Source organism: Gracilinanus agilis, chromosome 2, assembly GCF_016433145.1.
Source record: "Gracilinanus agilis isolate LMUSP501 chromosome 2, AgileGrace, whole genome shotgun sequence".
Classification (NCBI taxonomy): Eukaryota; Metazoa; Chordata; class Mammalia; order Didelphimorphia; family Didelphidae; genus Gracilinanus; species Gracilinanus agilis.
This window is the reverse complement of record NC_058131.1, coordinates 158,513,561-158,657,739: the sequence shown is the minus strand read 5'-3', so window position 1 is coordinate 158,657,739 and position 144,179 is coordinate 158,513,561. Positions and strand designations below refer to the sequence as shown.

Sequence of the window (144,179 nt, the reverse complement as noted above, 5' to 3'; positions counted from 1 at the left end):
CTCGATGCCAGGCTTCATCTTTTCCTCTGATGTTGGCCTGGCACCCACCACTCCTTACCAGGACAGCTTTGCCCTCCACCCCCTCCCCATCCTTTTGCACAGCAAAGTTGCTCAGGGACTTGGTGAAGCCCAGCTCCTTCTTTCCCCAGTGGAAGAGGCTGCCTTGAGTTAAATTAGTTCTTTTCTTATGCCCTTGGGAACATGATTTAGAGAGCAGCCCTGACAAGGCCAGGTCTTTTCTCCCAGGTCCCAATTAATGGATTCTGACATGGATTATGAGAGGCCAAACGTAGAGACCATCAAGTGCGTCGTGGTCGGGGACAACGCAGTCGGCAAGACCAGGCTCATCTGTGCCCGTGCCTGCAATGCCACCCTCACCCAATACCAGCTGCTTGCCACCCATGTGCCCACAGTCTGGGCCATCGACCAGTACCGGGTGTGCCAAGAGGTAAGAGGTGCAAGGGGAGGGGCCCGCGTCTACACTCCTGTGGGCTTGGGGCAAAGGTTCCTGGCGGATCTCACAGTGCGGCTCCCCCACCAGGGGCGCCAAGAGTCTGAGACCTTCCTAAGAGAGTCACCCAGGAGTGTGATCAGTTCAGAATTACATGGTCTTGCGGTAGGGGCATAGTACGGAGATTTAGCATCAATTTTCCATTTAACCCTTCCTAATCAAGCGGTTGGTCACCCAACTCTAACTTGGAATAGTTCCAACCTGGGGAACTCATTACCATAGGAAGGCAGTCATTCCAGAAGGGTACAGTTTGAATTGTTCAGAGAACGTGTCTTAGGCGCTGTCAGATTTGGCTTTCTGTAACTTCCACTTACTTTCTGGCCCTCGTTCTGTCCTCTGGAGCCACCCGGAATACATGGAATGCATCTTCCCCAGGACAGCCCTCAAATCATACGAGTCCGCTTCCCATCCCTCCTTAATGGCCTTTCTTCTCCGTGTTTGTTGTTGTTCAGTCAGTCCAGGCCTCTCCGACTCTCCATAACCCCCCCTGGGGGTTTTCTCGGCCGAGATGCTGGAGCAGTTGGCCATTTCCTTCTCCGGCTCATTTTACAGATGAGGCACCAAGGCAGATAAGGCGAAGCGGCTGTGCCCAGAGTCACATAGCTAGGAAGTGTCTGAGGTTGGGTTTGAACTCATGAAGATGAGTCTTCCTGATCCCGAGCCTGGCTCGCTCTCCACTGTGCCACCCAGCTTCCCCCCACGTAGCTTCTCCATGTTAAACATCCCTAGTTCCTTCATCCATTCTTCTTATATGGCATTCTTCTTATAACAACTCATTGTTCTGCAGGCATTCTCCAGTTTGCCAATATCTTTCCTAATCAAGGTTTCCCCAAACGGAGTGAGATGTCCCAAATGGGATCTTTAAAAAAAACACAGCCCTTACCTTCTATCTTAGAACTGATATGATTCTAAGGCAAAAGAGCCATAAGGGCTAGGCATGAATTTAGGGTTAAGTGACTTGCCCAGGGTCACACAGCTAGGTAATGTCTGAGGCCACATTTGAACCTAGATTGTTCTGTCTCTAGGCCTGGCACTCTATTTACTGTGCTACCTAGATCCCCCAAATACGGTCTTAATAGGCTAAGTATAATAGGACTTTGACTTCTGTCACTTGAAACATTATCCTTCTGTTAATTCAGTTTATGATTAAAAAGAGGCATTGAGGCCTGGTGGATAGAGAGCTGTCCATAAAGTTAGAAGGCCCAAGTTTGAACTCTACCTCACATAGACACTGGCTTTTTGACCTGTCTATAACATGGGAAACTCTTATAAGATCATAAATTGTGGAACAACTTATGATCTGTATTGATAGAGGTAATTTTCTCCTTCTTTCATACCTATCAGATCACAGAATGGAGATTAATTTTGTTGATTGCCATGTCTTACTGTGACTCTTTGAATTTAACAATCCACTAAAATGCCCACTTCTTGTTTTTTTTAATGTGGCTTGTTAACCAGCTACAATTCTCTTGTTCCATAATTATTCAGTTGACTTTTTGAACCCATGTGCCAAACTTTTACATTTATCACATTATTTTTCTATATCTTGATTCTGTTATCTAATGTATTAACTATTATTTCCAGTTCTGTATTATTTACATATTTGTTAGTTCTGCCACTGTTGTTTTCATTGAGTCATTCATAAAATACATTAAATAGAAGAGTCAAGGAGAATTCTGTGGTCTTCCCTAAAGACTTCAGCTTGATGTTGATTTAATGACCTTTGATTGATTCACCTAAGTCTACTCTCATGCAAACCACATTTCTTCATCTTACCTGTAAAGCTAAGCAGGGGAGACTATATCAAAATTATTGCCAAATCCAGAAACATTGTCTTTACAATATTTAGCTCATAAGTCCAGGGCAGGTATTCTTAATGTATTTTGTGACATGGACCTTCTTGCAGTCTGGTGAAGCCTATGGACCTCTTCTCAGAATAATGTTTTAAATCAGTGAAGGAAATCTTAAGTTTCAGTTAGAGGTTAGTAAAATATAGATGCAATTGTTTTTCCCATTCAAGTTTATGGACCCACTGAAATCTCTCCAGACTCCTTAGGGAACTCCAAGTTAAGAACAGTAAGAACACCTGCTCCAGGGGGCAGCTGGGTAGTTCAGTGGTTAGAGAACCAGGCCTGGAGAAGGATGGTCCTAGGTTCAAAAGTGACCCTGGGCAACCTACTTAGCCCCCATTGCCTAATTCTTACTATTCTTCTGCCTTAGAACCAATGCATAGTATTGATTCTAAAAGAGAAGTAAGAGAAATTAAGGAAAAGAAAAGAAAAGAAAAAAGAAAGGAAAAAAACACCTGGGCTAGTGTGGCATATTCTTAGTGAACTTATGGTTGCTCCCAGTCATTAGCATTTTCTTTTTGTAAATGTTCACAAAATAGTGCCTAATAATCACTGCTTTCTTTTCTTAAAATAAATTTTATTGGTGCTTTTTATATCACTAAAATTTCTCCCAGCATCCCTTCTCCCCTCTCCCAAAGAGCCATCCCATGTAACAAATATTTTTAAGATGTAAAAAGAAAAAGAAATGTAACCCACCCCTACCCCACCCCCCAGCAAATCACTTCTAAAATTTTAAATCCATAAGTACAACAAGGCTGCAAAACTGCTTACTACCACTACCTCCAACATCCCCAGATACAGGTGAAACCAGTTTAAAATGTTATTGGGAAATACTTAACAAGATAAATAAAAATACAATAGAATGTAAATGATGTTAATAAGTGGTTTTCTAGCCAATATGCAGTCCTCATAATAGAGGTTTAGTGGTTTCCCTTTCTATTTGGGTTTGATATTGATATACAGTTCCATGTTTGAAAAGTGCTGGATTTGCCCATAAATTTGTCTTCTAGTGCCTTTTTTGCTATCCCATAATTCTTTAATGATCCTTGCCAGCAGTTCCTTAATTGTATCCCTAAATTTTTCCTAGTACCCTGGGATGTCACTGACCCAGCAATTTGAACTGATTTAGAGACACTAGATGCTCCCTTAATTGTTTCCACACCAGTCTGACTCTCAGACCCTCTCTACTAGCATTTATTTTTCTCTTCTCAGTCTGGAAATCCTCTCTGACAGAGAAATTGGAAGCAAAATAGCCATTGAGTAGTTACATTTTCACTTTGTCATCTCTTAAATATTACAGCATCCTTCCCAACTGCTGGCCGAACTCCTCCTTGTTCTTTTTGCACCTAAACATACTCTTTCAGAATTTTTTGGGTCATACTCAGCAATTTTTTTGCAAGTCTCAGCTCATTCTGGACCTTCGCCTTTCTGCTACCATTCTTACAGGACCTTGCCAAGGTTCTGTTTTTTTCCTTGATTATGTGCCTATTGCAACTATTATTTTTACCATTATTTAAAAATCTGAGCTAAGCAAAAGCATCTTGGGAAGCCAAATTGGTCTCTTTAGAACTCTTCCTCTTTTCCTCAACCTTTTTAGTTAGCATATCATCCTGTATGTTTTTCTGTCCTTTTGCTTAAAAACCCTTGCCTTCTGTCTTAGTACCAATTCTTTTTTTTTCTTTTTTTCCTAATTTTAAACCCTTACCTTCCTTCTTAGAATCAATACTTTGTATTAGTTCCAAGGCAGAAGAGCAGTAAGGGCTAGGCAAGGGAGTTAAGTGATTTGCCCAGGGTCACACAGCTAGGAAGTGTCTAAGATCAGATTTAAATCCTAGACACCCCCACCCCAACCCTGGTGTCCTAACTTGACTCTCAATCCACTGAGCCACGTAGCTGCCTCCCACAAGCATTTATTAAGCATCCCCTATGTGCACAGCACTGAGTTAAGTGCTAGGAATACAAAGAAAGACAAAAATGGTCCCTATCCTCATGGAGCTCATAATCTTTGGAGGTGAACAACAAGTAAACAACTATCTACATACATATATTGACAGGATAACTACAAGGTAATACCTGGGGAGAGGAGGAGACGCAGCAAGGTGGAACAATGGATAGAGAACTAGTTTTGGAGATGGGAGGTCCTGGGTTCAAATCTGGCCTCAGATACTTCCTAGCTGTATGATCCAGGGCAAGTCACTTAACCCTAATTGCCTAGCCCATGCCATTCTTCTGCTTTGTAACTGCTACTTAGTGTTGATTCTAAGATAGAAGGTAAAGGTTTTTATTTTTAAAAAAAGGGAGGATTGGGAAAGGCTTCTTAGAAAAATGAGATTTTTGCTAAAAACTTGAGGGAAGTTAGGAGGTAGAGACAGGGAGGGAAAGAGCATTCCAGGCATGGAGGACAGCCAGTGAAAAGGTGCCACAAATGATGTGGAAGCCTTTTTGGGCGCCATGATAATCCTGTTATACTTGCTTCTTCATGGGAGACTTTGAACCCTCCTTCCATTTGGCTGTAGCTTCTCCATGCCTTCCCTTTCCTTCCTATCTGTCTTTTCTTTGAATTCTTGGAAACCTTACTTGATATCATTTGTGCAGATGAGATTAAAGACCCTCCTTTGCCAGCGTACAGTCCAAGATGATATGGTCACTTTCTCCCAAGGTTCCTCTAGCTTTCACTTCAGCTGGGTCTTCCTTGTTGGGCTGGATCGAGTTCAGAAGAGCAATCTCCTTTGTTCCTTCTTCCTTCTTAAAGCTGAGGCAACCAAGTGGTGTATAGTTTAGATACTGGGTCCCGTGTCAGGAAAACCTGAGCTCAAATTCAGACTTAGACACTGCTCGTTGTGGGACCAAGGACAAATCACTTAACCTCAGTTTACCTGAGTTTCCTCATCTCTAAAAGGGAGACAATAACAACATTTATTTCCTGGGGTCGTTATGAAAAAAATAAAATGAGATAATGTTTGTAAAAGTTCTTTGTAAAAGTACTGTATAAATGTATATACTATATAAAATAAAATATAGTGTATAAATGCAAGCTATCGTTATGAAATTGGTGATGAGGAATAGAGATGTACCTAGAATATATATAGCAATTGGGAGTCTTGTCAAGAACCCTAAGTTTTGGAGGCCTTTTTATATTTGGAACTGCAAGGAAGCAGCTGAGAGTGAAGAAGAAGGGATGAACATAAAAAATTGTGGGTGTCAGTGGTAATAAAAAAGCCTTTGGCCCATGCATACAATGGGGAAGTAAAAAGAATCAGGACTGGATAGCTGGCAAGAGTACTCTCTTTTCAGTCTTTTCTTAGGACTTTTACAGGTTTCTTTCCTTGTAAAGGTTGCCCTGGGTATTCATTTTCCCCTTATAGAAATGTTGAGGCGTTAGGGACTCAGTCTGCTTTATTCAGGACCAGCCCCCCTCCTAGGGTCCTCAAGCTGATTTATAGATGGATTCTAGACAGAGATTTTTTTCCCATCCCTCTTGAAGGTGCTGGAACGCTCCCGGGATGTAGTAGATGATGTCAGCGTGTCCCTTCGTCTCTGGGACACCTTTGGAGACCACCACAAAGACCGGCGCTTTGCTTACGGGAGGTAGGACCAGCCCCTGGCTGCCTGCAGGGAGCCAGGTGGGTGGGTTTTTCCCCCTTCCCTGGGGAAGGGGGGACTTGAGTCACTGGGCACCCTCAAGCCCAGTGACTGTTCCAAGGAGAGGGGAGGGACTCTATTGTCAGAGCCCTAGGAGGGAAAGTGTGTCTGGGTACTCATATCTGGTGTTCCTGTTATAGAGAGGCCCCCAGATATTCTTTTTTGTACAGGGCTCAAATTTCTCTGCTCGTTGCATTTGTGCTTGTATGCATGCCTGTGTTAAGCTGTCTTTATTCCTGGGAAGGATGATCCCCTCACAGCACCCACTTCTTTGTCATCCTCACCCCCAGATCCGATGTTGTGGTTCTTTGCTTCTCCATTGCTAACCCCAATTCCCTGCACCATGTCAAGACCATGTGGTACCCAGAAATCAAGCACTTTTGTCCACGGGCTCCTGTTATCTTAGTTGGATGCCAGCTGGACCTACGCTACGCCGACTTGGAAGCCGTCAATAGGGCCAGGCGCCCTTTGGCCAGGTAGGGGACCTGGAGCTGTCTGGTATGGGAGAACAGTGGTGCCAGCTTCAGGGACTTTTTCCTCTGAAAAGAGGACTAAAAGAGGCAGCCTCAAAAAGAACAAGAGAAATAAATTATTTTTTAAAAAAAGAAAGAATCAAGAGAGGGGAAGCAGTCGAGGGAGAAGAGAAAGAGGACTAGAAATGGAGGCCAGAGGAGGAAATTTCTCACCCCAGGTGAGAAATCGAGGGGAAGACTGATGGTCCCTCTGCTTCACCCTATAAGGCCTTTACCTCTGTATCCCCTTGCTATCAGCTGGAGTTGTAAGCTAAGGCTTTTCCCAGTCCAGTTTTGCTTTCATTCATTTAATAAATGTTTTTATTGAGCCAGCATCGTGTTAACATGTTAGGGGTCATGGGGAATAAAAAAGATCAAGATGTATTTTTTGCCTCAAAGACCGGAAAGTCTAGTTGGGGAAATCAGGATTAAACACCTCTAAACTAAATAACAATTTGTAGCAGTCAGTGGTGAGATATAGGTGCTGAGTGTCCCAGGGAAAAGGAAAGAGCTTTGGGCTAGCAGGACCAGGGAGCACTTCAAAGTGGGGGATGCCAAGTTAATTTTAACATATTAAGTTTAGGTGGGATTTGGGATGAACCTTAAGGGAATGGATAGAATTTAGATTGATCAAGAGGAGAGGGAAGGGGGCAGCTAGGTGACTCAGTAGATATAGAACCAGGCCTGGAAAAGGGAGTCCCGGGTTCAAATCTTTCCTCAGATACTTCCTAGCTGTGTGACCCTGGACAGTCATTTATTGCTTAGCCCCTTCTGCTTTTCTGCCTTGGAACCAATACATAATATTGATTCCAAGATGGAAGGTAAGAGTTTAAAAAAAAAAAAAAAAAAAGAGGAGAGAGGAAGTGCTTGAATAAAGACTCCAAGTGAAGGGGTCATCATGGCCTAAGTAGGATTCTGTGGGAGGGCCAGCTAACTGGATCTGGACCTTGAGTAGACTTCCTTGGCCTTGGAGATGGGTTTTGGGGAGAAGCTCCCCCCTCCTTTCTTCTATCACAACCCAGTTTTTTCTCACTCAGGCCCATCAAGCCAAATGAAATCCTGCCTCCTGAGAAGGGCAGGGAGGTAGCCAAGGAGCTGGGCATCCCCTACTATGAGACCAGCGTGGTAGCGCAATTTGGCATCAAAGACGTCTTTGACAATGCCATCCGGGCAGCCCTCATTTCCCGCCGTCACCTGCAGTTCTGGAAATCTCACCTACGAAATGTCCAGCGCCCCCTGCTCCAGGCTCCGTTCCTCCCCCCTAAGCCTCCACCCCCCATCATTGTGGTCCCAGACCCCCCTTCCACCAGTGAGGAGTGTCCTGCCCACCTCCTGGAGGACCCTCTCTGTGCGGACGTCATCCTGGTGCTGCAAGAGCGGGTGCGCATCTTTGCCCACAAAATCTACCTCTCCACCTCCTCCTCCAAGTTCTATGACCTGTTCCTCATGGACCTGAGTGAAGGAGAGCTGGGGGGGTCCTCCGGGTCAGGGGGCCCCCGCTTAGAGGAACCTCCAGGTCCCCCTGACCACCACCACCACCATCACCACCACCACCACCACGGGAGGGACTTCTTGCTGCGGGCAGCCAGCTTTGACGTGTGCGAGAGCACAGATGAGGGTGGGGGTCCCGGCCCGGCGGGGCTCCGCGCTTCCACCAGCGACGGGATCCTTCGGGGCAACGGGGCCGGCTACCTGCTCGGTCGTGGCCGGGTGCTCTCGTCCTGGAGCCGAGCATTCGTGAGCATCCAGGAAGAGATGGCGGACGACCCCCTCACCTACAAGTCACGGCTCATGGTGGTGGTGAAGATGGACGCTTCGATCCAGCCTGGACCCTTCCGGGCCGTGCTCAAGTATTTGTACACCGGCGAACTGGACGAGAACGAACGGGACCTCATGCACATCGCCCACATCGCCGAACTGCTCGAAGTGTTTGATCTGCGCATGATGGTTGCCAACATCCTCAACCACGAGGCCTTCATGAACCAAGAGATCACTAAGGCCTTCCACGTCCGCAGGACCAACCGGGTCAAGGAGTGTCTAGCCAAAGGCACATTTTCAGGTAGGTGGTGGCTCGGTGGACAGAGAGCCAGGCCCAGAGATGGGGTGTTCTGGGTTCCAGTGTGACCTCCGATGCTTCCTCACTGGGCAAGCCCCTTAACCTTAGCTGCCTAGCCCTTACTACCCTTCTGCCTTGGCACCAGTACTTCGCATCCATCGTAAGACAAAAACTCTTACCTGAGCAGAGCCCTCCTTCCCCTGTGTCCTGAACACCTCCTAACTCTCCAGAGGCTATGCGACTCCTGTCTGATGGCACCAGTCCTAGAATTTTCTCTCTCATTTCCTGCCCTTCAGCATCTCCCCTCTCTGGAAAGGGAGAAGGCCTACGACAAGGAAGAGTTTTGCAATTCAGGACCCGAGACACGAGTTTCTCATGCCTTGGATCATTGTATTATCCAATCCCTAGCCCTTGTCCTAAAAGAACCATGGGGTCCTTGGGCTGAGAGCTTGGGTACCATGGAGGTAGGGAGCAATGAAGTAGCCTTGATCTTGGAGGAAATGCAGCTTTCAAGAGAGGCTGTGATTTACCGGCAAATTCTATTCTGGCAGCCTTAGAAAGGATTTCTTTTGTTTTAAGATTAAATTTTATTTATTTTCAATTGAACATCTACCTTCTTTCCATCACACCTCCTTCTCTCATTCTCCTGTTAAGAATGCAAGTACATTATAAACATATATAATAAAGCAAAACAAATTCTTGCATTTGGCCATGTTCAAAATACATACATACATATATATATATATACATATATATATATCTCAGTTGGTCCCGAGTCCATCCCCTTTTCATCTGGAAGTGAGTAGCATTTTTCATTCTGAGCTTTTTGCTGGGTCATTGTATTGACCAGAGTTCTCAAGACTTTCCAAGCTGGTTGTTGCCTTTGCAGTATTGTAGTTGTATAAATTATTCTCTGGGCTCTGCTTCCTACTGTCTTGGTTTATACACGTCTCCTGGCTTCTCTGAGATGGCTTTCTCTGTTTCCCTTGCTTTCGTCCCCTGCAGATGTGACCTTCATTCTGGATGATGGGACCATCAGTGCCCACAAGCCGCTGCTGATCTCCAGCTGTGACTGGATGGCTGCCATGTTTGGGGGGCCATTTGTGGAAAGCTCAACAAGAGAGGTGAGGATTTATAGATGAGGTATGAAGGAGAGAAGAGGAGATAGGCTCCTATCTCACCTGTGACTTCAACTAGCAAGTATTTTATTTTTAAAACCTTACTTTCTGTCCTGGTAATGACTGACATAATGGTAAGGGTTAGGCAAAAGGGGTTAAGTGACTTGCCCAGGATCACACAGCTAAGAAGAATCTGAGGTCAGATTTGAACCCAGATTCTCCTAAGTAAGTATTCATTAAATATCTGCTCTATGTCCACATTGGGCTAGGTAGAAAGTCCCTTAAGGAGTTAACAATCTAATACTCTACTAAGACAGAGACATATGAAACAATTTGAGGAATCTTAGTGTATCAAAAATAGAAATAATCCCTTTTGCCCTTATACCTATCCCTCTTTCCAAATTCCCTATTTCTCTTTTTTTTTTTTCCAAACCCTTAACTTCTGTGTATTGGCTCCTAGGTAGAAGAGTGGTAAGGGTGGGCAATGGGGGTCAAGTGACTTGCCCAGGGTCACCCAGCTGGGAAGTGTCTGAGGCTGGATTTGAACCTAGGACCTCCCGTCTCTAGGCCTGACTCTCAATCCACTGAGCTACCCAGCCGCCCCTTCCTATTTCTCTTGATGGTATCCCTAGTTTTCTAGTTAGCCACACCTGAAACTTTAATGGCTTTTGATTCTTTTCTTTCTCTGATCTCTTGCATCCATTTAGACTCTAAGTCCTATCTGTTCTTCTTTGGAAATGTGTTTTGCAGCCATTTTTTTTTCTATCTCCTAAAATACCACCTTAGTTTGGGTTAGTCTCCTGTATTATTACAGCAGCTTCCTAGCTGGTCTCCCTGCCTTCTCTCTCTTCTCTTCACATCATTTTCCACATCTGCTATCAAACTAATCTTCCCAAAGCCATAGTTGGATTTTTTTCTCATTTCAGAAACCTTCCCTAATTGACAGGGCCTGCTCCAGACTCATTCCTGGCATTTTAGACCCTCTTCCAGCCCCATGTGCCCTTCTTCTGCAGCCCTGGCTCAAGCCCTGTGTTCCAGTCAGGCTAGTGTCCTCAGGCTTGAAGTTAACCCTTTGCTTCTAAGAATAATTGTATTTATATAGAAATTTGCAATTTATACCGCAGCCCTATAAATGAAGAAGTGGTGTGGATATTTTTACATCTAAAAAGGAAACTGAGGCTTTGAGCTGGGAGGGAGCAGAAATTGTGAAGTTCTCATATTACTATGAAGTGCCAAGATTTGCAAGGCTTTTTTTTGTTTTGTTTGTGTTTTTTGCTGTTATTATTACAACCCCCCTGTAAGGTAGGTACAGGTATTATCATCCTCATTTTACAGATGAAGAAACCAAGGCAGAGGATGCAAAGCAAGGAGGAATGACTAACAAAATGGATAGCAATCAAGATCCGCCCCAAAATCTTGGCAGCCTACAATGTTGGGCTGAAAATGTATTAAGATGAAATTTAAGAGAGATGAGGGTAGGGGACAGCGAGGTGGCGCAGTGGGTTGAGAGCTAGACCTAAAAATGGGAGGTCTTAGGTTCAGATATGACCTCAGACACTTCCTAGCTGTGTGACCCTGGGCAAGTCACTTCACCCCCATTTCCCAGCCCTTACTGCTCTTCTGCCTTGGAACCAATACGCAGTATTGATTCTAAAACAGAAGGTAAGGGTTTAAAAAAAAAAAAGGAGCTATCAGGGTAAAATCCAACACTTGGGTCTGAAAAATTGGCTTCAGAAGTAGAAGATGGGGGAGGTATGGTTAGACAGAAGTTTGTCTGAGAAAAGATCTGGGTGTTATAGTAGATGGCAGAACTCAATATGAGTCATCAGAGTGAGATGGCTGCCAGAAAATAAAGTTAATTTTATCTCGGGCTGCATTAAGAGGGACATCACTTCCAGGAATAAGGAAGTGACCATGCATGTGGTCTCCCCTCCATCCCCCTCCTCTGTACCCCAATAACAATGTCATATATCCTATTTATTTATTTTTTTTGTTTGTTTATTAAACCCTTAACTTTTGTGTATTGGCTCATAGGTGGAAGAGTGGTAAGGGTGGGCAAGTGACTTGCCCAGAGTCACACAGCTAGGAAGTGTCTGAGGCCGGATTTGAACCTGAGACCTCCTTTCTCTAGGCCTGACTCTCAAATCCACTGAGCTACCCAGCTGCTCCTATCCTATTTATTTTGATACTTGACTCGAGCTGATCTTCTTGTCTCCATCTCTCCTTGAGGTTTTGGAACTAAAAGGAGGTTTTCCAAAAAGTCCTATTGGCCAGTAAGACTTAAAGCTATGACCTTCACATGAAGGAAGGCTTAAGATGTAGTCTGAGGTGCTTAGAGGTAAAGGCAGAGGTATTCCAAGAGGCAACCAGGGAAGCTGCAGGATGCTTGGGTCTTCAGACAACAGCATGAATAGAGAGGGAGTCAGCAGTATCCCCACAAAGGGCCAACCTCAGACTTGGCACATCTAGGTTCTGCCAGGCTCTTATCTCTCTTCCTACTGCACGTGGCAGATACTAAAGGGCCCTTTGTCTCCTTCATACCACTATGACTCCCTGACACAGATTAGGGCTGTGTGTTTTATGGGGTGGGAGCAGGTTGTCACCCAAGCATATCTCATCGGTTTCCCATCTTCAGTGTCACAGAAAGGGATACACCATGAATAGTTCTAGACTTTGGGAAGTCCTTGCTATATAAGCATGGCCCATGGGAAGTCTGCTGAAGTTTCCAGAAAAGGGCAGAAGAATATGAGTAAGGAAGAAGGGGGCCATGTCTAGTACCTACTGCCATCTAGCCCCATGAATCACAGAGAAACCAGGTTGGGTTTTTATTTTTATTATCATGGAAAACATACTTCCACATTGGTCACTGTGGTAAGAGCACACTCATACATAACGAAAACCCCCCCAATAAAACCATAAATACACTGGTGTGAAAGATAGTATACTTTGATCTTCATCCAACTCCAACAGTTTTTCCTCTGGAGGTGGATAGCACTTTTTGCCAGAACTGTCCTAGGTCATTCCATTGCTGATAGTAGCCAAGTCTATCACTGTTGATCATTCCACAATATTGCTGTTACTATGTACAGTATTCTCCCAGTTCTGCTTATTTCACTCTGCATCAGTTCCCACAGATCTTTCCAGCTTTTCTGAAATCATCCTGCTTATCATTTCTTGTAGCACAATAGCATTCCATCACCCACACATACCACAATTTGTTCAGCATTCCCCAGTGGATGGACATCCCCTCAATTTCCAATTCTTTGCCACCACGAAAAGAGCTGCTATAAATATTTTTGTACAAGTAGGTCCTTTCCCTTTTTTTTTTTTTTTTACTGCCTCTTTGGGATACAGACTTAGAAGTGGTATTATTGGATCAAAGAATATATGCCGTTTTGGGACTATTGTAGTGAGCTGTAACTAGCATTTCACATGCATGTATTCTATCACCCCAACTGGTTCCTTGAAGACAGAGACGGTGGCTTATATTTCTTTTGTATTCTCTACCACATCAAACCACAGCTGGGTACACAGATGTTCTATAAAGACATGAGAGGCAAAGAAAATAATTCAAGACACTAAACAATCAAATGTTAGGTTATATGGTAGAGACTAGAGGTGCCACAGATAATGTGGGCAAGAGCTATAATTATATCTAACATTTGGCTTCTCTAAAAAAAATTCACTTATTAATTTATTTACCTATTCACTTATTTATTTATTTGCCTATTCATCTGTTTATTTATTTATTTATTTATTAGCCCTTAACTTCTGTGTATTGGCTCCTTGGTGGAAGAATGGTAAGGGTGGGTAATGGGGGTTAAGTGACTTGCCCAGGGTCACACAGCTGGGAAGTGGCTGAGGCCAGCTTTGAACCTAGGACCTCCTGTCTCTAGGCCTGACTCTCAATCCGCTGAGCTACCCAGCTGCCCCGAATTTTGCTTATTTAATAGCCAATGAAATAATTGTGGAAGGCTTCATAGTAGGGCTTGATCTGGACTTCAGGGGATGAGTTGGACAAGCTTGTATGGGCCAAGGGGCAGGAGAAAGGACTGTGGGAAGGGCCTACAACTTTGCTCCACATTCTGCTCAGGAAGCTGACCCTACTCCAGGATTCTAGCTAGTTCCTCACATAGCCTGGAAGTGTTCTCTGATGAGAAAGCATTTTCAGTTGCTGCACAACTCTAAAGTGATCTCATGGGCCAAGAGCCATAGCATCCAAAGCCAGAGGAAGAATCCAGCTGGCACCAGATTCACCTTTCCTTGTTCTCTGTTCCTTGCAATAGGCAAGAGGCAAGCAGAGCTGGTGATGGAAGGCTTCAGTGTCCAAAGGTCTCCAAAGCTTATGAATTAGAGGAGGAGGAGGAGGAGGAAGAAGCTGGAGGGGGGGTCAAAGTACAGGCTTCTGAGCAGATGGGAATCTCAAAGGGAACTTCTTGTGCCATTTTCAAATAGAGTCTTTTTCAAGACCTCCATTTAGAGATAGATCTTTGGGGTGCCATGGAAGGAGAGGGCATACAAGGGAGCAATCAAGTCAAGTTTTTATTAATTAGCTACCATGTGCCAGGGGGCATACTAAGAAAAGCCAAAGGTGGTCCTTGATGTCTAATTGGGGAGACAACATATAGACAGCTATGTACTTACAAGATAGATACAGGATAAAATGGAGATAATCATCAGAAGGAAGGCACTGGAATTAAGAGGGAGTGGGATGGGCAGCTGGACAGCTCAGTGGATTGAGAGTCAGGCCTAGACGGGAGGTCCTAGGTTCAAATCCGGCCTCAGACACTTCCCAGCTGTGTGACCCTGGGCAAGTCACTTGACTCCCATTGCCTACCCTTACCACTCTTCCACCAAAGAGTCAATACACAGAAGTTAAGGGTTTAAAAAAAAAAAAAAAAGAGGGAATGGGAGCAGGGCAGCTGGGTGACTCAGTGGATTGAAAGAGATACCCTAGCTGTATCTGGGCGAATCACTTAACCCCCATTGCCTAGCCCTTACCACTCTTCTGCCTTGGAACCAATACACAGGATTGATCTTAAGATGGAAGGTAAGGGTCAAAAAAAAAAGTGGGGGGTGATTGATTGGGAGAGGCTTTTTGCAGAAGGTGAGACTTGGGCTGAGCAGCAGGAAGTCAGGTGCTCCTCACAACAGAGCCTCATCATGTTTGGTCTCCTCCACCTCCCCAGGTCATGTTTCCTTACACCAGTAAGAGCTGTATGCGGGCTGTGCTGGAATACCTCTACACGGGCATGTTCAGTGCTAGCCCTGACCTGGACGACATGAAGCTGATCATCCTGGCTAACCGGCTGTGTTTGCCTCACCTGGTGGCCCTCACAGGTATGCTGGGATGTCAAGGACTCTCCCCAGGAGAAGAATCTGAAGAGCTTTCTATCCGCTCTCCCTTCTTCCTCTCGTGTTGTGGCACAAGAATGTCTTGGACTATGTGTGTTTTGTTGAGTTGTTTCAGAGGTATCAACTCTTCATAATCCCATTTTGGGGGGGTTTCTTGGCAAAGATACTGGAGTTTTGGGCCATTTCTTACTCCAGTTCATTTGATAGATAGGAAATGGAGGCAAACAGGGTTAAGTGACTTGCCCAGGCTCACGCAACTAGTAAGTGTCTGAGGCTGGATTAGAACTCACAAGATGAGTCTTCCTGACTTCAAGTCCAGGGCTCTATCCACTGAGCCACCTAGCTACCATAGCACCAGGCGTGTTAGTTTATATGAATTGGGTGATGATGCTTGTCATGGTCGTAGATCGGAATTTTCAAAATCAGAACTATAATTTCTCACTATGATTGTAGTTCTGGTAGCTGCTACAAGGTGAGGAGTAGTATTTGGATGTATTTGGTCTATGGACGCATCCTTTTATAACAGCTATACTTTTGGCCGGCCAACTGAGTAAAAAAAAAATATAGTAGTGCTGCCTAGTATTTATAAAGTGCTTTGTGAATATTATCTCATTTGATTCTCACAAAGTTAGGTACTAGAAATGTCTGTATTTTACAGCTGAAAAAGGTTACATGACTTGCCTTGGGTCATTAGAAAGTATCTTAGGTAGGATTTGAACTTAGGTCTTTCTTAGCCCAATGTTATATCCACTGGGCCACCTAGATGTCTCAATTTTGCATTTTCTATAAAAATAGAATTTATTCAAATGGATGACAAACATTTACTAGGACCTAATTGCTTTTTTAAAGAAGATGCTGTTAATCCAGTGTAATGGACTTTGCTACTAGTAGCAATGCAACAAGCCAGGACACTCATATAGAATGGGAAAGAATGCTAACCACATTGAGAGAAAGAACTGTGGGAGTAGAAATGCAAAAGAAGAACATATGACATCAATTATCACATGTATATATAGGTATGTGATTTGGAGTTTAGGCTTTAAAAAAATCACTCTTTAGCAAAAATGAATAATATGGAAATAGGTATCAAGTGACAACATTTTGTACAACCCCATGAAATCGCTTGTTGGCTCTGGGAGGAGGGAGGGAAGAAGGGAGGAAAAGAAAATGAATCATGGAAACATGGAAAAATATTTAAAATAAATGAATAAAATTAAAAAAATTAAAAATAACAAAAGATATAAATAAAAAATGTAAAAATATAAATGTAAGAAAAAAGATGCTGTTAAAATTTAGAACAAGATTTAAAGAAACATAACTACTGAGGCATAATGAAGTATATTGCTCACTACTTTTTAGCTATTATGACATAATACTGGTTTCTCCCAAGTTTGAGTAGATTTCCCCTGACTTTTTTTTTTGCTTATGAAAGTTTGTTCTTGGCTCTGGGACCCCATCTACTTTTGCCAGGGATCTAAGTAGCCTTTCTCCTGTTCTAGCTATTTAAGAGCATGTGCCTCATGGATAATGTGGGAATTTGTAGGTGTAAGAATATAAATTTTAGGGTTTTGACTTAATGTGAGAATTCTGTAGTAATGTTGTAGTTGCTGATTTAAAGATATTATAACTTAAGTCAAAAATGACTTTAGTAGCTTTATTTACAAAGAGGTAGAAAGAGTGAAAATGGAAAAATGTAGCTAAAGAGACAGATTTTTAACAAGCCTATTAGCCCTTCTCCAGTGAAGTGAGGCTCAGCCCCACAGGGGCTTCCTCATGTCCGGTGATGTCTTCAGCTAGAGTTCCACCAATGCAGCCTCCTCCAAAGCCAAGGCAGGAATCTCCAGAACCAATCTCTCCAGAAGCCAGTAAAGGAAGGCCAACTACTCACCCACCCAAGACAAACTCCAAAGGAGAAGACTGAAGGCCAAGTCCCAAGGCAAAGTCCTTCAACACCAAAGTCCAAAGGAAGAGATCCAGGAGCAGTCCTCCAAGAAGCAGTCCAAGAGTCAAGATTGAAGGTCCCTTGGACAGGAAATTCAGGACTTTTTATAGTCCTTTTTCCATGCCACTTCCTATCCCTTCCTTCACTTTACAGGAACCAATTGCAGTCTTTCAATTTGCCTAGCACTGTCCAGGGGCAGGGCAGCAGCCTCTGGAGTTGTCACCCATTTTAGCAAGTGACTTGCAAATTCTCTTACTTAGTGTTAAGTAGGGGTGCTTAAGATTTTGATTGATTAATTTAAAAGTTGCTGATTGATAGACAAAGAAAGTTTGATTCACTCTGCACATAGGAGTATTTGTCTATGCATTCAGTGCCCTGACTGATCCCTTTGCTGTTTGTGTTACAGAACAATACACGGTGACTGGGCTGATGGAAGCCACGCAGATGATGGTAGACATAGATGGAGATGTCCTTGTGTTCCTGGAACTGGCTCAGGTAGCTGGGACTGGGACAGTACTAATTACTCAGCACTCTGCTGCTGAATTGGGGCCATCTATGCAAAAGGTACTGAGAGCTGGTAGAGTGGCAGAAAGGAAGCAAACCCAAAGGTCCCTATCTGGTCCTTCTCCTGAGCCCATGCACTCAATTATGCTTGGCCCGCAGCAGAAAAGCCCTCCTGGAGGTAGGATAGACAGGGGTGACTAGGGCTGAATCTGGAAGTCTTGATGGCTAGGAGGCAGGGCCCCTCACCTTGGAAGGGGAGGCAGATGGCTTATACAGTGTGTCCTAGAAATAGCTTGCCCCCAAACAGGGCCTGAAATACACCCATCGGCATCCGATGTGCCATGCCAGCCCACACCAGCCAGTAACATCTCGGTGTATATTAAATGGGTCTCTTTACAGTTTGATAACCAATTTAAGTGCGGTGGTGAAGAGAAGGAAGAGAGTGATTGAGAATATAAGACATACCTGGGGAAGGCAGGCCTAGATCATTGAGGCAGGACGCTTGGTAGTACATACCATGCAGTGAAATCAAGGTGATTTTTGCCCAAGATAGGGAGCCCTCAAGGTGATTGTGGAGGAGGGCAGGGAGCAGATATCCCTTGATCCCTTTGTCCAGAAGCCTTATTTTTGAAGACAGTCCCAAGTGTGAGTGAGGAAACCATCTGGTATTCTAGTATCTGGTAAAAATTATTGTTGCATTCTGTTCCATTTCCAGTTTCATTGTGCATACCAGTTGGCCGACTGGTGTCTCCATCACATTTGCACCAACTACAACAACGTATGCCGGAAGTTCCCCCGGGATATGAAGGCCATGTCTCCAGGTGAATGCTTTAGGTCCCAGTTCACTCCAACCTTGTCCCTGCTCTGTAACCTAAGGGCCACTAAATTCTTGCCCAAGCCTCTAGTCTGGTCCTAGGAATACTGGAAAATAACAGCCCACTCTAATCATAATCATAATCATAATAGTTAGCATTTATATAGTGTTTACTGAGAGCCAAGTACTGTGTTTTGTTTTGTTTTTTCATTTTATTTTTAATTTTTTTTCCATAGTTACATGATTCTTATCTCCCTTCCTTCTTCCGTCCCCACTCCCAGAGCAGACAATTTCACAGGGTTATCCATATATTATCACTCAAATCCTATTTCTATATTATTCATTTTTGTAATAGAATAATATTTTAAAACCAAAACCCCAAATCCTATATCCATATACATAAGTGATAAATCATATGGCTTCTTCTGGATTTCTTCTCCCACAGTTCTTTCTCTAGAGGTGGATAGCATTCTTTTTATAAGTCCCTCAGAGTCATCTTGGATCATTGTTTTGTCATTAGTAACAAATTCTATCACAGTTGCTTGTCCCAAAATGTTTCATTTACTGTGTATAATGTTCTCCTATTCTGCTTATTTTACTCCACATCATTTCATGGAGGTCTTTCCAGTTTTTATAGAAATCAAGCAGTTCATCATTCCTTATAGTACAATAGTATCACCATCATATACCACAATTTGTTCAACCATTCCCCAATCAAGGGACATCCCCTCATTTTCTAATTTTTTGCTACCACAAAAAGCATAGCAATACATGTTTTTGTACAACTAGATCCTTTCCTACTTTTTAAAATCTCTTTGGAATATAAACCTAGTTAGTAGTGGTATTGCTGGATCAAAGGACATAGATTCTTTTAAAGCCTTTGGGCATAATTACAAATTCAGGCCCTGTGTTAAGCACTTTGTAATTATTATCTCTTAATCCTCACTAAAGGTAGGAAAACTGAGGCAAACAAATGACTTGCCCAAGGTTATATAGTTAGTGTCTTAGTCTGGGTTTGAACTTGGGTCTTCTTATAGTCCAGGCCCAGTGCTCTATCCATGGAGCCACCTTAGAACACTGGCTATGAGGTACCAAGGGGTCATTGGATCCTGGAATTCCGAGTTGGAAGGAACTTTTGAGATCTTCAAATCTAGGAGCTACCATCTCTGGATTGAGCTGGTCTGCTTGTGCTAGGCAGATGGCAGGGTCTGGGACCCCTTCCATATTGCAAGACTGTAGCCCAATCCAAGCCAGGGGCTCTTGGGGTATTCATGAAAAGACCTCCCCTAGGAAGGGGAAGCCGGAAGGTGAAACAAACTGGAAAAGAAGGGCAAGAGATGAAGGCATAGCCTGGGATAGGGGCAATTAAGGTAGGAAATAAACATTCTAGTCTGAGTTGGTCATAAGTACTTTTATACTGGTATTCTGCCCAGGATGGTATAGTTTAGAAAGAGCATAGAATTTTGATGCCTGAAGAACTGGCTTCAAATCAGATTTTCTATGTCACCTTGGACAAGCTATTTCTCCACTCTGAGCCTTGGTTTTCTCATCTTCAAGATGAAGGAGTTAAACTAGGTGACCTGCCCAAGGTCCCTTCCAGCTCTAAATTCTAGAATCAGTTTAGACCTTTAATTTTACCAATGAAGTCCAAAGTTAGATGATTTACCCAAGTAAGCAGTAAAGAAGTAGGATTTGAATTTAAGTCTTCAAATTCCAGAACCAACACTTAAATTATTTTTAAAAGTTTTCTCCCCAATTGCAAGTAAAAATAATTTTTAGCATTTTAAAAAACATTTTTTTGAATTCCAAATTCTTTCCCTTCCCACTCTCCCCTCCCTAAGATGTTATGCAATCTGATAAGAGATTTTACATGTGCAATCATGTGAAACATTACATTAGTCATTTTGCGAAGAGATCTCAAACAATAAAAAAGAAGAAAGTAAAAGCGTATGTTTTAGTCCGCATTCAGACTCTGCATCAGTCCTTTCTGGGGAGGCAGATGGCATTTTTCATCATGAGTCTTTGAGATTGCCTTGGATCACTGTATTCCTGAGCATAGCTCAGGTCAGTCACCGTTGATCATAGCACAATATTGCTGATACTGTGTAGAGTTCTCCTGGTTCTGCTCACTTCACTTTGGATCAGTTCATTTAAGTCTTTTCAGGTTTTTCTAAAATCATCCTGCTCATCATTTCTTATGGTATTCCATGACAATCATATAGCACAGCTTGTTTGGCCATTCTCCATTTGATGGACATCCCCTCTATTTCCAGTACTTTGCTACCACAAAAAAGAGCTGCTATAAATACTTTTTGCACAAATAGATCCTTTCCCCTTTTTCAGCTCTCTTTGGGATACAGACCTAGTAGGCCCACACTCTTTCTAGTATATCTTGTTGTCTCCAGATGATAGTAGTCTGAAAAGAGTCAGGAACCAAGGTTCCAGCCTGCCACAAATTAGCTATTTGTGTGGTACTGGGGAAGTCACATTCCTTCCCTGGGCTTCAGTTTCCTTATATCCCCTCTGTTTGCTAATGAGAAAACCAAGGCACTTGCCCACAGTCACAAAGCTGTTAAGTATCCAAGGCAGGATTCAAACCTGAATCTTCCTTACTGGAAACCTGGCATCCTTGCCAGTCTGCTTCCCAAAGCATCCTTTGAGGCCAAAGCATAGACCTGCTCAATGAAGCCTTCACTGGTTGCCCAGCTTGGAATCACTCTTATCCTCTTCTGAACAATGGTGTCTGTTACTTATATTCTACTTTACATATAGTGTTTATGTTTTCTCCTAGACTAACAACTTCCTCTAGTCAGGGATTGTGTCTGTTAATCAATCATTTTCTTCACAGTGTCAGTTACATCCCCAGGAGGCAGTGAATAAATAGTTATTGATCTCCTGGGAACCTTGAAGGAGTATGTTTAGATGTTAGCTGTCTCCTGGCTTTCCTTATTCTAACCCAAGTCCATTATGTTCTCCAGAAAACCAAGAATACTTTGAGAAGCACCGGTGGCCACCTGTCTGGTACCTCAAAGAGGAAGATCACTACCAGCGGGCCCGGAAAGAGCGAGAGAAGGAGGACTACCTCCATTTGAAGCGGCAGCCTAAACGGAGATGGCTCTTCTGGAATGGCCCCTCTTCTCCTTCCTCTTCTGCAGCCTCCTCTTCATCTCCCTCCTCTTCCTCAGCCGTAGTTTGAAAGCTGCCTCAACCCTCCCGGGACGACCCCATTGTTATCCCCTCCTATCCACCTGCCCCAAGCCCCTCGGTCCTCCTTTATCTGCATTTCCACCCCTCTCCCCTCACCAGGGACAAGAGGACCTGATCAATTAGGCCCATGAGGGTGGAGCAGATAACACCAGCCAAACCATCTCAATGGAAGAAAGACCAGGCTCTGGTGAGAGGCATGGAGACTAGCTGAGGATGGAAAGGAGCCACAGCTTCCCAGGACTCCCCACATGAGGCATCAGGGAAAGCTAGCACCTCAGTTATCCATCCTCTTTCTTCCTATTTGGAAATTTGGAGCTCTAGTTGTGGCTGGAGATCCATGAGCCAAGGCAATCCAAGACATCTGGGTTTACAGGCAGTTGTGATTTTCGTAGAGGGTTTATTTTTTGATTGGGGAAGAGGGTCCCAAATTCCTTGGTGAGCGAGAGAACAAGGTTTCTCCCAGAACTGACTGTTTTCCCAAAGGACTTGGAGTTCATAAATGCATTGGGGAAAAATTTCACTTGGGGCCAAGTCAAGCACCCACCCATCCCCTCATTTGTAAAGCAGTGTAGGAATTGTCCTCACTCCGTCACTAGAGCTGCTCCTCTTGAAGAGTGTCAATGAAAAGGAAGATGGTGGGAGAGCCAAGAGAGCCTTCTCCCTACCCATCACCTAGGTATCTTAGAGGTGGTTTTGTAAGTTCTTAGCATCTGAACAGAGCTGTTCAGAGCTCCCCAGGCTAGAAATGGTGATGCCAATGAGAGACTGGCACCCTGCTCACCTTCTTCCACAAGACCTAGAGAAAACTGTGTCACTGGATAGAAACCAATAGGTAGGAGTGAGTAGGACAGGAAGAAAAAAAGAGGAGTGAGATTCTGTGTTCCACAACTACCCATTCATAGGACTTTGAGCTAGAAGGGGCCATAGAGATGATCTAGTCCAACATTTTACAAGTGAGGAAAATTGGGGCCTAGGGAATTTAGGTGACTTATCTAAGGTCACCCACGTTTGTGGTAGAGCTAGTATTCAAACCCAAGTAGTCTGCCACTATACCATACCCTTCTCAACCTCTTGTCAGAGCCCTGCTTTTTGGGGGGTGGGGTGGGGGGAGGCAGATAAAAGGGAAATTACAACAAGGGGAGACAAGAATGGCAAAAAAAAGTCTCCCCATAAGTCCCCCACAAACTATAGAATGGAAAGCAGAAAAAAATATTTATTTCATATTTAGCCAAACAAAAGCTGCTTAAGTCAAGGGAAAAGGGCACTGGGGAAGAAAGGGAAGATTGGGTTATGAGAACAGCTCCACATCCCATTCTCCATGTGGAAAGGGATTCATCTCTATTATCTAGAGAGCCCTGAGGTCACTGACTGGAGTGATTCACATGGGCTCTGGGGGGAACGCTTGGCCCTTTGAGGCCAGGTGATTGACACTTATGTCTATAATGGCTTCCATGTCCTCCCTGTCTGACCTTTTGGTTTTCCCTACCCTAAGAGTGAAGGTCACATACCTGGTCTTTACTGGGTGGTATCATGGGGTATTTAGTGGGTTGGGGGTATTTTGGAGTTTCTATTTAGAGGAGACATCACCATCATCACCCCCAATTTGGAAGAATGAAAAATAGTATCATAATTAAGACAGGAAACCACCCTTTTGAGAAATAGGGCAAAATTGTGTTTCTAGGGAAGGAAAGGGTGTGATAATAGCATCTGCAGCCCCCATGGGGCAAAAGGAGGGCTGGCAAAAGCTCCTTTCTAAATATAATTTTCCCTGCCCCTTTCCTTAGTAGCCTTTCTTTTGGCTAATCTTTTTGGTAGCTGTAAGTTCTAAATAGGGGCCTGAGGGTAGGTCAGGACCCTTCAGAAATTGCCCCTTCTGATATCTAGGTCCTGGGTTGCACAGAGCTGATACGATGTCAGAGTCCAGAAAAATGCTGAGAGGCTGGACTGACCAGCCTGTTTGATTTATTGTAGAGCAAGCCTTGTCCCAAATGAACAGTGAAAACTGGGGGGACTACCAGAGCTCAGTTTTCCATGTATACTATCTACCCAGGGCCCCTTTCCCAAGCTGACTGGTCACCTTGGTGATGTTCTGCCCTCCACTGGCCACTCTCTTCCCTAGATGCCCAGGCACAGGGGGATCAGGCTGGTGCTACGTCAATAAATGCTGCTTTACCCTTAGTTTTTAAAAGAGGGCACTTAGAGGGTGTGGTGGGTACAAGCCTCCCTACATAGGCAAAAAGGAGAAGTTGGGGGTGAGATGTGTCAGGGAGGTTTCCAGAGAGTTGGCAGATCTGTGTTTGGAGTAAGAGGAAGTGGGAGTCAGTTGAGGGAGAAAAAGAGACATCCAGTCAAGTGATTGGAGTTTCCTGATTGGAAAAACAACTTCTTCCTTTTTTTCAAAGGCTCTTTTCCTAGGTAAGCCTAGAAGGAAAAGAGGGAAACAGACATAACGCCCAATGAAGGACAGTTACTCCCTCAGGGATCCCTCTCCCCTTCTCCCCTGCTGTGTCCTCAGAGCCAATTTCTATCACCTTCTGGTCCAGTTTGTGGCCTGGGGTGCCAACCCAGCTGAACCAGCCCTTAGAGGGTGGACAAACTCTGACCCCTAGCAGCAAAGCAGATATACCTCTTTGCTGGGGGAAGAGATGGAGACATTGCCCTCACATCTCCACGGGCTTTCAGATGAATTCAAAGAGCTGGCAAGAGTTCACGCAACTCACCCATGCGGGGCATGGATGACTGAATTACAGAAGAAAAGGAGGACTGATGCTACTCATTGGGAGGTGGGAGGGAAGGAGGAGAAAAAAACAACACCCTCTTTTTATACAAGGTTTCATATTTAATTTGATCATAAATTCATAAATACATGACTATTTTGTACAACAATGCCATTGTTGCTGTGCCTTGCTCTTCCAAATGACGTTAAGCTTCCTGGGCTGGTTCTGAGATAGAAAAAGAAATATCTTCCTTCTATTTATTAGTAACAAAGCATTTTGCCATCCTGTCTTAAGAAAAGGATCCCCTTTTGTAGATGAGGGGATTAACTCAGCTAACTCACAGTTATCTGGAAGAATTGAAATTCACAGTATTTCCCAGCTGAGCAGCAGAACATGATTTCAAATTTCTCTGCAAAAAAACCCAGCTTAGTGGTGTGCACCCTTTGGGGGGAGGGGGTTGCACCTAGCACCTCTGGCTATCATCTAGCTGGGGGAGACAGGCTAGGTAAGCATGGTAAACAGAAGATCCACCCAGGGCTTATCATAGGCATATAAAGAGATTATTTAAAAACTTTAAAAAAAAAAACCCTTATTGCTAAAAAAAAAAAAATGAACATTCTTGTATTACACAATAATGACCAGACGATCTATAGCCAGAAAACAGGCTGCTCAAACGGTCTAGCCCAGCTCTATAAATTGAGAAGTTATACCATATACATACATACACACACACACACACACACATATATATATATAAAATACTAGTTCAAAGTGCAGGAAAAGTAGGGTTGATAAGATAATTGAATGCTGGTTAAAGCTAAATATAACATGGTTTGTCTAGATCCTCCTTTTTCTCAGGGGAAAAAGGTATTCATGCTTATCAGACCACAGCAAAATAATACTTATTGAATTTTTTTTTAATTTAAAAAATTTTTAAAAGCCCTTACTTTCTGTCTTAGAATCAATACTGTGGGGGCAGCTGGGTAGCTCAGTGGAGTGAGAGTCAGGCCTAGAGACGGGAGGTCCCAGGTTCAAAGTTGGCCTCAGACACTTCCCAGCTGTGTGACCCTGGGCAAGTCACTTGACCCCCATTGCCCACCCTTACCACTCTTCCACCAAGGAGCCAATACACAGAAGTTAAGGGTTAAAAAAAAAAAGAAAAAAGAATCAATACTGTGTTTTGGTTCCAGGGCAGAGGAGTGGTAAAGGATAGGTGGTAGGGGTTAAGTGACTCGCCCAGGGTCACCCAGCTAGGAACCCAGGAGTTCCCATCTCTAGGCCTAGCTCTTAATCCACTGAGCCACCCAGCTGCCCCTTTATTGAGCTTTTAAAAAAACACTTATATGATTTTTTTGTAGCAGCTTTCAAAGTGCATTCAAAAACGTTATCTCCTAGCAGCTCTACAAATGGGGTAAAAGAAAGTCCCCATTTCACAAATGCAAAAGCTAATAAGTTAATAGAAATCACTTGCCTGGGATCATACAAATGAAAGAGGACCTGAACATTTTTTTTAACCCTTTTTTTTTAAACCCTTACCTTCTATCTATATATTGGTTCTAAGCAATGGGGGACAAATGACTTGCCCAGAGTCACACAGCTAGGAAGTGTCGAGTCCAAATTTGAACCCAGGACCTCCCATCTCTAGGCCTGGCTCTCAATCCACCATGCAACCCAGCTGCCCCCTAAATGTTTGACTACAGTCATCATTCTTTCCACTACAAAGGAGTGGATTTAAAACAAAATAAAACACTTTTTCTAATTTACCTTTTAAAATTTTAAATAGAAATAAATAGAATTTTTAAAATTATTGGTTTCAAGGCAGAAGAATGATAAGGGGTTAAGTTGCTTGTCCAGGATCACACAGCTAGGAAGTGTGTGAAATCTGAACCCAGGACATCCTGTCTCCAGGCCTGGCTCTCTATCCACAGAGCCACCTAGCTGCCCCCAATGACTATATTTTAAGACTTGAACACTAGCAAGGGTTACACATGAGCAACACATTAAATTACTAATAGACTTTGTTATTTAAATTAAATTAAATAGTAAGATCCTCAGGCTCTGCAAAAATATAAAAGTATAAAAATGTAAACAGATATGAAAAATTCCTAACCATCAGAATGTGGCAGGACTTTAGGAAGTGGAAGGCAAATGTTTCCTTCTCAAGAGAAACTATGCTTCAACCCTTTCCTTTTAATGTTTTATACAAAGTAGTTTGGGGCATCTTGGTCTAAGAGTAAAGTGACCAAAAGTTAAGAAAACAGTTCCTTCAGAGCCCCGCACACCTCTATCACCTTGGAGCCACTAGACCCTAGGGCAGTGATGGTAAAGCTTTTAGAGACTGAGGGCCCAAATTGTAACCCTCACTGCATGTGAATCAACCTCCCACCCCCCTACCCCAGACAAGGGAGGGAGGAAGTGATCTCACTGGGCTGCTGGGTAGAGGGGTGGGTGATGGGAGAAATATCCTCAGGTATGTGTGGAGAGGGGGAATGCTCCCTCTAGTGTGCGTTGCCATAGGTTCACCAACATGGCCCTAGAGCTTCAAAGCAACAATTCTCTGTTTTCAAAGTTCCCTGAGAAAGCAACTATTTTTTAGTTTTTACAAATATGGTCTCAAGGTCTTTCAAGGGTTATTCATGCTCATATCTTCAAGTTGTTCAATGCTCCAGGAGGGCCACTGGGTCCCTAGAAGATAGAATCTTAGAGGTCAGAAAGATTCTTTGTGTATCCTTCATACCTGGTTACACTCCCCCAAAGTCAAATGTATTCAGGAGGAGGAGAAAGGTAATATATCTGAGAGCCCTCCTCTCCTGTTAGACTCTTAGCCTGATTTCTCAGCCTCGCTTTTCTCGTAGACATAGAGCCGTTCACGGATGAGCTCTTCCTCAATGGTACCTCTGGCGACTTCCAGGTTTATCTTACTCAGGGTCTTCAGCAGGATGTTCACAGTGGCAGCCTTCCCAATATTCTGCTGCCATGTCATAAGCATTTTACATCGACTGCCTATTGCACTCTTCTCGGTTTCTTTGGCCATCATGATCTCATTCGGCTTCAGCTTCAGCTGACTCATGTACAGGTCCCAGTAATCCCAGGGTACCTCCCGTACAAAGTAAACAAAAGATTCCTGCAAAGCTGGAGAAGAAATAAAAGTATGGAGGCAGCTGAGTTTGGGGGAGAGGAAAATTTTTAGGGATATGAAACATGAGTCATGATATAATTTGACTGTTTGAAGCTTCCCTCCCTACTCAATCACCATGACACTGAAAGGTAGGGGGCAGGGTTTGCTTACTGAGTTAAAAGGGACTTAAAAAAAAGGAGAAGACATAGATATTGCCCTCATAGGGCATATGGTGAGTGCTTTAGGAATTCAGGGAAAAGGCAGGGTTACTGTGGGTTGGCAAGGGTTCAGACAGACAGGGCGTGGAAAGGAGTAAGTGAAGGAAACTATAAAAAACATACTGAGTTGGGCAGGGGTCTCTTCCACTTTAGGGTTCAGTAACTTAGCAGTAATCATTACTGCCTGACTCCTGCATAATCATTCCTTCATGACCCCCTTCCCCCAATCCATTCCAAGAGCACCTTGGTGAAGGAAAGTGGGGGAGCTTAGAGTGACAGAATCAAACACGCTGCCTACCTCCAAGAACAGGAACCAGATTAAAATGTCATTGGGAACTAGTTAACAAAATAAATAAAAATACAGTATAACACAGATACCATGACATTTAAAAACTAAGCCAAAATGCAGCCTGCAGTGATCCTCATGTATATGGGTGGATTCTATTTAAGTTTGATGTCACTCGTTTAGGAGATCCCCTTCGGACTCTTCTGCTCCCTGGCACTCATCTCACCCCCACATACTTTTAAAAGAAAAAAAAAACTTACTCTTGATAGGGTCACCATTAGCTGGAATTAGTGCCTTTGGTTTGGCCTGAAGAGTCATTGCTTCTGTCTGCTCCTGTGAGAGAGAGTGGGAAAAGCAACAGAGGTCAGGAGGACTGAGCCCCTGATTCTGTTTAGTATACTGTATGACACTGGATAAATCTCTTGACTTTTTCTAGGACTCAGTTTCCTCAACTGTAAAATAGGAAGAGTTATACCTATCCTGCTTATCTCAAAAGGCAGTGAGAAGTACTGGAGAAATGCAATATTATACTTTTATTTATCATAACTAATTCCTTTTCCCTTACTTATTCTTTCTCCAACTCTGCAGGAAAGCCAGTTCAGGTCCATTCCCCTCATTCTTGGGGGACAACATCTGCCCCCTGACACAACCTCTATGTTCCCTATACATACAGAGGGGGTAGCGGTCTCTACTTCAAAGGCACTGTGTAGCTAAGTAGCTGCAAGGCATGCTACAATGAGGTGCCACGTCTATTAAGTACGCTCTACAATTTATTAATAATAATAGATAATAGCTAGAATTCATATAAAATTTGAAGATTTGCAAAGCAATGTACAAACATCCCACTTATCACATCTCTGGGTGGTAGAGGGAGGGATGCTCTTATCCCATTTTACAGATAATGAAACTTGAAGCAGACAGAGGTTAAGTGACTTATTCTAGGTCACAGAGTAAGTATGAGAAGCTGGATTTAAATTGAAGACTTCTTGACTTCAGAACTAATACTCTCTGTATGCACTGAGTCACCTAAGCTGCCTTGTGTGACCTTAAGCAAATCGATTCATTTGTCCAGACTCCAGTTTCTTTATCTGTAAACTGGAGGAGAGTGGAAGATAGATGAGTACCTCTTTCAGCTCTAAATCTCTGACTTAATGAATCTACTCACCATCTGAGGATCGATTTTAACTTCCAACAGCCCTTGACCTTCTCCTTCTTGATTCCCAGGTCTATTTTTCCCCATAGTCTGCATCTCGACTCCTTCATCATCTCTGGCCTCAGGCTGCCCTGGGTGATTACCTCTCTGCAAGTGTGATACTAAGCTCTTACCATTTAAAAAAAAAAAAGGGGGAGATGGTCAGATTTCAAAAGTCATATGTCTACAGGTGGTTGCTCTCTATAACTGCCCCCAAGGGTAAGGTTTTTCCTTCTCTCTGTCCCCTATTAGGTACCATGTATGCTCAGCTCAGGGTGAAGCAGGGAAGGGGAGGAACTCAGAAAGTACCCAGTATAAGCTCTCTGGCACTGACCCATCACCCTGGGTGAAATTCTTGGTCTAGGGCTTCCAAAGCAGGGGGGTGCTGGGGAGAGGAGATTGGCGGTGCTGATGACAAGGCAAGGGATATATGGATGTCAGGGAAGGGGTGAGGAAGAGAGGAAGTTGTAGTTCTCAAAAGGCCAGTATGTCACCTCTGGTATAGATGTACACTTCTGTGTGTGTGTGTGTATATATATATATATATATATATATATATATNTTTCAAAAGTCATATGTCTACAGGTGGTTGCTCTCTATAACTGCCCCCAAGGGTAAGGTTTTTTCCTTCTCTCTGTCCCCTATTAGGTACCATGTATGCTCAGCTCAGGGTGAAGCAGGGAAGGGGAGGAACTCAGAAAGTACCCAGTATAAGCTCTCTGGCACTGACCCATCACCCTGGGTGAAATTCTTGGTCTAGGGCTTCCAAAGCAGGGGGGTGCTGGGGAGAGGAGATTGGCGGTGCTGATGACAAGGCAAGGGATATATGGATGTCAGGGAAGGGGTGAGGAAGAGAGGAAGTTGTAGTTCTCAAAAGGCCAGTATGTCACCTCTGGTATAGATGTACACTTCTGTGTGTGTATATATATAAATATATATATATATATATATATATATACACCGAGAGAGAGGCTGTGGCTCCTTATTGAGAACTATTTACCCCAAACCCCAGAATGTTTAGTAATGTGGCCCAGCAATGCGACCCCACATGAGACTTTCTGAGGCAAAATGGACAAAGAAAGATGCTAAAGAAATGTTTATGATTTGGGACCCTGAAAGATGTGTACCCCAGACTTTCTCTAACCCACTTATGAAAACAAGCAAAATACACAAGCCTAATTGCCTCTCACCTTGATGCTGAAAGAGTTCCTGCAACCTGGAAAAGAAGGAGAATAAGTCTAATCAGGGAGGCTCCCCATCTTCCAACCATATCCCACCAGGGGAGCAGGATAGTGCTGGGCTAAGAATAGGCATTTAATAAACAGTTATCACCTGATTAACAGATGGGGGCAGAGGAAAGGTAGCTGTTCTAACGTTCTGATTCTATTTGGGATGTGGGGAAACAGGTCTTGGGAATAAATGAAATAGGCTAAGGAGACTTATGCAATAAAAAGGTAGATTCTAATATTCTCCAGGAAATGGTGTGATAGTAAGACTTTTGAGGTCTATTAGTAATGGGCTATTCACAATAAGCTTTCCAGACCTGAGTTTCCTCATTTATAAAATGAGGGGCTTGGACTCAATGACCTCTCAGGTTCTTCCAGCTCTAAATCTGTGATCCTAACATCCTTTTGTATTCATCCTAACCTGTGAATGAATCAAAGTATTTCATGACATCTCCTACTTGCCCCGCTCTAGATTCAGTGCTATGGCGGGATGGGAGTAGAGAGTGGGGAAATGGCATAAAGTAAGGCACAATCTTTGCCTGCACATAACTTAAGTGGAAAGACAAAAAAGAAAGGAATAATTTGTTGGTGTTCAGTCTTTTTTTTTTTTTCAGTTGTGTCCAACTCTTTGTGACCCCATTTGGGATTTTCTTGGCAGAGATATTGAAGGGGTTTGCCATTTCTTTCTCCAGTTCATTTTCCAGATGAGGAAACTAAGGCAAACCTGAGTAAATGACTTGCCCAGTCACCCAGTTAGTGTCTGAGGCCAGATTTGAACTCAGGAAGATGAGTCTTCCTAAGTCTAAACCTGGTGCTCTATCCACTCATTATGCCACCTTGTAGCCCTAGACAGGCATAAGCAATGAGCAAATAATATGGGACAAACAAAAGTTAACCTACAAAGGAAGTACTAAATTATGTGGCAAAAATGTAGTTTGGTAGAGGAACTGATGAATGAGAGATGAATGACAATTGGCATTTATATGGCAAACACTTTCGATAGATGATCTCACTTGAATTTCACAATGATCCAGTGGCTGAATAAAATTGGAACAGCCACCTCTAAGGATACCCTTCGGTAAACCCTAGATGAAATACACCAGAGGTCATCCAAAACAATCTCAGACATCTCCTGCCTACTAGAGGTAATGACTTGCCCATGACTATGTAAGTCATAAGTGTCAGGGATGGGATTTGAACCCAGATCATCCTAGAGCTGAGTTAAGCTTCCAGTGCATTAGATTATTTGATTAACAAAGGTTGGGGATGGATGGGGAAGGTTTCATGAAGGTGGTAGGGCTTGAGCTTGGTCTTGAAAAATGGACAAGTAGGATGTGTACAGGAAGAGAGGCAGGTATGTGTGTTGAAGGGGAGAGCAGGCAAATTGGGAGGGGAGTGACAGAGAGACAATACAGCTCGAGCAAGGGCACTTCGACCTGTCTTTCCACTCCTTGCCCCAGGTTATCCCTTACCTTGGGAACCATTCCTCCATTTGCAGCAGTAAAAAAGGACACCAGTAACAAAGAGAATGAGTAAAACTACTACTACAACTACGACTGGCAGCCAAATCTCAGCATCTCTTGTGCCTGAGGACAGAGAAACCATTGGTGAGTGTGTGTACTCTGACCACCCATTTCCCAGCAGCTACCCCTCTACCCTGTGTGAGTACCTGTTGGCTCTTGACATTCCAAGTCATTCGAGGGGCTGCAATAGTTCTTTTTTACCATCCCTTTGGGGCACCTGAGCATAGAGAAAGAAGGAAAGTCTGAATCAGATGTAGGTGAAGTTGAGAAGAAGGAATGGAGGGCCAGGAGAGGGGGTTCAGGTGGAAGTAACAAGGCATGTTAAGTTGGTTTCAACCATCAGGTGAGACCTCAAGGGCCTTCAAGGTGGATATATGCACCCAATACAGAATAGTAAAGTTATTTTGGGGAAGAGAACCCAGAGCTTCTAGATAAATGGCCAGACACAGGAATGCTCGAGGAAAGGGAGAGACTGATGAGTACTGGCAGGGAAGAATGAGGGAGAAGAGGGACTGGTGGAAGAGCCTTCTTTGTCTTCCATCAGTAATGCCCAGATTTGGGGAGAGGATCTATTCATTGGCTCCTTACTCTGAGGTGCACTTTCTGCAGATCTCACACGGTTGTTCTTTTGGACAGAAGGTGCCAGGCCTGCACTGACACTCGGTGTTGTGAGTGGCATGACACGGATTGATCTCTTCTTGGTCTAGGGACACAGAGAACAAATTAGGTTTGGAATCTCCTCTTTCCTTCTGCCTTCCAAGGCTAGTCAGCTCCAAACTCTTCTCCCTCTCCTGTGCTCTGGGCAATTTAGTTCAGCCCAAGAAGTCTTTATTAACCATCTTCTGTGTGGCCAGTATCAGGCCTAGGGATTAAGCCTGTGTGGTGTGTGAAGGGGGAAAGAGACATTCAAGGAAGTCAAGAGTACAGCCTCTGTCTGAGAAGCCCAGAGAAAACACTGCTAATTACCTCATTTTTATTTGAAGGGTTGAGGTCGGTGGCACAGATACAGAAGGGCATGAGATGGAGTAAATGTGGGAAGGTTTCATGAAGTAAGGAGCTCTTGATCTGGGCCTTAAAATATGAGTAAGCTTTGGGTGCTTGGAAGAGCCAGAGAGTCCTGGGTAGATGCAAGACTGAATGAAGGATATAGAGGAGGCTGCCCTGGCTTTTATATTGTGATGACATAAGGCAACCAATAGGCGTACATATGTATACAAAATACATACGTATACATAAAAGTATTTGTTGTTTAGTCAGGTCCAATTCCTCATGACCCCAATTGGAGTTTTCCTTCTCCAGCTCATTTGACAGATGAGGAAACTGAGGCCAATGGGTTAAAGTGACTTGCCCAGGGTCACACAACCAGTAAATGTCTGAGGTCAGATTTGAACTCATGAAGATGAGTATTCCTGACTCTAGACTGGGTACTCTACTCTCTGTGCCACCTGGTTGGCCCATATATAATCTATACACATATGGATATATGTGTATGTATACCCACATATAGATTTATGAGTACATATTTACATAGACATATTATTACTATGTGTATTATATTTTATATATATGGATATATTACACATAATGTTTTATATATATATTGTATGTGAATACCATCTATAGCACACTCCCTGGCACATAGTAGGTACTTAATAAATGCTTATTATTATTTTAAAAAATCCTTACCTTCTGTCTTAGTATCAATTCTAAGATAGAAGAGCAGCAAAGACTAGGCAATTGGGGTCCCACAGCTAGGAAGGGCCTGAGGCTAGATTTAAACCTAGGACCTTTCCACTTCAGGCCTGGCACTCTATCACTTTAATAAATGCCTGTTGACCTGACTTCATTTGCCAATTATTCTTGATACAGGGAGTCATATCTCATACAGGGAGTTAGCTGTAAATATTTTACACACCAAAAGGACAAATCCATGTAAAAACAGTATCACTTGCAAAATAGATTCCTTTTCAGCATGGAGAAAAGCCAAATTTCTCAAATTTCTCAAATACAACACATGTGCTGCCTCTAGTTTCCACAGCTATCAATAGTTTCTTTTAATAATGTGATGGTGGCGTTTTTCATCAAAGGAACCAAGTTTTGGTGCCTCAACATCTCAAAAGCTGTTTAGACTTAGATCCCCATCTGCCCTCTGCTGGTTAAGGATAAAAATAATACTGTAATTGTAGTCCCTTAATATATATTCCCCACCACCCTGCCACCTTCCATCCCTTACCCCCAACTATCTCAGAACCATGCATTGTTGGGCCTGGGTGAGACTTCACATATCACCTGCCTCTTCTAATAAGTGGCCCCGGGTCTCTACTTCTCAGAGACTTCCCCATCCCCAATACCTGTCTTGCAGATTTTACACTGGATGCAGGAGGAAAGCCCATTGGAGAACTCAGTAAAAGTTCCTGTTGGACACGGTGTACATATTTCCCTTGTTCTATCAGAGGTCCTGGTTATATTAAGGAATTGTCCTAGGAAACAAAAAGAGTAAGATATGACTTTTTTCTATGGATCACTCAAAAAAGGACTTCAGAGAACCAGGCTCTGGAAGTAGGAGAGAGTTGGAGGCAAAATCAACTCAAGACTCTCACTTTCCTTTAATTTTCTCCTCCACCATGCAAGAGTTCATCATTTCAAGGTAACCTTTCCTTCCCCTACTGCTCCCTACTTTTTTCAGCTTATGTGCTGTGTTCCCACCATACCCATTAGATTGTGAGGGGCAGAAACTGTTTGATGCTTTTCTTTTCCTCTCCAGCTCTCAGCACACTGTCTGGTTTATGAATGTTTATTGATTCTGACTCTGGTGGAGCCATTCCTTGTCCCAGAAACCCTCTGTGTGCCCAAGGTGCTAGGGTATGGGCAACAGAGGCAGAGGATGGAGCTAACCTCTTTCAGAAAATGGAGGAAAAGATTCAGAGGGGTAAGAGACTCTCATTTGGAATACCTGGGGGACATAGAGTCTGCCGTTTCTCCAGGCGTTGCTGGGTTCCTGCTGATGCTTGACTGGCTCCGAGTAAAACTATGAGGATCTGTGCAGACAGACAGACAGACAGAGAAGCAAGGATTAGCATGAACTCAGATCTCCTCCTCTTCTTCTTTGCCCATTCCACTTTCCATCTCCATGTCATGCTTGGTAGCTTAAGTTCAATCAAGTTCAATGGCTATAAATGTATTCATTGAAAAAAATTGAATTTTAAAGGTTTGTTTTGCTTATTTAAAATTTTTTTCAAATATTGCACTTTCCCACAATCTCCTTGATTGGTAGCAATATTAGTAGATATTAATTAATATTAATATTAATCGTTAACAATATATTAGATTAGTAGCAATCAGTTTTTCCAGTTGGAGAAGTAGACCAAAAAATAAAATAAAGATCACTGTAAAATGTATTCATTTTCAGAAAAAGTGGAAAAAAAAAGCCAAATTCCTCTAATGCAATTTACCTCAAAATCTTATCCATTACCAGGTCTTATTTCTTGTATTATTCATAGTTTCTGCTCCTTTTGATAGTTTTTTAAAATTATTTTTATTCTTGGGAACCAAGTTCCAGCACTGCTCCATCACAAAATCTTTTCAGTCTTGCTTGCTCACCTGCTCATTTCTAATGAGCTTTCCCATTTCCTTCTTTTAGAAATTTGTACAGGAATAAATGGGTGCTACTGCCAGTGTCTACTATGGTCACAGTCCTTCAAGGCCAAAGACAAACTTACTCGTCCCTTCTCTCCATCAAAAATCAACAGAGGAGTCAGGAAGCTAGGCACTTAGCGTATAGACAGCCAGGCCTGAAGAAAGGAGGTCCTGGGTTCAAATGTGGTCTCAGACATTTCCTAGCTGTGTGACCTTGGGCAAGTCACTTAAACCCAATTGCTTAGCTTTTACTGTTCTTCTGCCTTGGAACCAATACACAGTATTGATTCTAAGAGGGAAGGTGAGCATTAAAAAAGAAAATTAACAAAAAGAAGTCTATAAGCAAAAAAAGCACTGAATCATTCTTCCTCTGCTTGCAGAAAAATGTTTTTATGTCAAATGCTTTGCAAACCTTAAAAAGCTAAATAAACAGAAGCTTTAGAGATAGCTGGTATTCTACTGCATAGAATGCTGGGTCTGCAACCAGGAAGACTTGAGTTCAAATCTGGCCTCAGATACTTAAAAGCCATGTGACCCAAGGTAAGTCACTTAACCTCTGTTTGTCTCAGTTTCCTCCACTGTAAAATAGGAGTAATAATAGCATCAACCTTCCAGAGTTGTTATGAAGGTAAAATTAGACAATACTGTGAAGCATTTTAAAACCTTTAAAGTGCCAAATAACAGCTATTTTTATTATTAAAAGTTTTATTATTTTTTAATTATTAAAATAACAGCTATTTTTATTATTGTTAATTCAGTCAATCAGCCAACAAGCATTTATTAAATATGGGATACATGCCATAGATGAGGAGGTGGGGAGAGGGCAAAAATATAGTCCCTGCCCTCAAGGATTTCACAGAAACAAGCATAGTGTCTTTCACATAGCAGGCGCCTAATAAATGTTTACTGGCTGATATGTAATAAATTGTACAAACAACATGTATACAAGGTAAAAACAGAAGGTAATCTCAGAGGGAAGGTGTTATAGAATGGGGACTAGGAAAGGCTTCTAGCAAAAGTGGGATTTGAACTGAGTTTTGAAGGAAGGCAGGATTCAGAATCCGAAACTAGACCACAGCAATAAACCACGTGTGTATGTATGTTGTGTATGCTGGTAGAAAAGAAACAGAAGTCATTTCATAAGCGTGGGGAAACATCTTCCATCAATACAGATGGTGAAAGAGAGAAGTCACTTTCTAGGATCACAGAGCTCGTGTCAAAAATGGGATTTAAACTCAGGGTTTTTTGACTCCAAGCCTGGAATCCACAATATCATCTAGCTTGATTTCTATATATCTGTTTGTCTCCCCCATTAGACTGTGTGCTTCCTGAAGGCAGAGACTGTCTTTTTTTTTTTTTCTAAACATTTAGTTTCTTAGAACCAATACTAAGTTCAGATCCAAGGCAGAAGAGTGGTAAGGACAAGGCAGAGGGACTACTTAGGGTGACATAGCTAGGAAGTATCTGAGGCCAAATCAGATTAAAATGTAACTGAGAAAGATTTAACAAAATAAATACAATAAAATATAGGTAACATTTCACTTTAAAAATAAATGCAATTGTTGCATTAAAAAAATGCCTGTGGGGATCAATCTTAAATTATATGTTGACTTAATTTGGGGGGTTTTTGTAGAATTCCTCTACTTCATCTTCTGTAACAAATATTTGTGCTGCATCTTAATGCAATTATCTTCTTAAGTCTTTTTGCAAAAGTGCATAAAAAATACTGAAATACAAGGTAAATGGAGGTACCGAGGTAGCTCAATGGCCAAGAGATATGAGGTTCTGGGTTCAAATCTGGCTTCCGATACTTCCTAGCTATGTGACCCTGGGCAAGTCACTTAATCCCTACTGCCTAGCCCTTACCATTCTTCTTCTTTGGAATTAATACATAGTATTTATTCTAAGACAGAAAGTAAGGATTTTTACATTAAAAAAAAAAAAGAAAAGAAAGAAATAAAAGTTAAACAAATATACCATAAAATTATACAACTTGTCTATGGCTCCATAATAAAACTGATTCTCCCAATTCCATTCCCCACCCCCACTCCTGAGGAAAACCAGAGAACCAGATGGCACAGTGGTCAAGCATTGGGCCTGGATTCAGGAAGACCTAAGTTTAAATCTGGCCTCAGATACTTCCTAAACGTCATGATCTTGGACAAGTTACATAGCTGTTTGCTTTGGTTTCCTCAGATGTAAAATGAGCTGGAGAAAGAAATGGTAAACAATTCCATTGTCTTGGCTAAGAAAATTCCTAATGGGTTCATGAAGAATCTCATAGAACTGAAACCAATGAATAAGAAAGAAAGGAAATCATTTCTTCCACTTCCTTTTCTTCTAGTGTCATTTATATCAAAAACATCAAAGTTGGGGCAGCTGGGTAGCTCAGTGGAGTGAGAGTCAGGCCTGGAGACAGGAGGTCCTAGGTTCAAACCCGGCCTCAGCCACTTCCCAGCTGTGTGACCCTGGGCAAGTCACTTGACCCCCATTGCCCACCCTTTCCAATCTTCCACCTATGAGACAATACACCGAAGTACAAGGGTTTATAAAAAAAAAGATCCTAAAAAAAACCAAAAACATCAAAGTTGATAATGATTCAGAATAAACAGAATTACACCTGCTCTTTGGTCAGTGGATGGCCAATGGATGACTCAGAGCCTGAAGGTTTAAATAAATAATCCTTTTATTGGAATCACAGTCTAATACCTTCAGGCAGAAGCAATTCTCAAGATGATTAAAAAGCAGTTCAGGAAGATAAAAATAAATCAGAGCTGAAGGCAAGAAGATTGAAAATAGTCAGCAAGTCAGCGGGCAACTCGGGGGTACAACAGATAGTCTAGAGCCAAGACCATACACAAGGCTTTTCTCTAGTCCTTTTACAATTGGCAGGGCCTCTGAGAATACAATAAAGTGAGGCTCCAGCAGAGATCTAATGGAAGGATATTGTAATAATAAAGTATAGTATGGTTTCTCTTTGTAAAAGTCTTTATTTTTCGTTTTGAAGGGGACATGAGGAGCCTTGATCCCTGGCAAAATGTGATGTCATCCTTACTAAAACTAATCTTTTATCTACGTACTTATTTTAAAAATCCTCACCTTCTGTCTCAGAATGGATACGAAATATTGGTTCCAAGGCTATAAGGGCGTGGCCCCGAGTCACACAGCTAGTTAGTGTTAGTTAGAGGTCATATTCCCACCCAGGATTTATCAAAATTCACTGAGCTGCCTGGCTGCCCCAAAATTCATCTTTTTTTTTTTAAGCCTTCTTAATTTTAAAATAAGAACTTGTAGACCCAAATTATTTTCTTGAGAAGTGAAAAATTTGGGGCTGGATAATTTTAAGGAAGGAAAGTCTTCCTGGTGACTCTGATCCCCCCTTCTCCAGTTCCCTTTGACCAGCTGGATTTCGAGAGTGGGAAGAAAAGAATACAACAAAGTATTAGATAGCGCTTATTAATTAGCACTTTATAGTTTACAAAGTGCTTTACATATATTACCTCATTTGATCCTTACATTTGCTCATGAGGTAGGTTCTATAATTAAGTTCATTTTACAGATGAGGGAAATTGAGGCTCAAAGGTAAAATGACTTGCCCAGGGCAACGCAGTCACTAAGTGTCTGAGGCAGGATTCAAATTTGGGTCTTCCTGACTTCAAGTCCAGCTGTACCTATCAATTCCATATTACCTAATATCACATATATCGAAACCTCATCCACCTCTCATTCCTCACTTTTGCAAGCAGGCTATTAAAAAGCAAATACGAGTTTGCACACGGCACTGGTAATTGGTAGATCAGGATGCCAAGTACAGGGCATCTCTCCTAGATATCCACACTTAACTTGAATAGCCACATTTAGCCCTTCCTGTTAAGCGACACACCGTGGCCCTCTAATGGATGTTTTTTTGGGTTGTTTGGTTTTTTCCACAGGTGGCAATAAATTTGCCCTGCAGAGGGTGATGAGGTCAGGGGAAGAGAGGTACCCGATGACCAGATAGGCATCTAGAGGCAGAAAAGTACCTCGCTGAGATACCGCTGGATATACTTTTACTCTAAATACTCTAATTCTACTCTAATACCCCCCCATCTTATCTGCACAGACCAAAAGGCAGATTTTTAAAATAAGAAAACAGAAGCCAGGAAACGTGTCTGGGGACTAAAAGGGAGGAGATTCTTCTTAAAGAAAGAACTCTTTTACTTCTTTCTCTGTTCTTGAAATTTCTCCTCAGTAATACAGTCTAAGGCTTTTCAATGGTTTCCCATTTTATTCCCTTCCTAATTCTTTCTGATATCTGGGTAAAAGGTCTTTGAAGTGCAAGTGGTTTCACTTCTGAAAAAAATAGCTGTAAGAAAGACTAAAAGTGAATGTAACTTTCCCCACAGGGATGATAAATAGTCCAAGAGGGAGTTATATTTCTAACCAAAAGCCTGATGCCCAACTTTTTATAGCTGTAACCACAAATGCCATATTTAATCAATCTGAAAGGGCCCAAATGAACCTTTCTGGAGGTTTTATATGGGATTGGCAGTCTTATATAAGTGACTGCCTTCTTGGTCCTAAAAACCCCATTACCAGCACTGACATACAGAGGACCCCTTCAGAGAGAGACTTCATGGCTTCGCCATGGCACTCTACCCATGTATAATCATTTCACAATGACCTTTCCTCTTTTGAGATCCATTCCATCTGCTTCTGCTACTCTTTCTTCTTTCCCACGGAAAAGTGCCAACAGACACTCTATACACATACTCATAGCAGTACTAGGGAACAGATAAGACAAAACAAAACTAGAAAAGTCAGTGCTTTGTGCCCGGAAACTAGCTGAACAAATTGTGGCACAGGAATATCATGGACTATGAGGAATTTGGAGAACATGAGAATACTTGTATGAATTGATGCAGAGAGAAGAAAGCAGAGCCAGGAAAATAATATACACGATTGCAATTATGTAAAAGAAAAAAAAACATTAAAAGGCACCAGAATTTAGATTAAATATAATAACTAGTCTTGCTTCCAAAGGTCTGGTGGTAAACAAAATTACCTCACCATGCAAGGAAAAGGGGCAATTAAGAATAAATAGTCAACTACGTGGTACAGTAGAGAAGAGGAACACCTGGCCTGGAGTTCAGAAGATCTGAGTTCAAATCCAGCCTCAGACATGTAATAGCTGTGTGATCTTGAACAAGTCACTTAACTTTATCAGCCTCAGTTTCTTCATCTATAAAATGAGCTGGAGAAGAAAATGACAAACCACTCCAGTATCTTGGCCAAGAAAACCCCAAACAGGGTCACAAAGAATCAGACATAACTGAAACAAATGAACAACCATGAATATTAAAACAATCCTGAAGTTCAGTTCCAGACAACTAGTAAAGATGACGAAATGTAGGAACAGTCAATGTTGGAGGGCCAGTGGGAGAATAGACATGGTAGAATTTTGTTGGTGGAACTGAGAGACACTATGCCCATTTTGGAAAACAGTTTAGAACTATGCAAATAAAGGGACTAAAATATACAAAGCCTAAGTTCAGAGACTGAGCTACTAGGCATAAAACCCAAGGTCAATGATAGGAAGAAAGTTACAACAACATGCACCAAATATTTTAAGTAGCCCTTCTGGCAATGAAATAGCAACCGAGCTAATGTCTATTAATTGAGTAATGGCTAAATTGTAGTCCATGGATGTAATGGAATATTATAGTACTGTGTAAAAAATGACAAATATTTAGCTATATGACCCTGGGCAAGTCACTTAACTCCAACTGCCCAGCCCTTATCAATCTTTTGCCTCAGAACCAATACTTAGTATTGATTCTAAGCTAGCAGGTATGGGTTAAGAAAAAAAGAAATGATATGATGAATACAGAGACTTTCCATGCAAAATGTTGTGATTTTTATTGGTCCTGCTTACATCACTCTGCATCAGTTTGTGTAAATCTTTCCACATTACTCTGCATTTTCCCCCTCTTCTTCCTCTTTTTCTTTTATTTCTTAAAAAATTATTTGTTATGAAATAACACTCTGAGAAGTGTTAAGAGGAGAGGGAGGGATACAGGGGGAAATTTAGGTGATTTAAAAATAAAAGATCTCCTACCTCTTTAATCCAAACTCTTATCCTTTGCTGATTCCACCATCTCCCCTTAAACCATTCATGTGAGTATCCTCCAAAAACCTGGCTTTGGCCCTTTGCTCTATCCCTTTGGCAACCTTAATCACTATTATGACTTCCAATGGCACTTACATAGGTGTGACTCATAAATCCTTATTTATAGTCTATCTTCTGAGCTTTGGATCCATATCTCCATCTTACTACAAGGCATTTCCATCTGGAAATCCAACCAAGACCTTAAATTCAAAATGTCTAAAAACAATTTTATTATTTTCTCCTAAACATGTGCTCACATTTCTAACTTTGCTTCTATCTGTGGCAAAATCTCTTTGTCACCTAGTGTCTTATGTTTGTCACCTCGTTTAATCTTTGGTTGTCTCTTCTCCCTTACCTCACTTAAAAAGTCCTGTCAATTCTATCCCAAGATATCTCGTATCCATCATTCCTTCCTTCCTTTCTCATTACCTTCCTGTCTTAGAATCAATAATAAGTGTTGGTTTTAGGGCAGAAGAAGCAGTAAAGGCTAGGCAATTGGGGTTAAGAAACTTGCCCAGAGTCACATAGCTAGGGAGTGACTTAGGTCAAATTTGAACCCAGGTCTTCCTGACTCCAGGCCTGGCTCTGTATCCAACTGGGCCACCTAGCTGCCTTCACCTGCCATCACTTTATTTCTATTCCTACCAATCACCACTCTAGTAGAGGCTCTCATTACCTCCTACTTGCACTATTCTAACAACCTCGTAATAGGTCTTCTGGTGTCCACTTTTCCTAAGCCATCCTTAAAACAACAGAAAAATCTCCTTTAAAAAAGCATGGATTCAGACATGTACTAAAACATCTTGAATTGCTCCCTACAGTCTAAATTTTAAAAGTCACAAAGTGACTAAATGAAGCACTTAATGAATAGAATAAAAGGGAAGAAAAGCTGAGCTTCCCATTTATGCCAAGACATGATATTGCAAATGCTTTTAGAAATGTCCCCTTTTCCTTCTTTGGCGTGGGCTTTATTTTACACTTAATTTTTATTATTTTAAAATTTTATTGATATATTTTCACTTCCCAGTATGTCCTTTCCCTTCCCCAAAAGCTATCCTTATTAATAAAAAAAACAAAAGAGAGGGGAAAAAAGACTGCTCAGCAAAACTAACTAACATGTCGACCAAGCTCAATATTCTCCTTAATGTTTCATTACTGCCATCTCGTACCTCTGCAAAGAAGTATATTTTCACACCCCTTTCTCTAAGGCCACACTTGGGTCATTCTAATCTTGGGCTATTGAGTCCCAATTGTTTTATTATTGTTACTTTCTAATGACATGCCTATATTTTTTGTGTACATTGTTTTCCTGGTCCTGTATATTTCACTCAGTTTAATGTTTAATATTGTAAACGAGCTCTAAGACTAAGTGTGATCTGGGAGGGTGACTTGCCTTTAAGCTTGTAACCTGACTAAGGGACTTTTGCCAAAGTGGTTAGCAATTTAAGTGGTAAACCACCACCAGAGTAGGCTCTAAGGCAGTGATAGCGAACCTTTTAGGGATGCAGTGCCAGGCCCTGCCCCCACCCCCTCTTACCCTAGATAGGGGAGGGGGGAAGTGCTTCCACTGGGCTGCTGAGCAGAGGGGCAGGTGATGAGAATTGTGTATGGAGAGGGGAAGGTGAATGACCTGAGCACTCTGCTCCCCTCCAGCTCTGCGGCCTGTGAGCTGCCACCTTACCCCCTGTGAACTCCCATTGGGCTGCTGGGCAGAGGGGCAAGGGATGTGAAAAAATGTCATCAGGCACAGTGGAGAGGGGGAGGGGAGCAGTGCCACCCAAGTCCCTCTGCCTTTCTGGCAAGGAACTGGTAGGGGGGCCCACAGAGAGAGCTTTCCATGCCATCTTTGGCACCCATGCCATAGATCAGTGGTTCCCAAACTTTTTTGGCCTATCACCCCCTTTCCAGAAAAAATATTAATTAGCCCCCTGGAAATTAATTTTTTAATAATTTTTAATGGCAATTAATAGGAAATATAAATGTACCTGTGGCCATCACTGCCCCCCTGGATAGCTGCAGCACCCACCTGGGGTGATAGTGCCCACTTTGGGAATCACTTCCATAGATTCATCATCACCATGACTGCTATAAGGAAATAGATCCACTCTGACTCACTCTTTCCTAGAGGTTTCAAATATGATAGCTAACATCTATATGATACTTTAAGGTTTGCAAAATCTATTATTTGGAGGAAACAATAGCACTTTAAGCAGAGGTGTGCTGGAACTAGCTCAAACCAGTTCAGTACTGACTTGGGAAGAGTCCAGTGTTAAATTTTCAGGATGAGCGCTTAGACCTCAAAATTAGCAAACACTACAAATCTGGACTTGATTTATTGTTTTGTTGCTTTTTTTAGACTTAAGAAAGTGATGGAGAAAACGTCTTTAAGGTAGTTTAATTCAGAAATGTGTCAGCATACACCTTTCTGCTCCAAGAGCATAGAAACATTACCAGAAGTTCCCTGACTTTTAAGATTTGCAAACTTCCTTATCTGTATTACCTTATTTGGCATTCTCGTACGGGACATGTTATTGTTATCTCCTCTTTGTCCAGAATCACACAGCTAGTATGTGAAGCAGGATTTAAGAGGTCTTCTGACTCCTAAATCCAGCCTTCTACTCATTACATCAGTCTTCTTCGCACTTTGACAAAGGAACAAATTTCTCCTCCCCACCCCCTTCACTCATAATCATCTATTTTTCCACTGAAATACAATGGTATGGAGCTAAACATGAATTCTTAAAGATTATATTAACAAAGGATAAGCTCTGGCAGATTCTATTCTGATAGAGAGGGCTTTGAGTACAAGCACCCCCAAAAGATGTATCAGAAAGCACCAGCCTAGCTAAGTTCCATGAGGCTCATTGCCAGAAGGTTGGCCAAGATGATGATGTTTTTTGGCCAAACTACTAAATGTGAATATTTTTGTAAGACTACTAAATGTGAATATGTTGTAATCTGTTAGTGTAAGGAAGATCCATGTCAATAATTGTAAAAGTGAAATTTGGAAAATGCCATCTAAAAGTGTATATATTTCTATGGACATGGGAAATGTATCAAAACTACATTTCCCGTGATCCAACATGGTCCAACTGGTTTCCGTTTCCGGGTCTTTGGGCTTGGGGAGGCCGATGTCTTGACGCAGGGGAGAGCTTAAATCTCCTGGGTTAGGAGGGAGTGGGCTCTTTGCCAGTAGGCTCTTGGAGAGCAGACTGGAGACAGTAATGGAGGCGGCAGTTTTGAATGCTTACAAGCGCGTGGTCTGATAACTTTATCTATAAACATGGCTTTAATTAAATTACTAATTTATATATTTATACCAGCCTTTATCAATTTTAATATTTATAATTATGGCAACCAGAAGTTTGGAAATAGAATTCTCAGTTTTCTAGATAGCCTAAGAAGAAGCCATGCGGCTTTGGGACCCCGAGTCTCAGAAGCTATTTTTTTCCTTGCCCAGTCCTCTCCCGATTTTCCCCAGCCTAGAGGCTGTTTTACGGGGAAGAGAGACAATGGTTTTAATTGCCGCTGGGCTGCGAATTATTTTGCTCAATGCCCCGGGCCTGGTGGCCCTTGCTGGCTCTGATGGACTGCAGATTTTTCAAAGTGCAAAAGTATTCATTCACATCAGAACTTGTCATGACTTATGATGAATGAAGATCCAAGGAAAATGAGATTCTATAATTTTTTTTTAAACCCTTACCTTCCATCTTGGAATCAATATTGTGTATTGGTTCCAAGGCAGAAGATTGGTAAAGGATAGGCAATGGGAGTTAAGTGACTTGCCCAGAGTCACACAGCTAGGAAGTCTGAGGCCAGACTTGGCTCTCAATCCCCAGAGCCACCCAGCTGCTCCCAAGATTCTATGATTTTTCACTTAACATTTTCATCTTTACCCAAAGTCAGGGATGGGGGAAGGAGACAGGCAATGTCTTATCAAGCTTTAAGTTTCTGAATATTCCACGTTTGGTCCCACGGAATCCAATCATATTGTAAGATGATCAATATATGTATATTGTGACCCATCCTGGTCAAATGACCTGTTGGGGCCCTCTTTAAGGAAAAATGACTCCTTGGTAACCACAATATTGTACGATGATCCACTGTGAAAACTTGGCTACTCTTAGCAATGATTTAGAGCACTTAGAAAGCCTTATGATGGGGAATGCTATCCACCTCCAGAGAAAGAACTGTTGGAATTGGATGGATGCAGATCAAAGCATACTATCTTTCACATCAGTGTATTTACGGTTTTTTTTTTGGTGGAGTTTGGGTTTTACATGAGTGTGCTCTTTTGATAATGGAAGTATGTTTTGCATGATAATAAAAAATACATTAAAAAAAAAGAAGAATGCCTTCAGTCTATCAGACACACTCCTAAAAGCCTTTAGAGACCTTCCCATTGCAAACTAGCCAACTGCAACCTTCTGCCCTTGCTTTGTGGTGGACTGGAATTTTGATGTACTCAAGGGCAGCTTTGCAGGGTCAAACTTCTTTCTCTGGTCTTTAAGGACCTGTCCTCAAGCAGGCAAAATCTATGCCTGCACCTGAAATTAAACCAAGCATCTTCCCATCTTCTGATTTATTCATGTTAACATCATGACAGAGCATCATGACGAAATTCATATAATTTCACTGTTTTCTCAATCTCCAAGAAATCAATCGACACTGTATCTGGGGGAGAGGAGAGGAGGCCTGTGTTTGTTTTGAAACTACTTAAAAAAATTGGGTTTCTCTCAAAGTTTGAAGCACTTGCTACTTTTCTAAAGACTCTTGGCCAGCAATTGCAATAAAAGGCAACCATTTCTAAAAAGTAACTTGGAGGTGTTTTGTTGTCAACATAAAAGCATTTCTTCCAGACCCAGGCCCAGAAGAAGAATCCCCCTTAAAGGTGTGAAGACTTTTTAGAAAAAAATGTATCCTCTGGTCAAACTCTTTTATGATGCTGATTCTCAACTACGCCACCAATAGCTTGGTTACAGTTCAAGCAGAGGCGAACTACACACCTAGTGTGCATATTGTGACCTTTAGTCACCCAGTCTCAATTCACTGCCATTCATATGAGCCAATTCATTGCTAGCTCTTCCTATAATAATTAATAACAATAGTAATAATAGCCTACATTTATGTGGCACATGCTATATGCCAAGAAATGTGCTAATTGCTTTATAAATATTATCTCATTATGGAAGTAGGTTTTGAGTGATAATACATGTATAATCCAGTGGAATTGTGTGTCAGCTTTGGGAGGGGGAAGGGAAGAGGTGAGGAAGAAAACATGAACCATGGAAAAAATATCTAAAAAATAAAATTAAATAATTAAAAAAAAAACAAATAATACCTCATTTGATCCTCAGAACAATTCTGGGAAGTAGCTGATGTAATTATTTCCATTTTACAATTGAGGAAAATGAGACAAACAGAGGTTAAAGTGACTTGACCAAGGTCACACAGCTAGTATCTGAGACTGGATTTGAACTCTGGGATTCCTGTCCAGGGCTAGCATTCTATCTACTATGCCATCTGTCTGTCTGTCCTCTCCTTCTCTTATCTCAACTCCCTAGTTCAGGCCCTCATTACTCCTTACCTTCTTTGAGCCACAGGTGAGAACTGAGTGAAAAGTGGACACCAAAGGTGGACAAGCAGGCCTGAAAGGGCCTTGGCAACAGATGGATTTCAGAAAAAACTGGAAAGACTTACATGAAACTGATACAGAGTGAAGTGAGCAGAACCAGAACATTGTATAAAGTAATAGCAATATTGTATGATGATCAATTGTGAATGACTTTGCTATTCTCAGCAATACAATGATAAATGCTGTCAACTGCAAAGAAAGAACTGATGGAATCCAAATGCTGATGAAAACATACTATTTTCTTTGTGGGTCTTTTTTTGGATGTCTTCCACAATGTTACCAATATGGAAATGTTTAGCAAGATATCACATATATAACCTGTGTCACATTGTTTACCACCTCAGGGGCAAGGGAGGAAATAAGGGAAGAAGAGAATTTGGACCTTGAAAATTTAGAAAATTAATGTTAAATTTTTTTATGTGTTATTGAGTAAAAAATAAACTATTGAAAGAAAAAAAGACATAATTTTGAAAGAATTAAGGGAGAAAAAAGGAAATGAAGGCAATATAAAAGTAAAATATATGGAATACATTAAATAATTAAATAAAATACTAAATAAAATATAAAATATATTTATGCTATAAATATTTTTAAAAAAACAAAAAGAAAAGGATATGTCTAGCTCTCACAGCAGAAGTGCTAGTTCTCTCTGAACACTTCCAACTTTTACCTGTGGCTCCAAGAAGCTGCAGCATACTAAGCTGCCACAACTTGGTAAAACTAAGTCAGGCTCTGGGCAGCTAAATGGCTCAGTAGATTGAGAGCCAGGCCAAGAGATGAGAGAGGTGCTGGGTTCAAATGTGGCCTCAGACAGTCTGGGCAAGTCACTTAACCTCAGTTGCCTAGCCCTTACAGCTCTTCTGCTTTGGAACCAATACTTAGTTTTGATTCTAAGATAGAAGGTAAGGGTTTAAAAAAAAACCTAAAGCAAGTTTAGGGTAACTAAAAGGCCTCAAACTCATTGGTGAGTTAGGGGGGTGTGAAGCATGGTGAAATGGGTAATTGAAAATGATTTCTCCCAACGACTATGAAGGCATTTGAAGAAGGCCATATGGAGCAGCTTGTGGCTAGGTCACACATTGAAGATGTCTTGGTTATCTATTGCATCCTGGGCCACTGACAGTCATCCTGACTTTTGTTTTACCCCTGGCCTTGGGATGACTCTGGAGGAGGATGAGGCCAATGACTTTGACAACTCTGCCTCACTTAAATCCAATTATGCACAAGTCAGTGTCGCAAATCACCCTGTGGTGTCACTGGTCCTCAACAACTCAGCTCATAGGAACTATTCTAATAGCCGTCTACCATGTGTCCCCCACCTCAAGGGTCTCCCCACTCCAATAAATCTTCCTAAAAGCCACTAAAGCATTTCCTTAAATGTAGGTTTGACCATGTCAATCACTCCTCTCTCCCTCAAAGAAACTCTTGCTTAATTAACTATTATCAACAATTGCCAGGCTCCAGGACAACTCCAAAAGACCCAGGATGAAAGAAGCTCTCCACTTCTATAAAGGAAGTGGCAAAACTGCTCTGAAAGCAGAGGCAAGCATGCCATTTTCTACTTCATTTCCTCCATGAATTTTTCTCTAGTGTAAGAGATAGGTGTGTTCTTTCACACATGAAATGTGTATTGTATGATGACACATGTACAACCTATATATTACCTGCCCTCTTGGGGAAGGGGAAGGGAGCAGGAGGAAGGGAGAGAACATGAATAGAAAAATGTCAGAAAACAATTACTGAAAATTGTATGTAAAACCAGAATCAACATATATATAAATAGGGATAAATTAAGAGTTCTTTCCAAAAAAGATCAAGGATAAAGCTAGAGTGTCCATTTTCACCATTACTTTTTGGTATTGTGCTAGATATGCTAACTGTAGCTATAAGGTAAAAATAAATTGAGAGAATAGGCAGAGAAAATAAAAAAAATTTACCACTTGTTGGTCATGCTATGATGATGTACTTAAAAAAACCCAAAGTCAACTAAAACTTAAATGAAACGATAACTCCTGCAAAATTCAAGAATATAAAATAAATTCTTATTAGTCATCAACATTTCTATATATAACCTATAAAACCCAGCAGGAAGAAATAAAGAAATTCCACTTAGAGAATATAAAAATACCTAGTTCTCAACCTATCAAGACAAATCCAAGAACAAAATAATGTTTAAAGAAATAAAGATAGACCTAAAGAACTGATGAAATATTAATTGCTCATAAGTAAAACTGAGAAATATAATAAAAATACTATCCAAGTTAGTTTACTTATTCAATGCTATACCAATTAAGTTTCCTAAAGAATATATTTTAGGAACAGCTCAGTAGATAGAGAACCAGGGCTGGGGATGGGAGGTCTTGGGTTCAAATTTGACCTCAGATCCTTCCTTAGCTGTGTGACCCTGGGCAAGTCACTTAACCCCAACTGTCTAGCCTTTACCGCTCTTCTTCCTTGGAACCAATTTTTAGTATTGATTCTAAGAAAGAAAGCAAGGGTTTTTTAATTAAAAAAAAAAAGATAAGTGACTGGTTTAACGTTTTAGCAAAATGCCACAGAGAGTAATAAACTAATGTAGAATGTTGGTATAAGAAGGCACTTCCAGACTGTGGCGTAACACTAGCAATATTTTTTTTTAATTTTTAATTTAATTTATTTAAAAAAATTTTCCATGGTTACATAATTCATGTTTTTACTTTACCCTTCACCCCCTCAACACTCCCCACCCCCAGCAGCTAACTCTCATTTCCACTGGTTTTAACATGTGTGGTCAGTCAAGACTTATTTACATATTATTGATAGTTACATTGGCATGGTCTTTTCGGGTCTATACCCCCAGTCATGTCCTCAATAACCCAAGTGTTTAAGCAGTTGTTTTTCTTCTGTGTTTCCACTCCTGCAGTTCTTCTTCTGAATGTGGGTAGTGTTCTTTTCCATAAATCCCTCAGAATTGTCTTTGGTCATTGCATTGCTGCTAGTACAGATGTCCATTACATTCGATTTTACCACAGTATATCAGTCTCTGTGTACAATGTTCTTCTGGCTCTGCTCCTTTCACTCTGCTTCCTGGAGGTCTTTCCAGTTCACATGGAATTCCTCCAGTTTATTATTCCTTTGAGGTCTAATTATTCAAATATACAAGGAGCTAAATCAATTGTATAAAAAATCAAGCCATTCCCCAATTGATAAATGGGCAAGGGACATGAATAGGCAATTTTCAGATAAAGAAATCAAAAGTATCAATAAACACATGAGAAAGTGTTCTAAATCTCTAATAATTAGAGAAATGCAAATGAAAACAACTCATACCACCTCATACCTAGCAGATTGGCTAAAATAATAGCAGGGGAGAGTAATGAATGTTGGAGGGGATGTGGCAAAATCGGGACGTTAATGTACTGCTGGTATAATTGTGAACTGATCCAACCATTCTGGATGGCAATTTGGAACTATGCTCAAAGAGAAATAAAAGAATGCCTGCCCTTTGATCCAGCCATACCATAGCTGGGATTGTACCCCAAAGAGATCATAGATAAACAGACTTGCACAAAAATATTTATAGCTGCGCTCTTTGTGGTGGCAAAAAAACTAGAAAGCAAGGGTATGCCCATCATTTGGGGAAAGGCTGAACAAACTGTGGCATATGTTGGTGATGGAATACTATTGTGCTCAAAGGAACACTAGCAATATTTCATTTCTCCAAAGAGGGAAAGAAGGAAAAAACACTGGAGGAAAGAGAAGGCATTGAACAGGGATGTCTACAAAGTCTACCCTAAGAGAACTCTGATGTTACTCCAAGCTGCTTTTAAGTGAGTGGAATTCCCCAAGGACTACCCAACAACTTGGCCCATTCCAGTCCCCAGGAGAAGCAGTTATCTAGGCATTTTTAACAACTTGACTCACAAAACAAACACCACTCTGCTATTCTGGCATTATTCATACTTGTTAATTTACTCCCTGGGGGCCAGAGAAGCTGAAGTGACTTTGAATATTTAGTGTACTTTACCCTTCATCTTTCAAAAATCTCCCCATCCCAAAGTAACTGACTGGCTCAGAAGAGAATTACTCCAGAGGATTCAACTGGCCTTGCAAAAAGGAAAGGCAAAGTATAATGACAAAGTACCAGAGTTGGGGTTTCAAATCCTGCTTTTAATGTTTACCAGCTATATTGGCCAAATCATGTAACTTCTCAGCTAGGGCAGCTAGGTAGCACAGTGGATAGTGCAAGGCCTAGAGCAGGGAAGGCTCATCTTTCTTGGTTCAAATTTGGCTGAGACACTTGCTGGCTGTGTGACCCTGGGTGATTCATTTACCCCTGTTTGCCTCAGTTTTCTCAACTATAAAATGAGCTGGAGAAGGAAATGGCAAATCACTTCAGTATCTCTTTCAAGAAAAAATCGCAAATGGAGTCCCAAAGAGTCACACCTGATTAAACAACAAGAAAACCTCAGTTTCCTCATCTGTTTTTTTTTTTAAACCCTTACCTTCCTTCTTGGAGTCAATACCACTGTGTATTGGCTCCAAGGCAGACAAGTGGTAAGGGTAGGCAATGGGAGTCAAGTGACTTGCCCAGGGTCACACACAGCTGGGAAGTGTCTGAGGCCAGATTTGAACCTAGGGCCTCCCTTCTCTAGGCCTGGCTCTTAATCCACTGAGCTACCCAGCTGCCCCCCTGTTTGTTTGTTTTTAAAAAGAATGCTGATTAAAAAACACCTATAGGGAAAGAATATGAAACATGTAACTATGGGAAAATATTCAAAATTAAAATTAATAAAATAAAATAAAAAAACAACACTGTACAGTTCTAAAAACAAAACAACAACAAAAAAAACCCACCTATAACACCTAATAAAGTTTTGAGGCTTAAATGGGAAAAAGATAAATATTCATTCCCTGATTGATAAATGGACAAAGGATATGAACAGGTGGTTCTCAGATGAAGATATCTAAACAATATATAATTATATGAATGAAATGCTCCAATCACTATTGATTAGAGAAAAGCACATTAAAACAATTCTGAGATATTAGCTCACACCTATCAAATTACTAATATGACCAAAAAAGGAAAATGATAAATGTTGGAGAGGATATTGGAAAATTGGGGCACTAATATATTGTTGATGGAACTGTGAATTGATACAATCATTTTGGAGAACAATCTGGAAACATGTCCAGAGGGGCCAAAAACTTATACATACCTTTTGACCTAGCAATACCACTATGTAAGTCAGTATCCCAAAGAGATCAAAGGAAAAGGAAAAGGAGATATATATATATATATATGTATATATATATATATACACCAAAATATTTATAGCAGCTCTTTTCATAGTGGTAAAGAACTGGAAACTGAGAGAATGCCCATCAGTTGGGGAATGACTGAACAGGTGTGGGATATGGTCGTGATGGAGTACTATTGTGCCATAAGAAATGATGAACAGGGTGATTTCAGAAAAGCATGGAAAGACTTAAATGAACTGATGCAAAGTAAGGTGAGCAGAACCAGGAGAACACTGTATAGAGTAAAAGAAATATTGTACAATGATCAACTCTAACAGATTAAACTATTATCACCAATGCAAGCTTCCAAAGGGCTCGTGATGAAAAATTCTATTCACAGCTATAGTAGGAACAGTCAAGAGTCTGAATGCAGATCAAAACATACCATTTTTCTTTATTTCCTTCATGACCTTTTTAAATACATGCAATATATGTATTCTTTCATGACATGAGGAATATGGAAATATGTATTACATAAGTATTTACCTTCTCTGGGAGGGAGGTAAGGAAGGAGAGAGAGAATCTGAATCACAAAATGTCAGAAAACAATTGTTAAAAATTGAAAAAATATATAATAAAAAATAATTTAAAGTATAAAAATACATATATATGTGCAAAAGCACATATCTTCTTTTCAAACTTTAACACATCATATACATACTAGTTATTTTTAGGACCTTGGATGATATCAATTTCTGCAATCTTAGAATACAGGGTAGTCATTTCTTGAGTCCACTTACTTCAAACTAGTGACACATTAATCCCTCACCCTCCTCATAACAAACCAGAGAAGTTGCCATGATTTAGTAAAGGATGGTTTTGTTTCCAAGCTCTTTTTATCTTGTAGGTGTGACTCTTGAGCACCTCCAAGAAGAAAGTATTTTTTTACATTCCTCCTCCCCTGATCTGATGTTAAAAAGAGATGTTAGATAAATAAATGCTTGATTGTTCTTCAATATTCTAAGTAGCAAAATTATTCCAGCTCCTATACAGAAACTTCAGAGAACTGCCAAAGATGCCTAGGGCACAGCTAAGTAGCACAGTGGACAGAGTGCTGGGATTCAGATCTGGCCTCAGACACTTTCTAGCTTGTGTGACCATGGAGCAAGTCACTTAACCCCAATTCCCTACGCCTGACCATTCCTTTGTCTTAGAATTAATGCCAAGACAGATGATTAAAAAAGAGAGAGAGAGACTCAGAGGAAACACATCCACAAAGTAAAAAATGAGCATTAGAAACAAGTTTTTTCCAGCCCTTCCCTAATGCCCAAAGCTTATTCAGGTGAAAGGAGGGAAAAGGTACAAACAAGCTGATAGGAATCTATTTCAGAATCCTATTATGAGAAAGGGGAGGTATTCCTGTAAACAATTCATAATCTGGGACCAGAGGAGTCAATAATCATCTTTCCTTACTAAATCTAGCTGACATCCTCCCAGATTTTTTCTTTTTCTCTAGCCATTTACCAGAACTAGGGTCTAGCCCAGTGCTGGCACCTTGCCATTTGTCTAGCCACCATGCATGAGGCACTCGCATTCCCAATTCCACATCTTGCTCAGAGAGCAATGAATAAAATAAAAAATATAAAAAATAACAGGGTGTGACAAACTACTGTCTTGTGGTTCCATTCAAATTTTTCATGATTCCTTGACTGACTTCCCATTGGCTGTGGTCCCCTATATATGTATTACATCTCTCCAGTAGAATATAAGCTGCTGATGCTTGCTCCTTCCTCTCCCCCTCCTTCTCCTCATTCTTTTCTTCTCCCCCCTCCCACCTTCTGTCCTATGACTAATATACGAATATTAGTTCTAACACAGAAGAGTGGTAAGGGCTAAGCAATGGCAGTTGCCCCAAATCACATAGCTAGGAACTTTCTGAAGCCAAATTTGAACCCAAGACCTCCTTCTCCAGATCTGACTTTCTGACTCATCCAGCTGCCCCAAGAAGGGAAGCTTCTTAAAGACAAAAACTGTCTGGCTTTTGTTTTTCCATTCTTAGTGTCTAGCACCTAACCTGTCCTTTACCTATGCTTGTTAAATGACCCTGAGGCTAGTCCGAAGAACCCTCAGCCCCCACTATTCATCCTTACAACATGATACAGTATTGAATGAGGCAGTAGTTGAGAACATATTATTCTTAATTTATAAGGGAGAGAGCAGGAAAATGAAGGGGAGTGGAGGGGGCAGGAAATCACTGGGTCCCAGCTTCAGTAGCTTCTTTATTGTCACATCACCCACCTTTTCTCCCTCCCCTGCTTAGAAGACTAGAACAACAGATTCATTTGCCAGAAGACTAGTGCTCATAACCCAGGCAAAAGTTGCTTATGGAGCCTGGAGTGGATAGAGAACTTGTCACAGAGTAATGGAGATCTGGGTACAAATTCCACTTCTGACACACACTGGCCCTGGAAAAATCATTTCATCTTGAACTTTGCCTCCCAGATCCACCATGGGCTCTGAGAGGTAAACTTTTAATCTTTTGCCCAGAACCAAGCCTCCACCTCCCTCCCTTGATCTCCAAAGCCTCTCACACACTCTCAAGCCACCAGAATCCCAATTCCTCCCTACAAAATACTTAAGACACTGATCCTTGAAGACCTAAAGTCATCCTGGGCTCCGATTGGTGAGCTTTGCCTCTTACTTTACCCAGAACAATGCTAGGGAATTTAAAAAAAAACAAAAAACTACTGGATGGGGCATCTGGGTACTCAGTGGATTGAGAGCCAAGCCTAGAGACAGGAGGTCCTGGGTTCAAATCTGGCCTCAGACACTTCCTAGCTATATGATCCTGGGCAAGTCATTTAACCCCCATTGCCTAGCCCTTACCACTCTTCTGCCTTGGAGCCAATACACAGTATTAACTCCAAGATGGAAGATAAGGGTTTAAAAAAAAACCAACTGTATTGTTTATCAAATATCAAACTATATTAGAAAGTAGAAACAACCATCAAAACAATCTGGTACTGGCTAAGAAATAGATTGGAGGACCAAAGGAACAGATTAGGCACTTAATAAGCAATGGTAAATGACCATAGAAACCTAGTGTCTGACAAATCCAAAGATCCATGTTTTTGAAAGAACTCACTATTTGGCAAAAACTGGAAAACAGTATGGCAAAAATTAGTCTTAGGCCAATACCCCATGTCATATATCAAGGTGAAGTCAAAATGGATACATAATTTAGAAATAAAGGGAGATGCCATAAGCAAATCAGGTGAACACAAACCTGTCAGGCCTATGGATAAGGGCAGAATTTAGTTCAAAACAAGACATAGAGAGCATTAAGATGTAAAATATATAACGGTGTTTACATTAAGTTAATAGGTTTCTGCACAAACAAAATCAATGTAACAAAAGCTAAAAGGCAAACAATAAATTGGGAAAAAATCTTTGTAGCAAATCTCTTCGATAAAGGCTTCATTTCTCAAATATGTAGAGAACTAAGTTGAAATAAAAGAAAACAAAACATCCTCCAGTTGACAAGTGGTCAAAGGACAAAATGCTCCAAATCACTATTAGAAAAATGCGTAATTAAAACAACTCTGAGAACCTTACACCCACCAGACTAAATGGCAAAAAAGGAAAATGATAAATATTGAACAGGATGGGGAAAAATTGGGACACTAACACATTGTTGGTACAGCTGTGAACTGATATAAAGCATTCTGTAAAGCAATTAAACTATGCCTAAGGGGCCATAAAACTGTGCATACCCTTTGACCCAATAATATTACACTAAGTTTGTATCCCAAAGAGATCAAAGATAGGGGAAAAGGACCTACTTGTACAAAAAATATTTATAGGAGCTCTTTTTGTCCTGGCAAAGAAGTGGAAACTGAAGGCAAGTCCATTAATTGAGGAATGGCTGAACAAGTTGTGGTATATACTTGTAATAGAATAGTGCCTTAAGAAATAACAACAATATGATCACAAAAAAAAACAAAACTTGGAAACTTATATGAAGTGATGCAAAGTGAAGTGAATAGAACAAGGAGAAGGTTGTATACAGTAATAGCCATAAAGTATAATGATTAGCTATGAATGACAACCATTATCAACAAGGCAAGGATCCAGGACAATTCCAAGGGACTCATGATGAAAATAAATCTACCACCATAGAAGGTACAGATGGAATCTGAATACAGATTGAAACATACTACTCTTCACTTTTATTTCCTCCACGAATTTTTCTCTAGTGTAAGCAATATGTATCTTAACAACATGAAGAACATGGAAATATGTCTTATATGATTATATATGCACAACTTATATCATATAATCTGCCTTCTTGGGGACAGGAGAAGGAGGGAGAGAATATAGACTACAAAATGTTAGAAAATGAATATTAGGGGGCAGCTACGTGGTGCAGTGGATTGAGAGCCAGACCTAAAGGTGGGAGGTCCTAGGTTCAAATTTGACCTCAGACACTTCCTAGCTGTGTGACCCTGGGCAAGTCACTTAACCCCCATTGCCTAGCCCTTATTGCTCTTCTGCCTTAGAATAATACACAGTATTGATTCTAAGATAGAAGGCAAGGGCTATTTTTTAAAAAAGAAAATGAATATTAAAAATTGTATTGACATGTAATTTGGAATAGATTTTTAATTAAAAAAAAAAAGAACAATGCTACCCATTACACTGTGTACAGCATCCCTCCTTTTCAGCTCCTCTTTTCGTGCTGTCTTCTCACCAAGTAGACAAACATTTATTAAACATCTATTTTGTGCCAGACACTATGCTAAATGTTGGATATATCAGGAAAGGCAAAAACAATTCTTGCTCCTAAAGAGCTCATATTCTCATGGATGGGACAACATGCAAACAATTAGATACAAATGAGAGGTGCAAGGTAAATGGAAGGTAATCTCAAACAGAAGTTCCTAGAATTAAGGGACTAGGAAAGGCTTCTTGCTGTGGAAATGAATTCCCATACCCCCAATTCTGTAATACTTCTTTAATACCTATTCTGATTCAAGCTTTTGACCTTATTCACATTAGGATGACTAACTGTATATTCTTCTCCTGTTTTGGGTGTGCACCTCTTAACTCACATTGAGTTAAAATACACACTGTATCTGCAGGACTAAGCACCGTTGTACACTCTGTGTAATACATTGAGCCAACCCTGAGTAGAGTTGCACACTGGGTCCAATATATCTGTTAAAGTTTTTTGTAATTTCTTTTACCAACTATTGATCCAAAAAACCCTTGCAGGTATCTAAGACTCTTTGCAAAGTATACACTGCACGAGGAATATGCATACTGAATACTGAATGTGGGTCAAGTAACCCTGGCCATGGCATGGGCCAAATGAGTGATAATGGTCAAGTTAGTTCTGTCAACTCCCATTGTACTTATGACCTCACTTCTGTAAAATTGTGCTATAAAAAGAGGCTATTCTCAAGGCTCAAGGTCTTTGGTTGCTAACTGGAGTCTGGCTTTATTGTGAGATGAACTCTCTCAATAAACCTATTTCTTTTTGGCTTTGGAGATTTGGTTTTATTTTGGGGAGTGTCAGCTAATAAATTTTTGCCACACCGTAGAAGGTGCTATGTAAACTCCTCGAGGGTAGGAGTTGTCTTATTTGCTTGTATTCAGGAAAGGAATAAGGACTTGTTAAGTGCCTACTGTGTGCCCAGCACAGTGCACTAATAAGTCCTTTAATAGATTATCTCTCTCTCCATATGTGTGTGTGTATTTCTATAGCCATATACTTATTTATACCCATATCTATCTCTACTGAGTCGAAAATTAATTTAATTATGAAACAAGGCAGACAAGCTGGGTTCTTTGGGTTCTCACTGGGAAAGACCACGATGGCAAGAAGAAGTGAGGTGACAGGCACACTTTAATAAGACACAGATGACACACGGGCATACAGGCACAGAAAGTACAGACAAACTGAAAATCTGGGAGGGATATAGAGGCAAAAGGCATAGAAACACAGGATGTGAGGTGGAGGAAGGCAGGTAGTAGTAGGGTAATGAAGAGGAGAACAAAAAACAGAGAGTATCATTCATGTAATCATGGATTAAAGATGAGCGTACTGGGCAGCATAGACCCAGTGGAGATGGAGAAGTGCTAGGGGTGTGATCAAGAGTTTACGGTCTCATTTTCAGCAGAAGACAGACTATGCTACTTTGGAGTTAGTCTAATTCATATCTAAATCATCTCAAAGTTGTCAGCAAAACTTTTAAGTTAACACGTTGAAATCATCTCAAAATTATCATCACTACTTGGGTTCTTGCTAATCTTACTGCAGATGCTCTGAACTTGTCTGAGATTTACATATCATAGGATCAAAAACCCTGATGGTGGTACCTAAATGGCTTCTGTTGATTCAGCACATATTACTAGGATGTGAACTTTGGTTACTATATAAAACAGTTTGTAAATTATGCTCCTTTGATCTTTAGAATGGTTTGTATAAGACCTTGAGTTCCCCTTTACAATCTTACTTCTTGCTACTGCCACTTTATATTGACTACTACAAACTTATTATACTGACTGGAAGGTGGGGATGCACGGAAGGTCAGGGGGACCAGAACAAGATACAATTTTAACATATCTATCTCCGTGTATCTATCTCTAGATCCATCTCTATTCCTATTTATATATCTGTCTATAGTTATTCCTCTGACTCTGTCTTTATAGATATCACCTACCTCTCTCTCTCTCTCTCTCTCTCTCTCTCTCTCTCTCTCTCTCTCAAGATAAATCAGATAATCTGCTAGAATGTAAGTTGCTGATGTACCTCTGTATAGACCTAGAGCTTGAAGAGACCATATCTCTACAGCCATATATTTATCTATACTTATATCTTTCTCTACTGAATTGAAAATTAATTTATTAAATTATGAACCCTCTTATTCTACATAAGATGAAAACCAAGACACTTTCTCCACCAAGGCAATAATATCTGCAATACCCATTTCACAGGTTTCAGTAAAAATATATATATATAAACAATTTTACATATAAAATCATTATATATATAAAATATGTAAGAGGGGAAACCAGATATTTAAGGATGACTTTTATGGAAGTTTATTTACAATTAGGAAGGTTGAAGGTAGGGAAATTGAGAGAGAGAAAATCTGGCCTGGACCAAAATTTAGAGGCCCAGCAGAGGGGCACAGAGGTTCATTAAACAAGGCTTCTAGCCACAAGGCCTTTTACAATTAGAGGCAAGAGAGGCCTCCTGAGGGTGGAGCCTCCAGAAACGCCAAGGGAGGAGAAGGAGAGTCAGCCTAACTTACCCACGTGACAATTCAGAGGGAAGAAGTCTGAGGTCTCACCAAAGATCCTTCTACACCAAGTTCAAAGCACCAACTACCTCCACAGGAAGTTGCCATCATATTTAAGAGATAGCAGCTTTCGTCACTTCCTGCATCCACCTTCAATTTCAAGTGGACAAATGGCAGCCTCAACACTGTTTTGGACTGCCCAAAGGGCAGTCCCTTGTTTTGATTTGTTACTTATTGTCATGTGTGGGTAACTGATCTTCCCCTCCTCACTAAGTTGGGTGGGGTGACATTATTTCTGATGGCTAAAGTCTAACAATGAATGAGGATGAGTTAATTCCATTTACACAAATATAAGGATTATTATATATATGGGCTTATATAAGACATTATAGCTACAATGTCCACCTTCCACTTGCTCCCACTATTTATCCTTTTTCTAATTATTCTTCGTGGTTCATTTAGCAAGTGACAGTATAAGACCCTACTCTTAGAGTCAGGAGATTTGGGTTCAAGTCTTTTCTCCAATGTTGTGGCCTTGGGCACTTGATTTAATCTCTCTGGACATTGAAGACCCTCTCTATAAAATGAAGTAATGTCTTACTTGATTCGAAGCAGATAATTCAGAGCTCCTACTTCTATGCAATAGTTTTCCTTCAGCCTGACTGAACCTGCCCAACCTTCTTCTTTTTTTAATTTCTCTTGTACTTTCTTTCTGATGGAGCTTATACCAATCAGTATTTACTTTTCAATCAACTCTAGTTGTAATGCTTTTGCCAACTGGATTGTAAACTCCTTAGAGGGCCTAACATAGGGCTGAGTACCTAGTTGCCTCCAAATTATCAGGTAATTTCCCCACCAGCTCCTGGCACTTCCAATGCTAGTCCAGTGTGGTTTCTGGAGTTCAAAGTCTTGATTACCAATACATTGGCCCAGCCAGAGTCCGTACTGGGTTTAAGACATGAAGCATCTCCCTCCTCTGCCCAAAGGAACCTTTAGGTTAGCAGGCCTCCCTTGAGCATCCCTTGGATGCTAGGAGCAAAAGCTATGGCTTGTTTTCCTTCTCTATATTCCCCTTTCCAGGGTACTATAGTAGGGGAGACCCCTCCACCATCCTCTGCCTTCACTGTATAAAGAATTCTGATGACAACCACTGTTCTTGAATTGGTGGGGAATGAGTTGTCTGTTTAGATTTTCCAACTTCATCTTCTCTTGCCACCATTCTCCAGCCACTCTTTCAGGAATATGTGAACACACTCAGCTATTGCAATGCAGGAAAAATCTTTAGTGTCATTAGTTGGAAGATGGGCTGGGACCTGAACCCAGATCACCTTCTGAAGCATCCTGGGATTGTCCACCAGAACTTCCTGTATCATTGACTTACAGGTTTTTTTTGAATAGGAGCTTCAGTTCAATGGTTAGCTTGACAGGTCTTTGTACAAATGCTGGAAGTTACTCAGAAAAAGCAAAATCACATGATGAATATTGGTATGCTACCAAGTATCCCCAGGGCACCTACTTCCTCTCATTGCTGACGTCTCTACCTCAAAGAAAACGATGCCCCACCTTCTTCTGGGCTCAGAGAGGAAGAACTATGACTCAGCTTTATTAAGGGGACGCTCAAGAAGAACAAAAGCCAGGCGGCCATTTCAATCTCAGTGTTCTATACCCCAGAGAATATGGAGAGGTCAAAAGTATTCTGACCATTACATCCTGTTCTTCTTTGTGAAGAATAACCAAGGCCATTGATGACAAGCTACAGCAGTAGAAGACAGAGCTGAAGCAGTGATTTCTGCATTTGGTTTCCCCATACCATATCCTTTCCAGCTCATTCTTCTTAGTTGAGCCTTTCCCACTCTCTCTGTTCATCCTTTGTGCTTCAGGTATTCCCAGTTTTGGGGGACAGAAGGCAGAAGCCCCTTAGCTATGGCTCAAGTCAGAATAGGGGGAATGAAAAAACAGAACAAGCCACTCTGAGTCTTCTTCTCTTCCTCCACCTATATACCTCAAGGTCTGCTCTTCTTTTTATTCTGGTATTTGGGGACCTATGAACCCAGTAACCATACTTCCCTTCAAGAGGAAACATTCAACTTGGTCAGCATCTGAGTATTTTCTCTCCAGCAACGCTTTCCCTAGAAATTCCTGCCCTCCTTTATCCCTTCCTTGTCTCTCTGTTGAATCATAAAGTGAGATTTCCCAACTCACTCTGAGTAGGTGAATCACACATCCCAGCCAAGGCATGTATGGCAACCAGGCTCTCAGAAGTTACCTGAGGTTTATGAGGAAACCTGACACCTTACTTTCATCCCTCTTGGGTCCCATGTTGATGTAACTGCTAGCTTTTTTCTTGGTTTTTCCTTCCCTACTCTTAACTTTCAAAGAGCTGGCACAACATTGGAAGGGCCAATTCTTTCTTTTCTGAGAACTATTTTGAGCAGTTGGATTTATTGAAAGGAGGGGCTAAAGTAGTCACTTTTTTGTTTATATGGAATTATGTTTTTGATTGTTATTTTTACTCTGTATTGGAAACAAAGTTTTTTACATTATTTTCGGCCAGAAAGATCTCTGTAGTTTTTATTTGTTGGTACTTTACAGAACTCTTACCCTATACGCTTTGTTTCTTTTACCTTTGAGGAAAGAAATTGATTCTTTTTCAGCACAGGAGACTTTTGCAAAGCAGAATGGACAAAGCTGACTGCATATCCAGCCAATTGTAGCTTGGAAGGATGCCTCTAGACCTGAATCAAGCCTAGTCATATTTTCCCCTCCCACTCAGTCATAATCACTGCCTCTTCCCAAGGGATGGCTTTCCAGCTTTCTACCTGGTCACCCTATCAGATGGACAAAGCAAAAGAGGACTGCCCATTTGCTTTAACCATACTTCGGTCTACCCTCTATTAGTTATGCAAGAAATAAAATAATCATTTCAGGAAAGGGTAACTAAAGGAAGCATACCCTCCAGAACATAGAACAACCAGCTCTCAAGTTTACAAACCAAAAACTCCTGCCCAAGGCCCTATATACTGACTGGTGGTTGCCTCATTATCCCACTAATTATGAGCTTAGGCTAGTGACACATTCATCACACTTTACTTCATTCCTGCCACCTTCCCCCTTCCCCCACTTCCTCATCTCAGTGTTCTAGTTGCAATCAAAATCTCAACCAATCCTGCTCTGTCCCCATGGCTTCACTCACCAGCCCTGTAACTTTGTGAACCAAAATATACCCTCATTGTACATCACTTCCCTGTGTGTGTGCTGCCTCCCCCTATTAAAAGGTAAGCTCCTAAAGGGAAGGACCTGTCTTCGCAGCACTTAACACAGTTTTTGGCATAAAGGAAGTACCAAAAAGAAGCTTTTTTTTTTTATCATTTCTACCAGAGGTACAAAACTCATCTTTTTTTAAAACCCTTTTTAAAAAACCTTTACCTTCTGTCTTAGACAATCTTTCTATCCACTAAGCCACCTAACTGTCCCTGTTGATTCATCCTATATTCTCTTCTCTTCCCAGTGTTATTTACACAGTAGTTTCAAAATGTGGACAAGTATTATTATCTCTATTTAATTTTTTTTCAATTATTAGGAGGGGAGAGCAAGGGAAGGGAGGGAAAAACAAAGGAAGAGGAGAAGGAGAGAAGGGTTTACCAGGTGCCAGGCCCAGTGCTAAACTTTGAGAATACAAATATAAACTGAAATAAAATAGATAATCCATGCCTTAGGAGTTTATATTCTAATGAAGAAAGACCTCATCAAAGGATGCTGAAAACGGAAATATGAAGGAAGGTACCCCCATGAAGAAATGGTGCAGAAAGTCCAGAAGTCAGAAGTAGAGTCTAGAGAGGAATGTAGAAATAATGTCACTTGAGAATTGTCTTTAACACAGATGTTCTGGGAGAAATCAGACAATCAAACGAAGGGTTCAGAGGGGCAGAGTGTGCTTCCAGGGTGAAAAGTCTGGGGTGGAGTGAATTTCCATGGTGAAGAAAGTTCTGTGGCATAGTAGAGAAAGTCTGGAGACTTATAAGAATGAAGCCTAGAGAGTGAGAAAAGAGAGGAAGAGAAAGAGACAGAAGAGAAAGTACTGTGATCACATAAACATTGTCAAGTAAAATATATTTCTACATTATTCACACCAAAGAACATATTTCTTAAAATAATTTTTTAATTTAAAAAACATATTTTTTATTCTATATGTTAGCCAATCATCAGCCAGGCATGAGGCAATGATCACTTTTTCTTTTTTAATTACTGTTTTGGAATCATGTTTGATCATTTAGTTGATCAGAAAAAGGGAAATGACAAATATTGGAGAGGCCACAGAAAAATGGGACATTGGTGAGACTGTGAATGGGCCCAACCATTCTGGAAGGCAATTTTTAATTATGTGCAAAAAGTTCTAAACAGTAACAATATCATTTGCTGAGCTTATGTCCTCGATAAAAAAAAAATCCTATACTTTTTTTAAAAAACCCTGTACTTAAAAAAATAGCAGCTCTTTTTATGAAAGCAAAAAAAAAACAAAAACAAAAAAAAACAACAACTAAGGCAATGCCCAACAATTGGGGAATGACTGAACAAATTGTGGCATATGGATGTAATAAAATGCTTTTGTGTTGGACAAAACAAGGGGGAAAATGACTTCAAAAGCCATTGAAAGGGGGCAGCTGGGTGGCTAAGTGGATTGAGAGACAGGAGGTCCTAGGTTCAAATTTGGCCTCAGAAACTTCCTAACTGTGTGACCCTGGGCAAGTTACTTACCCCCTGTTGCCTAGCCCTTACCACTTTTCTGCCTTGGAACCAATATACAGTATTGATTCTAAGGCAGAAGGTAAGGGTTTAAAAAAAAAAAGCCATAGAAAAAGGTGTATGAATTGAAACCAAGCGAAGAAAACCAGAAGAGCAATTTAGACTATTATCATTATCCCAATCATAGAGATAAGGAAACACATTTAGACAGATGAAATAACTGGAAGACATTCCAACCTCATCCCTGAGGCTTAGAATCCCTCTCTATGTTCAGGTACAACCTCAATCATGAAGACTTTCCAGGTTACATGTTATTAATGCACACTCTTTCCTAAAATTACTTTATATTTGCTTATCTTGTGAGCAGATGGAACATCACCTCCTTCCTCAACCTAGCCCAGCATAGTATAAGCTACCTAAGGTAGAATACTAGTGTCTTAGCCATAGGACGTACATAATAAGTGACTTGGCAAATGTCAAAAAGTGGTAGGAATAGGTGAGGGATGAAGGTCTTCTAACTCCAAAGCAGGGGCTATTTCTATTACCTCATGCTACCTCAGCATGAACAGAACACTTTTCTTCTGGTCTATCCCTAGCCCACCTGACAGTCTCTAACCTCATTGCCTGATGAGTTTAGAATAAAAGAAGATGGAACTATCTAAGTGAGGTGGGACTTAGGTACTTTCCAAGGCACTTTTCAGCCTCTATAACTCATAATATTTGCGTTGTTTTTTTGTGTCTGAAATACCATTCCCCTTCCTGTTGAAGTCTGAGTCATCCTTTAAAGTCTATCTTATTATTCTCTTATGTTATATCTGTAGGAATTATATCTCCCTATTAGAATGTTTCATGAGAAACAGAGCCAAACTTTGTATCTCCCTCAGTGGTCCTTACATAGTATTCTGGCAGTGTTCTGTACTTGAAGAGATATTTCTGGAATTGAATCCACACAGCTGAGCAGGCAAGAAGACCAGAAGGGGCCATTGCTTTTTAACAGTTTTTAAAAATCAGTGACTAGGTTCGAGAAAAAAGGAACAGATAGTAAATTTGTCAAATTCGCACATTATACAAAACTAGGACGGAGGAGTTAACATGCTTGGATCACAGTGCTAGAGTTTAAAAGGGTCTATTAAAATGAAATATGAATAAATGAAAAGTCCTATATTTGGTTCTAAAAGAAAAAAATTCCCCAGTAAAAGACAAGGTTCATATGACTAGATGCCAATTTGTTTGGCAACCTCGTAGGGATATTAATGGATAAAAATCTCAATATGAATCAATAATGCTAAGTAACAGCCAAAAAACCCCCAAACTTTAAAATGCTTGAAGACAATTGTAAAATTCCATCCCTTCACTCTCTCTAAATCTTCTCTTTTCCAGGACAATAAATGCTCCTTTAACCTATTTTCAGATGACATCTTAAGGTTTCTTTTATCACCCTTCACTGGACAGTCTCTAGATTTTCAATCCTTTCTAAAATCTAAAGCCTAGAGCTGAAAACAGAAAACTGTGGTTTCACAAGGGCAGAATATGGCAAGATTGTTGCTTAATTCATTTGCATCAATTTCACTTCCTCTAAATAGAGATGGGTCAGGAAACAAACTGGCAAACTACCTCCAGTATAGCTGCCTCTGGAAGTCTTAAATGATATACACTAGCTGCTTAGATAGCTACTCTGAAACTCAGAGGAACATTTCAGCAGTGTACCCAGAAGTTGCAAAATACCTACTTGTACACTGACTCATTCACCAGAAGAGACTGTAGGTACCTCCCCTGGAGTGGTTTGTCCCCCTATTATCCATCAGTTTCAGAAATTATAACTAAGTTTTTTATAATACTTCTGAACTAATTTTATTATTTTTAATCCAACTCTAAATTTATTTTAGTTATTTTTTAGATTTGAGCTTTTTAGTTCTTCTATTTCCTTATCCTGGAAAGATTCCTCGTTTATTTTCTCTAGTTCCATTTTTCTCCAACTTAGGGGAACAGTTCCTTTCCTCTAGTCATCTTACACTCTTCAGATATTCACACCTTAAAAATCAGAGCTAATGCTACAAATCAGGGCTTGATTTATTGTTGATTGATCGCCTAAACTTAAGAAAAGGATGAAGAAAATATTAATAAATGAAGATTAAAAAGTTGTGTCCTGCATATATTTTTCCTTTCAGAAAGGCCAGCTGTTAAACATTTACCAGCACAACACAGCTCAAGATAGCACTTTACAGGTAAGAAAGGAGTCTGTCTTTACCTGGGGCTCTAAGATCACAAGATCATGAAGTAGAAGGGACCTGTGAGCTCTTCTAGTTCAAACTCCTCATTTTAGTAAGTTTCAAAAGTTGGAATTTGAACTCACCTTCTTTTGTCACTCTTTTCCAAGATGAGGTATTACTGAGTTATTTACTTTCCTGCTATTAATTAAATCAAGTTCATCCTATAGACATATACATAAAGGAGACTGTTGGGGCTTTAAAACTAAATTACTGATTGTTCTCCCGAGGGCTTGAATTAGAAGGTAGCAAAAAACCCCAAACAACCAAAAAACGATTGTTGCTTATAATGGTTCCACTCTCTATGACCCCAATTTGTGATTTTTATGGCCAAGATACTGAAGTGGTTTGACATTTCCTTCGCCAACTCATTTCATAAATGAGGAAACTGAGGTAAACAGGGTAAAGTGACTTCCTTGGTATCAAACAGGTAGTAAGAGTCTGAGGCCAGATTTGACCTCAGAATGAGCCTTCCTTCTTCCCAGCCTGGTATTCTTCCTACTGGGACATCTAGCTGGCCCACTACAACACGTTGCCTTCTAAGGAGCCTCTAAATAAGATCATTGCATATACTAAGTGGTATTGAATATTATAAGTGGTAATAATAATAATCTCTGAAATATGTGTCCATTTAAGGTTTCCAAAGTCCTTTGTATCTGTAATCTCCTCTGAGATTCATTTCAACCCAGAGAGAGACAGCATGACAGCTAGCTTTGGAGGAAAAGGGTTCAAATGCTACCTCTAACATATACCAGCTGTGTGATTTTCCTAGCTTCCTGATTTTCCTACTACTGTCAAGGCCCACCACCCCCCACCCCAACTGCCAGGAGAGGCAACCTAGACGCCTCACTTTCCACAGTCTCACCTGTCCCATCTTTGGGTCATTTCTCCCTTTGCACCAACATATATATTCTGTTCTCTCTACTCACACAGCCACTGTCCTAGTGCAGGCCTCCATTACCTCTCTCCTGAGACTACTATAATAGTTTCCTAACCAGGCCCTCTGCTTCAAATCTCTCTCCACTCCAATCCATCCCCTACTCACCTGCCAAAGATCTGACCATATCAGGAAAGGGGAAGCCTTTATTAAAGATCTACTATATGCCAGGCACTACATATTACAAATATTATTTCATTTGATATTTAAAACAACCCTAGGACATAGGTGTTATTGTTATCTCCATTTTACACTTAAGAAAATAGAGGCAATCAGAGGTTAAATGACTTGCCTAGAGTCACAGAGCTAATGATTGTCTAAGGCAACATTTGACCATGGGTCTTCCTGAATTCCAGCCCCAGTGCTTTATCCACCGTTGCTCCCTATATCCAAGATAAAATATGAAATCTTTTATTTAGGATTTAAAGTCCTTCACAATCTGGCCCCTTCCTACCTGTCTAGTATTCTTAACACTTTGCTCACCTTAACACACAGTCCTAATTGCTAACCCTATAAGACTCCTTCCATTTCTCTACCTTTGAATGGTCTGTGCCTCATCAGCATCAAAATAGTTTTGTGTCATTGGCTTTCCAGACTTCCTTAGAGAGGACTCAAATCATGCCTACCGCAGGAGGCCTTTCCCAATCCCCCGAGGCTGCAAGTGCTTTCCTTCAGAGATTAATTACCCTCGTAATATACTCAGTGTAAATGTACATACGCACATTTAAATATCTTATCTATACGTTGGTATTTATGTGTTGTCTCCCCATTCAAATGTGGGCGCCTAGAGGAAAAAGACAGCAATTATGCCTTTCTTCGAATCCGCAAGGCTTAGCACCGGCAGCTGGTAAGTATTTAATAAAAGGCGTTTGGTTGATTAATTGCAAGGTGCTGATCAGCAACGATAAAGGAAGCTCCTCGGAAACAGTGCCTTACACCTCAGAAACACCACCAGTAAAACAACAAAAATCAATCCAGTAAGCAGACACAGGCGGCAACCACAACAAACCACCCCTGGAAGTAAGTACAGTATTACTATCCCCATTTTACGGAGGATTACTACTCCGAAATCTTCAAGGAACTTGCCTAAAATCATACAATTATTAGGTGTCAGGGAGCATGATTTAAATACAGGTCTTGAAATTTTGGAATATGGAACACATTGTCTATCAGATTTATAGATAAGAAAAGATTTTATGAAGAAATAAGAGATAGAAAACATTGTGGGATGTAAAATAGAAATGTTTGATTACATTAAATTAAAAGTGTTTGGATAAATAAAACGAATACAGCCAAGATCAAAAGGAAAGCAGACATTTGAGGGGGAATTTTATAGGCAGTTTCTGTGACAGAGGTCTCCCATGGGGAACTTAATCAAATGTATGACAATGTGATCCATTCTGTAAGTGATAAATGGCCAAATGATATGAATGGGCAGTTTTTGGTCGAAGGAACCTTCGACCTTATGAAAAATGCTCTCCCCTGGCAGGGAAAGCGTTCTGTTCAGCACTTGGCCATTTTTTGGTTTCCCTGAGTAATCGTGTGCCAATTTCATTTTGCGGTAGGTTTCCCAGAGTACGAGCGAAGAGTTCATAAAAGGCACTTTTTCCACTCACTGACTCATTCCCTCAGTCGTTCACACCCCAAAGATTAAGAAATCTGAGGTCAGTTGTCAAGGCATTTCCATTGGCTTTCAAATGAAAAGCTGCAAGCCTTCAAGACTGGGGGGAGTGGGGAGGTAGAGATTGGGAATGGGGGGAGGGGGGGGGGAGGAAGAAGTAAGTGGTGAGTCAAGAAGTTGACACCATCCTAAGAATTAAGGAGCTGCTCCCTCTCTCGAAGCCTCCGAGGAAAGAGCAGCACAGACCTGGGGCTGTAAAGGACTTAAGTTGTCATCTTAGCTGCACCCTTTCATTTTACAGGTGAAGAGACTGGGACTCAGATGGGGCTCCAAAATCATGACTTTTCCTTCCACACTTTTCCGCTCAAGAGTCCCGAGAGAGGATTCTCCTCTTTTCTCCATCTTCCCTACAAAGGCTAACAAGGGTTTCGGTCACTGTATGCCTGGCTCTCTAGTCTCCTCTGCGAGCTCAGAGGGCGTTATGCCTGGACTTGCCCGAGATGGAAAGAAGAGGATAACGGCCCAGTTACACTCGGAGAAGAGAAAGGAAAGCAATTTGGGGCATTTCTCGCTAGCCCGGCACCTCCCTCCACCAGCCTACTCCGACACAGTGAACTCGGCCGCGCACCGGGCGAGCTGCCCAAGGAAAGGAGGAGGGGGAGGGTTGGCTGACTCACCAGGCACGGGGACAACCGGCTGAGACCGGCGCAGGACACAAGGCGCAGTGCCAGGTGTACCTCCCGTCTCTGGAATGAAGTTTCGATCCCGAGGTTCCTCTGCTCCAGGTGATGCCCGGCCCGATTGCGTTCGATTCCGTCCAAGCAGAGTAGCCGGTGCCCCATTGTCACTTGCTAGAGTAGTCCGAGTCCTATTCGCGTTCAGTGGAGTAGCCTGAGCCTACCACTCGCATTCCGTGAAGTAGCCTGCGCCCCACTCGTGTTCAGTCGAGTAGTCCGCTCCTCACTCGCGTTCGGGAGAGCAGCCTTCGCCCCACTAGTGTAAGGAAGAGAAGCGAGGACGTGACTGACTACTTGCAGATCTTCGAAGAGTGTCACCCAACTAGCGGGAGCTGGCTTCTTTTCCGGGCGATCCTGCTCGCGTCACTCGCCTTGGAGAGAGGAACTGCGCATTTCATTGGTCAAGAAAACAGCTGGGGGAGGGGTTGTGTAGGAATTCCCCGTGTGTGAAAGAATCTTTGAGGTAGTTGAGAAACGAGGGAAATATGGGAAAAAAAATGTTTTTTCGAGTGAAGCTCAGAGATTTGGAGCCGCAAAATATTTGTGCCTACAAAAAATATATGTCACATATAGGAAGTATGTTGGGCTTTGAGGCTTGGGTTAAACATACTTGAAGGGATAAACCAAATTTCAATTAAATACTAGTGAAAATTCATGAGGGGAGAGGTTCTTTGTTTTGTGTGGGGGGGGGCAGGGGTTGGATCCCTGGAATCCATCTGTGGAACTCTAGGGTTTATGGACTTCAGGTTAAGAATTCCCAATATGTGATCTCAGAGGTCCCTTCCAACCTTGTATCTGCGATTCCCTTCGTCTTCTGGAATGCCACACATGTATTTTAATGGGAACATCTTTTATCAGGTCACCAGAGTGTCTGTCATAGCACAAAGGAAAATGGCCTAAGCAACTAAAAGTCAGGGAATTTTTGTGTGTGCTGGATGCCTTTCTTTTTGAGAAGTGATGCCTCACTTGTTTTTTATCCCACTCACATCAATTTCTGTCATTCCAAGTCCTTATTCCTGCTACCTCTCTTTATTGACTTTTGCTGGGACTACTGTGAAAGTTTTCTGATTCCCTTACCTTCTTGCATTTAATTCCTCCTGAAGCACAGCTCTCTGCTAAAACCAAACCAAACAAACAAAATCCACTTTAATAGAAATATTTTAATGGAATATATTAAAGAAGACTAACTGGGAAGGGATAAGCCTTCTATTTCCCCAGAAGTATGAATAAACTCTATTTTTTTTTGGAAGCAATTCTTTCCCATCTCCTATGTTACTCCTACCAGCCCCCTAGAACAAAGCTCAGAAATCTGGGGTTTCTTCTAGACCTCCACCTTGATTCACCAAGTATGTACTACTCACCATGCAGGCAAAATCTAGATAGAACTAAAAAAACAAAATTCGCAAGAAGCTTATATTCTACCAGGAGAAAGTAGGATATAACATTTATTCATTCATTTTTTTTTGTCAATAGCAAAAGAAATACACTAATCTGAGTTCACAGCAAAATAGAAGTCAGAGAAAATATACATATGAGATATATACCAAACAATACAGAAGTCTCCCATTGGGAATGGAATAAAGCAGCTCAATCAAGATAGAATCCCTAACCTTATCCAAGGGGGAATTTCCTGAAATTTTTAGTATAGCAAGCTGGAAATGGGGACTTGAAGGAGACTACCAGTTCCTCTCATGTCAGCTTCTTCTCAAAGTCTCATTCTTCTTTCAGCAACCTGACATTGGGTTAGCATCATCCATCTTCTCTCTTGTAGCTAGAAACCAAAAATGTCTTTTGACAGCAACACCTGAAGAAAATTCAAGAGACCTGGAGAGTCAAGAGACCCTCAAAAGACTATAGAGACTTGAGGAGACTAAAGAGAGAGAGCTCTCCTCTCTCCTGATCTCTCTATCTCTACCTTATCCCTCATACAGATGGGGAGGCATTGATCTCTACCAATGAAAAGAGAATCTCGTACCAATGAACTTTGGAACTTGGGGTAAATTGGTAAATTCCTCCCCTAAGGTGAAACTCTTTGCAGTCCCTTGTAAATATCAGGTGGGGCAAGTCCAAAGGCTGTTAACTATAAAGTATATACACAAGCCTCAGTGCTTTAAAACAACAGGGGTGATTTCCCTGGTGTCACAGGTAACCAGTCTTTAATACCATTGAAATTGAAATAAAGTAAATGCACACTGATAGCACATGTAGTAGATATGGCACAACACAGAGCATCATCTGGGAGAATGCTGCAGTGGCACATGCCTCACTATATACAGAAAATAATGCATGGACATTGGAGAAGCACATGTGTAGCATCGTAGGCAGTAGTCACTCAAAAGCAAGAAGCATGGCTAAGTAAACCTAGCTAGCTGCAACAATAATGCTATCAGTAGATATATATTACAATTTCAATATAAGCACCAGCATATGCAGAAAACAATTAGACATTCAACATAACAAAAAACAGCCAAGAGAACAGAACAGCCAATTAAGAAAAAATATTCAAATGTAGTAATTCATATGTAAAAGAGTAAACATGCAATTACCTGTAAGATACTTTTCACATGGGCAATCTTTAATATTGTTGCCTAGATACATTTGTAATTATATTTTCAGGTTTACCTGTAACATCATAACTTAGCCTAGTGACAAGTCCCATAGCCCTGGTTCTCTGGTCACTAACTGGTCTTCCTACTCCTACTTGAGCTAGTAGTCGATATTAGCTAACCCTTAGTATCATTATTGCCTTGTTTGTCCACAACTGATCTGGAAGCCAAGTCAGATGAAGGAAGTGCTGAAAGCTCTCATATTCAGTATGTGTCTTAGTTGAAGGAGAGACTGAAAAAGGAAACTGAAAAAAACAAAAACAAAAACAAAAAACTACCAGGTGAACACAGAATAGTATACTTGTCAGATCTCTGGGAAAGGAAAGACTTTAAAACCAAGTAAGAGTTAGAGAAAATTACAAAATGTAAATTAAATGGTTTTGATTATATTAAACTAAAAAGTTTTTGTACAAACAAAAACAATGTAGTCAAAATCAGAAGGGAAACAACAAATTGGGAAAAAATCTTTATAACGAAAAACTCTGACAGGGGTCTAATCACTCAAATATACAAGGAGTTAAAGCAATTGTATAAAACATCAAGCCATTCCCCAATTGATAAATGGGCAAGAGACATGAATAGGCAATTTTCAGGTAAAGAAATCAAAAGTATCAATAAGCACATGAGAAAGTGTTCCAAATCTCTAATAATTAGAGAAATGCAAATCAAAACAACTCTGAGGTATCACCTCACACCTAGCAGATTGGCTAAAATGAAAGAAGGGGAGAGTAATGAATGTTGGAGGGGATGTGGCAAAATTGGGACATCAATGCATTGCTGGTGGAGCTGTGAACTGATCCAGCCATTCTGGCTGGCAATTTGGAATCATGCTCAAAGGGCTATAAAAGAATGCCTGCCCTTTGATCCAGCCATACCATTGTTGGGTTTGTACCCCAAAGAGATCATAGATAAACAGACTTGTACGAAAATATTCATAGCTGCGCTTTTTGTGGTGGCAACAAATTGGAAAAGGAGGGTATGTCCTTCAATTGGGGAATGGCTGAACAAACTGTGGTATATGCGGGTGATGGAATACTATTGTGCTAAAAGGAATAATAAACTGGAGAAGTTCCAGGCGAACTGGAGAGACCTCCGGGAACTGATGCAGAGCGAAAGGAGCAGAGCCAGAAGAACATTGTACACAGAGACTGATATACTGTGGTAAAATTGAATGTAATGGACCTCTGTACCAGCAGCAATACAATGACCCAGGACAATTCTGAGGGATTTATGGTAAAGAAAGCTACCCACATTCAGAGGAAGGACTGCAGGAGAGGAAACATATAAGAAAAACAACTGCTTGAACGCATGGGTCGGGGTGGACATGATTGAGGGTATGGACTCGAAACTACCACACCAATGCAACTACCAACAATTTGGAAATTGGTCTTGATCAAGGACACAAGAGAAAACTAGTGGAAATGTGCATCGGCCATGGGTGGGGGGAGTGCGGGGGGTGAAGGGGAAAGGTGGAGCATGAATCATGTAACCATGTTAAAAATGAATATTAATAAATGTTAAAAAAAAAAAAAACAAACTACCAGGGGCAGTTAGGTGGCTCAGTATATATAGAGCCAGACCTGGAGACAAGAGGTTCAAATCTGGGTCTCAGATACTTACTTCATCGATGTGTGACTCTGCACAAGTCACTTAACCTCAATTGCCTAGCTCTTACCACTCTTCTGCCTTAGAAGAATTGATTGATATTTAGTATAAATTCTAGGACAGAAGGTAAGAGTGAAAAAAAAATAGAATTACCAACAATACAAAAACTAGCTGCAGCTTCAGCTCAGAAAATCTGAGACAAGAAACAAAAGATATTATGATGTTAAAATATGGTATTAAAGACCTTCAACAAGGAGACAGAGTTCTGTTGAGAAACCTCACATTCAATGGTCTCACAAGTTAGCTGACCGATAAATAACTCACCCATATAAAGTTATTGGGAGACTGTCAACTTCCCTGTTTACAAAAGAGCCTGGGGAATGGAGGGAGCCCTATAGGAATATTCATCACAACCACCATAGGAGAGGGAGTTGGACTTTCTAACAAGCAGATGGAGAGAACTGATGGATATTCTCTTAGACGAAGGCTGAGGAAAAGAGATGGTCCACCAGCTATACAAAGATTTTCTAACCCAGATATGAGGGATAAAAATCAGAGGAGACTGTATTATTACAGGGCAAGAGAATTAAACTCAAAGTTAATTCCTTCTTGCCCATAACAATAACAGAGACTCTTAAGGTATAAACTCAAACCTCAGAGTGGGAATATGCCATTTACACAGATAACTAAATATGAGATATATAGAAAGTATTTCCAGTGGTTGAGGGGTGGAGATGGGCCTTGGAAGATTGTTTTTATTTTTTCTTTCTCGTTGAATAACCATCCTTTAAGTACAGGCTCAAGTTCCAGGTCTTCTTCTTTTTTTTTAAACCCTTAACTTCTGTGTATTGGCCACTAACATAAGAACTGGCTCAAACTTGGTCCATGTTGCCAGAACACAAATATGATTGGACAGTACAGTGCCAAGAGAAAGTATAAAATGGATAATTAGCAATCTTGAAAAACTAATTGATCTCCTGATGAGGCTTAAATATTAAACTCCCAGCTACTTATAAATGAAGTTGATGGAGGTGGGCAGTGGCAGTGATGGGCAGTGATAGAAATGGGACCCTCATGATCTGAAATATATTTCTTAGCAGTTAACATTATTCAAAATCTGTAGTTTCAGCATTAGTCAAGCATAAATTGCCAAATCTGCATTATTAATTGGTTAACCATTCTGTATTATTAATCATAGGTACTGGTTTTGTACTGTTCTGTTCTGTACACCAGCTTTGTGCTCTTGTGCATTATTAATCACTTATGTTGTTCTGTATTTACCTTAGTTCTGAACTGTTAGGTATTATTAATCATCTTTGATGAGGGCATTCCGGAAGGGTAGTGAGACCTCTCTTACACTGACAAATGATGGCAGGTGAGACAATGGGGAAAAACAAGGGACATATACACTAAGGACTCTAGTAGTCATGGGGAATCCCCTAAACCTGTATATGCTCCTTATTCACTTTTTGGTGTCCTCAAGTTCACCTATGATGCATCAGACTCATCCTGGATTTGGACCCATCTTCTCAGCTCCCATTTTCTGGGATTTTCTGTCTGGAATGCCTGATGACATCCAGGGGCAGACTATTCTGGGAAAAGACAAATTTTCCTAGAATAAGAGGTGGATGACAAGCTGCTAGACCCTCAATAAATATGCAAATCTTGAACTACCTCTTAGGAAACTACCAGTTCCGAGACTATTCTATTAGCCCCTTGGCCAGTTCACCAGCCTAGGCTATTATACCGTCTTAAAAACTTCTCCTTTTTTAAATAAAATTCTTTCATGCTTCTGGATTGAACAGAGTTTTGAGCCTCCCATTCTTGGGGCAAGTTTTGCTACAAACTTGGGTGTGTTTTCCTGCAAAGTTACTGAATTATGTTCTATTCATTCTGCAAATATCACAATTTTTTCATTTCAAGACATTGAAACAAGTAGTAATGGCTTATCTTAATAACTAGTACCCTCATTTCCTTCTAGAATTCTTCTCAATATATGAAATTGACACAAACTGATATTTTTAAATGTTTAGCACTTTTTTTTGTAAGCAGTAATAAGCTACCTGTCCCATATTCAAGACATACTGTATATTGAAGATTTTTCTCTCTCTTTCCTAAACTCTTGCTTTCCATCCTAGAATCAATACTGTGTATTGGTTCCAAGGCAGAAGAGCAGTGAGGGCTAGGCAATGGGGACTAAGTGACTTGCCCAGGATCACACAAGTAGGAAGGTCAGATTTGAACCCAGGATCTCCCCCCTCAAACTACTAATCCACCTAGGTGCTCCCAAGGCCAAATTTGATCCCAGTACCTCCCATCTCTGGACCTGGTTCTTTATCCACTGATCCACCTAGCTGCCCCATGAGTCATAACTTTGGCAATTACTGGATTGCAGTTCGTTCATGAACCAATGAATATAAGAAAAGAAACCCCTTCTAGAAGCAGAATATTGTTGAGTACTTTAGTCCATATAGGTCTGGACAAACTATCTCTTAAGGATAAAACACTTAAGATCCCATTCATTGTCCTCCTCCCCTAGCTTATCCCATGTCAGGTACAGTCAACATAAACAACACTTGAGGCCTGTGTGAGTTTAATTTAGGGGCCAACTGACTCAGTCTTTCAGAACAGTGACAGTCTGAATCCCACACACACAGAGAAAATAAGAAGTAGAAAACATTTATGCTGTCAGTTATGCAAAGTATGCAATTACTAGAGCAGTTAGGAGAAAGATGTGGGGGTACAGAGCTGGTCAGACTAGAAAGATCTTCTGTGCCCAAGAAAAAGAGAACTAGAAATATGCCTAGGGATAGTTTTCTCCCTGTAAAGTTTAATTTGGAAAGGGAACCAGCTGGATCCTTCCGCCTTTCTCCAAATAAACAGGCCTGAGAATCTGTGCAGCAGTGGAAGGGAAAGTAGTAAAAGAACAAGGAAGGAAGTCATAGACAAGCTAATGAGAATACAAGAAAAAGTTTTTTTAAATGCTCAAGAGAAAAAGGAAAGTTATAAATCTAGCTGAAGCAGAGAAGGCAACAATGAGATTCACAAAGACAGAAGAACATATGAATAAAAAATTCATAAAAAGATCATGATATATTGAAAAATATTATACTATAGAGGACAATGAACCAAAAATCTTCAGTGAAAAAAGAGAATTCTGAATATGCCTTAGAGATCAATAGTGAATAGGGGGAGCAGCTGGGTAGCTCAGTGGATTGAGAGCCAGGCCTAGAGATGGGAGGTCCTAGGTTCAAATCCAGCCTCAGACACTTCCCAGCTGTGTGACCCTGGGCAAGTCACTTGACCCCCATTGCCTACCCTTACCACTCTTCCACCTATAAGTCAATACACAGAAGTTAAGGGTTTAAAAATAAAAAAAAATAGTGAATAGGAACAATAGTGGGGTAGGCAATGGGGGTCAAGTGACTTGCCCAGAGTCACACAGCTGGGAAGTGTCTGAGGTCAGATTTGAACCTAGGACCTCCCATCTCTAGGCCTCGCTCTCAATCCACTGAGCTACCCAGCTGCCCTCTCCATATTGTTCATTTTTAAGTGAGTAATCATAAAACCAGAACTGAAAGACAGAAACCCAAATAAACAGGTGAAAAATATGTTTTCATCTGCATACTGATTCCAACGGTTCTTTCTCTGGAGGTGGATAGCATTCTTTGTCATAAGTCCCCTGCTTCCTGACTACTTATAATATTCTTTATTTGCCATTGTGGTTTTGAAGTGCATTTAGTTATGTTATGTCTAGGTTGGTGATGGCAAACCTATGACACACGTGTCAGCACTGACACATGTAGCCATTTTCAATGACACATGGCCACATGTGGCTGCATACAGAGAAGTATGGGGTTGCATGCCAAGGATGAAACATTTGCTGTAGTGTAGTGTAGACACTCTGTGTGCTATAGATGACAATTCTACCTATTTTAATTTACCTATTTTGGTTTATTAAATACAGTTATATATTACAATTATACATTTTTGTTATTTAAACTAAAAATACTGCAAAATTATGTTTTTTTTTCCTCAAAGTGACACATCACCCGAGTTATGCTCGTTTTTTTGGCAAATTTTGACACACCAAGCTCAAAAGGTTGTCCATCACTGGTCTAGATTAATTGAACTTTTGATTTTTCCTTACTTGTATCCAGTGAATTCTGGTTTTTAAAAATTGTAATTTAAAAAAAATTTTTTTAAAAAAATTGGAATTTAATTGTATCTGAAATCTGGTTTTAGTACCCCAAAGACCTTTCTCTAGTAGATGTAAAGAACATAGAATCACAGAATTTGAGAGTTGGAAAGGATATCATTCAAACTATATTTAAAAAGAAGTTCTAGTATAACATAAATGACAAGTGACCACTCAGCCTCGTCTTTGAAGAGAGGGAATGTTACTGTTATTTGATGTAGCCCATTTTACTTTTGAACAGTTTTAATTACCACAGTGATCATAAATGCTTAAGAAGTGTTTGCTACCTTACTTTGTCTGATTAATGGGAAATTTTCTTTTCCTCTGGCATCAAGCCTAAATGTACTTTTTTTTTTTTTTTTTTTTTTTTTTTTTTTTTTTTTTGCTGCTTCCAACCATTGTTCTTTTTTCTGCCTACTAGGACCAAATCAGACAAGTATAATCTCTTCTCCATATAAGAACCCTTTATATAATTAAAGAAAGCTATAATGTCTTCCCTGAGTCTTTTCTTCAGGTTAAACTTACCCAGTTCCAGATCTTCTGACTAATCCTCATAAAGCTCGAAATAAAGGTTTCTCACCGTCTTGATTGCTTACATGTAGAACAACTGCTATCCAACTATGCCTCTTCCCAAATTGGACTTGTGAAATTGATTTATTAGTACCCAAGTATAAAACTATATTTATCCTTACTGAATTTTATCTTACTAGATTCAGTTCAATGTTCTAGATCCTTCTGTCAAGATCTTTCTTGATAATTTATGACTAAATGAGAGATAAAGAGCATTGAAGTATATAAAATTTATTATTTCGATTATATTAAATTAATAAGTTTTTGCACAGACAAAACCAATGCAGTCAAGAGTAGAAGGAAAGCAGAAAATGAGGGAAAATTGAATAGCAAGTTTCTCTGACAAAGGCTTCATTTTTCAAACATGTAGAGAACTGAGTCAAGTATATAAGAATGTCATTCCTCAATTGATACATGGACAAAGGATACGAACAGGCAGTTTTCAGAAGAAAAAAATCAAAGCAATCTATAGTCATGTTAAAATCACTATTGATTAGAGAAATATAAATTCAAACATTTCTGAGGTACTACCTTATATCTAGAAGACTGACTAAAATGACAGAAAAGGAAATTGAAAAATGTTGGAGATGTGGAAAAATTGGACTCTGCTGGTGGAGTTGTGAACTGATTCAACCATTCTGGAGAACAATTTCAAACCTACACCCAAAGGATTAGAAAACTTTGCATATACTTTGACCCAACAATACCACTATAAGAAATGTATTCCAAGGAGATTTTTTTAAAAAAGGAAAAGGATCTCTTTGTATCACAATAATTATAGTGGCTCTTTTTGTGGTGGCAAAAAAAGTGGAAATTGAGGGGATGTCCTCAATTAGGGAATTGCTGAAAAAATTGTGCTATAAGTTGGTGATGGAATACTCTTGTGCTATTATGAAGAGCAGGTTATTTTCTGAAAAACCTGGAAAGATTTACATGAACTTATACAAAGTAAAGTGAACAGAACCAGAATAAATTACTCTGTTGCCCAAATTATTTACTGTATCTCCCAGCCTGGTGTTATATACAAATTTGATGAATATACTATCTATGCCTTTATCCAAGACACTGATAAAAATGTTAAAGAAGGCAAGTACAAGTAGGGATCTGTGAGGTACTCTACAGGAGACCTCCTGCCATGTTGACATTGAACTCTTAACTAATCTTTGAGCCCCGTTGTCCAAACTGCTCTGAATCTACATTCATCTTGCAATCTTCTCCCCAAAGAAAATATACAAAATTATCTAAAATATTTATGAAAAATTTTGCTAAGATCTAGGTAATCAGTATCCCTAGGTACTGGGATATCAATCAAAAAACTAGGAACTCATTGGCCAGCACTTCAATATACACATTACATTACCCTTATCTACAAGTTTGGTAACCTTGTCAAAAAAGGAAATGGGGTTAGTCTAGCATTACTAATTCTTGATGAAGCTATGGCTCTATGGAATCACTGTTTCTCATTCAAATCTGGCCTCAGACACTTCCTAGCTATATGATCCTGAACAAGTCGTTTAACCCCCATTGCCTAGCCCTTACCTTTCTTCTGCCTTGGAACCAATACACAGTATTGATTCCAAGATAGAAAGTAAGGGTTTTTTTAAAAAAAGGAATCACTGCTTCTCTTTCTAGATGTTGGACACGATTTTCTTCAGTAAATCATTTCATAATTTTGGCAGGAATTGAAGTTAGGTTCATTGACCCATAGTTTAAAACTCTGTTATCTCCTCCTTATTCAAAATTGAACATTTTCCAATCATACTTCTTCCATTTTCTATAATCTTTCAATATCACTGAGAATGGCTCAATTATCACATCTGCTAGTCTTATCAATGCTCAAGGACATAGTTCATCTGAGCCAGGTGACTTGGAAAATTCACCAAGGACAGGGAGAGGTAGGTACTCTCTTACTATCTTTTATACTATTTTTTGGGTTATCAACTTCTTGTTAATCATTTTTATTTTGTCAATTCCAATGCAAAAGTCATTTTTCTTAGTGGAGAAAACAGAAGTAAAATAAGAATTGAGTATCTCTCCTTTCTCTATTTTTGTCATTTCACCAACCTCAAATAAAGGTCCTGTTCCTTTTTTGATCCTCCTTTTTCTTCTAATAGAGAAACTTCTCCCTCATCCCCCTTTGCTTTTAGCTTGCTCCTTTGTTACTTGGCTTTGCTGCCATTATTTATATATATTTCTTTTTAAAGCCTAAATTGGTTGGGGCATTCTCTGTGTATACACACTGATGTTGGCAGAAAAATCCCATTATTCTTCCCCTTTGGAATTATATCACTTTATGTCTCCAAAATTTCATTCTTGGGTGTCTCCCATCCTTTCTCTGTGTCATGGAAGTCAATGGGATCTTACCTATCTTACTTCTGAATCCTTTGAAATCTGCTTTTCTAAAATCCAGAGTGCATGTTAGACATTGTCTTGATTTCTTCTATTTTATAACAAACTCGTTTAGAAAGTGGTACATTTCCCTACTGTTTCCATCATATACATTCCATTTCTCCAAGTTGGAGAGAATAAGATCTGGAATAAAATTTCCCATTGTTGGTTCTTCCACCTTTTGTAGGATAAATATTTCAGTAAGACAAATCAAAAAATTATAAACTGTTCTGCCTTTAGTAGAGAAAGCACTACAGAAGCTGTTTGAAAAACTGAAATGCCCCTACTCTGTGTCATGCGAATGATATGTAAATTCCTTGTCTCATCTTTCTATGTAGTCTATAGTACACTCCAAAGATACTTAGCACTTTTGTTTCTCCTTTTGTTATTGTCCACTCAAATATCTTATTATACTTCCTAATATTTCCTTACATGTGTGTATATAATGCTGCCTATTGTATAAAGGTATACCCATCCAGAACTATAGGTCTGTCTAGTCATTGGTTTCATCCAATTATAATTATGAGGTCATTTTTGTCTTCATATGTTAGGTCTTCTTGCTCCTCATTTTTGTTCCCTAAACTTTGGGAATTTGTGTATAGACATTTGAAATCTTAAGTTTAACTACTGGCTCTTTTCTTATCTTTTTTTTAATCTCCCATAAAATATGGGTATCTTAACTGCTATTTTTCATTCTTATTTGTAGTTATTCTCTTTATCACCTACTTGGATGAATATACATAAGCAGTTTTCTCTCTCCCTGATCCTTTTAAGTTTAATGACTTTTTTTTTTTAACTCTTATCTTCCATCTTGGAGTCAATATTGTGTATTGGCTCCAAGGCAGAAGAGTGGTAAGGGCTAGGCAATGGGGGTTAAATGACTTGCCCAGGGTCACACAGCTGGGAAGTGTTTGAGACCAGATTTGAACCTAGGACCCTCCCTCTCTAATCCAATGAGTCACCCAGCTGCCCCCTAAAGACCTTTTTGGTTAAATTTTCCAGGCATTCAGTAAATATATTCATATTAGCATTTTTAGATATACTATGTTTCTGACATTTTAATATATTGTCCAGAAGTCCAAATCCCATTTCCAAACATCATTTCTTAAACGATATGTTCACTTTCTAAAGTTATTTTTCTCTTTTGTATCCCTTGTCTGCACAGTAGTGAGGAAAACACAACTTGGGCCTGGTTAAGAAGTCTTAAAAGTTTAGATGGAGAGAAAAAGATAGTCAGAAATAGGGAGACAGAGAAAGAAAAAGAGAGATTGGTGCTAGAACTGGCTCTACCCACTTGCCAGAGCTAACTGTTAGATTTTCAGTGTGAGCACTGCCACCTAAGAAATCAGCAATTACTATAAATTGGTGCTTTATTTATTTTTATTGTCTAAATTAAGAAACTGTTAATAATGTAAATTAATCTTTAAAGTATGTGTGCATACATTCCTGTCAACCACAGTAAAGATGTTAAACATTTATCAACATACCCTTGTACTGCTCTACAAATTTTCTTGGTTTCTTTCATTTTTTTCCTTTATTAATAGGTGCTTGTAGTCTGGTGATTTTTGAAAAAAATCAGGTGTACTTTTATGCAAATATAAAATGAGGTTCTTAAAAATCTCAATTTGAGAGGGCAACTAGGTGGCTCAGTGAATTGAGAGCCAGATCTGGAAATGGAAGGTCCTGAGTTCAAATGTGACCTCAGACACTTCCTAGCTGTGTGACCCTGGACAAATTATTTAATTCCTATCGCTTAGCCAGCCCATACTGATCTTCTACCTTGGAATCAATACACAGTACTGATTCTAAGATGGAAGGTAAGGGGTTTTTGTGTTTTTTTTTTTTTTAATTTCAAATTGACCAGATATGAAACAATTTAAAAACCTTTGAAAGTGTATTAAGAAGACCAGGCTTAAAAACAAAACATGTTTGTCATTGCTCAAAAGAGATTCTTTAGGCAAAGATAATAAACCTCCCATGATACAGAGATAATGCAGCTAGGCTTAAACTCCAGGCTATGAAAGGAAATTCTTGGTTCTTTTTGTCTATTCTGGGTTTAAAGGTATGAAAAGGGAATCCTTTATTCTCTTTGCCTAGTTGGAGTTAAAACTTTGGTTAACAATAACTTAAGTACCCCTACTTAGTACCTCACCCTCACTAGATTTGTGAGGACAGGAAGAACTTTCCTTTGTCTTCTTTTAAATTAATCAACAAAAGTGGGGGGCGGAATACACCCATACTTTAAAGTAAGGAAAACTCTTACTATAGGAGTTTACACTTCCAAAAGGAAGATACCTCTACTTAACCTTAAGAAAGAAGTCTGCAACCCATGTGTGAATCCAAACTGGGTAACAACTCAGAAAAGAGTGAATCATAGGAGGAGAGTTGACCCTTTTAGAGGTGACAAGTCAGTCTCATAGACACTGCCCCTGGGCAGGGCTGGACATTTTGGAAACTGTGATTAGCCCCTGCGAAGAGGTGCAGGAACAGGAAACCATAGTAAAAGCCAGGAAATCTTTGGGCTGAGTGAGTCTCATAAATTTGAGTCTTGGAAAGAATGTCTCCTGGAGATAGTCTTCAAGGGAACTTCACTGGAGACTACAGCATGAATTGTGGCTTCACCTTAGATTCTGACTCCTGGACTACTTTGTTGGGCAAGTGAAAAGGGCTGACTGCTTCCCTAGTTTCCTAAGAGACTAGCTTCCATCTTGGAGGAGGCCTCATACTTACTTACTACTGGCCCTTCTGGCTGAGGACTAGTACAGATATTTTCTCTAATCTCTCTCATGTTTCTCTACTTTATTGTTTCCCCTCTAATTTGGTAAATAAATTTCTGAATTGAAATATAATAACTTCAGTGACCACATTATTTCATATAATTTAAGTCCAACCACCAAACTTAACCTTTACAAGGTCCTGCCTTCAGAACATTGTACCACCTACCTGTTCTTGACCCCTGAATACCTATATTAGAATCCTGTCTCTGTTACTTAAATAAACTAGACCAGGGGCAGCTGGGTAGTGTAAAAGTGAAATTTGGGAGATGCTATCTAAAAGTATATATATTTTCTATGGACACGTGGAAATTATCAAACTACATTTCCCGTGGTCCAACGGGTTTCCGTTTCAGGTTCTTTGGGCGTGGGGACGCCTACCTCTCCACTCAGAGAAGAGTTTAAATCTCCTGGGTTAGGAGGGAGTGGCCTCTTGGCCAGCAGACTCTTGGGAGGAGACAGGAGACAATAATGGCGAGGGCGGCGATTTTGAATTCTTACAAGCCCGTGGTCTAATGACTTTATCTATCAGCATTGCTTTAATTAAAATACTAATTTATATATTTATAGCAGCCTTTATCATTTTTTATCCTTATAGTAGCTCAGTGGATTGAGAGTCAGGCCTAGAGATGGGAGGTCCTAGGTTCAAATCCGGCCTCAGACACTTCCCAGCTGTGTGACCCTGGGCAAGTCACTTGACCCCCATTGCCCACCCTTACCACTCTTCCACCAAGGAGCCAATACACAGAAGTTAAGGGTTTAAAAAAAAAAAGACAAAAAAATATAAATAAACTAGACCAGTGATGGGCAAACTAGCCCAGATGCGGGCCCCCTGAAATGTTCTATCCTGACATTATTCCTAATCTGATGAATACAATGAGTAGGATACAATACAATGAAACTTCAAAAGAGTTACCTTAGAAACAGACTGACAGATGAGCATTTCCTTTCTTTTGGCCCCTCTTTAAAAAGTTTACCCATCACTGAACTAGACAATTCATTTACATACTCTAGGTTCCAGTTTTCTTATCTGTAAGATGAGAGGTTTGGACAGGACTCCAAAGTCCCTTCTAGTTCTAAAGCTATGATCCTATAACTTTTGCTTTGATTTATGGTTATCTGGTTGATAGAAGAGGAATTGGTGAGAGCTCATGAATGAGAGATTCAAATATAATTGCACTTGAAAAATTTTTAAATTATTATTTTTTAAAAATATTTTTCCATGTTTACATGATTAATTTTCTTTCCCTTCCCTCTTCCCTCCTTCCTCCTAGAGTCAACAAACAATTCCACTGGGTTATACAATGTTATCACTTGATACCTATTTCCATATTATTTATCAAATATACAAGTACTGCAATAATGTCATAGATCTAGATGTAGCCAAAAAGTAAACCATTTTGAGTGCCCCTGGGTGCTAGATAGTTTATTACTGTTTTTTAAAATAGTGTGGCCAAATTTTTAAAATTTAATTTTCCAGAAGACTGACAGTTCTCAAATTTTCCTTCCTTCATCTCCTTCCAGTTCTATCCCATTCACCTACATGATATTTAAATCTTTTTTTTTTTTTACCAAAGTGGTTCTTTAAAAAAAAATCTAATCCATCAACACAAAGCAAACATTTAAACAAACAGAATTTTTAAAATGATAGCACAGAAAACCATTAACTCCAAATTATTTACAATGTATTAAAATCACATATTTTAAGAAAGTAAATAAGAACTCCTGAGTTGCTTTTGTATATCCCTCTGATCTTTTTTTTTTTTTTCCTTGTATTTTGTGTGTGTGTGTGTATGTGTCAGGAGAGAAAGTTTGGCATAGTGGATAGAGAACTGTCCTTGGAGCTACAAAGACCTAAATTCAAGAGCCCTTTCTGACATCCTGACTGTAGGACCCTGGGCAAGTCACTTCCCAGTCCATTAGGTAACTCGAAGTTTCTATGTCAGTTCTAGTAGAGGGAGTCTCTTCATCTTTTAAATCTTTTAATCAGTGAAATTATAAGGTTATTCTTCATTCCTATTCTTTTCAGATTTTTTCCCCCTTCTTCTCTGAATCCTTATCATAGCAGAATGGTAACCATCGGTTCTCAAAGGCATGGCAAAGAGTACAAACCCTGGTAGGTTACATAACTAGAAATATTTTGAGTGCAGTTCTGATGATTTATGTTGCCTGTGTTTTGACTTTTTTTTTAAATTCTTACTTTTCATCTTAGAATCAATACTAAGATGGAAAGGAAGTGAGGGCTAGGCAATTGGAGTTAAGACCTCCTGTCTCTAGTCCTGGCCTGAGCCATCTAGTTGCCCTGATGCCTGTGTTTTCTAACTGTATTTATATTTCTGATTGTATTTATATTTTTATAAGTATATTTTATAGTTATAGTTATAAATATATGTTTATATTTATAACTGCATTTATCCAGAGTGCACAGATGATTTTTTACAGTAGGCTCTATCTTCAATCACACATAAACATTCTGCTTATTTAAATGTCTGCTTTGTGTTGATGGGTTAGATTTTTTTTTCTTTTAAAGAACCAAGTCAGGGCAGTGAGTCAGGCCTGAAGGAGAAGGAGGGAGGAGGAAGAGGAGGAGAAGGGAAAGGAAAAGGGGAAGGGGAAGAAGAAGGAGGAGGAGGAGAAGGAGAAGGAGGAGAGAAAAGAAAAGGGGAAGGGGAAGGAGAAGGAGGAGGAGGAGAAGGAGAAGGAGGAGAGAAAGGAAAAGGGGAAGGGGAAGGAGAAGGAGAAAGAAAGAGAAGGAGGAGGAGGAGGGAAAGGAAAAGGGGAAGGGGAAGGAGAAGAAGAAGGAGGAAGAAGTAGAAAAAAAAAAGAATCATCCCTATTGCATGTTGAATCCCCCTTTCCTCTTAGGGTCCTTATCTTCCTACAAAGCCCACATCAGGAGGTCTCTCCTGGACCATCCTGTTCATGCTTTCTATCTTTTGAAATTACTTTTTATAGATGTAGCAGAGGCCAACATATTCCTCCCTGTCCCCTGTAGGACATGATCAGAGTTACCATTCCTGGTTCAGGACAACCACAAAGAAGCTTTGGAGGATTTACTGACAGCTGAAAAGTTTGCACTGTGAGATGACAAAGTCCTCTTATTGACTTTGGAGCCAGAGGAGTCCATGACTCATTACCACGTGCCTTGTATAGAACAGGGAGTGGCACTGCACATCCAGTCCCTAAGGTGATCTAGCAATAGTACTTTAAGGTTAGATATATTTTGTATTTACATATCCATTTACATGTCATTTGTTATTTTACTCCAGTAGAATATACATTCCCCAGGGCAGAGATTTTTTCTTTATATTTTCATAGTATAGAGCAGTGGTTCCCAAACTTTTTTGGCCTACGGCCCCCTTTCCAAAAAAAATATTACTTAGAGCCCCTGGAAATTAATTTTTAAAAAAATTTTAATAGCAATTAATAGGAAAGATAAATGCACCTGTGGCCATCACTGCTCCCCTGGATCATTGCAGCACCCACCAGGGGGGTGGTGGCACCCACTTTGGGAATCACTGGTATAGAGCAATACAAAACAGGTGCTTAACATTTGAATTGTTAAATTGAATTAAATAACCAAGTATATTCAGAATGAATTTAGTTGAATGATGATAATCTGGTCTGGAGTACTACTGCTTACTGCCTCATTCATCCCCTTCTTTCTATCTCAATGGTCTTCTCCAAAGTCTGAACACACCTTTTCTGGCTAAGTCAAGTAAGTATATCTAAGATACTAAGTATTGGTTCTAAGATTTGTCCAAGGTCACACAACTAAAAAAGTGTCAGAGGTCAGATTTGAATTTAGGTACTGCTGACTGTAGACATGGCTCTCTATCCCTGTGCTTCCTAACTGCCTTGCAAGGGCTAGCTTTTTGCCTTTCTTTGTATCCTCAAGCACTTAGCACCATGTCTGGCACATAAAAAGTACTTAACAAAATCACTTATTGACTGATTGATTTATCTTGGGAAAGGCCTATAAGGTTTTAGTTCTCTCAGGCAACTCCCTAAAACTACTAGTTAGAGATGAATTCCTGTTCTACATTAGTGGATGATATATCCATTGTAGAAATTCCATACTGGTGATATTGGAGGTCTGTAAACTTTTTTTTATTAGTTTTTCCTGCTTTTTATTGATATGTAACATTCCTGACTAAGTTTGTGGGTTGGTCTTAAAACCTGTTACTTGACAAATATCAGTTATTACCTCAGTTAATTTTTGGCTGCCTGTCTTGTTTTTTTTTTTTTTTTTGCACATATAAGCCTAAAAAGATATGTCAAATCCCATTTACTCAGTCTTGTTTTTATGAGGAAGATTTGCAAATCTGGTCCAGGTTCAAAGTAAAATCTGCATGTGGAAGTATAGTTATGAATTGGTTGGTGCTTAAGCCCCATTTTTAGAAAATACTACTCCCTAACAATGGTCTAGGACAGTGATAGTGAACCTTTTAGAGAGGCAGAAGGTGTGAGAAATGTCCTCAGGTGCCTGTGGAGAGGGGGAGTGGAGCAGCCTGACCTGTGTCCTTATGACTTTCTACTAACAAATTCTGATGAATTCTGATGCTGGGGCAATGGCCCATAGGCCCACAGAGAGGGCTTTGAGTGCCCCTTCTGGCACATATGCCACAGGTTGCCACCACAGGTTTAGGGCTTGAGTTTCCTACAGGGCACAAAGAACAGTTCTTTCTTCCTGTTGTGGCTACCATTGGGTTTTCATGTCCTTATGGGGCAAAGAAAAAGACTCTAGGCATTAAAAGGATGGGATCAGTTACAGATATTTATCATACATAGTATCAAATATAGGAAATATTTTTAAAGAGAAAACACAATTAAACAGAATTAAACATATACAAGCAAAAGTAAAGTAAAAATAAAAAAATAAGTAAAAGTAAAGAACACAGTCGTATGTTGCTGGCATATCACTTTCCCCTTCTTTAGTTCTCTCTTCTTTTTTTGTTTCTGATCCCATTTGGGATTTCTTAACAAAGATCCTAGTGCTTTGCCATTTCCTTCTCCAGTTCATGTTACACTTGAGAAAACTGATGCAAACAGGGTTAAGTGACTTGCTTAGGGTCACAAGTATTTGAGCCTCGATTTAAACTCATGTCTTTCTGACTCCAGAGCAGGAGTTCTATCTACCATACCAATCTAGTTACAGAGTCCTCTCTTCTACATTCTTCCAAAACTCCATCCATAGGATGAAGGTAAAAATCTCTGTCTTTCTGTCCAAAGGATGAGCTCTTATTTTTCTCTTTGCTTTCCAAACTTAGAAGAACTATAAATCTCAGGGTTTTTGTAGCCAGACAACCCTCAAGGGATATTTAGAGAAACCATCATTCCCTACCTTGTCCTTGCCTTTTTTCTGCTTAATTTTAAAGATTCTTATAGAATATATTTGTCAAACAATATTATTTTTCGAAAACATCTGTGATCAAGTTTGTCCTCTTATTGCTAAGGCTCTTTTGTTTGTAGCAAAGTGTACAATGGAAGTCACAAAGGAGAGCGAAACCTTTCTTAGCGCAGGGCTGGGACCCTTAACTCCCAGCCCATCACTGGAGATTTCACTCTCTAAATTACAATTCCAAGTAGAGAATTACTATTAGTATGGGCCATATTTCACAAATATGTCCACTAGACTCATGCCGATGTTACATATAACTATATCAATATTTAATTTCTTCACTGCCAATTCTTATCCCATTGATTTATTTATCACACCTTATTGTTAGAGCTACTTCTTCAGATGGAAATGATGATAAGTGTCTTTAGTGGGGATACCTCCAACATTTCCCAATTGTATATGATATTAGTCAATTATTAAAAAAAACATTTTTGCAATGTTAAGGAGGCTACTATTTATATACTTTTTTTTTTAAAAACCCTTGTACTTCGGTGTATTGTCTCATAGGTGGAAGATTGGTAAGGGTGGGCAATGGGGGTCAAGTGACTTGCCCAGGGTCACACAGCTGGGAAGTGGCTGAGGCCGGGTTTGAACCTAGGATCTCCTGTCTCTAGGCCTGACTCTCACTCCACTGAGCTACCCAGCTGCCCCTTATATTCTTTTAATTATTTGTTTAACATATTAATGCTGTTTTGTTTTTCTATATCTCTGTTTCTAATAATATCATCATAGTTGATGAAATAAAACACTATAAAACAAAAACAAATTATAAAGGTGATAATCATACAAATACTACACATTGTTCCCCCCCTCCAATTTATGGCATATAACTAAAGCTTAAAAGGAACACTTTTATAGTGCTGGATACCTACATTAGTAGGAAAGCAAAAAAAGGAACTTAATGAATTAATCTGAACTTTAAAAAAAATTATAAAAGGAACCAAGCACTATACCAAAAGAAAAAAGAGAAAGAGAAACATTCAAGATCTGAGCCTACACTTATAAAACCATGAATAAGGATGCACTTGAAATAATAAAGAAATCCAAGAGTTTGTTTCTTAGAAAAGACCAGCAAAATTGCACAGGACAATTAATAAAATATATTTTAAAGACAGAGAATAAAATCACATTACCAAAATTAGAACTAAGAAAGGGAGAAAATAACAAATATAAACCAAATCAAGACTATAATTTCCAGATAAGGGGCTGCTGTGTTTTCCACATTAATGAAATAATAAGTCTGGATAAAAAGAAAAAAAAATTTTTTTGAGGAAAATGGCGTCAATTTGCACCCTTAGCAACAATAGAAAACTGTGCTTGTTATCCACAATGCTACCAAAATTTAATATTATTTTTTAAATTATATTTTAAAAGACTAGAATGCTTGATTTCTGGATACATTTTGTTTGGATGCAATAGACTTTTTCAGTTAACATTCAAGCAGCCTCCTACAAAGTAATAAACTGGAAAATAGTTCAACAAAACTTCCTAATAACATAATTGCTAAGCCTATCACTTTGGAATTTATTATTAACAAAGAAGGAAGTGTTCTCTAACCTTGATAGTATTATATTAACATTGTATTTGATTCTGTTTTTTTGTCTTCTGTGTTCTATTTACATTGTTGTAATCATCTTCTGTCCCTGCTTTCTTTACTTTCCATCTCTATATCTTCATGTGTTTCTCAGAATTGCTTATGTTTTGTCATTCCCCAATCATCAGGCACTTATTTTGCCTTTATCTTTTTGTAGTCACAAATAAGTTCTGCTATGAATATATAACAGTTACTACTCTGGCCTTTACTATCTATAAGCTAGTTGTGTTACGTTTCCACTCATCTCCCTGGTTCTCTGCTACCCTTAAGAGGCTAAAGAGTGTCAATTACTTTGTTGGTGAACCTACGGAACATGTGCCAGAGCATGTTAGAGGGGGCTGCTCTCCTCCTCTCCACACATGCCTGAGGACATTTCTCATAAGAGCCACCCCTCTGCCCAGCAGCTCAATGGGAGCTCTTCCTCCCTCCCCTGTCTGGGGTAAGGCAGGGGAGGGGGGTTTCACATGCCATGTGAGGGTTGCAATTTGGGCACTCATTCTCTAAAAGGTTCACCATCTTAACATCTTAACAGTGGTTAACGTTAACTTGATAGAACTATATTTATTAATAGTTATGTATGTTATATAACTATAACATTCACTCTTATAGAACTATATTTGCTTCAACAGTATAGGAAGAAAAAAAACATGTAAACATTTCCCCCTAAAACCCAGGGACCATAATCTTTCTTTAAACCCTCTCAGTCTCTGGGAAGGGTAAAAGGATTAAGTTCAGTTCCTATATAACATAGTCCCAACAAATTTGTAAGCACAAAGGTCCTCTGGGTTTGTACCCTGGCACTCTGTTGACTTCTTAGGGATTCTTTGTTGGGTTGGTAGCAACATCAGACCTAGAATCTTGGCATTAAGGGCTTGATTTTGCAGATCCAGGGGCTCTACCATCTATTAGAAAAAGATCATTCAAATAGACCAAAACCTCAAATCAGTTTTTGGACCTGCTACCAACCTAGCTTAGTTGCATAATACCCATGCTTAGATACCACCAGAAAGAGAGAATGACTGTCTTCAGATAAATTTAAAGTGGCAGCACAATTTTAGCTGCCCAGGCAATAGAAAGAGACTATGCCCATTCATAAGATAGAGGAACACAGAATATCTTCTTCCAGAATCAGGTTCTTGTGGGTTCCTCTATCTTTGCTGATCTAGACATTCATCAAGGCCCCATATATCTAAATTTTTTATACTGTCAATATAATGGGGTCTCTCGGTCAAAAAGTATGAACAATTTAATAACTTCTTTTGCATGATTCCAAAAAGCTTTCCAAAATGGTTGAAACAATTCATAGTTCTACCACTGTTTGGTTAGCTGCCTGTCTTCCCATAGCCTTTCTTTTTCTTTTTTTTTTTTTGTTTCTTTGGTTTTTTGTTTCTTCTTACCCTCTGTCTTAGGATCAATACTACATATTGGTTCCAAGGCAGAAGAGTGGTAAGGGCTAAGCAAGGGGGTTAAGTGATTTGTCCAGGGTCACACAGTTAGGAAGTCTCAGAGGTCAGTTTTGAACCCAGGTCCTCTTGACACCAGGCCTGCCTCTCTATCCACTAAGCCACTAACTGTCCCTCTTCTCCCCAATCTTTTTTTTCTTTTCTTTAAGTCAATAACATTAGTGGCAGCTAGGTGGCTCAGTGGATAGAAAGGCAGGCCTGAAGTCAAGAGGACCTGGGTTCAAATTTTACCTTTCACACTTCCTATCTGTGTGATCCTGGGCAAGTCACTTAATCCCAATTGCCTAGCCCTTACTGTTCTTTTCCCTTGGAACCTATATTTATATTCTAGGTCAGAAGGTAAAGGTTGTTTTTTAAAATTAATGTTTATTTTTCATTAATTGTGCTATTAGATTATAAATTCCTTGAGGCCAGGGACAGTTTTTTGCCTCTTTTTGTATTCCTCAGTATTTAGCATCATGCATAGCACAAAGTAGGCACTTAAATGTTTTTTTCATGGATTGACTGCCAGACACTTTATTAAGTTCTGATGACATAAATAAAATCGGAAACAGAGTCTCTGCCCTCAAGGAATTTTTTTTCAATTTTTTTCTAGATTACATGTTGATACAATTTTTAATAATCGTTTTCTAGTCTTTTGAAATCTATGTTCTTTCTCTCCTTCCCCTTCTTTCCCCTTTTCAAGATAGCAAGAAATATGATATAGGTTGTACATGCGTTATCATATAATACATATTTGTATGTTCATCATCATATTGTGAAAGAAATCACATATCACATATTGTGAAAGAAATCACATATCACATTAGAGAAAAATTCATGAAGGAAATAAAATGAAGAATGGTATACTTCAACCTGCATTCAGACTCCCTCAGTTCCTTCTATGGTGATGGATAGCCTTTTTCAGCAGGAATCTCAGGGGGCAGCTGAGTGGCTCATTGGATTGAGAGCCAGGCCTAGAACCAGGAGCTCCTGGGTTTAAATCTGACCTCAGACACTTCTTAGTTGTGTGACTCTGGACAAGTCACAACCCCTATTGCTTGGCCCTTACCACTCTTCTGCCTTGGAACCAATACACATTATTGATTCTAAGATGGAAGGTAAGGGTTTTAAAAAGAAAAAAAGACTCTAAAAGTTGTCCTGGATCCCTGCATTGCTGATAATAGTTAAGTCATTCACAGTTGATCACATTACATTTCCTGATTTTTTTTGATGGACATGAAATGAGATCTCAGGATTATTTTAACTTTAAAATTTCAAATTATTAGTCATTATGAAAACTTTTTCATATGAATTTGATTTTATATTTCTTATTTTGAAAACATATCCATTGACTAATTTTGTTTTGGAGAATGACAATTTTATAGGCTTAAATGAGTTCCTTATACATTCTGGATGCTGTGCTTTTTTATGAGAGCTGTTTATTACAAAAAAAAATAGCCCAATTCAAGTTTTTTCTTATTCTAATTATGTTGATATAAAGACTTTTAAAGTTTATATGATAAATATGATTTATTTTGCCTTTTTCAGTCTCCTTAATAGAGGTAGAAGTCAGAAGCCATCTGCTTCAATCCTTTCCTTTTAAAGATGAGGAAATTGAGGATATGGGTATGCATTAGTAATCGCTGATTGATTAACAAAGTGGCCAGAAGCTTTTCCAGCCAGACGCAATACATCAGCTTTTGTAGTGAAGATTTTGCTAAGGGAGCTCATTCCAAGTTTCTCTATTCCATTACATATTGCATCTGACAGTGGATCACACTTCACACATTGTATTTTAAACAGCGTATATGAATCCCTAGGGATAAAACAACATTTACCCTCTGTTTACAGACCTCAGTCGAGCAGACAAACAGAATGTGTGAACAGATCTATGAAGGCCCTAATGGCTAAAATTTGTGCTGAATCACACTTGAAATGGCCAGATGCATTATTTTTGGCATTATTCCATCTTAGATGCCAGCCCAACAGCATTACTCATTTGTCATCCTATGAGATATTATACGGGCATCCAACTTACGATGGAAAATCACCTCAAAGCATTCACAACCTATGGAGATGGAATGCAGACTCTATGAGTACATTAAGTTGCTCAAAGAACACCTAGATCAACTTCACAGATTAGCTCTGATACAGCAAACTTTTGATTTCAATTTACATAGCTTCCAACCTGGAGATTATGTATATATAAGAAACTTTAACAGGAAGTCTGTATTAGAACCTAAGTGGCGTGGACCATCACAAATAATCCTAACAACCCTTAGTGCAATCAAAATTAAGGGGAGGGATCCATGGTTCCATGTCACACATGTCAAGTTAGCTAAAGATATGTCCCAACACAAAGACCCAGTCACAATGCAGCACGAAGACCAGTCAATACCAACAAAGCAGCCTAAAAATAAAACCATCACAAAAAAGAAGCCAATGAATCAGACTATCGCTTTTCAGCAGTCTTTATATGATCCCAGTATAGAACAAGAATCAGGAGACAATGCAATGTTACAACATCAAGAATATTATTTGACATCAAGTTACCATCATCAAACAGAGGAAGGAGAGGTTACAGAAGAGCTACAATCAGAAATTCAATCACTTCCAGACCTAGAAAGTGACATCGATGAATAACCATAACATCATAAAGGGACTTAATAGACTTTATTTAATTGCTTGAAGAAAGAAGAAAAATACTCAACAGTTTTATGGACACACAAAATTTGTCACAACACAAGTCAACACAACTGCACAACAATTCCAGTTGAAGTTGACAAGCATGTGTGGCAACATCAAACTGCACAGCGGAGACATCTTGGACTTTGCAGATCGACACAAGGACATCAACATCGTGTACTACACAACATCTTTGACCTGACTACACAACTGGTGTGACTTATACAACAATGCTTTGAAGAAGAGTTCATCAGATCAGCAATGGAACCTTAGGTTTGAAGAAGACATCTCACTTGGTCAATACAATTCTCACTGCACTCAAACATGTAGAATTCCATGCAACACTACATAGTTTTAGTAGAAGAATTCTGAAGGGATGAGTATGTAACACTTTATCACATCACATGGATAGGTCATTATCCAACACTTAGAACATTTCTAAACTTCACATGTACATATGTAAATAGTAATTCACACACATAAGAGTGAAAGAGCTGTCTGCTCACTGCTTAGAGTTTATTCTCTTACTTTGGTTCAGGCACTTTCTAGCTCAAACCATCATACTTTTCACAGCTTTGTATATATGTAAATGCTTCTTCATTAACCCTTAGTAATAGTCTGTACTAACACATTAGGGAGAGAATAGTTAGTTTTGATAAGCTAGATTAGGGTCAGGAAATTTTTCTTTGTAAAATACTGTACATAGTTTAAATCTTTAGTTAAACTAGTGCTTTTAGTTCCTGTAATGATTTACTTATCTACTAATATTCCTAACATAGGCAAAAGCGTATTAACACCATAATATTACTAACACTTAGTAAGTTTGTATCTAGTTCTTAGAAAGTTGTTAGAAATAATTTTTCTTTAGTTGTTACATTTTGTTGTTAGTTCACAAAGATAGAAAATTCCATATTTAAGAGTTTTATTACTTAGGTTAATATTTTAGCTAAAGTCATGGTTCAAAACTGTTCTGTTGATGATTTGTGTTTAATCTTGTTTTTCCTTTCTGTTCAAACTTTTTGTAAGACTTAATCCCCATTTCTTTCCTTTCCTTTTCCCTGTAATCCATCTTAGCTTAGCTCAGAATAGTACTAGCTTAAGAATAGAAGTTAGAACCTTTTTCTTATTTTGGGATTACTTAAGGGAATAAAGGGAATTAGTATAGGTTTAGTATAGAGTTAATGTAGAATTTTAGCATAGATTAGTTAGATAGGAATCCGCAAATGTTGCAAGATACAAATTTTCATAAAGACAACAAGCAAACTGTAATATGGAAATGCATACTGCCGCCATATTTTGCATGGGGCAAGCCAGCAGTTTGCCCTGGTTAGAATGTGGAACATGCCATGAGACAGGCGGCAGGTGCCACATGGCAGTTGAAGTCAGAGTATAAATAAGCTTGGCAGACCCTGGCTACTTTACTTCTCCCCTCACCTCTCACTTGCCCCATACCTCCCTGGGACCAGGTGGTGGAAATGGGAACGTGGGTACTTGTTTACCCTTAGTATAGGGTCAAACCAATTCTGCAGAACAAACCTTTTATTACTACTGGCAAAGCAAACCAACCTTTAACCAAAGATCAATTTTATTTTATTATCAAGAGACCACACCACTCTGACCTAGGGCTGTCTGTCCTGGGTCAGCAGAAGAGCATCCAGACAAGACCTAATAGCATCTTGAGTCAGATAAATCTTTCACCCTTAGTTCTCAGTACTTCCTAACCCTCTTTCCACTACCTTATCTCCTATACTCCTGTTATCAATAAACCCCTTAGCCTTAATCTGAGAACTTTGTGGTTATTGCCTACCCATCAAAGGCCAAGCAGGGTCAATCTACAGGAAAGGTTCTGAACAGCTACAGCAGGGATAAACTCCACTACTGTTGGACAAGAAGTCCCATACTCAATTCCTGTCAAACTACTATACAGACCAATAGGAAGTTCCTTCCTCATCAGGATCGAGGCTAGAGATTAGACATCTTAAAGGAGCCTGGTGTCTAGCAGTGAGAGTTTCACTTAACACTCTGCTAACCTGGGCTGGATCCTTGTTACATTTGTAATTAGTTTCAAGCTTAGCCCTGGTACTGCCCATACCATCCCCTCTATAGTTAGCACCTTCCTCCTAGCATCATTATTAGCTCAGCCCCTTTATTCATTACAACATTAAGTGACTTGTCCATAACTCATAAGTTTCTGGATCCTCTAACTTCAAATCCATTGCTCCTTCTATGATACCATGCTATCTGACCTCAGCATCAACAAGACCTAGGTTCAAATCCTGCCTCTTCTACATATTGACCGTGTGACTCTCCTCAAATAACTTAATCTCTTAGTGCTGCCAGGCAACCCACTTAGATCATAAATTGCAGAGAAGGAATAAATCTGTATAAATAGAGGAAAATTTTCACTGAGAGTTCCCTATTCTAATGAAATCACAAGTCCAGGCAGAAGAAAGAGGGAAAAAAAACAACAACTCTTCCCACTTGTGTCTTATTATACACTTCCTCCTTATCTATAGTTATGAAAGAAATTACATATAGGGGTCATTTTTTCTGTTTTTTATTTTAATTTTCATTTTTTAGAAATATTTTTCCTTGGTTACATGATTCATGTTCTTGCTCTCTCTCCCCCCACCACCTGTAGCCAACGCGCATTCCCATTGATTTCTTCATGTGTCATCTATCAAGACCTATTTCCATATTATTGATAATTGTTCTAGGGTGTTCATTAAGAGTCTACATCCCAAATCATGTCCTCAACCCATGTGTTCAAGCAGTTGTTTTTCTTTTGTGTTTCCACTCCTGTAGTTCTTCCTTTGAATGCGGGTAGTGTTCTTTCTCATAAGTCCCTCAAAATTGTCCTGGGTCATTGCATTGCTGCTAGTACAGAAGTCCATTACATTCAATTTTACCACAGTGTATCGGTCTCTGTGTATAATGTTCTCTTGGTTCTGCTCTTTTCACTCTACATCAATTCCTAGAGGCTATTCCAGTTCACATAGAATTCCTCCAGTTCTTTATTCCTTTGAGCACAATAGTATTCCATCACCAACAGATACCACAATTTGTTCAGCCATTCCCCAATTGACAGGCATACCCTCATTTTCCAGTTTTTTGCCACCACAAAGAGCACAGCTATAAATATTTTTGTACATGTCTTTTTCCCTATGATCTTTTTGGGGTACAAACCCAGCAATGGTATAACTGGATCAAAGGGCAGCCAATCTTTTAGCACTCTTTGGGCACAATTCCCAGGTGTCATTTTTAATTTGTTACTTTTTACATTTATGTGAAGCTCACGGGCTCATAGCTACCTCTACTCTTCCTTCTCCTAAAAGCATGAAAAAATAAACACAAAGAGACAAAGAACATGGTCTTGTGTTCATGGGTTATGTGTTAGACTATATGGGGAGAACCCAAGGCCTCTCTTCCTCAAGAGGCATTTAGTCTTTCTTTCTCAATGAAATGCAGTTATGGAGGAAAGAGTAAGAAGATTCCTTTGAGTTTTTTAAATGTAACTCAGTTCCACTTCAACAGCCAACTGAAGAACCATTTGGAGAATGTCTGCATATGCTTTAAAGTCATTTGGATATTATATTACCTACATGGCTTATGCATGCTTGAAAGGACTGGTCTTGACCATCCCTCTGCTACAAAAGTGATGACTTGTTACCTATTGGTCAAGCTGGTGATGAAGAACTGCTCTACACTTAGTGAGGCTGGTCCTTGGACAATCTGTTGCTGGGACTCTACTCATTGCCTTTTTGGCATTTGTGTTTCTATGGCATAGCTTTTAAGAATCTAGGTTCATGCTATCTACAACCAAAGAAGGAACTGTTAGAATCTGAGTGCAGATGGAAAGCATGCCATCTTCCCCTATATTTTCTTCATGAGATTTGCATTGTTTATGTGCCATGTGTCTTCTACCATGACATTTAGAAATCTGAAAATATGTACTCCATGAAAGTACTAGTAGACCTATATCAGACTATTCACTACCTTAGGGAGGGGGAAAGGGAGAAAAATCTAAATTTTAAAATGTCAAAAAAAATTGTCAAAAAAAGTACTTTTACTTATAACTGAAAAAAATTTAAAAATAAAAAAAAAGAATCTAGGTTTATGTCTCCATCTTAAGGCAAATTATGGATGACTCAATAAAGAAGTGATGATAATAATAATGATAATAGTTTTGTTAACAGTCATTTCTATGTTGTTGTTAGTTCTTCTTTTTCTAAGAGGGCCAGTGACATCACCAGAGTGGTGTCATGACTTGCGTATGAGTTGGATTTAAATGAGGCAGACTTGCACAAGTCTTTGGCCTCATTCTTTCTTCCAGAATCATCAAAGTTCAGTGGCAAGTCAAAAGTCAGGACAACTGATGATGGTCCCAGGATGCAGTGGATGACTTTGGCTTCTTCAATATCTGACCAACCTCTCAGTGCTTCTTAGTGCTTCATAATTGCCTTCAGGGCCAGTGGAATAATTTGTTCTCATCAGCCCCATTCCACCAGGGGGAGACTTCACATGCTTGGGAGAGATATCCCTCTAACTCACCTATGGGTCTGAGGCAGTTCGTTACTCTTAACTTTGCTTAGCCTGTCTACTCATATAATTTTACCAGGGTGATGGCCACAGGTGAGAATTGGGTGAGAAAGAGACACAAGAAGTGTTTGAGCAGTCCTGAAAAGGGACTGGCAAGCCTTTACACCCCATACTTCCCCATTTTAGGTGGTTAAGTGGATAAAGCACCGGATTTAGAATTAGGAAGACTCATCTTCCTGAGTTCAAATCCAATTTCAGACATTTACTGGCTATGTAACCTTGAGCAAGCCACTTAACTCTGTTTTCCTCAGTTTCCTTATCTGTAAAATGAGCTGAAGAAGGAAAAGGCAAACCACTCTAGCGCCTTTGCCAAGAAAACCTCAAAATAGGGTCAGGAAGAGTTGGACACAACTGAACCAGAAATCATTGTTAATCCAGTTCCTCAAGAAAAAAAAATGTATATGTAAACATGAACAGACAGCTATTTGCTATTTTGGATATAAACCACTGGCCTGATTTATGCCTAAAATCATTTCATCTGTGGCACTTGGATTAGTGAGATAGTGATAGATATAGAGATATAGTAAGAGAGCAAAATATATATAGAGATAGATATAATCTACCTTATCCCTGGTATCACTAGAGTGCTAAATATCTTCATTGTCTTACAATAATAGGCCTTAATAAATGTTTATAAAATGAATAAATACTTGAATTATATTTAAATAAATGAGTATATTTTACCCACATGTTACATTTTGCCTTTATGAATCAATTTGGAACTTCCCCTTAATAGATATTTATGTAATGTGCTTTTGGGTGTGACTTAACAGAAATATTTAGCCAGGTATTTCATGCCTTTGAGCGGAGAATGAATGAACACTACTTGTTCAGGATGTTGTAGATAGTATTCTTGTTTAGATACATCTTAGATTAGTAGACCTGTGGATCCTTTCCAATCCTTAGATTCTACAAGTCTAAGGACTGACTGCTCTTGAGGATTTCTGGACAATTTAATTATGGATTCATAAATCTAGATCTCAAAAGCTTCAACTGTTTTCATTTTATAAATGAAGAAACTTAGGCTGAGAAGTTAAGTAACTTGTTCAAAGTCATAAATGTAGTGAGTGCCAGAGGTGAGATTTGAACCCAGGAACTCATTTAAGAAACAGTGCTTTTTTGCTGTGCAATATTGCTTCTCAGAGCATGATAAGAGTGGGATCAATCAAGAAAAATTTGTTAAGTGCCTTCTATATGAGAAGCAGTGAGGGTGCAAAGAGAAAACTGAATAACTCCCTAATCTCAGTGAATGTCTAGTCTACTAAGGGAGAAAACATTTACCTACCTAAATATATGTAAAATAAAGGGTTTAAAAAAATTGAAGGGGGAAAAACACTAGCTGCTAAATGGATCCGAAAAACTTCATGAAGAAGGTAGTGCCTGAGTGATTTTAAAAGAAAGAAAGAATTCTAAGAGGCAGTGGCAAAGAGGACATAGGCAGTAATGACACCGAGACAGGAGATAGTACTATTATTGCTGCATATACAATAATAAGGATTATGGATTTTGGTTGGTGGGGAGAGTGCATGAAGGGGAAAGGTAGATTGGAGCTCATTTGTTTTTGTTTTTTAACTCTTACCTTCTGACCTTTGTAGCTGACAGACTCACTTCCTGTGCTGTTTCATTTCGACATTCCTTTGACTTAAGTCAGGAAAGAATAGTTCCAGCAGAGACAGAAGAAGTCACATATTCCTCTGGTAAGGAGAATAAACAACTAGAACTGCCCTTTTCTCTACCCAGCGGCTCACGATAATCTTTGCCTCTTTACTCCAAAGCATCCAGACAGGAAACAGAGGCATATTGAGGCTCACTGTGGCCAGTTAGTAATACCAATTACCATTTGAAAATACACTCAGTTCTGGTTTAACAGCCATTTAAAAGTCCATTTCTGGGGCAGCTAGGAGGCTCGGTGGATAAAAAGCCAGATCTGGAGATGGGAGATTGTGGGTTCAAATTTGATACCAGATATTGCCTAGCTATATGACTAGCAACTAGTGCTTTCCTCCTCAAAATTTTTTTAAACCACTTATTTTACATATATTTAGGTAGGTAAATGTTTTCTCCCTTAGTAGACTAGATGTTCTTTGACCCAACTTAATCCCAATTACCCAGCCCTTACTGTTCTTCTGTCTTAGAACTAATACTTGGTATTGATTCATAGCAGAAAATAAGGTTTTTTTTAAAAGTCCATTTTTTTTCACCATGTGGTTTATGAAGGTTTTGTTTGTGCACACTATGAAATGGAGAGCTAGATTCCTCAATTCTGTGTCATCAAGCACTTCCAGAGACACTTATATTCAAACTAGAATACTATGTGCATCCAGAACAGTAAATAGGCTAGGAAAAATAATGAGTAATGAGTCTAGAAGTATGAAATGTATAATCAGGCTGAAGTCAAATGTAAAGGGCTTTAAATACAAAAGTTTTTGTTTTGTTCTAAAGATCACTAAAGCTTCTTGAGAAAAAGAGTGAAATCATTTCTTTATCTCAATTTACATAATTATCTTCATTGTGTATGTTGTTTTCCTGGATCTGTTTACTTTCACTTTGCTTTTTAGTTCATCTAAATTTTCCTATTAAGTCTATTTTCTAAAGCGTGGTGATTTTTTAAGTCAACAGAACAACATAGTTTTAATTTAAAAAAATTTATAAACTTCAAGCAAATTCTCTCAAAGCTTTGGTGCCCCCAAGGTTCTTAATCTACCATTCTACTTTCTAGCTTGAGACTAGTAGAGAAGTTCTCATTAGGATACTAATCAATATTGCTCAAAAAAAAAAAAAGGATTATAGATTTCAAGAAAATCATCAGGTGTTTGGGTTCTTTTCTTAGTATTTCCAAGTTGGAAAGTTCTTTTTTTAAAGTAATTTTTATCTGCAAATTCAAACAAAGCAAACATTCCCGTATGTATATGTGTATTACATAAAAGAAACCATAGATCTCCTATATGTTTAACTTACTTTTCTTCATACCTACATAATAGATAGATCCTGTCCAGTAGTGTCCCAACTCCTCTGCACCCTCCCCATATCACATAGGATATCATCATGGAGGCCACATGATAAATTAAAGTCTTTCATGTTTTATCTTTCTGTTCACTTTCTGGAGGTAACATTCTCAGGCAAGTCTCCTAATATTAGTTCTGTGGCTATGTATGATGTTGTTCTGGTTTTATTCATTTCACTCTTCATTATCTAGTATAGTTCTTTTCAGTTTAAAAAAAATCAGATTGTTCATCATTTCTTAAGATTGCAAGGTTCTTCAAGGTCATCTGGTTCAGCCCAAAGAGTGTTTAATCCAAAGATATTTAATTAATTAGCTTTTTAATCTCTTCTATGGATTCCTTTATAATAGCCTGATGACTTGTAACTATGATTTAAATAAGATATAATAGGAATAGAAATAGTGTTAAAAGCCTCTGCAATGATGAAAATGCCTGTACATTTACCCATACCTTGCCATACACTCTGGAAATTGTGACACGGGGAATCAAGGCTCCCTGCTGTTTCCTGACCAAGTCATCTGAAAAAGAAAGGAGAAAAGTGGGGGGATGCCCTGATCATAACTTCTATTACTAGAATTTATTCCTGAAATTTCTTTCATAAACCCTGTCCAGAACCCCTATTCAGAATCCCTGGCCCTGTTCATACATTCAGTTCAGTATGCTAATAGAATCTGAAGGATCTAAGAACTCATGTTCTTAGACCAAACTGAGTGTGTCTATAGATTCTGGCTTTTGTAACCTGCAGTTCTTTATTGCAAATAAAGCCACTTTTGCGAAAATCTTTGGCCAGGGTATTTTTTGTTTTGTTTTGTTTTGTTTTGTTAACAATTGTCACCCCCTGGGTGGGATTGAGAATGGGACTCCAGATGTCAGTGGCCCTTCTGGCAAAATTTCCCTGGAACTCCACTGTGGGACCTTCCCCTGGAGGGACCCCTGAAAACTGAGATCCCCTGCAACCAAGCACCCAACAATCCTGAGCTAGGTTAAAACTCCATATTAAAGAGATTTTTAAAAATTTTCTCTTTAGGACCTTTTTCCTCTTTTGTTATATATTTTGTATTTGTTCTATGGGTAATTCAGTATTGTTGGGTTTGTTTGTTTTTTTGCCTTGTTTCTGCTTCATAGATTCTTCAAGTTAAAATGTAGATGTTAGTATTTAAATAGGAATTTAGTTAGAAAGGAATTTAGTTTAGGGATTTAGATAGATAGAAAATTACTTAATTTTTGTTTCAGTGGTTACACACTTGCACAACAGATTTGCTGTTGATAATATGAAACAAGTGGTCTGGTTTCCTGAGATATATTGTGACAAGTCCTCTCTGGTTTCTTCAGAGAAAGGACACTTTTTCATTTTAATACTTACATTTTTTACCAATTATACATAATATTGATTTTCCACACAAGTTTTTCTAAGTTATATCATTGACCTTATTTCCCTTTCCCTACTTCCTTCCCTTTCTCCTCCCAGTGCTGGCAGGAGATTCGATCTGGGTTACAAATGTATTATCATGCAAAATATCTATCTATATTATTCATTTTTAAAAATGAGTAGTCTTTAAAACCACCCCCCCCAATAAATCCAAAATGTGAAAATGGTATGCTTTGATCTGTATTCTGACTTCAACAATTCTTTCACTGGAGGTGGATAGCACTCTTTGTCCTAAGTTCCTCAGAATTATCCTGGATCATTGTATTGCTGATAGTAGCTAAGTCTACCAGAGTTGATTATTACACAGTATTGCTGTTATTGTGCACAATGTTTTCCTTGTTTTGCTCATTTCCCTCTGCATCAGTTCATGAAGGTCTTTCCAGCTCTTTCTGAAATTATCCTGTTCATCATTCCTTAGAGCACAATAGTAGTCCATCATTATCATACACCACAATTTGTTCAGCCATTCCCCCAATTGATGGGCATCTTTTTAATTTTCAATTCTTTGCCACCACAAAAAGCAGCTATAAATATTTTTGTACAAGTAGGTGCAGAAAGGACACTTTTAAAAGACCTGTGTAGGCTAATTGTCAGCCAGGAAAAGATCTCACACAGGCAAAGTATCAGTGTCTCAGAGCAAGAATTGTCAAAATTGCTCCATTTTTTCCTGTTCTTAAGTGAAGGATTGGAGCAAACTTCCCTAAAAGGGATTTGTTGAAAACTAACAAGGAAGAATAACTTTTCTTCAGGGTGTTTTGCCTGAAAATTGCTTAAATATCTGTGGGAGCTGGTTGGACCCAATCACACTCACATCTGTTGATCTGTCTTTCAGTTATATATAAGTAGTTTGAACTCAAAAGAAGTTTGTAAAATTTTACAATTTTACATTAACTAGCTAATCAGTTAGAGAACTGAGTATAGCCAAACAATAGATCTGAAGGGACTACATTTAAGAATTTTGTATCCAACCACTATTAATATCTTCAAAAGGATTAGCCTAACTTAAAGAAAAAGTCAGAGTTAGAGACTTAGATTTTTGATACTATAGAATTTAGAGTTCAAATTTGTCAATAATAGGCTCTCTCTCTCTCTCTATATATATATATATATATATTATATATATATATATAATATATATATAGCCTTCAAAGAAAAAAAGTAGATGTTAATCTTCTGATTCAGATCTATTCTAAATAAATTATATACAAACCAATAAATATGTGTTTTTATAAACAGATTTCCCATAGGATAGGAAGGAAGTAGTAAAGGGACTTAGGATACTGTGCTGAAAGACTTACAACAACAGCATAAGGGCAGAAACAACTATATCAGCTAAAACTTCACTAAAGCAGCTACAGGAAGGAGAGCCAACAGACAGAACTCATATTAACAGAAGAGCCAGTTTGGAGCAAAGAAACATAATGGTCTAAATGGTCCTTGTTACAGAAAAGAAAGAAATGTCTGATTTGTCACTATTGTGATTTTAAAGAAAAGAGTATATAGCATGAAGATGTCTTAAGAAAAGAATGGTATCTCTAAACCAAGGCAAGTTTGATGGCTCTGGGTACCTACTGCTCACAAAGAAGGACAAAGAAAACCCAGGAAAAGCAGGGACAACAGAAGAATATGAGAATAGGGATAATTCAGGGAAAGAAGAAAAAAAAAGGAGACAAAATTGAAGGGGATCCTCAGGTTCAGGGTTTCCTACAAAAGAACCTGCTTCTGTCAAAATCTGCTGCTTCTGTTCAGTATGTGTCTGTACTTTTGATCTACATTTCTCCTTTCCCCCCAAGATAGACCCAGAGAAAGTAATGACCAAAGAGTCTGAAAACAGGAATAGCTTAGAGACCGAGAGGAAATGAAGGAGATACTCTATTTCATTATTTGTGTTTTGTCCCAGCCTACTTTATTTAACTGTGTCTTGTGCTTATTCATTAATCTTATCTTATTCCTTTTTCCATGGGTCTGCTGATCAACCAAGAGGGAAAAATATTGAAACAAAAAGCAAAATTCTAAAAACTGCAACAATAATAATGATAACAATACCTGTTTATACCTTCTTTTTCTATGCTGGCCTCATTGAAAAGGAATCAAAACAAAGGACAGGCATTGAAATTAATGAGAAATTAATCATATGGCAAAGAAAAATACTTTAATTTCTCATTTAGATTTTCTAAATTGTGTTTATTTTTAAAAATGAGTATATAATTGCTTGTGAAAGTGACAAATCTTAATTCAGAATTGTGCCATACTTAGAAAAATGTCATGTTCTGAATAGGGAAATCACAATTTAGTTATTTGTGAAAGGTTGATCAGACTTTATAGAATTACAGATGCTATTGTGTATTATTGTTAACTAGATAAGCTTTAATAATTTCATATTCCTCAATTATCTTAGATTTGGTAAATATTAAGCACATAATTATAATTGTGAAATTATTCTTATATTTAAAGAGATCTACTTCTAAATTATATTATATTAATATGAGAAAATCTTCTAAATTTTTGCAAAAGTACTTCCCTCTAGCCCTGACCACAATTTATTAACTTGGATTAATTATGTTATTTGGTTCCATCTGGCTTGATATTGACCTCAAAAGTAAAGGTTATTCACTAATCTACCCCTCTATTGGAATAATACTTTTATGATAATTCAATTAATTTATATTGAATGTTCAAGAAAATCATGTTAGTGAATGATGAAAAATTAATGAAATGCAAAATCTATTAACAGAGTACTAACTACAAAACTTAAAAGGGTTTTGATACTGTTAAACATCTCATTAATGGTTTAAATCTTGGAAAAAAGTGAATTAAGGCTTGAGAGAGTTTTCAAAATAATCTTTTGTTAATCTGGTCAAATTTAAAATAATATATTTACATACATACACACACACACATATATATTTAGAAATTTGTACTGAAATCACTCTCCATTTCAAGGTACCATCTAAATACTAAATCTTTTTACAGAACCTTTGCTCTGAAAACTCCTGAAGATCCCTTTATCTTTTAATTGAGAAAGTAATAGTTGTACACTTGCTGTTGTCTGTGAAGCTTCTTAGAATTTCCTTAAAATGCTAAGTTGTAAGACTGCCTGCTTCTGCTTGCAAAGTTATGAAATTCTGAGGCTTTGCAGTTTGAGGAACTCAAACCTTCCCAGGCACAGAAGATTTTGTAATTTAAGATAAAAATTTCTCTTCTGGAATTTTGATTTTGCTTCCTCAATGGTTTGTTAATAACATAGTCTTATAATTTCCCCTAATACTTATCTCTCAAAAATAGCCTTTTCCTTTCCTCTAACTTCCTTTTTTAAAATACCATAATGCTTTTATTTTTTTCCTTATGAGTGATGGTTCTTTGGTTGAATCTCAGATATCTGATTGTCTGTTTTGGGTCATCACTATGTTCAAATTTCTGTTCTGCTATAATTTTGAAATATATTTTTTTAAATTTTCTTTGGGTCCTAGGAATTTCTCCTGAATTATATTATATTCTGCAATGTTATAAAGTCACAGAAACCATTGCAAAAAAAGAAATGTATAAGCTTGACTATATATACATCATGCTCCTGTTCACTTTTTAAAGTTATTTTTAAAACACACATTAGCACTCTAACAAAGGAAATTGCAAAGAAAATGTATATGAGTCTGAGCATGACATGAAGAGATTGAAATGAAATGTTAATACAATTTCTTCATGTGGTAAAACTGATACAATGAATAGGAAAATCTGGTAGAGAAAAGACCAAATCTGTATTTTTGAGGGTTTAAGAATGAATGGTAAAAGTTAATTGAAAGTAAAATCTACACCCACAAAGTGCAGACGACATATTTAAAGGATTTTCACATTGTTATGAATAGTTTTCATCTTGGTAAAATGAAAAAAGACCTGACCTGTGTTTCCCCTACTTTCTTTTTTAAACTCTTACCTTCTGTCTTAGATTCAATACTATGTATTGGTTCCAAGGCAGAAGAGTGGTAAGGTCAAGGCAGTGGAGACCAAGTGACTTGCCCAGGGTCACACAACTAGGAAATGTCTGAAGCCACATTTGAACGCAGGACCTCTCATCTCTAGGCCTGGCTCTCAATCCATTTGAGCCGCCTAGCTACCCCTGTTTTTATTTTTTAAATCCTTATCTTATTTCTTAGAATCAATACTATCAGTTCTAAGGCAGAAGAATGGTAAGGGCTAGTTAATTGCAGTTAAGTGACTTGCCAAAGGTCACACAGCTAGGAAGTGTGTAAGTCCAAATGTAAACCCAGATCCTCTTGACTCCAGGCCTAGAAGCCTATCTACTGTGTTATCTATTTGCTCCTGTGGTTTTATTATAATATACTTATATAGTTGATTTTTAAAAAAATCTCAAGTGTAACACTTTGGATCTTTTTCTCTCAATCTATATATATAGTCCTAGTATATTTTATATTCTTCAGTTTCAACCATCAACCCAGCCTGGATCCCAGTGCCAACCTATTAGCAATTCCTCTCAGTTTTTGTATTAGCCAAACATTTGGATAACTATGCTATCTGCGCCTTCATACAAGTAAATTATGACAGTGGAAGAGAAGAAAGTCACTCATCAGTGTTTTGGGATACCTTGAAGTTGTCCTGATTTTTTTGGGGGGCGTCCAGACCTGTGATTTCATAATGGTGAGGGCCACATGGTAAAGAGATTCCATCAACCAGTGAAGATCAGCAACTGTTCTGTAACTTAGAGAGTGATCTTGGGGCACTGAGGGGGTGACTTGCACAAAGTCACACATTTTCACCGAAGTTTTAGAAAAAAAATGTAAAGAAGATGAAAACCCCAAGTTGTATACTGAAAGGTATCACTCTAATTTATTCTACAGATTTCCTCCAATCTGGATTTGGGTAGAAATTCCTACAGGCACAAGAGAGCAGAAGCTTCTGTCTAATTCATAACTTTTTATTTTTGTTTGTGTCCCTGATCTCTTGGTTAATGTTTGATTATGTTCAGGTTCTGTGTACAATGTTCTCCTGGTTGTGCTCATTTTGCTCTGCATCAATTCCTGGAGGTCTTTCCAGTTCACATAGAAATCCTCCAGTTCATCATTCCTTTCAGCATAATAATATTCCATCACTGTAAGATACCACAATTTGTTTAGCCATTCCCTAATCGAGGGACACCCCATCATTTTTCCAATTTTTTGCCACCACAAAGAGTAAGGGTAAAAATATTTTTGTACAAGTCTTTTTCCTTATTATCTCTTTGGGGTACAAACCCAGCAGTGGTATGGCTGGATTGAAGGGCAGGCATTCTTTTAAAGCCCTTTGGGCATAGTTCCAAATTGCCCTTTAGAATAGCTGGATTAATCCACAACTCCACCAACAGTGAATGTGTCCCAATTTTGCCATATCCCCTCCAACATTTTGTTTGATTATGTTCAAATATAGGCAGTAGTCTCACCCAGATACTTCTCCCCTAGTATTTCTCAGGATGTAGTGATGTTGCACTGCCCTTGAGAATCTTCAATTTCCTATATAAAGCTTGAATTTCAGAATGGCTTTGACTTTTTACTGCCTCCTCTAAGAGAGTTGTCTTGCTCATACAGGCATATCTCCTAGCCATGCCTCTTTACTCTAGACTCTTATCAAGCCCACAACCACAGGCTCCAGTTGACTCAAAAGTAGCAGAAGGTAAATCTAGAACATCATTGACAGACTAAAGGCAGAGTGGAGGAAACTGGCATAAAAATCCAACAGTATCCTCCTCTGCTACCTCCTGTTCCATACCTTAGAAACTTTAGCAAATAGGAAGATAATACTGTAGCCCTAGAAAACCAGAAAGTCCTGGGAATGAATTGTGGAGAAGAGAAAAGGATCAACATCCCAGCTTGAGCTGAAATGGGAAGGGAAAATAAGTAATTCATCTTTGAGGCAATAGATTTAGCAGAGAACCCTGTCTCAAGATGAATATCATCAATTCTCTACCAGTACCCCACACTTGCCTTAAGAAGTTTTGGCACCTGCCTCTCTGATGAATAATATTATCTAGGAAGTCAGTCCTATAAACTGAACCAGCTGCTTTCGGAAAGAAAGTTCCTAGAGTTAGCTTCCAAAATTCAAAATACCTTGCTCTGTCATTTCCCCTCTGTTCCTCAGTTTCTTGCCTCTATAAAATATGCAAGCTGGTTAGATGATCTCAGTGTTCTGTTCCAGTTTTAACATTTAATTTGTCTGTGGTCGCCTAGGTACTGAGAGGCCTTGTGACTAAAGGGAGTGTTATACATTAAGCTGGCCCTAGGAATCCTTCTGTTGATAAGAGTTTGTTTTTTTTTAATCTCACCTGGCTATATGAAAATATGTTTTGTAGGACTTCACATGTATAATCAATACTATAGTGCAGGGGTCGGCAACCTTTTTGGCCGTGAGAGCCATAAATGCCACATTTTTAAAAATGTAATTTCGTGAGAGCTGTACAGTGCTCACAGTGTGAGCTCCTGTAACAGCGCCTGAAAAAAAATTGACTTTATGGCTCTGCAGAAAGAGACATATCTGGCCCTCAAAAGAGCCGGATATGGCTCGAGAGCCATACGTTGCCGAACCCTGCTATAGGGCTTGCCTTTACAAAGGGGAAGGGAAGGGAAATGAAGGGAGATAATTTGGAATTCAAGATTTTAAAAAATGATTGTTTAAAAAATTGCTAATGCTAATGGACATGTTTAATTAATTTTTTAAAAAGGAATTTGCTCTAGGAATTTCCTTGGCCACTGGCCAATTTTTGCTATACTACAGAAAGATAGCATGCTTTCAGGAAGCAGAGAAAGTACTATTGAAGCTTCTCAGTCAATTGCTGGCCTCCTTAGCCATATTCTGTTTATGAACAGAATAGAAGGAATTCATTTGAAATGACACAGAGAATATAGGACAAAGGCCAACACTCCCCAAATGACTCAGCATTGAAACTGAAAAGTTATCTTGATTTTCAACCTTTTCAAAGAGCCAGACTAAAAGGTAGAGACCTTAAACTTCATTATGTAAGGAACTTTCTTTCTAGTGAAATATCATGCTTTAACCTATTCCTAATAATTTATTGTTTCCTTTTTCTTTTCCTTTCTCTAATTAGCAGTTTTGTGAAAACTTATAGAAGGAAACTTTGATTATGCAATATCTGAACTTAAAAAAACTATCTTGCCTCACTTTAAAATTTTTTGATATCTTTTGTATTTGTTATCTTACTTTTGAAGATATCTCTTCCCCCTTCTATATTCAGGAAGACATCCCTTGTTATGTTTAATAAGAGGAAAAGAAATCAGTTCTACAAAACTAAAACATACACCAAGTCAGACACTATTTATGAATCATCTAACCCATACTTAGTCTCCCATTTCTGCAAAGAATACTTCTAATACTTTAAAACATTATTAATTAAAGATTAATTGTGTGTAGAGAAGATAACATAAATTATCTCTAAGGTCTCTTCTAATCCTATGACCCTAGAAAAATAATCTGAATTGGAAAGAATTTTTTTAAACTGCAGTTTTTTGACTTATAAAAATAATTACAAATAATTATTATTTTTATTTGAGGGAATTTTGACAGATTGGAATTCTTTAGGTGATAGGATTTAATTAATAGATTGGTGTCATAATGTAAAATTTGAAAATAACATATTCATTGTATATAAATGAGAGGTTCTAAGCTTTATGAAATAGAAAAGCAGTTTAAAAATAAAACTTGAATATTTTGTTTACATTAGTAAATTGTTTAGCTGGAAACTGTTAAATGGTGCCTGGTATTGCTTTAATCTGGCTAAGTTCCAAGTATGATGGAATTCTTATCAGTAAGGAACATTTATAATCAATTATTATTAATGAACAGGTATTTATTAAGTCAGGCATTGTGAAAAACACTGGAAATATTACAAAGAATGAAATGATCCTTGCTTGCAATGACTTTATGTTCCAGTAAGAAAAATTCACAGCTTTAAAAAGTATAGAATATATAAAGAAGCTCAACACAAGACAGTTTGAGAAGGAGGGTACTGGTAGTTTGGGGGTAGGGTTTAGGAAAAGGTTTCATGCAGAAGATATTATCTGAGATTCATCTTAAGGGGAAGAGAAGAGGTCTGTTAGGCAGAGGTGGAGAATGTACATTCTATGCCTAAGGGATAGTGAATGCAAAAATATTTCCCCACATGCATACAGAGACACACATATACATACATGTATAACATTTTTCTAATTGTGTAGGAAATAAGAGCATTCTGTAGGAGGAAAAAAGGGAAGATTAGTTGGCTCCATCACAGAGTATGGGAAGGAGAGTGCATCCCCAAGCCCCTTCTCTAACTTGCAATATCTTTTTCTCATAGTTGCCACTGTGAGGAGAAGATGGATTGGACAGTGATAAGAATAGAACCAATCAATCCAATTAGTAAATTATTGCAATTGTCTAGGTGAGAGGTGATGAAGACCTGAACTGTGTTGGTGGTTGTGTGAGTGGTGAGAAGGGAACATATTAGAGAGATGCTGTAGAGAGACAACCAGGACTACGTCGGAGCCGGCCTGAAAGGTATCTCAATAGATCCATTTGGTATAATTTTAGAGTGAGCATTTATAACTTGGAAAGTAGCAAATGCTATAAGTCAGTTCTTGGTTTGTTTGTTGATTGTCTAGACTTTTTAAAAATGATGGAGAAAATGTTAATAGTAATATAGATGAGAAAATGTTAATAATATAGATTAAACTTTAAAGTTTCTTTGAAAAGTGAATACTTTTTTAGGGGGAGAGCTTATTCTTAAATATTTACCAGTATACCCCTGGGTAGAAGCAACAAGAGTTGGCTACCAAATGGATATTGGGGAAGATCAGGGTAAAGAAACTGCCAAGTTGGGTAACCGAAAATGACAGTAACTCAAGTGAAAAGTTTGGAGGAGGGGCAGGTTTAGGAGTGGGAGATAATTTTTTGGACATATTGAGTGTGGGATGTTCATGACACACCCAGAATATATTCAGCAGGCAACTAGTTGATAATTAGTAGGGGGAGAGTTTAGGGCTAGATAATATATAATACTTATAATTTCTGTTATTTTTCAGTTTCCTTTTTGAAAAATTGATATTTTTGCGTTAGCAAGATAGTGACAAAAATGGCTACTTATTTTTATGTGCTATTCTAAGATCCTTTGTGTATTTTCCCATATCTTCTTGTGGCTAATATTTATAGTTAGTCAATGACATGTAGTTATTCTGATTCTTACTAATTTACTTTACCTGATTGTTTTTTCCCCTCCTAAAGTCTTTACCTTTGGTCTTAGAATCACTACTAAGTACTGGTTCTAAGGTAGAAGACTAATAAAGGCTATGCAATTGGGGTTAAATGACTTGCCCAGGGTCATATAGCTAGGAAATCTAGGAGGTTACATTCGAATCCAGGATCTCGTCTCCAGGCCTGGCTCTCTATACTTTGAGCCACCTCTCTAATCTTTCCTCTATTTCTTTGTAACATTCATACTTGCCATTTCTTAAGGCACAAAAATATCCTATTATATTCACCACGCAATTCCCCAATTGCTGGGCACTAGTTGTTTCTGAATCTTTGCTTAACGCAAAATGAATACTACAACTAGGAATATTTTTCTAAATATAGATTTCCACTTTCTGTTGTTAACATCTCTGGAGTATAGTCTTAGAATCAGAGATCACTAAGTCAAAGGTATTTAATTTTTCTTTTTAGGTCTAATGACTAATTGCTTTAAAAAACCCCAACAACATTCAATTTACCTTTCCAGCAGAGTCATCAGTGCCTGTTTCTCCACAGCATTGCTAACATTCAGTTTTATAATTTTCGATGTTTTTGCCATATCTTAGTTGTTTTAATTTGCATTTCTCATGTTTTTAGAATTTGAACCATTTTGGCTTGATCACTTTTGATCATCGAAAATGTTTTCCTGGTCCCCACACTTATCAGGGCTCTTAATGTGTATTTACACTGTGTTTTGTATTTATTTATGTTCCTCTCACTCTTTAGATAGGGGCGAGGTGGCACGGTGGAGTACTGAAGATGTGAGTTCAAATCACTTCTCAGACACTGTGTGATTGTGAGAAAGTCGCTTTACCCTGTTTACTTCAGTTTCCTTCTCTGTAAAATGAGGCGGAGGAGAGGACAAGCCACTCTGGTATCTTTGCCAAGAAAACCACAAGCGGGGACACAAATGAGTCAGACATGCCTCAACAACAACCACCACCACTTCCTTTAGAAGGTAAGTTTCCTGGGCCCCCAAGAGTTCTTTGCTTGGTACAGTGCATGGAACATATTAAGATTAAATAAATGCTTGTTGATTGATTTCTGGAACCAATATAATTTCCTATCATTTGATCACCAATCTCTGAGGAATAGGACCTTAAAGAAAAATAAACCTCGTCAAACGCGTCAATTCCACAGGATGTCGGACTTTAGCAGTGATATTAGTGATTATGTTAGCTGTCTTTTACAGCCAATCAACGAGCATCCTCGGTAGAACTGGCTTTACCCTGCCCTCAGGAAGCTTACATTCTCCAAAGGAAAAGAGAGAACAGCTAAGCCTTACGGCCTAGTGGGTAGCCAGGCTCTGATTGCGCGCCTTCCTCAGATGCCTCCAGGGGGCGCTCGAGGGGCAGAAGCCGCTGGCACGCCCACGCCGTGACGTGAGGCCAAGCCCAGGTGCTATCCCGCTATACCTCTGGGGCGCGCTGGATTGGGAAGGCTTCCCGTGACGTCACCCGGGCGGGAAGACGGGGAAACTTAATGAAAATTAGGACTGGTCTGAAAGGAAGTCACTGGTGGGGGGCTTGATAGGGGATTAGGATAGCTGGAAGGCGTGGTTGTGGGGGACCCCTTTCTTGGGCATGCCCCAGTTCCACTTGCTGTAAAGAGCGTTTGCGTGTGGGTAGGTGACGTAACGGTTTGTCACTCTAGGGCTCTTTTAGAGACTCTATGGTTACAACAATGCCTCGCGATCTTCCTCCACCGCGCATGCATTAAGCTTTTTTCCTCCACAAAAAAAAAAAAAAAAAAATCACAGGAGATGGCGCAGGCGCCCTGTGAGTTCCCGAGACTTTTTTTTAAATGACGCCAGTGCAGAGATGTAAAAGAAGAGTTTGGAATATGCGCAGTGAGTCCGTCTGGGACCTATTTCATCCGGGGCGGTGGTAGCGGCAGCGATGACGGAAGAGGAGGTGGCGGTGGAAGAACGGAAGCCGGGAGGGGACTAGGGCGGAAGGGGACCAGAGCCAGGGCTGTGTCCGGAGACTCGGTGGGGCAGGGGTTCCGATGTGGTCCCCGGGGCAGGAGTCCGAGGCCCCAGCCGGTGGGGAACCGGCGGGGCTGCTGCCCCCCGAGTGGGAGGAAGATGAAGAACGGATGTCCTTCTTGTTCTCCGCCTTCAAGAGGAGTCGGGAGGTGAACAGCACCGACTGGGATAGCAAGATGGGCTTCTGGGCGCCGCTGGTGCTGAGCCACAGTCGCCGCCAGGGGGCGGTGCGTTTGCGCCTGCGCGACCTTCAGGAGGCCTTCCAGCGCAAGGGGAGCGTCCCGCTCGGGTTGGCCACAGTGCTTCAGGACCTGCTCCGGTGAGGGTTGGGGGCGGGGCCTTCCCTAGTTGGGGGCGGGGCGAATACAGGTGACATTCCTCCCCCCCACACACACACACACACGCTGCTCTGAAGGGAGGAGCCTATTAGGAGCAGATTGGTGTTATCCCTTCGCTCCCATTTTACAGATGAGGAAACTGAGGCCCAGAGAGATAAAGAGACTTGCCTAAGGTTACGAAAGTGTCTGAGATTTGAATCCAGATCTTCTGATTCCGAATGCAACAGTGTCATTCATTATGACTTGGGATATCTGGGATGGAGAAAGAAGGTTCTCTTGAATTACTGTTGTCATTTGATGGGTCTTATCTCAAATGCCACCTGTTTTAGGAAGCCTTCCTTAACTTCCCACTCCCCAGACCTCATGACGTTTTTTTGCAACTGGGCTTTGTAAGGCACTTACAATATAAAATTTAGTGGTTATAAGGAGCAAGCGAGACATTTAGGTGTATAATTATGATCTTTCCACCATTCGAGCCCATCTCTAGCCTACCTGCTGTTTCTTATACACATAACACATTTTCTATCTCCATACCTTTGCCCTGGGAATGCTCTCCTCACTTTCATATCTCAGTTTCCCCCTGATTTCTTTAAGACTTCACTCTGAGGCCTTTTGCTGAAACCTCTCCATGTCTCCTCACCCTGGTCCCTTTCCCCTCTTCATCTGTATTGCATGTGTGTAGTTATTTTTATATTATTGCCACCATTAGAGTGGTAATTTGAGGCAAGAGCTTTTACTTGGCATTTAGCAGAGTGCCTGGCACATAGTTAAATGCTTACTAAATGTTTGCTAACTAGCTATGTCATGCTTTGCCAGACTGTAGACTTTATAAGAGATGATAGGTATTATATGTTTTATGTGAATCCCATATCTTTGATGGTTAGAACTTTCTGGAGAAAGAATGGGTAGGGAAATTGGGGCCTGTGAGAGGCAAGTAAGAGGAGTCCTTGGCTCAGTGGATTACAAAAACACCTTTACAACCCCTATCCTTCTCTACTAGGCATAGTCAGTATGATTATTTAAGGTATTCCCTTTGCAGAATTTTGCTTGAGGCCTCAGAATTTTAAATCATCTGGCGAAGAAGGTCTCCTGCTTGTTGGTTAAAGAGGGCTTTTGAGTTCATTCATTTATTAGTTGAAACTTTTTTCAGGACTCTGTACTAAGTAAGCACTGAAGGAAATAAAAAGATAAGTGAATCCTGGGCTTTGCTATCAAGTAATCTAAAATGTAGTAAGAATGCTAAGACATTAAGATTAAAGTATAATTGCAAAAAGGAGTATAAAGTGCTGTGAGATGAGAGAAGGGTAGAACTCGTTTTGGAAAGCTACAGGGAGCAGGTAGAATTTGAGTTAGGCCTTGAAAGATCATTTGGAATTCATTAGTTGGACACCTGGGGAAGGGAGATTGGTTAAGAGTCGTTTACTGTAGTTGAGATGAACTTTAAAGGGAATAGAAGTGAGTTGGTGGCAATGGGATTAGAGAGGAGATTTTTGAAGTAAGGAGATTCTGATTCAGGGCACATAACTTTGGTCCTTGCCCTGTGAGACAGCACCCTTGGGGAAAGGAATATAGGCATCCTTCTATAGGAATAGAAAATATGTATATATTCTACCTCACCTCAGGAGGTAACATACTGGAATGGATAGGGTTCTGCATTTGGAATCAGGAAGATCTAGAGTCAAATTCTGCCTTAGATACTTAGTACTTGTGTAATCCTGAGCAAGTTACTTAACCTGGCTGATCCTCAGTTTCCTCATCTGAAAAAGTGAAAGGGTTAGACTCAGTGGCCTTTAAGGCCTATTCCACCTATAAATCCTATAAGTCCTATGGCCTTGACCATAGCAAGGCAAGTATAAGCCAGTGTACATAACCAGACCACTAGCCCACCATGGCACCTAATAGTTTCCAGTCAGTCTTTCTCAAGCTACAGAAAGGTTTCATTCTTTCCATTTGTGTACATTCATATTCTAGTTTCTTTGTTTCTTTAAAAAAAAAAAAAAGCCCTTACCTTCTGTCTTAGAATTGATACTAAGTATTGGTTCCCAGGTAGAAGAGTAATAAGGGCTAGGCAATTGGGTTAAGTGTCTTGCTCAGGGTCTCCCAGCTAGAAAGTGTCTGAAGTCAGATTTGAACCTTCCATTTCCAGGCCCGGCTCTTAATCCACTGAGATACCTCACTGCCTCATGGTTTACTTTCTTAACATGACAGAAGTTGTCTCTAGTACCAGATAGAGGCAGCAATAGGGACTCACCTGGGTGGGGACTGGTTTATTAGCCACCAGTGCATCTGCTGCATATTGGGTTTGGCTTCCTTCCTTGCTTAAAACTAGGAAGAAGAAAGGAAAAGACAGGGATGAAGGAGGAGCCTCTGGCCACCAGTGGTTTTTGTCTCCTTTAATATCATCTAGGAAGTTCCTTGGCTACTGTATTTGACTTTCCAGAAGACAATTGATGAATCTCATTTGGGTTTGACCTGAGCTTGGGTATTGTGTACAAACTTTCTCTTTCATTTTTTCCCTCTTAAAAACTGAAAAACTGGTTTAGATCCTAAATTTGGGACTGGCTCTCAGATCCAAAGCATATTTGCCAAATCCTAATGATTCCTTTGTTGAGATGTCTTGTGATCTGTGAAGTGGCACTAGTCATTTGTGTTTGCTGGAGATAGTACTTGGGCTTTTGTGTGGAGGTTAAATGTTGATGTCAAGGAAGCTATGATGGGTTTTCTGAGAAAAACTGATGGGTAAGACATACCTGCTCTTTGTACCTCATACTCCAAGATTGTCACTGATCTCCATAAGTCTTTCTGTACTTTCCCCTGTTTTGTTGTGAAGTATGCTTTACTCCACAGAGCTCCTAAGACAGTTGAAAGCCCCCCGTTAGTCAGCTTCATAATTTCAGTTAGTTATCCCAATAGAATCAGGTAAGCAGCCACTGCTTACCATTGATCTCAAGACTCTTTCCTTTAAGCCTTCACCCCCCGCCCCCCTCCAGTAGTAGGTGAATTCTCCTCACTGCTTAGCTTTGTCTGAGGCTGCTTAAGGTATTGCTTCAGAGTAAATGCCATGGAATATTCCCTGATCAGAGATGTCAGACTCACTGCCTGCAAAATTTGAGAGCAAACCTGAACCAGATTAATAATTTGGAAATTTTTTTTAACCCTTACCTTCTATCTTAGAATCAGCACTAACTATATGTTTCAAGGCAACTTGCACAGGATCACACAGCTAGGAAGTGTCTGAGGTGAAATTTGCACTGAGGTGCTCCTGATTCCAGCCTTGGCAGTCTATCCACTGTGCTGTTTACTAGCCCCAATTGGGAAATATTTAGCAAAATAGATAAAAACATGATATGAGTTGATAATGTTAACATGTGGTTAAATCAATATGCTGCCCACTGGGATCTGCTTTATTTGAATTTGATATCACTGGCTGAGACAATCTGAACTTCATGACTGTGTCTTATTTTATTCTGCACAACACTGTTCACTTAAAGATGCTCAATAAATACTTATTGATTCTTTTTATTTGGCACATAAGAGGAAACCACAGCATGGGCTCTATAGCTCTTCTTTTCTTTGTTTTTAACGGTTGATGACTGTTATCTGGGGACACTGGCTGAAACTATCCAATATACTCCTACTGACATGACTTTTTCTTTCTCTTCTTGGAGCCGAGGGGAGCTACAACGGGAGTCTGATTTCATGGCCAGCGTGGACAGCAGCTGGATTTCATGGGGTGTAGGTGTCTTCCTTTTGAAGCCTCTCAAATGGACTCTTTCTAATGTGCTAGGGGACAACAAAGTCCCTGCTGAAGAAGTGCTGGTGGCTGTGGAGCTGCTTAAGGTAGGTACAAACAGAGACACATTTTCCTTTTGGAAGAAGGACTTTGCCATTTGATCCAGAAACAAAGTTAAGTTCTCTGTACATATTTTTGCATACTCTCAGTCTCCTACAGACTGTCTAAGGGTAAGGGAGAAGCAGAGGTTCTTCTCATGGAGTATTATAATGTTTGTTACTTGGATTTTCTCCTGCACTTTGGGGAAAACCCTTTGTCGGAGGTCTAAATTAAGGACACACTATAGAGTTTGTGAAGGGTTTCAGTTATAACAAATCATGAAGGTATTAAAGAGGTATTCAAAATCTGAATAAGCAAAGTGCTCATGGACCAGACTTATGGATGTTTCTAATATTTCACATGATTGATTTCTGCATCCTTAAATTTGGATGGGGTTTAAATTTTGTTGATCTTAAAAGCCAAACCTCTGCTGTTATCTCTTGTGTGTAAGCTGGCAGACAAGTTTTAGAGTCCTTTGGAATGTCAAAGATTCATACCTGCATTCCTAAGATAAGACTGGTGCCAGTGTCCTGGAAAGGAGAAGGGTCCTATCCCAGATACCTGGCAGTTCTATTGTGTTATCATCCGCTCTTTTGGCTTTGTCATTAACCTGTTAAAACTTCTGATGTACCAACTGGGCGATTGACACCCTGCCCATCTCCCTTGTGCACCTATCCTTAATAAACAGATCAGCACCCTCACACACTCTCTCTCTGACCACCTGAAGAGGAGCTGACAGGCTGGCATGACACTGATTCCTATGTCTTTTTGTGTGTCCTTCATCCATGTCTTTTCTTCCTTAATCTTTAACCCTTCTACTCATATTCTCATAGCCCTAGACTTCCCTTTTATTTGCCCAGACCCACGCAAGAAGATTGTGGAGCAGCTGAACTGCTTCAGTTTGTTTTCTGGAATTCAAAGAGACAAAAAAAATGAACTAATGTTTAGGAAATTCTTATGGTCTCAAATTTGTTGAGAAAAAAATGTATACCTAGGTTATCTGGGAACCAAGAAAGTCATCTTTCTCTCTAGGGGAAAAGATGGCATGATTTCTTAAGAGTTGTAGTTACAGTTCCCCATTTCATTATATGACAATTTAATTTACTTGTACCTTTATTTTTTGAGAATGTTTTTATTTTATTTTTTTTCAATTATATGTAAAAGCAATTAATATTCATTTTTTATAATTTTTGATTTCCAAATTCCCTCCCTTTCTTCTTGTTCCTCTTGCCTCCTTGAAGAAGGCAAACTTTGATGTAGATTATGCATGTGTAATCAGGCAAAACATTTTCAAATTAGCCATGCTGAAAAAGAGAAAATGGACCAAAAAAGAGGGGAAAATAAACCACAAAGTGAAAAAGTCTGCTTTATTCTGCATTGAGACTCTATTGGAATTCTTTCTCTTGAAGTGGATAACATTTTTTTTTAATGATAAATCCTTCAGAATTGTCTCGTATCATTGTATTGCAAAGAATAGCTAAGTCATTTAAAGCTGATCATTGTGCAGTATTGCTGTTAATATGTATAACAATCTCCTGGCTCTACTCACTTTACTTTGCATCTTCATATAAATCTCCCCAGGTTTTTCTGAAACCATCCTGCTTGTTTCTTTTAGCACAATAGTATTCCACGACAGCCACATACCACAACTTGTTCAGACATTCTCCAGTTGCTAGGCATCCCTTCAATTTCCAGTTCTTTGCCACCACAAGAAGAACTGCTATGAATATTTTTTTGCACATCTAAGACTTTTCCTCTTTCTTTGATCTCTTTGGGATATGGACCTAGTAGTGGTATTGCTGGGTCAAAGGATAGACATAGTTTTATAGCTCTTTGGGCATAGTTCCAAATTGCTCCCCAAAATGGTTGGATCATTTCTTAAGCCCACCAAGAATGCATTTATGTCCCAATTTTTCCACATCTCCTCCAACATTTGTTGTTTTCCTTTTTTATTATATTAGCCAATCTGAGTTATACCTCAGAGTGATTTTTATTATGCATTTCTCTAAATCAATGAGTTAGAGCATTTTTCTCATGACTATAGATACCTTTGATTTTTTTCTTCTGAAAGAAAAGTTGCTATAAATTCCCCCCCCCCCCCCCCCCAGTTTCCTGCTTTCCTTTTAATCTTGACTGTATTGGTTTTGTTTGTGGAAAAACTTTTAAATTTCTTGTATTTTTACTATAAAACAATTAAAACTCTGTCTAGCCCTAGTAATCAGGTTGCATATAAAATTCTTTGATAGAAGAGGAACAGGGTTTATCATTTCTATTTTCATAGCATTTTTGAGCTGACTAGGACTTTAAGGATTATTTAGTTCAGTACCTTGAGTCTTAACAAGGTCAGCTAGAGACAGAGAGATATGAATTAACCAAGGCCATGCAGCTTATTAGTGGCACAACTAGGATTAACATCCAGATGTCCTAATTCCAGCCCACTGTATAAAACTGCTTCATTTTTACCAATAGGAGAAATAATAGTGGAGATAAAAGACTTGTTTGAAATTAGTGATAAGTGGAAGACAGGCATATAATGTATATACTCAGTTAAACTGGATATATATGGAGGCCTGATTTTAGTTTATTAGATCAGACTGCATTGCTATAGACATTTTAGTTCAATTTTCTTCTTAATTTTTTAAAAGCAAAATTTTTAGGAAAAAGAAATCCCACTTTAAGTGAAGAAGTTGGCTTGATTTGGGCCTTTATGGTATTACTTTTTCAAAAGAAAAGTCAGAGTTCTTTGGTTTCTACACCCAAACGCAGAGAGAGTACAAACTCCTTTCTTCTCCTACAGGAAAAAGCAGAGGATGTATATCGTCTGTATCAGAACTCTCCAATCTCCTCTCATCCTGTGGTGGCCCTGTCAGAGTTGAGCACCCTTTGTGCTAGTTCCTGCCCAGATGAGCGAACCTTCTATTTGGTATTGTTACAGCTGCAGAAAGAGAAGAGAGTCACTGTTTTAGAACAGAATGGTGAGAAGGTATTGAATGATGGAATCTATTAAATATCTAGTAATCTTGCCATCAATTTTTCTGGGTGAAATTTTTTCAGAGCAGGAGTAATTTGTTCCTCTCCTGCAGATTGTGAAGTTTGCCCGAGGACTACATGCCAAGGTCTCCCCAGTAAATGATGTAGATGTTGGGGTGTACCAGTTGATGCAGAGTGAACGGCTGCTCTCACGCAAGGTGGAGTCCCTGTCCCAGGAATCAGAGAGGTAACTGCTATCCCAAGGCTTTAACTGAGCCCTCCCTGCCCTGAGTAGTTCTCACAGCTCTCAGAGCAGTTGGGGGCATGATGTTTTCTTTTTATATCCCCCTCTTTTCCACTCTTTTTTTTTCCCTATAGATATATGGGTTACCCCTGGTGAAATGATAGCAATAGCCTTTCTGCTTTGCTGAATCACCATAGGCAGAGTTTTAGAAAGATTATTCTGTCCATTTTACTGAGGGGAGAAGACTCAACCAGAGAAAGAGAGTTATTATGCCCAATGGCACCAATAGTGGTGGGAGTTAAATCTGGATCTTTTGACTTCTCTAAGGTGGGGGAAGAGGGAAGCAATAAGGACAAGGTTCTTTATCCCCAAGAGCTAGCAAAAACAGCATTCAAAAATGCACATAGTAATTTACTTTAGTGTTTAGTTGCAGGCCAGAATACACCACAAAAAATGGAATTCAGGGTCCAAGAAAGTGGGGTCCATTAGGTATGAATAGTACCAGACCTGGTGCTCTAAACAGTTCAAATTCAAATTGTATGGTTTTGCCTTGCTAATGTCCTTAAGAAGAAATTAGTTTGGGGGTGGCAGGAAGGAAGATTGGAAATAGGCTTTTGGAGTGACCAAACATTTGGTGGATACCCTTTTTGGGGTTCTCTCAAGTTGAGAACATGGCCTTTATTAAGATCTATTCTATTTTCTTTAATCTTCTTTTGGTCCCTTGAAATAAATGGAATATTTTCAGGATTGAATGGGGCTTTGTGCTTGGTGGTGAGAGAGGAGTTCCTGGTTTCATTACCAAATTACAATTGATTCGTAGATGGTGCATAAAAATGTGAATTGATGACAATTAGTTTGGAGGAAGAGAAGTTCCCTGTAGTACTTACAGTTTTCAGGCCAAGACTGTTTTTGGCCCTACCCATACTGAGTGTTCCAAAATATTATATACTTACCTTGTAGAGAATAGTACACTGCAGTATAAGACTTGGTCTAATGGTTTGTTATTCCTTTTTCTTTTTTTAAACCCTTACCTTCTGACTTAGAATCAATATAAAGTATTGGTTATAAGTGGAAGAGTGATAAGGGCCAGGCAATTAGGGTTAAGTAAGTTGCCTAGGGTCACACAGTTAGGAAATATGTCCACCTAGCTGCTCCAGATTATTATTTTTACCAGTGACATCTGTCAAAGGAAAAGTTTTTTTGTTGTTTTTTAAAAAAATTGTAAATCCTTACTCTCTCTGTTCTAGTAACAACTCTAAGAAGGGCAAGGGCTAGACAATTGGGGTTGTGACTTGCCCAGGGTCAGACAGCTAGGAAGTATCTGAAGCCAGATGTGAACCCAGGTCTTCCTGACTCTAGGGTTGGTATTCTACCCACTATGCCCCCTAGCTGTCCTGTTATTCCTTATAATCATTAGATAGAATGGGATTTGGGCTCAAGATCCCTTGCCATATTCCTCCTTCCTTGACTTGTTGTTCAGTTGTTTTTTAGTTATTCCAACTTCTTCATGACTTCATTTGGGTTTTTCTTGGCCAAGATACTGGAGTGGTTTGACATTTCCTTCTCCAGTTCATTTTACAGAGGAGGAAACTGAGGCAAACAGGATGAAGTGACTTACCCAGAGTCACACAGCTTAATGTCTGAGGCCAGATTTGACCTCAGGAAGAGCAATCTTCCTGATTCCAGGGTGAGCACTCTATCTCCTGCGCCACCTAGCTGCCCTCTTGACTCTCTTTTTTACAGATTTCTTAGGGCTCTCCCTTTTCCTGTGTGCTAGAACCCCTCTTCCCAACCCGAATCAAATATCCTTGATCTGTCCTTCTGTTTCACAGATGTAAAGAAGATGCCCGACAAGCATGCCGAGCTGGAAAGAAGCAACTGGTGAGTGTCCTTTTTTCTCCCTACGAACTCTTATTCTGTCACATTTAGCAGCCAGGAAAGAAGTCAGATGGTTTCAGTACCACCACATACCTTAGGAGTGAGAGTGTGTATATATATATATATATAATTGGGGATAGTCTTAGGCCCCTAGTAGTGATTCTGATGAGGAAGTGGCAAAATTAGGGTCTCACCTTCTTGTCTAAAGAATTTGGCAGCTCTGGCTGGCTCCATGATGAGAGAACAAGCTTTATTATGAAAGAATATAATAATAGAGTGGCTATAGATAGTTAGCTAGTTAGTATAGTGAGATAGTTTAGCTAGTAAGGAAGGAAGGTAGGTTAAGTAAGTGAGGAAGAAAGGAAGGAAGGGGAGGTGTTTTCAAGGGGCCATTTGTTTTGGCGATTGTTACTCTGCCATTCCCAAGGAACTTATGTCACTTTACTCATGCTTCACTCTGCCCACCATGGGGTGAAAATTACATGCTAATAAAATGTTCAATATCCCACTTTCAATCAGATTTTGCTTTTTCTGTGCAGGCTGTAAGAAAGGCACTGATTGAGCATTGTTTGAATCTTGTCCTGTGTGGCTGGGAAACTGAACCCCCTTAACCAAGGACTTAGGTTATGTCTAAAGATTGATGTGAGTTTTCTTATAATTGTAAATCTAAGCAACTCATATGTCTTATCTGAAAGGTGGCCCCATGCTAATCAACTAGTTGCTGTTTCCATATTCTTTAGATTGTTTAGCTCCTTGGTAGGGTTAGTGGGACCCTTCAGCCCATATCAGTACTGCTACTCTCTTGCTTCCCTGCCCAGTATCATGGATTATGGTTTGAGATTCTGACCACATTTCCCCTTCTCTTCTAGGCGCTAAGGCATCTCAAGTCTAAGCAGAGGACAGAGAAGCGCATTGAAGCACTACATGCCAAGCTGGACACAGTACAAGGCATTCTGGATCGGATCTATGCTTCTCAAACAGATCAGATGGTAATCCACTTGCACCAGGGATAACAAAAACAAAATTTGATCTCACAGTTACTATTTGTCTTTGCTAGTGTTTTTCTGCTCTGTAATTTTCTTCTCCTACATTAGACTTACTCTAATTATCCTATACAAAATGTGATTAGCTCTTTTTCTTGTTGAAGGTCCAAGGAATGTTCTTCATTGCTGTAATACTCATTCTCAATTCTGCTTTTCCAACCTGCAGTTTCCTTTTGTTTTTTAGAGGTCTTATGGTACAACCCTCTCATTTTATTTCATTTATTTTTTTAACTTTATTAAAAAATTTTAATAACAAATTTCCACATAAGTTTTCTGAAGTTATATGATCCAAATTGTCTTCCTCTCTTCTTCTTTTCCCCCCTCCTGGAGCTGGCAAAAATTTTAGTCTGGGTTATACATGTAGTATTATGCAAAACATATTTCCATATTTACTTTTGTAAGTGAATAATCTTATAAAACCAAATAAATAAATGAAAAATGGTATGTTTTGATCTGTATTCTGACTTCTAACAGTTCTTTCATTGGAGGTGAGTGGCATTCTTTGTCCTAAGTCTGTCAGAATCGTCTTGGATTATTACCTGTATTACCAATAGTAGCTAAATCTATCAGAGCTGATCATTCCACAATATTGCTGTTACTGTGTATGATATTTTCCTGGTTCTGCTTATTTCACTCTGTTTCACTTTACATATGTCTTTCCAGGTCTTTCTGAAGTCATCCTGTTCATCATTCCTTATAGAACAATAGTATTCCATCACCATCATATACCACAATTTGTTCAGCTATTCTCCAATTGAGGAACATTCCTTTAATTTCTAATTCTTTTCCACCACAAAAAGAGTAGTTACATTTTTGTACAAGCAGGTCCTTTCCCATTTTTAAAAAAATCTCTTTGGGATCCAGACCTAGTAGTGGTTCTACTGAATCAAAGAGTATGCTTTGTTTTGTAGCCCTTTAGGCATAATTCCAAATTGCCCCCCAGGTTGGTTGGATCAGTTCACAGTTCCACCAGTAATGCATTAGTCTGCAGCTTCTAGCTTCTTTTTTGCTACCTATTCACCCTTTCCTGTATCTGCTTAATCAGGTTCTTTCTTTGTAGCTGTCCTCTAGTCTTTCCTGATTAGCAGTTCTGAAAGGCCAAGTTCATGTGAGGATATAGACATTTCAAGAAGCTAAAAACAAAGTGTTTGTTTTTACAACTATTCTTCACTTGTACTAATATCTCTCTGCTTTCCTTTTAGGTTTTTAATGCCTATCAGGCTGGTGTAGGGGCCCTCAAACTTTCCATGAAGGACATCACAGTGGAGAAAGCAGAGAGTCTGGTGGACCAGATCCAAGAGGTAGAGGATGGACCTGGGGACTTGAATGTTAGGAAGTTACTGGGCATGCTGCCTTTCTAGGCTGTCACAATGTTACTGTGTATGGACAGTCTTAAGGAGAGGAAACTTCCTTCTTCTGTTTGAACTTGTGTGCAGAAACTTATTTGACCTTGTTGTTTTGTTATTGTAGTCCTACTTAGATTTTCTCCATTTCTGTTTCTTCTGCCTGCACACACACCTCTCCCCTCCCCCCCCCCCCCCATTTTATATTTTTTAAAAACATTGATCTCACCTATTTCTCTTATAGCTCTGTGATACCCAGGATGAAGTTTCTCAGACTCTGGCTGGGATGGGGATAAATGGCTTAGGTGAGTTATCAAAAAAATGTCCCCATACCTCAAGAGGAATTTGCCTTCTTCATCTGGTTATGTTTTTCCTGCATCTGGCAGTAGAGAGGTCTTTATCCAGAACTCCTCCCCTACCCATCACTTTGAAATGCAGCTCCAGAGAATGATGCATCACTTCATACCCCCACTCCCATTCCAAATTAAGACACCTTTTCTATCTCAACCAACTCCTTAGTTCTTAAGGGGTTTTGTTTCTCATTGGGGGAATTGCACCCCCTTAAATGGCATAAAAGGTCAGGGAAATTCCCCAGTGTTAGGAGAGAGATCCTGCCATTTTTAATACATTTTCTGTGGGGACAGAGGAAGAAGCTTCTTTGGAGAATGCCCCTTTTCTTAAATGATTCCATAAAAAATAACTATTCTACTTTCAGTGGCAATGTATTCTCAACTTAAAAGACTTAGTCATTGTTTGTTTCTTAATTTTTATCTGTCATTCTTGAGTCTTGATTGTTTTCCCTCTATGGGGATTTACATTTTTCTTTGCCTTTTTTTCTCTCCAGATAGTGACAGTGAGGAGCTGGAGAAGGAACTGGATATCCTCCTCCAGGACACCACCACCAAAGAACCTCTGGATCTGCCCGATACTCCCCACAAGCCATTCTTCTCCACCAATGTGCCTAATCCCAGCATTTCAGATGCTGAGCTTGAAGCTGAGCTGGAGAAACTATCCCTATCAGAAGGAGGTATGAGCATATATGAATAAAGGGTTTCTGCTGGGATTTTGGTATGATAGCCGGCGATGTGGCCACAGAGTTGGTGGATCCCAGTTCTGGTTCTCAGCTTACTCAGGATCTGGAGGCACTGAGGTAGTCAAAAACATAGTAAGTTGAAGTTCAGGCATCTGGATCACATGTTCTCCGAAGATCAGGGTTCAGTTTCTGGGTTCTCTATCTTAGGTTCATGTCTATGTTGTATTCAACTGTTTTCTCTCCTCTGCAGGTTTGCTTCCAAGCTATGAATCCTCCAAAAGACAGCTGGAACCCACTCTCTAATGCTATCCCAGGACTTCCATATTAAGGAGAGATCAGGCGTGTGTGTTTGTACATAGTTATTTAATTGAAAAAAACTCTCAGAATTTGATGAGATGGGGAAGAAGGACTACTCCATTTATCTGGATACTACCAGTTGCTACAGGACAGAAGTTATTTCTGGAAGTTATGCTCCAAAAGCTTGCTCCCAGCTGGTGTCATGGACCTGTCTGTCTTCTCATCTTTATAGTGCCACAATCTATGCTGTCCTGTGTTTGACCTATTGTTCCATATAGCCTGCAGTCCTTGACTTTGGTCCAGTTATGTTTGTCTTCACCCACCAACTCCCACTAGAATTTTGTTCCAGCCAACAAAGGTGAGAGATTGCAGATCAGTTTTTCTCCCGTTGGTTAGAGGGACTTGTCATCTTTACCTGTAGGTGTTTATAAGTTTACTTAAACAACTTATTCCTACCCATTTCCATTTTCACTGGTGAGGAGAATCAGACAAGTTTTATTCAAGGGGACTTAACTGCTACTTCTTCAAGGAGAAAACACACATTGCAAAAGTTTCTGCTCTTAATTATCATTGCATCAAGTTTTTTAGGCTCAGAAAAATTGTCACCCTTGAGTAATTCAGGGTGATGGCATCTCTGGCTCTCACTGACTCCCATTTCCTTTTGTGCAGAGGAGAAGAGAATTCTTCTTGGCCTTTGAACTTGGGGTGGTGAGACCTAGGTGATTGTGGAGTCATCCTGTGTGAATTGTGGATGGCCAGGTCCCATCTCTTTTAATGCAAGCGGCTGCCCCTTTGCTCTGCCTTTGTTGGGGTATGGTCAGAAGACCCTGAACAAACTACACAGCAAAAACTCCTTTCCATGAGCCTGTGAAACAAGAGTGAATTCTTTGCTCAAGTTTCAGAAGAATTTTCTTTTGCAGATAGATCATTGCTAAGGTTAGGGAATCTGAGCCAATTTGTGCAATAGAAGCAGAAGGGTTTGAGCTTCTGCTGTACTGGTATATGCCTCCCACATTCTACTTATTTGTCAGAATACACACTACCTATTGTTGCCTCTTGAGGCTGCCAAATTCCTGCTTCTGTCTCTGCCCTTTGGTGAACTGGGGACAGGGTTCGAGCTGAGTGAAACAGTAGTCTGGAGAGGAGAAGATGGCGGCTACATTGCAACTGTGGCTGCTGAAGCACAAATATTTCTGCCTAAGCTATTTGCTCTTGCCCCTGAAATGATATGGAGCAGAGGGAAAGAAGAAACTTACTCCAGGGCAGGAGCAAGACTCATGGTCAACAAATTTCTCTCCCATTCTACCTTGATAAACAGAAGTGTTGGGGGTGAAGAGAAACAATCACTATTTTTTCCCCTTTTCTATCTGGTACATAATTAAAAGAAAAAAACAAATCATGATCATTGTCCACTCTGACTCTGTCTTTCCTTTGGGTTACTGATCCATGCCATCTGACCCGTTCTGTATTTAACTTAAGGTCTTCTCCTTTGGACAGTGATGGGCAAATCTAAAAGATGAGGACGTCTAAAATACTCTGAAGTTAAGCCCCAGAAGTAGCCTAGCAGCATGGCAGCAAACATTTATCAATCACCTGTGGTGTGTAGCATACTTTGCTAAGTGCTGTCATGATACAAAGATTAGATTAAAAAAGCCCCTTCTCCTGAGGAGCTTACAAGCACAGGAGACCTAAGTATAAACAGCCAACACAGATTGCTGTGCTCCAGATTGCTGTGCTCCATAGAATCATGTGATAAGTATTGCAAAAAGAACTTGAAAAGATCTAACCAAACAGTATTCAGGAATTTCAGTTCAATGGTGGACTTGGCTGAACATAGGGTTTGTTATTAAATGAAAAAAGGCCCAAAGTTCAGAGGTGATGCAGAAGGCTTGTACTCATAAGTCAAGTACATTCAGAAGCTATAAAACAACATTCTGCGTGAGGTCTCAAGGGAAAGGCAGTTAAGCAAGAGTTCAGGGAGAACTTCGTGGAGGAGGCGATGTTTGAGTTGGTCTTTAAGAATTTTTAAAATATACCCTTTGAAGGGAAGAGAGGTGTTCCAGATCCTCCTGAACAAAGGCCAGATGCTGAACGTGTTCAAGACAAAAGACTTGTAGAAAGATGGGTAGGGGTGTAATATTGAAAAAAGACAATGTGAGACAGTGGAAAAGGTGGAGTGTGGTCAATGGAGTACCTCGATAGCTAGAGCAAGTAACGTGGAACTTTTGAGAAGCAGTAGGGAGCCAATAAGCTTTCTGACAGGAGTGACATAACCAACAGAGGTAAGGGAAGATAGTGGGAGTGTTAGGGGCCTTTTAATGTGATGTGTTAAGAAGGCTAATGTGGTCAATCAAATGGAATATAGAACTGACATTTCCTCAAGGAAGGAATCTTCTTTCTCTGAATCATCTCCTAAATGTCTTTGGGGTTGTTGCCTTCAGTAATAATTATTCTTTCCCATTATTAGCTGCTGTTTAAAATTTCCTCTTTTGCCTTTGTGTCACCATAGTGTAGCTTAAATGCATATAGCAAGTTACAACACTTATTGAATGAATGATTTGCATTTGTTTTACTTAGTGAGAATCCAATGTATGTCCAGACCTTCTAGGGACTGTGAACCCACAGGAATCTATAATAGAACCCTTGCCTTGTTGAAATTTAGCAGAGTTGAAGATGTCAGGCACAAACAAAGGCTAAGTTAGAGAATATTATGTTTATAAAGCACAAGAAAGGTCATAAGCCAGTATATGATCCATTGTTAAATGAGTCAAATAGCCCCTGAGAACCTGAGTTCAGAGGAGGGAAATGGTCCTGGTAGACTGGGAATCCATCAAGTGCCAACATTATGGTAGGTGTTAGAGATGACTGCCAGAAATTAAATTGCCTCTGCCACTAAGGGATTTCATCCTGTCAGGAGGCCACTGGTACACAGATGATTAAGTACAAAACAATGTGATTTAGTGGTGGTAACAATGGGGGTATCTAGAAGAGCCTTATTTAGGAAGAGGTACTTTGTACTTTGAAGAAAGCAGGGGTTCTATGAGATGGAAATGATAGGGTACATTCCAAGCTTGGGAGCCTGCCTGTGCAGAGGACAGAAAGGAAATTAAGTGTACAAGGAAGAACAAGAACAGTTTGACTAGAAGACACAACGTTTGAAGTATTATGTATCTGGAAAGGCATGTTGGAGCAAGGATTTTGCATGCCAGGCATGGATTTTGACTTTTATCCTAGAAGCTATAATAAGTCATAGAAGGTTTTTGAATGAGAGTGACTGGTGGGTTTCAGAAATATCACTTTGGCAGTTGTGTAGAGGAGGGATAAGAGAAGACAGAAGAAATCTGAGAAATGGAGACCAGTTAGCCAGCCATGTGAGCAGTCCACGGGTCATCCCAAACCTTGGTGGTGTCTGGGTGAATGTAGAGAAGGGGGCATCTGTGACGGATGTTGAGAAGGCAGAAATCAACAAGACTTAGAGCTGAAATAGATCTTATTCTTCTTCTAGTCCAGGGGTTCTTAGCTTTTTTCTGGTGTTACTACTTCTTTGGCAGTCAATCTGGTGAAGCTTATGGACTTCTCCAAATCATGTCTGTAAATGTATAAAAGATATAGAATTACAAAGGAAACCAATTACATTAACATATTATTAACAAAATATTTAAACAATCATGGATTCTTAGCTAAGAACTCTTCCCTGATAAGAATCAGTCTCCTCTACTGATGAAGATATAGGCCCAGAGAGGAAAGGGCTTGCCCAAGTCAAACTTTTTGTCTTTTGATACAAAGAAACAATAGTTGAGGAATCTGGGTTGTAGCCCCAACTTTCCCATGAATTAGATGTTATTTTGCCATATTTACTAGAGTAGTGTCACAGTAGTGTAGCAAATGGATGAGAATGGTGGGATAGGCAGGGAGAGGGAATTTTGCCAAAGTAAACGGGAATGGGTCTACTTGAGTGAGCATATAGTTGCAGTTTCTAGTTAGTATCGATATTTACTTTGTCTAATCTTTGCCTTCTCATTTCCAATCTCCTAGTAACAGTTCGTGGATAAGGCAGGTGAGCCACATTCCTTTGGAGCTTTTTTATCAATCCTATGCAAGGTGCATATAGGTGCTTGATAAGTAGTTGTTGAGAATTTGCTTTGAATTCCTTTGGGAAAGAACAAAGCATTAACAAGATATAAAGAAATGTGTTGCCTGTCCAGAGTTGGAGAATCTCTCTCCTTTGCCCTGTTTCCCAGGAAGGGGTCCTTGGAAGAGGTCTTGGGGCCCATTTTGCTATTCTTAGTGTTAGTCCTTTCCACAAGAGAAAAAAGAACATATAAAAAAACTACATTTGCCATGGCCTGTCATAAGTATCTTGTGATCTGGTTGGGAGACCTGGTCAGGGGTTGAATATATCTGAGGAAAAAAGTTATCATTCTGATGCTTAAGAGGAAATTCAGCCCATCAAAGATATTAAAGAAGAAAAAAACCAAAACCAAGGCTGAAGATCTAAGGGGACTCAGAGTTTGTACTTTGGGATTTGAGGGGGGTGGGGGTTAGGAATACTTTTCCTTCTGAAAGAGGCAGTTGTATCAATGTGAATGTCTAGTTACTCATGGTGGAGGTCCTCTTGGGGAGGAATGTAGTTTACTTCCCAGCAACTGCATGACAACACTACAGTGGTTGTGATTGCTGTAAATTATTCAGCCTCAGAAAATATTTCTAGGTGAATAGATTATCATCACTTAGTAGGCCTGAACTGGGATAGATAGAAGAAACCTGGGCTTCTTGAACTTTTTTGTTTGAGAATCCAGTATATGAGGATCCAGAAACCCAGTTTCTAGAATCATAGATTTAGAGCTAGTCAAGACCTTGGATGTCATCAAGTTCAACCCCCTTATATTCACAGTGAGTAAGTGAGGCAGGATCTTTTTGACTCTTAAGTTTGTTGCTCTGTCTATTAAGCTATGCTTGCCTCTATTGCCAGTCAGTCAGCAAGCATTTATCAAGAACTCCTCTGTTCTGGTCACCATGTTAAGCACTAAGACTACAAAGAGATGAAATAGCCCTTGTTCTCTTGTAACTTTAAAGTCTAATGGGGGACACAGTGCAATCAACTATGTGCAGACAATACGTTCTAGATAAAATGGACTTAATAAACAGAGGGAAGGTACCAGAATGAAGGAGGATTGAGATGGCTCACTGAAGGATATAGAATTTTAGCTGAGACATGAAAAAAGTCAGGGAAGTCAGGAGGAGGTGTTGAGAACACTCCAGCCATGGGAGAAAGCAAGTGAACATGCCCAGAGGTGGGAGATGGAGTATTTAGTTGGAGGATTAGCAAGGAGGCCAGTGTCACCAGATTGCAGAGTATGTAGAGGGAGTGTAAGGACTAAGAAGACTAGAAAGGTAGAAAGGACATGATTATGGAGGCTGTAAGAGCCAGACAGTTTCATATTTGATCCTGGAGGTGATTGTAGGAGCTAGGGTTGATTGAATTGGATGCCAAAATGGTCAAACATGCAATTTGACAGGTATGTGGAAGATAGAATGAAGCAGGAAGAGACTTGAGTCAGGAAGCCCAATCAGCAACCCATTGCAATAGGCCAGGGGTGAGTGAGAGTGTCAGAGGGAGAAGAAGATGGATCCAAGTAATGAGAAGGCAGAACGGACAGGAGTTAGCAACTTATTAGCTATAGGGGGATGTGTGTGTGTGTGTGTCTGTGTGTGTGTGTGTCTGTGTGTGTGTGTGTGTCTGTGAGGTGAGTGTGATAAGGAATCACAGATGACACAGATTACAAACCTAGGTGCCTTTGAGGATAGTGGTACCCTTGACAGTAATAAGGAGAGGTTATGGGGGGAAGATAATGAGTTTAGTTTTTGATATGATAAGTTTGTTTGAAATATCTAATAGGCATTGGAGATGTGAAACTGAAAATCAGGAGAGGATTTAGAGCTAGACAAATAAATCTGACAATTATTTGCATGGAGATGATAGTTGAAACCATGGGAAATGATAAAATCACCAAGTGAAATAGCATAGAGGGAAAATGATGGTCTAGGACAGAGCCTTGGGGGATATCCACCATGATCTGGATAAAGATCAAGCAAAAAGACAGAAGGGACAGTTAGAAAGGAGTACTGGGAGAGAACAAGTGTGTACCTGGCATGGTGCTAAGTACTGGGGATGCAAATGAGGGAAAAGTCTCCTGCCCTTGAGGAGCTCCATCTAATGAGAGAAACCACAAGCAAAAAAATTAGAACAAACAAGCTCTACACAGAGTAGTTATGAAATAATTAAAAGAAGAAAGGCACTACAATGAAGAGGACTAAGGAAATGCTTCCTATAGAAGATAAAATTTCATTTAAGGAAGTCAGTAGGCAAGAATTGAAGAGGGAGACCTTCCAGGCATGGGAGACAGCCAGAGAAGATGCCTGGAGCTGAGCAATTAGTGTCTTGTTTGGGGATTTGAACATCAACTGGAGCTTTTTGTGTTTGATCCTGGAGGTGATAGGGAGCCAGTGGAATATATTGAGTAGAGGAGCAACATGGGCAGACTCTTGCTTTAGGAAGATCACTGACAACTGAATGGAGAAGGGAGTAGAATGGGGAAAGTTCTAGGGTAGACAGACCCACCAGCAGGCTGTTGCAATAGACCAGGTGTGAGGTGAGGAGGAGCATCAGAGTAGGAGCAGTGTCAGAGGGGAGAAGGGATGTTGTGAAGGTGAAACCAAGTCTTGGCAACACATTGGATATGGGCTGGGGGGTTAGAGAATGAAGAATTCAGAATGACTCTTAGACTGTGAGCTTGAGGGACTGGGAAGATGGTGTTATCTTCAATAGTAATAGGGAAATTTAGTGAGGGGAAGATTTAGGCGGAAAAAATGATTCCAGTTTTGATCCTGTTTTTAAGATGCCTGTTGGATATCCAGTTTGAGATGTCTAATAGGCAGTTGGAGATGTGAAATTGGAGGTCAGCAGACAGGTCAGGACTGGACAAGTAGATTTGAGAATCATCAGCCTATGGTGATAATTAAATCTATGGTTGCTGATGAGATGGATCATCATGTAAAGTAGCATAGTGGGCAAAGAGAAAGAGGGTCATGGACTGAATTCTATGGTTAAAGGTGATCTGGAGGAAGATCCAGTAAAGAAGACTGAGAAGGAGCAATCAGAGAGGTAGGAGGAGAGCCAAGAAAGAGTGGTGTCTCTAAATCCTAAAGAAAAGAATGTATCAAAGAGAAGAGAGGGATCAACAATGCCAAAGACTGCAGAGAAATTGAGAATGAGGATTAATAAAAAAGACATTGAATTGACAATAATGAGATCATTGATAATGACAGAGAGCCATTTTGGTGGAATGATAAAATTAATTTGGGTTGTCAGGGCTTAAGAGGAAAATGAGAGGAGACAAAGTGGAAGAAGCCCTTTTGGTTGATGACTTTCTCAAGGAATTTTACCATAAATGATGAGAAGAGATATGGGACAATAGTTAGCAGAGTTGGAAAGAGCATTTTTTTGAGAATGGGGAAGAAATAAGCATCTTTGTAGGCAGGAGAGAAGGAACCAGTAGACATTAAAAATAAGCAGAAGAGTGGGGATGGCAGAGAAGGCAATCTATTGGAAGAAAAGGGTTGGAAATGGAATTCTTGGGCAGGGAGAAGGGTTAGCTTTGGTAAGGAGTAAGGCCACTTCATCATGTGAGATGAGAAGGCCTCTCAGTGACAGATGAGGAAGAGGGGAGAAGAGAAAACACATGGCAAATGGTCTCATTTTTTTTCTATAAGAGATGAGGCAATGTTGTCAGCTGAGAGGGTCAGGGCAGAGAGAGCCATGAAAGCTTTGAGGAGGGGTGAAAAGGTTTGGAAGAGCCCCTGTGGGCAGTGAGTTGATAGAGGTATAGTAGGATTGCCTAGTAGTAGTGAGGGTCCAGCTGAAGTCATGTAAACTAAAATTGTAGTGGACCCAGTCAGAAAGTTACATGATTTTCTCTACCTTCATTCTTTAGCAGGTGTGTAGGAGTGAAGCCAGTAAATGGTGGGTTATTTCAAGGCTAGGGCTTATCAGTATAAAATTGTCAATATGATAAGGCAGCGAGGATTCAAGAGAACAGGACAGTAGAGAGTTTAACTAGTTCCCCAAGGGGTTAAAATGCTGAAGTACAGGGGTGATGGCTTGGAACAGAACTGGAGGGTTGAGGTATTAAAGGTCACAGTGTGGATGAAGAGCAGGATTTGGTAAGGGGAGGCAAAAGAAGAGATAGAAGGCCAATAGTTAAGGGTGTTTGGAAGAGAATCAATAGGGGAATGAGTAAAGATGCTTCCAGAACAGGAAAGGGTGGCCAGGGAGGCTGTTATGGGAGGAACCAGGGCTCAGTGACAGCTAGCAGATGAAAGGAATGGGAGAGGAAAAAGATTTAGAATGGAAGGAAGTTTGTTGCCAATGGAACAGGCATTCTAGAGAGCACAGGGGAAGGGGTGGCTTGGTGTTTGGTTGGAATTTTGGGGTTGGGACAGTTAAGGGGGATGCAAATAAGGAATGAGTAGAGGGAGATAAGGATTTGGGTTTGGATGATGACCTACAAGAGCTTTCAAATCACTGGGATCTGTAGGGTGTGAACAGGTGTGAGAATGTTCATCATTAAAGGGAAGGCACCACTCCTCAGAGCTTGAGAAAAGTGGAGTTCAAGATCAGACTGGATGCCCCATTTCACTATCCTTTGAAGCAGGGGTCAGTAATGTATGGCTCTCAAGCCATATCTGGCTCTTTTGAGGGCCAGATATGGCTCTTTCTGCAGGAGCCATAAATTCCATTTTTTTTCAGGCGCTGTTACAGGAGCGCACTGTGAGCACTGTACGGCTCTCACGAAATTCCTTTTTAAAAAATGTGGCGTTTATGGATCTCACGGCCAAAAAGGTTGCTGACCCCTGCTTTGAAGGCTGGAAATTAGGTAGGAAACTTCACAGCAGGAGATGGGAGTCCCACTTCCCAATGACTTTCCTTCTCTTCTATCAAGGGATAGGTGCAGCAGGAGATGGAAAGTCTGAGGTCAAAAGGAAGGTTGCTTCTTTTTGCATGGAAGGTTTTCCATTTCTTTATTGGGAGATTGGGCTATAAGCAACAAGTGGGAGTTACCTTGAGCTGATACAGATGGAAGTCACCTCATCAGTCTCTAGCAGCCTTCCCTTAGGGGCCATACACTGCAGGAGGATACAATTCCAGAAGTCAAGAAAAATCTCATGTGAGGCTGTAGATCAGATGGGCACAGCAGGATGTGGGAGTCTCCTGGGGCAGGGGGAATTCATTTGGGAGCAGAAGAAAATTGCCAAACCCAACCCATCCCCTTGTTGCCTTCTTTCTTTTTTTTCTTTTTTTCTTTTTTTTTTTAAACCTTAACTTCTGAGTATTGGCTCCTTGGTGGAAGAGTGGTAAGGGTGGGCAATGGGGGTCAAGTGACTTGCCCAGGGTCACACAGCTGGGAAGTGTCTGAGGTCGGATTTGAACCGACTCTTTGGCCTGACTCTCAAACCACTGAGCTACCCAGCTGTCCCCTGCCTTCTTTCTTGCAGCAAGAGTTTCAATTTGTGGTCAGAAGAAAAGTGTTGCTCCTTGTCTGACCAGAAAACCTAGAAAGAATATCAAGAAGGAGATGGTGACTGACAAGTGTCAAAGATTGCAGAGACAATTAAGTAAAGGACATGACCTCAGAGAGCTTAGAATCAAATTAAGTGAGAACTCCATGACTGTCACTGTATGTACATACATTCTGCAACTTTCTTAGCTGGGTCAGTGAATGGTGTGCTCAGTTGGAGTTGTCAGTTCTCCATTTCTATTTTAGCTCTCTCAAGGCAATTTCCTCCTCCCTTCATAGCCAAGGCTATATTTTCCATAATTATCCACATAAGGATAATTATATTTCTTGAAAAAATTAAAAAAGAGCTGTAATTCTGGTATCACATCTGATTGAGTCCATTTCTGGGAAGCTTGAGTTAAAACCTCTCCCAGTTCCATTTTGGTTTCTTACAGCTTGAATGTTGGTTTTAGTGTGAATTTCATAGGAATGAAATGCCACTTTTTCTCTTTAAAGAAACCGTGATGAATTGAGATGAAAAGGTCTCAGGGGTCTGGAATGGATGAACTCCTCATGGATACAGTGGGATCAAGCCAATCCAAAACAATTTCTTAGCAATAGCACTACATGATAGTAGACAACAGTCCGCTTACTAGTCAATGATGGACAGGCTGAAGGACAGTTTCTCCCCATTCCATTTCAATGTTTTTGGCTGCCACCAATTCAGCTGATTTGCCAGGATTATCAGAGCTCAAGACTAGCACAACTGCATCTTCCCTACCTGCCACCCCTCAACCCCACCAAAAAAAAAAGTTATAGCCACAATAGAATCTTCTTTTTTTATTCTCTCCATAGATCTGGATGGATGAGCAGGGAGGGAGGTTTCCTAGGTAGGCAGAAGTGACACTTTGCAGAAGGGAAAGAGTCCAGGACTCCAACTGTGGTCTCTCAGCCAAGGATAGTGGAGTGAAGGTGGGTGGAGAGGAGGACAGACTCTGAGATAGGCTGATGCCATCCAAGTGCTTTTCCAACTGATCTAGCCCAACCCCCTCATTTTAAAGATAGGTAAATTGAGGACAAGGGAGAGGAGATGGTTTGCCCAGTCACATAGGTATTGTGAAGCAAAAGTTAAATTCCACACCCCTCAACAAATCCCATATTCTTTCTGGCTGGTACCTCCCTTGACATGTCCTCTCTTTTTAGACCTTCCCAATGAAAATAAACACAGAATATAATAATCAGATTTCCCAGAGGAAATCATCCTCTCCTTTAAAAGCAGGTTCTGACCAAAGGCTTTTGCCTTCCAACTTTCCAGGAATGGAAGGTATAACTGGACTATGCTGGGAGGAAGGGGCAATGATCCCTGATTTGGGGGAGGCTCTGAGTCTCAGGATTCTTTATCCTCAACTCCTAACCCTGCTTTGGTGGCTGCTTACCGTCTAAGGGTGCATCCTTTAGGGAAAGGTGATATAAAGGAAAATTAGATAAACTTTTCACTACTTGTGTGACCTTGTAGGAAATCATGGGAAGTATACTAACACTAAAAATATGGGAATTTCCATTAATTTGATTCTTTAATTAGTTAAATTAAATTAATTCCCAATTCTTTGAGGTCGAGTCTTTCATATCTGGTCTTTTAAACTCCCTCACCCATAGGTTCCTTGTCTGTAAAATGAAAACTTATCTAGGTAGTATTTGAAGTTCCTTCCTTCTTATCTGTAGTCCTGTGAGAGGTTCTTTAATAAGGCAATATCTGGCAGCAAGTTGTCTAAGAGAGGGAGAAGGAGGAGGTGAAATGGGACCCCTTTGAGACTGGCTGCAGGCGCCCTCTTCTTGTTCATTGTTTCTTCCTTGCAGGACCATCCTAGGCATATATTGCTCAGTTGTTTTGCCTGCATTACCAACATCTCTGTCTCCTTGCTGCTTGTCTTAGTTAGATCTATATCTGGACCAGCTGAAGTTCCTCTGGTGAATGGTGACCCAGGCAGGTTGTAGTATTTAAATTAATATCCAATACTCCAAGAATTATATTTTAAAGTTTATTAATAATCACTTGAAATAGAAGGAATAAAAAAGAAACAGAAGTAAAAAAACAACCTAATTATTTAACAAAATTAAGATCACGTGACTAAGTTCTAAGCCCATTCCACCAAAATTGCAACAGGAAGAGAAGAGAGTGAGAGGCGGGGCTACACCAAATTTATATCCTCCCTAGTTCAGCATATAACATGAGGAGAGTGGGGTGCTGGGAATTGTAGTTTTTAGGGTAACAGATTCAAATTACACAAGGTGGCTACTGGCTCTCTGTGATATCTGGATGACCTTCATTCCTTCAGGTCACAACATCCCTCCTGCACCTCTGATGCATTTTGCTATTGGTCCTTCACCAACTTCTTCATGACATCCAGGCTATTCCTTATTCATTTCCTTTATCTCTTTCTAGTCATACTAACAAAAGGTGGATGAGTAACTCACAGTTTGAACCCTATCCATACAGTATCCTCGATGACTAGGTTTCTCATCTCTAGAATCTAGATGGTGCTGACCAAGTTGCACAGACCCAATTGCAGAGATTTGGGCTGTGAATTAGGTTGATGAGCCTAGGCAGACAGCAGATCCTAAGGTGCTCTGAGGATAGGTCATTAGCTCTTTTTCTCAGAATTCCTTCTTCTTTAAAAAAAAAAAAACAAAACCAAACAACAAACAGCAAGCTTACTTTCTGTCTTAGAGGAAAGATGGGGGTTCTATTGTATTTCTAATTGTCTTTATTCTTCAACTTCCTGATATCCCCTCCCATAGAAAAAGCTGTCTACTTATCCTAACTTCGAGAAACCAACTTCAGTATCTATGGTGTATTCGATCTGACTCAGCCTACAAACCTGGTAAATCTTTCTGAATTGGAAGCTTTAGGTGGGAAGCTATCTGGGGAATGAGGGTGATTCACTTGAAGGGTCTTGTATAATCAAGCTCTCCTAATTTGTTTGGAAATCTCAATAATGGGGCCCCTATTTGAGATAGAAGGGAGAGTGAAAGAGTGAGAGGAGCTGGAGAGACAGTGAAGAGCTAGCTAGCTCCTGCTCCTTCTGGTTTCAGTGCTAGGAAGTTAGATGATGTAGGCTCAAGTCTACTCCTTAGCTTTCTTCATAGCCCAAGAGACTAGGTCTATGAGGTATCCAGGGAGGACTAGCACCTCTGGTAGTACTGGGAGTACTAGAAGACTTGCCAAGCCCTTTACAGGGCTGATGATCCATTTTTGGTGCTTGCCTTTCACCCAGTTCTTACCCATGACTCCCAGAGGCAGGTATACATCTCAGTAAAACCATCTCAGCAGATGAACTAAACCAATTTGATGGTAAGGGATGGGCCTCAAACCCATCAGTGACTTAGATGGGATGTTTTCTCCAAGTAAGTGAAGACTACTCCTGTGGAAGGGGAGGATGGGAACAATTTGTTCCAGCTGCCATGAAAGCAGCTAAAAGCAGGTACTGTGGGGCACTTATAGCTTGGTCAGACATGGAAGGTGCCAAGGTCATTCATTGCATCTTGGGCCATTGCCAGTCATCCTGAGTTTTGTCTTGCCACTGGTCTTGCCACTGGAAGAGAGAGTGAGGCTGATGCCTTTGTGCAACCCTGCCTCACTTCAATTCATGAGCAAGTCAAGACATCACCTGTGATGTTATTGGTCCTCTTTGAAATGAAGAACAAACAACACAAGAGATTACAGGAACCCAAAGGAATTGGAGTCATTTACATAAAAACCCTCAGGCCTGGCACAAGAGAGAAGCCAGCTGTTGTGCACAAGGCAAGATGATTTAAATCTAGAAGCACTAATGATGTGATGGTTCTATTATTCAAGATCCAGGTTAAGTCTTACCTCTTCCCTAAAAATCTTCTCTGACTTTGCTGATTGATAGCTCAGGAAGCCAATGACTACTGGAAAGAGGTCATTTCTCTATAATAATTTTTCCCCTCAAAGACTTTTTATTTTATTTTATTTATTTAAAAACACACACCTTACTTTCTGACTTAGAATCAATACTAAGTTTTGGTTCCAAGGCAGAAGAATGGCAAGTACTAGGAAAATAGGGTTAAGTGACTTGCCCAGGGTCACAAATCTAATCCTGGACCTCCTGGTTTCAGGCCTGACTCTTTGTACAACTGAGTCACCTAGCTCCCCCTAGGGACTGTTTTTAGAGAAGATAAATGACTTTATCATGGGCAAATTTTTATTTTATTTTATTTTTTTTTATCCTGGGACTCCATTCTAGGAGCATAGGGCCACAACCAGTAGGCAATGGGTCACGCAGTCGCTCAGGGTCACCCAGCTGGGAAGTGTCTGAGCCTGGACTTGAACCTAGGACCTTTCGTCTCTAGGCCTGGCTCTCAATCCACTGAGCTAACCCAGCTGCCCCTACTTTAGGTTGCAGTTTCTTTAGCAGATGTAGTTTTTACAGGGTGGGGTTGCTAGCCCCACGCCCAACCCTCCTCCTTTTAAATGAAACAAATTAAATGATGGTAGGACTGTGGAAAAAGTAATCATTGTATTTACAGCCCATTGCTGGTAGAGACAGGAAATGGTACAATATTTTTAGAAAGGAATGTGACAATGTATATACCAAGATCCAAGAAACTTTATACCTTTTGAAGCAATGATCTCCTGTCTAGGATTGCAACATTATCCTCATTTTCCTCATTTGTAAAAGACAGTTGATACATGGGCTAAGTGTATACTTGGTCTAACTTCAAGAGCAATAATTGGTTCCTTCCCTCCTTTTACAAATCTACAAAAATTAATTTAATTAATTAACTAGTGAGGAAGTGTAGTGTATGATCTGACCACCAAGGGAGAACACCCTCAGGCTACCACTCAAATAGCTTCCACAGAGAATATTCAATATCCATTCTCTGACTTTCCCAAAGACTACCATATCTCCACTATGAAACGGAGCATATTCAGCCTACAAATTCTTAAGACAGCGTTGTTCTTCTCACTCTCCTGAATTCCCACTGCTTTTGCTGAATGAATCAACATTCATTCTGGTTTCAATATGGATCTAGGATGACAGCATAAATTATGATTCAAAACAAAAATCCAGGCATAATGAGTAACATGATCATACTTTGTTACACGGATGACTATAATGGGTGAGATAGACAATCATAGTCTTCTGAAATAGTTCATAGGAAACGTTTTTTTAGTATTTTATTTTCCCAGTTACACATAATAACAATTTTTAACATAGGTTTTCTGAAATTATAAAATCCAAATTGTCTTCCTCCTCTTTCCACTTCCTGAGATGTTAAGCAATCTGACCTAGATTTTATATATGTGTGTGTGCATGTATATACATATACATTCATATATATATGATTTTGCAAAACTTATTTCCATATTGGTCATGTTGTGATAGAATACTCATATGAAACCAAAACCAAAAATAAAAACATATACAAATAAAATAAAATAAAATAAAATAAAAAATAGTATTTTTGATCTGCATTTGGATTCCATCAATTCCTTCTCAGGAGGTGGATAGCATTCTTTGTCATGTCAAAGGAAACCTTTTTTAAACTTTCCCCCAAACCTGAGCATTATATAAACAGCGTGGCTCCACTTACCCAATACCCCAAATCTAAAGTTGGCAATGTAAAGAAATGAGAAGGATTATTGGATTGAGCCTGTTAATTTGTACAATAGAGATAAAAACATATATCCTGCCTATTTCACAAAGTTGTTTGGGGAAAATACTTTATAAATCTGAAAACATTATATAAATGCAACCTGTGATGAGGAAATTGAGAATGAGAGGTGGTGACTTTTCATCATCACCTAGCTATTATTTGTCAAGACTAGGATTAAAATGAGGGTCACTTGTGTATAGGTACTCCACTTTCCACTATGTTAAACTATCAAGCCTTTGTGGCAGTATTGTGGAAGAATCAACACATTAAAGAATTTGTTAGCTGGAAGATACAAAGATGGAAGAGATTTGCTACCTCCAGAGAAAAAAGCTTCCTAGTCTTATAGGAATTTCTGTGGCCTTCTTAGGGA

The 144,179-nt window shown here is 39.8% G+C and overlaps 3 protein-coding genes across 3 annotated transcripts; 2 read left to right on the top strand and 1 right to left on the bottom strand.

The window, feature by feature from the left end:
* The first annotated feature begins 250 nt into the window (after positions 1-250).
* Positions 251-24,397, top strand: RHOBTB2 (Rho related BTB domain containing 2). Its single transcript, XM_044663476.1, has 9 exons — positions 251-448; positions 5,846-5,949; positions 6,294-6,479; positions 7,553-8,574; positions 9,577-9,695; positions 14,879-15,029; positions 17,393-17,481; positions 18,206-18,311; positions 21,283-24,397. The coding sequence occupies exons 1-9, from the start codon at positions 257-259 to the stop codon at positions 21,498-21,500; spliced, it is 2,187 nt and encodes a 728-aa protein (XP_044519411.1). The 5' UTR covers positions 251-256; the 3' UTR covers positions 21,501-24,397.
* Positions 24,398-26,700: 2,303 nt separating this feature from the next.
* Positions 26,701-114,164, bottom strand: TNFRSF10A (TNF receptor superfamily member 10a). Its single transcript, XM_044659526.1, has 12 exons — positions 114,085-114,164; positions 70,217-70,301; positions 69,986-70,159; positions 34,745-34,829; positions 34,143-34,271; positions 32,380-32,494; positions 31,938-32,008; positions 31,741-31,854; positions 30,233-30,258; positions 29,016-29,171; positions 28,111-28,183; positions 26,701-27,360 (listed from the first exon to the last, which is right to left on the bottom strand). Exons 1-12 carry the CDS (start codon positions 114,162-114,164, stop codon positions 27,050-27,052), a joined length of 1,419 nt encoding a protein of 472 aa, XP_044515461.1. The 3' UTR covers positions 26,701-27,049.
* A 1,428-nt stretch (positions 114,165-115,592) lies between these two features.
* CHMP7 (charged multivesicular body protein 7) lies at positions 115,593-129,966 on the top strand. The gene is made up of 10 exons (XM_044660810.1): positions 115,593-115,911; positions 119,599-119,770; positions 122,560-122,745; positions 122,846-122,979; positions 124,809-124,857; positions 125,724-125,843; positions 127,100-127,198; positions 127,485-127,545; positions 128,085-128,267; positions 128,524-129,966. Exons 1-10 carry the CDS (start codon positions 115,613-115,615, stop codon positions 128,574-128,576), a joined length of 1,356 nt encoding a protein of 451 aa, XP_044516745.1. The 5' UTR covers positions 115,593-115,612; the 3' UTR covers positions 128,577-129,966.
* Positions 129,967-144,179: the final 14,213 nt, after the last annotated feature.

Bases quoted from the DNA above. Each gene is read 5' to 3' on its own strand.
- TNFRSF10A (XM_044659526.1), bottom strand. From the start codon at position 114,164: ATGGCAAAAACATCGAAAATTATAAAACTGAATGTTAGCAATGCTGTG. The intron at 70,302-114,084 runs GTAAATTGAATG...TCCTTACACTAG, and splicing joins CTGATGACTCTGCTGGAAAG to TGGGGCGAAGGCTGCTCTCC. The intron at 28,184-29,015 runs GTGAGTAGATTC...TCTCTCTCACAG, and splicing joins TTAAAATCGATCCTCAGATG to GAGCAGACAGAAGCAATGAC.
- RHOBTB2 (XM_044663476.1), top strand. From the start codon at position 257: ATGGATTCTGACATGGATTATGAGAGGCCAAACGTAGAGACCATCAAG. The intron at 5,950-6,293 runs GTAGGACCAGCC...CCTCACCCCCAG, and splicing joins CGGCGCTTTGCTTACGGGAG to ATCCGATGTTGTGGTTCTTT. The intron at 18,312-21,282 runs GTGAATGCTTTA...TATGTTCTCCAG, and splicing joins TATGAAGGCCATGTCTCCAG to AAAACCAAGAATACTTTGAG.
- CHMP7 (XM_044660810.1), top strand. From the start codon at position 115,613: ATGTGGTCCCCGGGGCAGGAGTCCGAGGCCCCAGCCGGTGGGGAACCG. The intron at 119,771-122,559 runs GTAGGTACAAAC...CTTCTCCTACAG, and splicing joins TGGCTGTGGAGCTGCTTAAG to GAAAAAGCAGAGGATGTATA. The intron at 125,844-127,099 runs GTAATCCACTTG...CTTTCCTTTTAG, and splicing joins CTTCTCAAACAGATCAGATG to GTTTTTAATGCCTATCAGGC.